This window comes from Mytilus californianus, unplaced genomic scaffold (assembly GCF_021869535.1).
Source record: "Mytilus californianus isolate M0D057914Y unplaced genomic scaffold, xbMytCali1.0.p SCAF_10, whole genome shotgun sequence".
NCBI lineage: Eukaryota > Metazoa > Mollusca > Bivalvia > Mytilida > Mytilidae > Mytilus > Mytilus californianus.
In genome coordinates this window covers 24911442-25055620 of record NW_026262582.1, presented here as the reverse complement: position 1 = coordinate 25055620, position 144179 = coordinate 24911442, and the positions used below count along the sequence as shown (strand labels likewise).

Here is a 144179-nt window from a genome sequence, read left to right as displayed (position 1 = left end):
AACATGCAGAATTCTTAAAAACAACATTAGATCAAGTTTCAGTAATTACTTTTAAAAGAGAGGCGAAAGATACCAAATGAATATTCAAACTCATATATAAGTCGAAATAAACTGACAAAGTCATAGCTAAAAAATTAAGAAACAGACAAACAGACAAACAACAGTACACAAAACACAACATAGAAAACTAAAGACTGAGCAACACGAACCCCACAAAAACTGGGGGTGATTTCAGATGTTCCGCAAGGGTAAGCAGATCCTGCTTTAAATGTTACATCTGGTAACTTTTGGTAATAACAAGATTTCTTTGGTATCAACACAATATCGTCCAGAAAAAAAAACAGATAAAAAGATGCCTTTTTAACATTGATAATGAGTTGTTATGAAATACACGATTACGTAACGTGTTTCGTTAGTTTTATCTTTTACGCCCGAAATTTAACACATTGGGTTGTTATAGTGACACATAAACTGCTAACATTTTTTTCCACACCTGATAATGAAATGATTAGTAAAAGAGTACAATGTATGATTTGATTTTGATTTTTGGTGTTTTAACGCCACTTTTAAGCACCGCTTTTGGGCTATTTCGTGGCGGCCATTTTTTATTGGTGGAGGAAGCCGGAGTGCCCGGAGAAAACCACCGACCTTCGATAGGAAAACTGACAATCCTAGTCAATTAAGATTGGAGTCAAGTGCACACGCACGAGCGGGGTTCGAACTCACAACCTCAGTGTTGACTGGCTAGTGATTACAGTAGTAACTACTTAAACCACTCGGCCACCGAGGCCCTAGTACAATGTATGTATAATGATTTTAACTTCCAAATGAATCTTTTGATAAAACCAGTACATTGTACCAACGTTCTCTTACTACTCGGATCAACCGACTTTTTACTATGTAACTCCATACAAATGTCTATCAACGGATTATGTCCTCCATCGATAAACGAAAAAACGCCCTTGAACATGACTTGCTTTTAATTCCAAACCCACAAGGAATTGTCTCAGCAAGTGACAAACGTCCTCCGTATATTTTTTTTATCATAAAATATAACTACAAATAGCAAATCGTGTAAGCCTCTAATAATCACACACATATTTGATCCTATTATCTGTGATACCTAGCGAGACTTGACGCCAATGACATGACTTCCAAGGAAATATGAACTTTCAAAGAAGAAAAAGAAATAATACCAGTAGAATTATATTTCAATCCGTCATAATTTTGTAGTTATAAAACCTTACGTCTGTTTAACAAAAGTTCATCATCCAATTTTCTAGATTGTAATAGTTCGTAGTTTGTAGTAACTGTGATGATTCGATTGGTGATTGCTGTTTTAATGCTAGGAAGTGGACAAGGACACGCTAAAGGTCAGTACTATTGTATGTCTAAATTATAGATTGAAATATAAATGTGTATATGGGATAAACATCAATCATGGAATCATTTATGATAACCTGTATTTGAGTTTGAATAGACCATATTTTTGGAAAAAAAAGGACCAACCCATGATCGCGACAGACTTCAGCAAATTATTTCGGTTTTTACCGTATACAAATTAACAGTGGTGTTCTGTTATCGGGTGTGAGAACGTTACTGATTAACTGTTATAGCTGAGCTAAGGGATCGAGAGTACTCAAATTTTGGCTCCAACCATGTGAAACAAGATAATGGCTGCATTGCTTGACATCGGTAGGCTGGAGCGTCTGTCCTTTATCTATCAGTCAATTACGAGATTAAATCTATCAAACTTATAGAAAAATTTTAAAAAAAATACTAAACAAAGTATCCTATGAAATTGTTCATTGACTGAGAAAAAAATAATATGATTTTCCATGATTCAATGTACATTCTCTAACTCAGTTTTCCTGCAAATGCATGAAATATTTGCAACTGGACGTTACGCCAAAAATCAATCGATTAGTCAAACTCTCAAAATTATAGTCTAATACTGTTACCTATATTAAAAAATGATAAATAGTTACAAAGATACTTTGTTTTGTGATTTTATAGGAGAATGTATTCACGGTTAGTTTTCCATTTTCCAAATTGCATGTCCTAATGCGTGTTTGTGTAAGTATCCTCCGTGAAATTAGTATTAAACATTCAAAAGTTAACTAAATGTCAAACGATTTTTGAGGACGATTATAATATATTAAAAGATCATTATCCGGGTTCTCCACTGAGCATGACCTTTACTTCGGACATCTTCTTCATATATTCATTTACTATTGATATAACGGAAAAATATTTAAACATTTCAGCATATACATGTATATTGTATGTGGTGTTAGCAACTGGAATCATGCTCATAGGATTCTGGCAATTATTTCAGGGGAAATTTGAAGGGAAATTACCTTAATTAGGGCCCCGCCTAGTGGCGGGTCGCCCTATAGTGATCAGTCTGTCCGTCCGTAACAAATTGGGTCCGCTCTGCATCTAGAGAACCGTTATAATTTCATACTTTATACTTGACAGGTATATTAACCAATACCAGAGGGTGTGTCATAATGTTTGTACAACTTCCTAGGTCAAAGTTCAAGGTCAGGTTAGCGGGGCCATCTCAATGATGTCTAGTTTACTCAGATTTATAGATACAGATGGAACATGTGTAAAACTTTATAATTTCCAGAATATACTATTTTTTTTAATTTTTTTTTTAGTAGACTCGACACATTTGACTTTATTGTATCCTTATTCGTATTTCAGAATGTAGAACTAATAATATAGACTATATCAATAACTCAAACCTTGTCAAACTGACTGGCTGTACAAAAATCATCGGGAACCTCAACATTGTAGAAGCTACATTTGAGGGGTAAGTACTGTCTCCTACGTTTACGTAGTAGAAGCTACATTTGAAGGGTAAGTACTGTCTCCTACGTTTACGTTGTAGAAGCTACATTTAAGGGGTAAGTACTGTCTCCTACGTTTACGTTATAGAAGCTAAATTTAAGGGGTAAGTACTGTCTCCTTCGTTTACGTTGTAGAAGCTACATTTGTAGGGTAAGTACTGTCTCCTACGTTTACGTTGTAGAAGCTACATTTGAGGGGTAAGTACTGTCTTCTACGTTTACGTTGTAGAAGCTACATTTGAAGGGTAAGTACTGTCTCCTTTGTTTACGTTGTAGAAGCTACATTTGAAGGGTGAGTACTGTTTCCTTTGTTTACCTTGTAGAGGCTACATTTGAAAAGTAAGTACTGTCTCCTTTGTTTACGTTGCAGAAGCTACATTTGAAGGGTAAGTACTGTCTCCTTTGTTTACGTTGTAGAAGCTACATCTGAAGGGTAAGTAATGTCCACTTTGTTTACGTTGTAGAAGCTACATTTGAAGGGTAAGTACTGTCTACTTTGTTTACGTTGTAGAAGCTACATTTGAAGGGTAAGTACTGTCTACTTTGATTACGTTGTAGATGCTACATTTGAAGGGTAAGTACTGTCTCTTTTGTTTACGTTGTAGAAGCTACATTTGAGGGGTTAGTACTGTCTCCTACGTTTACGTTGTAGAAGCTACATTTGAAGGGTAAGTACTGTCTACTTTGTTTACGTTGTAGAAGCTACATTTGAAGGGTAAGTAGTCTCCCTTGTTTACGTTGTAGAAGCTACATTTGAAGGGTAAGTACTGTCGCCTGTGTTTACGTTGTAGAGGCTACATTTGAAGGGCAAGTACTGTCTCTCTTGTTTACGTTGTAGAAGCTATATTTGAAGGGTAAGTACTGTCTCCTTTGTTTGAAAGGTAAGTACTATCTCCTTCGTTTGACTGTGTAAGTACTGCTTTCTTCGTTTGACTTGGTAAGTATTGTCTCTTGTTTGACAGGGTAAGTACTGTCTCCTTCTTTGACCAGATACGGACTGTCTCCTTTGTTTGAAGGGTAAGTATTGTCTCCTTTGTTTGACCGAGTACGTATTGTCTCTTTTGTTTGACTGGATAAGTTCTGTCTCCTTGGTTTTACCGGGTAAGTACTGTCTCCTTCGTTTGATTTGGCCAGTAATGTCTTCTTCGTTTAACCAAAAAAGTACTGTATCCTTCGTTTAACTTCGTAAGTATTGTCTCCTTTGTTTGACTGGGTAACTTCTGTCTCCTTTGTTTGTTTAACACATTGGGTTGTTATAGTGACACATAAACTGCTAACATTTTTTTCCACACCTGATAATGAAATGATTAGTAAAAGAGTACAATGTATGATTTGATTCTGATTTTTGGTGTTTTAACGCCACTTTTAAGCACCGCTTTTGGGCTATTTCGTGGCGGCCATTTTTTATTGGTGGAGGAAGCCGGAGTGCCCGGAGAAAACCACCGACCTTCGATAGGAAAACTGACAATCCTAGTCAATTAAGATTGGAGTCAAGTACACACGCATGAGCGGGGTTCGAACTCACAACCTCAGTGTTGACTGGCTAGTGATTACATTAGTAACTACTTAAACCACTGTTTGACTGGGTAACTTCTGTCTCCTTTGTTTGACTGGGTGAGCACTGTCTCATTTCTTTGACTAAGTAAGTACTGTTTCCTTCAATTGACTGGGTACATACTGTCCCCTTCGTTTGACTAGGTAAGTACTGTCTCCTTCTTTCAACTTGGTAAGTACTGTACGTCTCCGTCATTTGACTTCGTAAGTACTGTCTCTTCCATTCGACTTCATAATTACTGTCTGGGTAAGAACTATATTCTTCGTTTGACTTGGTAAATTTTGTCTCCTTCGTTTGACGTGGTAAGTTTTGTCTCCTTCATTTGACTTCCAGTACTCATCTGTGTCCTTCGTTTGATTGGATAAGTACTGTCTCCTTTGACTTGGTAAGTACGGTCTCCTTCGTTTGTCAGGATAAGTAGTGTCTCTTTCGTTTGACTTCGTAAGTACGGCTAAGTGAAACCGGTATTAAGTAATCGTACAGTAGATATTCTAAAGCTCGAAATTTTCTTGAATGACAACAAGAACTTCTCAAATGGAATATGTTCGAATATATATAAGCAGATGTGGTATTATTGCCAATTAGACAACTATCCATTAAAGATCAAAAGACAAATTTGCGAATAATTAGAGGTCACAGAACTGAATCAAGGGTTCTTAACAATTAATAGTTGACGTCCTCTCATTTAGTTTTATGGAAACCATTATAGATTGGTTAACCGTTTATTGATCATACCTTTGTCACCTTCACACCGTTCATTTTCTCTTTGTCATCCTGGAGCCTTTTAGAGATTACAATACGGTATGGGTTTTGATTTTTGTTAAAGACCATACTGTTACCTGTAATGAATTATTATTCGCACCTTTGTCTTTTGATCTTCAAAGGAAAGTTGTCTCATTGGCATTCATACCACGTCTGCTTTTTTTTTATACGGATATATATTCCATTTGTCGTAGCCACCAAAAGCACATAGACTTTTAACTCACTTTGTCTCAGGAAGATTTTACTTAAAACCAAACCAGGCCACGGTTGATGTAGGGAAACTGACTGTAATACCATGAAAACGAATGCATTGAGATCTTTTTTAAACCTGAGTACAGGTTAAAACAGTTAATGAAATTTAAAGTGAAGTATGATGCATGCAGTCTCACACATCAAAACCCCCAAACATAAGACCTCCAGTATGGGAACTAGATGACGTTTGTGTTGTTGTTATTAAGATTCATTCCATCTATTTTTGTTTTGCTTTTTTGAGAAATTTATGTTTTTTTTCATCTATTGCAGAGATCCCTATTTGAATATTCCTGCATTACATCCTTACCAGTTAAACGTCTTTAAATCAGTAAAGCAAATCACTGGTGTTGTAATAGTGCAGGGAAAACATAAAGACTTCAAAGACTTGTCTTTTCTTGGAAATCTTACCACTATCTATGGAAGAGGGGCTAAAAGGTATGTAAAAAGGGAGGGGATACAAGGGGGCAATCAAAACCATAATGACCAAAACGAAAATCGACTAAAACTTATACAACAGTTACATGCTTTAGTATTGCCATTTTAATTTTTTTTTAAATGCGTTATACTAACAAAACTGATTTAAGAAAGACATCTCTCTGTACCAACAGTTTTATAGTACTCTAAATGTATATTTGGAAGGTACCATTTTCGCGTGCTTTATTTATTATCATTTAGTTTGGCAAAATGAATAATACGTTAACAGTATATATCTGTTACACACAAGCATTCGTGCTATTTTGTTGTTATGCATTAATCATGTAAGGTATATTTACAGTATTATTTACGATTTTTACTGATTCACAAGGCAGGGCCAGTTGTAATTGGATTTTGAATCAACTAGGGTTTCCGACGGAAAATCTAGCATTTAATTTTGGGTGTATGGCGGGTGGACGGCACCAGCTATTTTTTTTAGCATGAAAAACGTTCAACCAATGCTTTTTAAATTTTAATACTGATGGTAACTGATGAAAAGATTGAGGTTAATTTCGTCTCCTTATTCATCTTGACAATTTATAGAAAAGCCATTGTCATATGAAATCAAATGAAACCATAACACAAATTGTAAATGTCATGACAGCTTTTAATGTTTGTTTGCATGCATATAAACAAAAATGCAATCTAACAATGGATGACTATCTACTTGCAGGTACCAAGGGGCTGCTCTGTCTGTTGCTTACTCATCAATAGAGGCGTTGGATCTGACTTCATTGAAGAGGATCAGAAACGGAAATGTCGTAATAGCCTTCAATGATAAACTTTGCTATGTTGATACTGTTAAATTTACGAATCTATTCCGAAGAAAGGAACAACAGGCTAAAGTGGCGAAGAACAGATCAAACCTTGAATGTGGTAAGATTATTCTGCATTCAGAAGCAAGTTCAATATGGGTTATAATTTTTAAAAAGGCGCACACAAAATCATAGGCATTGCATAACTCAAATTAAAAAAAAATAGTATTAATTTTGGTGTACGAACACAGAAATTACCAATACACTTTTCAATAACAAAGAAAAATGGACAATAAAACGTTGTGATGGTTCATCAACGTTCTACACAGTGGATGTTCGAACAATGCACAGACTTGAAATTAATTTATTATCATTTTGGTGTACTAAAAAAAAAATTACATCACACCGTATATGATGTGGTGGCGAATTGTCTAATATGTTCCGTCTATGCGCGCTGGTACAATCGGAGTGAACGTGTGGTGATGACTGTAATGATTGCTTTGTACAAGGAGGGTTAAAGTTACTGTTACAGTAGTGATTTAATATATAAAAAGAAGTTCGCCCAATTATCATAAGTCTATGATTGAAAAACAACTAAATGTCCAAGAGAGAGAGAGAGAGAAGAAAAAAACAAAAGATAAAACAAAAGTATATACGTCCATAATCACGATTGAAACACAAGTTTAATTACTCAGATTTACATCCGTCCTGAGCAAACAGTCTGCCTTTATATCTGTATCATAGATGACCACGAAAATATTTTATTAGTAAACAGATAATTAAACATGTAGTCTTAAGAGTATGTTGTAACTCTTGGCGTGTGTTGCGAATGCTATATTCAAACAAAACGAATGTATTAATTTGGAATTTAAAAATACTTGTATGACTACGATTAAAAATAAATAGTTAGTACATGTATTGTATTTTGTTTCTTTTCGCCATACATCATTTTTCAAATTGTCATTTCAGAATTAACGGGAAAACACTGCTCCTCAGTCTGTGGTACAAACGGATGTTGGGGACCACGAAGAGAAAACTGTGTAGGGGATATCACTGAGAACAATTTAATCGAGGACTCTTTTAACATTGACGATATTTTGTGAAAACATTACTCGTTTCTTTTTTACTAAGGGTGCAATGTTAAAATTCATGATTTTTGAAATTTTACTTATTTTCTTTTTAATTATTGAATAGCGATTAAAAGATGATATACGATTGTACATACAAGTGTCACAAACAAATGATAATGCATTTCATGTTGTGCAACATTGTATCGTTTAGAAAACGAATGTGTAAGTAATGTAATGTCTATCTTTTGGACAGATTTTGTGATAATATTGGCATATATGCTATGATTACAATCTTGTTTGTTAAATCTGATTCCATTAATGAGCGTCAAGGCTTCAAGAAAGTTTATACGTGTTTAAACAAGCTTCATCGATGACGAGTTTAAATTCCTCACAAAGGTGACATACATTTACTATTTTTTTTTATTGGAATAACAATTTTATCTTGACACTTTTTTTTTTTGAAATAAACATATAACATAATATATCTTTAAAATCTGTTATGAATGATTTCAACACAGTTTGTTGAAGTATTTCGATTACTTACCAAACCGTGAATTATAAATATTTAAGTCTCATTACGTATGACTTGAGTCGTGATGGGATTCTGTAAAACTGCTTATAATATTACGTCAAAAAAAATTTTGAAATGACATTGTATAAAACCTAATATAACAAATGAAATCATGTCGGATTACTATTAGACTGACGATGATTTGTTAATCCTCTGTGCATCACAATTTCTATGTCTGTTGGTTTCAATTAACAACAAAAAGACGGCTTAGTTTAATCTCGAAACTATTTTGACCTTTCCAGCACAGGCGCTTGGGTATATGATACAGATATTTTTTTTTTTTTTGTTTGTTGTTGATTAATATATTCAATTTTCTATATTTATACTACATATCTATCACTACTGCGCATGTCTCACCTAATTTCGAGTGATTTTACCTACTCTTGAGACAACCCCCATTTTTACTATCCACACTAAGATTTTAGTGTGGATAGTAAAAATTGGGGTTGTTTTTAGTGTGGATAGTAAAAATGGGGGTTGTCTCAAGAGTTGGTAAAATCACTCGAATATCCAATAAAATATGAAATCACTCCCAGAGTTTACAAACGATTTCGGCAAAATTTAAGATATTTGTAGATCTTGCTTAGCTGATATTTATTTTGCTATATAAAGTGTCTATCTATCTTCTATAGTTTTCAAGATAATAGGCAAAAACGCAAAATATTGGTAAAAATCGTCACTAAGATTAATAAAGGGTCGTCAGACGATTTCAACCATGTTAACTTATTTGTAGACATCGTCTTGTTGATATTTTTTGCTATCTAACCTATCTAATTTCAAGATAATAGGCAAAAATGAAAAAAAAATATTCAAAATTCGTCATTTTAGAGCAATAACTCCTATAAAAGGTCGTCTGACAGTTTTGATGTAAATAGACAATAGGTAGAGCTCATCAACATTTCTGCCTCTATCAGATTTTCTCTATATATATTTATCAGTTATAGTGGTTTTCAAGATAACAGACAAAAATTACATTTGACCCCTATTATATTGGTTGGCAGGCAGGGTCATCAGAGACATTTATTTAAAACTATAGATCCCCTAATGATGGGTGTGGCCAAGTTTTGTTAAATTTGGCCCAGTAGTTTCAGAGAAGATTTTTGTAACATTTAACGGCGGACGACGGACGCCAAGAGATGAGAAAAGCTCATTTGACCCTCTTAGGCAGGTGACATTAAAAGAGTAAAAATCGTCATTCGATGGGCAATAACTCCTGTAAGAATACAACTGACAATTTCATCTATGCTGAACAACTTTCAGATCTCGTCTTGCTGATCATTTGTGCTTTTTAAAGTTATCTATCTATCTATTATACTTTTCAAGATAAAGATGAAAAAAGTCAACATTAAATTTTGTAAAAATTGTCATTTAGGGCCACTCACTCCTATAATGAGTTGACGAACGATTTTAGCAATATCTTCCTATTTGTATACCTTGCCTTGTGGATCATTTTTGCTATTTTAATCTCTCTCTATCCATTTTAATCGAAATTAATAGACAATAACACAAAAAAGAAAATTTAGAGGCTCTAAAGAGCCTGTGTTGCTCACCTTGGTCAATGTGCATATCAAACAAAGGACACTCTCCAACATTGTAGACGAGAATAGACTTCATGACAAAAATCTCTATTTTGTTGATCTTGTATTACTGATCTTTAAGTCGTTTTAATTTCTTTCTATCTTCTTTAGTTTTTGCTCAAAACACAAAAGAGGGTAAAAAAAAAAACTCATTTAAGGGCAATCACTCCTATGAAGAGTGACAGTCTACTAACTATATCGGCAAAATTTGACTTTTTAATAGATCTTGCCTTGCTGATCATTTTTGTGATTTAAAGTGTTTATTTATCTATTATAATTTAAATCATACAAGGCATAACGGAAAACAAAAATGTTTCTCTCTAAATATCATAGTTTTCATGATAATAGGCAAAAATGAAAAAAATATGGTAAAATTTGTCATTTTTGGGCAATAACTCCTATAAGAATTTGTCTAACAATTTAGACGTATACGGACAATTGGTAGAGCTCATTATTCTGAACATTTTCGCTCTTTTCAGATTTTCTCTATTTATAACGGTTCAAAAAATAATAGACAAAACTTGCATTTTACTCCTATGTTCTATTTTTAGCCATGTCGGCCTATGTTGGTTGGTAGGTGGGGTTATCGGACACATTTTTTAAACTAGATACCCTAATGATGATTGTGGCCAAGTTTGGTTAAATTTGTCTGAGATTACAAAAATTTACAAAAAAATTGTTAAAATTGACTATATCTATCTATAATATTATTCAAGATAATAACCAAAAACTCCAAATTTCCTTAAAATTACCAATTCAGGCGCAGCAACCCAATAGCAGGTCGTCTGAAAATTACAGGGCAGATAGAAGTTAACCTGATGAACATTTTTACCCATGACAGATTTGCTCTAAAAGCTTTAGTTTCAGAGATATAAGCCAACATCTGCATTTTACCCTTATGTTCTATTTTTAGCCATGTCAATCTGTGGGTTGGCAGGCGGGGTCAACGGACACATTTTTTAAACTAAATACCCTAATGATGATTGTGGCCAAGTTTGGTTAAATTTGTCTCAGTAGTTTCAGAGGAGAAAAATTTTGTAAAAGATTACAAAAATTTACAAAAAATTGTTAAAAATTGACCATAAAGGGCTATAACTCCTTAATGGGGTCAATTGACCATTTTGGTCATGTGGGGGGGGGGGGGGGGGGGGGGACTTATTTGTAGATCTTAATTTGCTGTACATTATTGCTGTTTACAGTTTATCGCTATCTATAGAAAATAACCAAAAACTGCAAAATTTTCTAAAAATTGCCAATTCAGGGGCAGCAACCCCAACAACGGGTTGTCTGATTTGTCTGAAAATTTCAGCGCAGATAGAAATTGACCTGATGAACAGTTTTAAATAATGACAGATTTGCTCTAAATGCTTTGGTTTCAGAGATATAAGATCTACATTTTACCCCTATGTTCTATTTTTAGCCATGGCGGCCATCTTGGTTTGCGGGTCAGGTCATTGGACACATTTTTCAAACTAGATACCCCAATGATGATTGTGGCCAAGTTTGATTAAACTTGGTCCAGTAGTTTCAGAGGAGAAGATTTTTGTAAATGTTAACGACGATGATGGAAGACGAAGACGATGGACAACGGACGCCAAGTGATCAGAAAAGCTCACTTGGCCTTTTAGGCCAGGTGAACTAAAAATGGCCATTAAGGCCAATAACACTTTTAGGAGTCAACTGAAAATTTTGGCCATGTTGACTAATTGTAGATCTTGCCATTCTGATTTCTTTTGCTATTATAATTTCCATCTTTCTTTAATAATTTTCAAAATAACAGCAAAAGCGCCAAAAAACTAGTAATTATTGTCATTTAAGGGCAATAACACATATAAAGAGTTGACCAACAATTTCAGGAATATTGAATTATTTGCATATCTTTTTTGCTATTTAAAGACTGTCTCCGTCTATAACATTTTCAAAATGATACACAATATCACAAATAATAGGTAAAAATCGTTATTTATGAGGGCAATTACTACTATTAGGAATCAAATGACAATTTTGGTAACATTGACTAATTTCTAGATCTTGTCTTATATTATGATAATTTTTGCTATTCAAATTTTCTATCTATCTATTATTGTTTTCAAGATAGGCAAAAACAAAATAAAAATGGTAAACAGGGTCACTAAAGGGCAATAACTCCAATAAGGAGTCGACTGACAATTATTTGAAGAGCTGTCTATTCTTGTTTTCAAGATAAAAGGCAAAAAAACGCAAACAATTGGTGACCATTTCCATTAATGGGTAATAACTTTAATCTGGAGTAGACTAACAATTTCAACCATGTTGACCTAGATGTAGATCTTGTCTTGTTGATTATTTTTTCTATTCAAAGTTTCTGTTCATCCATTATAGTTTTGAAGATATTAGGCAAGAAAGAAAAAAAGAGTGTCATATATGGGTAATAAATCAAATTAGAAGTCACCTGACAGTTTTGATGTAAACACACAGTAGGTAAATCGCAACATTTATGACAGATGCCAAGTGACAGGAAAAGTTCGTACTAGCCCTTTGCATTTTGTCTTCAACCGAGGCTACCATTTCACATAGTCAAATTATTTTTTTGAAAAATTAATGAAGAAAAACATGACAAAAATCAACAACCACTGAATTACAGACTTCTAATTTAGGACAGGCACATACAAAATATAGGGAAGTTAGAATATTAATGTTTGTCTAATAAGGTAATCATAAGAAAACTTAAATTATCCACCCATTCAAGCCGTTGAAGTACACAGTAGTTGTCACATACTTATACAGATCATTTTCTAGAATATACCGGTACATGCAGATCTAGTCATTTTTAAAAGTGGGTTCCAACCCAGGATAAAAGGGGGGTTCCAACCATATGTCCCAATTCAAAAGCATTGATCGTCCAAAAAAGGGGGGGTCTTGTCAAGAAATAGAAGTTCCAAGTGGAAAAAATATTCTGGAATATTATTTCTACTCGAATAAATATTACAGTATATGTTCCTAACGGAATAAATTGTATATAATATTTGTTCCAACAGGAACAGATATTATGACATTGTTTATAACAAAGTTTCCAGTGGAACTTCTATTAGGTGGCCCGAGAACACAGTTATTTCGTAGTGCATTTCTTTTAGACAATAAAGTCAAATTATAAAAATCGCACCTGCTCTATCTCAAAAAGATTTTTACAGTGTAGTGTACTACTATTGGGACAAATAATATTAAAATTATAGAAAAGTCTACCAGCTCAAACTCAAAATATTGACAATTCTGTGTTAAGGGGGTCTAAAATTCAGTTTGACAGCTTCAGATATACTAGTTTTTGACCTTTTTTAACTGGACCAAATCACTACTTAACATAAAGATTCAGCACCCAAATTTTGTTAACAAGTAATTTCATCCCCTTACTTAATATTTAATGCATAAAATATAAAGAAATAAATTTGGAAAGTGTATGAAAAAAATTTGCAAGTTATACACTGTTCACACTAGGGACTATATTTGTAGACAACGCAAATCTAAGGATGATAACTGTGTCCTCGGACCTAATAGTACAGAAAGACTTGACCAATTCTAATAAAACTTTGCATTACTTAAGCTTAGGGAATTATAAGATAGTTAGCCAAGTTTCATGGCCATAGGATATATATTATAGAAACTATAGCTATTTTAATATTGAAATTTGAATGTTTAATTTTGACGTTTAAATCAAATAATTTCAACTATCAAGATTTGGGCTCAAAAAATTTAAATATTGCAAAAATTTGCTTTTTAAATGCTCTTAAATATAATATATTATTAAGTATTAAAAGCAACTGAACACTCATTTGATTTATCAGATTTATTACAATTATTCAAAAGTCAAATTTATATGAGCCTGTGCCTGAAAATAGAGATTTTCGAATTAAGGGGAGCCTTACATAAACATGCATTTTTTTCAACCAATTTGAAGTTTTTGAAGTTTTTTTACCATAAATTATTCTTTCATATATATTAAATGTACTTTAAATGGAAAGAAAAGTTAGAAAAAGCATACCAAATGAGTATAAAATGGTCTTAGGCTATGTAAGACTGAACATTATTTAGAGTCAATTTAGGCCGTAGCACATATTTACATATAAAAATGCATACAGAAGCTATAAGAAATGGAAATTTGTTACTTTTTGCTCATTACTATGCTAATATGTCATGATACAAGAAGTCTAATTGCAAAAGGACTCCTGTATTCAACTTTTTTTGCAGACAGTATGGTCTGATGCACAGTTTTTTCACTTTTCAATGGAAAACTTGCATGTAGTTTTAGTCTCAACTGGCATATATTTGAACCACATACTATCCTACAGAAGAAAATAAAGGTAGTATATGAAATGGATAAGGTGCACAGATCATTGTCAAGTGCTTTTTTTACAGATTTAGTGAAATATTTATGGTGGACTACACATTTTATGTACAAAGCTCTTCACATTTCACATACATTAAACAGGCCGTTCGACCAGGGCCTAAATACAACACATTTTGCACATTTTTTTTGGTGATAATCTACTTTTCTCTTTATTCAGTGATCACAAATGGCTAATAGAATTTGAATTAATCATAGAAACACAAATATCAAAGCATAAAAAGCTGTCAGATAGAAAGTCAGCATGCCTCTTAGGCTTAAAAATGGAAACTGCTTATTTTAGCCGTATAATGTCAGAATAGGACATTTTAACAGAATTTCTTTCAAATAAAGATGTAAATCCTTTACTTTTATTGAGTTTGACAAATTGAAACCAGCAAAAACCATTCAGGGACGTTGCCAAAGTACAGAATCTACATTTCCTGAATTCATCTCTTAGGCCCGAGAACACAGTTATTTCGTAGTGCATTTCTTTTAGACAATAAAGTCAAATTAAAAAAATTGCATATGCTCTATCTCAAAAAGATTTTTACAGTGTAGTGCATTACTATTGGGACAAATAATATTAAAATTATAGAAAAGTCTACCAGCTCAAACTCAAAATATTGACATTTCTGTGTTAAGGGGGTCTAAAATTCAGTTTGACAGCTTCAGACATACTAGTTTTTGACCTTTTTTAACTGGACCAAAGCACTACTTAACATTAAGATTCAGCACCCAAATTTTTTTAACAAGTAATTTCATCCCCTTACTTAATATTTAATGCATAAAATATAAAGAAATAAATTTGGAAAGTGTATGAAAAAAATTTGCAAGTTATACACTGTTCACACTAGGGACTATATTTGTAGACAACGAAAATCTAAGGATGATAACTGTGTCCTCGGACCTAATAGTACAGAAAGACTTGACCAATTCTAATAAAACTTTGCATTACTTAAGCTTAGGGAATTATAAGATAGTTGGCCAAGTTTCATGGCCATAGGATATATCACTACAAAAGTCTAAAAGTCTGAAAAGACCAGTTTTTGTCTTAATTTGCATGAACTTTTACTCGACATTCTCCAAAAGTATGACTTGTGTCTTAATTTTTCTTGACAAATTCTCATTTATATTAAATTTGTATGAAATTTACTCGACATATTCTCGACATTCTAAATATGGTCTTAAAATTTCTTGACAAATTCTTGACATTTGAATACTGTCTTGAAATTTCTCGACATATTCTCGACATTCTTATTTTTTCTCAGTATGGCTTGACATATTCTGAACATTTTGAATCTTGTCTTAAATTTACTTGACAGTTCTGAGTTTTACAAATCATGACCAATATTCATGATATAACTTTAATCTTTATTTCTCTTTATATGATATACTGTTGTTTCAAGTTACACTTCTTTACAACAAAAATAAAAGTTGGGCATGTAAAATAATTGAAAATTTGGGTATATAAATATTTTTACAAATGCAAATATGGCTATGAAATCTAAAGTATAAAATAATTCAAATGTGGGTGTGTTGATATAAAACAATTTCAATGTGGGTTTTTAAATAATTACAAATTTTGATTCCTAAATCTTATAAATTAAATGATTCAAACTAATCATACTGTAGACATATTTCATTCTACATTCATAATATTCAATGTTGATATGGTAAATAAGTATTATACCAAAATGTGGTTTATATAAATAGCAAATTATGATGATATACAAATCATTCATTTAACAAAAGAAAAATTTGTGTAATGTCATCTGTTGGAATATATTAAGTATTACACATGGACATGATGGACAGAATGTTCCCCATAAAATTAAGGTATTCCACACCCCAGAGTACACGCAACTGTCAAATAGAAGTTATTGCTTTACCTGTAATCAGCCATACAACTTATCAGTTGACCGACCATGCCACTACAATTTAAAAAGTTTGTTGATAGATGAAAATGAAAATCATCATTTTGATGAAAAAAAATTGAATTGAAATGGATTTTCTTCATCAAAATTATGAAGTTAATTATTTAAACATAAAAACATATTGAATAATTCCCAAAGATTAAAAGAAAATTATTATCTACTCCAGGAATAATAAAAAAAAATGTATTTATAATGGGCCCCATCAATGATTTCTATAGAAATCATCGGTCTTATGAAATGGTTCTCAAACAGACATGCATAATATAGATCTAAACATATTAAGCTTTTCAGGAAGGAGTTATCACAAATATTTATTTTTGATAAAAAATTATAAAATTCAACACTCAAATTTGAATAAAAAAATGTTTTTGGGTTGTTCTAAAAAATGAATAAGGTTTTTGAATCAAGATGGGAACAAATTCTTTGACCTAAACGAAAGCCGCCCCCCCCTCTTTTTTTAGCCACACAAACCCAAAAGATGAATTGTGGGGTCCAAAAGAGATACAAAACACCTATTTTAGTAAAGCAAATTTGACTGGCAGTTTTGCGAACGGCAAAAATCTAAATGCTGTTTGTCAATACCTTCGACTTATATTCCAAGTGAAAACAATTACTTAAATGTTTAATAAAAATAAATCAAAATTAAACTACATGGGGGATTATTCAGGGTATTCCAACTTAGTTGTACCAAAAGGGTATCTTACTATACCAAATTAATCCTTGATTCTTCAAAGTTTAGTTTAGCCATAATAAAAAGGAGTATATAACAGCAATAGAATGTCATAAACAGTGCAGAATAAGTCTGTTCACATTTCAGGCGAAATTTATACTGTTGAGATAGTGTCAAGACATATTTAAGACTGTCAAGAATGTGTCGAGACATATTCAGACATTATTTAGAATGTCAAGAATATGTCGAGACATATTCAGACATTATTAAGAATGTCAAGAATATGTCAAGACAGATCGAGACAAATTTAAGACAGTCAAGAATTGGTCGAGACTAATCCAGACTCTTATCAGATGATACAGGAAGTGTCGAGAAATTTTAAGACAATGTTCATACTGTCAAGACACTTGTCAAGAAAAATCAAGAACCTTATTAGACAAATTCATACTATGTCAAGAATTTTTAAAAATTATTCAGACAAATTAAGAATGTCGAGTAAAAATTCATGCAAATTCAGACAAAAACTGGTCTTTTCAGACTTTTTGACTTTTGTAGTGTATATTATAGAAACTATAGCTATTTTAATATTGAAATTTGAATGTTTAATTTTGACGTTTAAATCAAATAATTTCAACTATCAAGATTTGGGCTCAAAAAATTTAAATATTGCATAAATTTGCTTTTAAAATGCTCTTAAATATAATATATTATTAAGTATTAAAAGCAACTGAACACTCATTTGATTTATCAGATTTATTACAATTATTCAAAAGTCAAATTTATATGAGCCTGTGCCTGAAAATAGAGATTTTCGAATTAAGGGGAGCCTTACATAAACATGCATTTTTTTCAACCAATTTGAAGTTTTTGAAGTTATTTTACCATAAATTATTCTTTCATATATATTAAATGTACTTTAAATGGAAAGAAAAGTTAGAAAAAGCTCGTTCGACCAGGGCCTAAATACAAAACATTTTGCACATTTTTTTTGGTGATAATCTACTTTTCTCTTTATTCAGTGATCACAAATGGTTAATAGAATTTGAATTAATCATAGAAACACAAATATCAAAGCATAAAAAGCTGTCAGATAGAAAGTCAGCATGCCTCTTAGGCTTAAAAATGGAAACTGTTTAAAATGCTTATTTTAGCCGTATAATGTCAGAATAGGACATTTTAACAGAATTTCTTTCAAATAAAGATGTAAATTCTTTACTTTTATTGAGTTTGACAAATTGAAACCAGCAAACCATTCAGGGACGTTGCCAAAGTACAGAATCTACTTCCTGAATTCATCTCTTAGGCCCGAGAACACAGTTATTTCGTAGTGCATTTCTTTTAGACAATAAAGTCAAATTAAAAAAATTGCATATGCTCTATCTCAAAAAGATTTTTACAGTGTAGTGCATTACTATTGGGACAAATAATATTAAAATTATAGAAAAGTCTACCAGCTCAAACTCAAAATATTGACATTTCTGTGTTAAGGGGGTCTAAAATTCAGTTTGACAGCTTCAGACATACTAGTTTTTGACCTTTTTTAACTGGACCAAAGCACTACTTAACATTAAGATTCAGCACCCAAATTTTTTTAACAAGTAATTTCATCCCCTTACTTAATATTTAATGCATATAATATAAAGAAATAAATTTGGAAAGTGTATGAAAAAAATTTGCAAGTTATACACTGTTCACACTAGAGACTATATTTGTAGACAACGAAAATCTAAGGATGATAACTGTGTCCTCGGACCTAATAGTACAGAAAGACTTGACCAATTCTAATAAAACTTTGCATTACTTAAGCTTAGGGAATTATAAGATAGTTGGCCAAGTTTCATGGCCATAGGATATATATTAAAGAAACTATAGCTATTTTAATATTGAAATTTGAATGTTTAATTTTGACGTTTAAATCAAATAATTTCAACTATCAAGATTTGGGCTCAAAAAATTTAAATATTGCAAAAATTTGCTTTTTAAATGCTCTTAAATATAATATATTATTAAGTATTAAAAGCAACTGAACACTCATTTGATTTATCAGATTTATTACAATTATTCAAAAGTCAAATTTATATGAGCCTGTGCCTGAAAATAGAGATTTTCGAATTAAGGGGAGCCTTACATAAACATGCATTTTTTTCAACCAATTTGAAGTTTTTGAAGTTTTTTTACCATAAATTATTCTTTCATATATATTAAATGTACTTTAAATGGAAAGAAAAGTTAGAAAAAGCATACCAAATGAGTATAAAATGGTCTTAGGCTATGTAAGACTGAACATTATTTAGAGTCAATTTAGGCCGTAGCACATATTTACATATAAAAATGCATACAGAAGCTATAAGAAATGGAAATTTGTTACTTTTTGCTCATTTCTATGCTAATATGTCATGATACAAGAAGTCTAGTTGCAAAAGGACTCCTGTATTCAACTTTTTTTGCAGACAGTATGGTCTGATGCACAGTTTTTTCACTTTTCAATGGAAAACTTGCATGTAGTTTTAGTCTCAACTGGCATATATTTGAACCACATACTATCCTACAGAAGAAAATAAAGGTAGTATATGAAATGGATAAGGTGCACAGATCATTGTCAAGTGCTTTTTTTACAGATTTAGTGAAATATTTATGGTGGACTACACATTTTATGTACAAAGCTCTTCACATTTCACATACATTAAACAGGCCGTTCGACCAGGGCCTAAATACAACACATTTTGCACATTTTTTTTGGTGATAATCTACTTTTCTCTTTATTCAGTGATCACAAATGGTTAATAGAATTTGAATTAATCATTGAAACACAAATATCAAAGCATAAAAAGCTGTCAGATAGAAAGTCAGCATGCCTCTTAGGCTTAAAAATGGAAACTGCTTTAAAAAGCTTATTTTAGCCGTATAATGTCAGAATAGGACACTTTAACAGAATTTCTTTCAAATAAAGATGTAAATCCTTTACTTTTATTGAGTTTGACAAATTGAAACCAGCAAACCATTCAGGGACGTTGCCAAAGTACAGAATCTACATTTCCTGAATTCATCTCTTAGGCCCGAGAACACAGTTATTTCGTAGTGCATTTCTTTTAGACAATAAAGTCAAATTAAAAAAATCGCATCTGCTCTATCTCAAAAAGATTTTTACAGTGTAGTGCATTACTATTGGGACAAATAATATTAAAATTATAGAAAAGTCTACCAGCTCAAACTCAAAATATTGACAATTCTGTGTTAAGGGGGTCTAAAATTCAGTTTGACAGCTTCAGACATACTAGTTTTTGACCTTTTTTAACTGGACCAAAGCACTACTTAACATTAAGATTCAGCACCCAAATTTTTTTAACAAGTAATTTCATCCCCTTACTTAATATTTAATGCATATAATATAAAGAAATAAATTTGGAAAGTGTATGAAAAAAATTTGCAAGTTATACACTGTTCACACTAGGGACTATATTTGTAGACAACGAAAATCTAAGGATGATAACTGTGTCCTCGGACCTAATAGTACAGAAAGACTTGACCAATTCTAATAAAACTTTGCATTACTTAAGCTTAGGGAATTATAAGATAGTTGGCCAAGTTTCATGGCCATAGGATATATATTAAAGAAACTATAGCTATTTTAATATTGAAATTTGAATGTTTAATTTTGACGTTTAAATCAAATAATTTCAACTATCAAGATTTGGGCTCAAAAAATTTAAATATTGCAAAAATTTGCTTTTTAAATGCTCTTAAATATAATATATTATTAAGTATTAAAAGCAACTGAACACTCATTTGATTTATCAGATTTATTACAATTATTCAAAAGTCAAATTTATATGAGCCTGTGCCTGAAAATAGAGATTTTCGAATTAAGGGGAGCCTTACATAAACATGCATTTTTTTCAATCAATTTGAAGTTTTTGAAGTTTTTTTACCATAAATTATTCTTTCATATATATTAAATGTACTTTAAATGGAAAGAAAAGTTAGAAAAAGCATACTAAATGAGTATAAAATGGTCTTAGGCTATGTAAGACTGAACATTATTTAGAGTCAATTTAGGCCGTAGCACATATTTACATATAAAAATGCATACAGAAGCTATAAGAAATGGAAATTTGTTACTTTTTGCTCATTTCTATGCTAATATGTCATGATACAAGAAGTCTAGTTGCAAAAGGACTCCTGTATTCAACTTTTTTTGCAGACAGTATGGTCTGATGCACAGTTTTTTCACTTTTCAATGGAAAACTTGCATGTAGTTTTAGTCTCAACTGGCATATATTTGAACCACATACTATCCTACAGAAGAAAATAAAGGTAGTATATGAAATGGATAAGGTGCACAGATCATTGTCAAGTGCTTTTTTTACAGATTTAGTGAAATATTTATGGTGGACTACACATTTTATGTACAAAGCTCTTCACATTTCACATACATTAAACAGGCCGTTCGACCAGGGCCTAAATACAACACATTTTGCACATTTTTTTTGGTGATAATCTACTTTTCTCTTTATTCAGTGATCACAAATGGTTAATAGAATTTGAATTAATCATTGAAACACAAATATCAAAGCATAAAAAGCTGTCAGATAGAAAGTCAGCATGCCTCTTAGGCTTAAAAATGGAAACTGCTTTAAAAAGCTTATTTTAGCCGTATAATGTCAGAATAGGACACTTTAACAGAATTTCTTTCAAATAAAGATGTAAATCCTTTACTTTTATTGAGTTTGACAAATTGAAACCAGCAAACCATTCAGGGACGTTGCCAAAGTACAGAATCTACATTTCCTGAATTCATCTCTTAGGCCCGAGAACACAGTTATTTCGTAGTGAATTTCTTTTAGACAATAAAGTCAAATTAAAAAAATCGCATCTGCTCTATCTCAAAAAGATTTTTACAGTGTAGTGCATTACTATTGGGACAAATAATATTAAAATTATAGAAAAGTCTACCAGCTCAAACTCAAAATATTGACAATTCTGTGTTAAGGGGGTCTAAAATTCAGTTTGACAGCTTCAGACATACTAGTTTTTGACCTTTTTTAACTGGACCAAAGCACTACTTAACATAAAGATTCAGCACCCAAATTTTTTTAAAAAGTAATTTCATCCCCTTACTTCATATTTAATGCATAAAATATAAAGAAATAAATTTGGAAAGTGTATGAAAAAAATTTGCAAGTTATACACTGTTCACACTAGGGACTATATTTGTAGACAACGAAAATCTAAGGATGATAACTGTGTCCTCGGACCTAATAGTACAGAAAGACTTGACCAATTCTAATAAAACTTTGCATTACTTAAGCTTAGGGAATTATAAGATAGTTGGCCAAGTTTCATGGCCATAGGATATATATTAAAGAAACTATAGCTATTTTAATATTGAAATTTGAATGTTTAATTTTGACGTTTAAATCAAATAATTTCAACTATCAAGATTTGGGCTCAAAAAATTTAAATATTGCAAAAATTTGCTTTTTAAATGCTCTTAAATATAATATATTATTAAGTATTAAAAGCAACTGAACACTCATTTGATTTATCAGATTTATTACAATTATTCAAAAGTCAAATTTATATGAGCCTGTGCCTGAAAATAGAGATTTTCGAATTAAGGGGAGCCTTACATAAACATGCATTTTTTTCAACCAATTTGAAGTTTTTGAAGTTTTTTTACCATAAATTATTCTTTCATATATATTAAATGTACTTTAAATGGAAAGAAAAGTTAGAAAAAGCATACCAAATGAGTATAAAATGGTCTTAGGCTATGTAAGACTGAACATTATTTAGAGTCAATTTAGGCCGTAGCACATATTTACATATAAAAATGCATACAGAAGCTATAAGAAATGGAAATTTGTTACTTTTTGCTCATTTCTATGCTAATATGTCATGATACAAGAAGTCTAGTTGCAAAAGGACTCCTGTATTCAACTTTTTTTGCAGACAGTATGGTCTGATGCACAGTTTTTTCACTTTTCAATGGAAAACTTGCATGTAGTTTTAGTCTCAACTGGCATATATTTGAACCACATACTATCCTACAGAAGAAAATAAAGGTAGTATATGAAATGGATAAGGTGCACAGATCATTGTCAAGTGCTTTTTTTACAGATTTAGTGAAATATTTATGGTGGACTACACATTTTATGTACAAAGCTCTTCACATTTCACATACATTAAACAGGCCGTTCGACCAGGGCCTAAATACAACACATTTTGCACATTTTTTTTGGTGATAATCTACTTTTCTCTTTATTCAGTGATCACAAATGGTTAATAGAATTTGAATTAATCATTGAAACACAAATATCAAAGCATAAAAAGCTGTCAGATAGAAAGTCAGCATGCCTCTTAGGCTTAAAAATGGAAACTGCTTTAAAAAGCTTATTTTAGCCGTATAATGTCAGAATAGGACACTTTAACAGAATTTCTTTCAAATAAAGATGTAAATCCTTTACTTTTATTGAGTTTGACAAATTGAAACCAGCAAACCATTCAGGGACGTTGCCAAAGTACAGAATCTACATTTCCTGAATTCATCTCTTAGGCCCGAGAACACAGTTATTTCGTAGTGAATTTCTTTTAGACAATAAAGTCAAATTAAAAAAATCGCATCTGCTCTATCTCAAAAAGATTTTTACAGTGTAGTGCATTACTATTGGGACAAATAATATTAAAATTATAGAAAAGTCTACCAGCTCAAACTCAAAATATTGACAATTCTGTGTTAAGGGGGTCTAAAATTCAGTTTGACAGCTTCAGACATACTAGTTTTTGACCTTTTTTAACTGGACCAAAGCACTACTTAACATAAAGATTCAGCACCCAAATTTTTTTAAAAAGTAATTTCATCCCCTTACTTCATATTTAATGCATAAAATATAAAGAAATAAATTTGGAAAGTGTATGAAAAAAATTTGCAAGTTATACACTGTTCACACTAGGGACTATATTTGTAGACAACGAAAATCTAAGGATGATAACTGTGTCCTCGGACCTAATAGTACAGAAAGACTTGACCAATTCTAATAAAACTTTGCATTACTTAAGCTTAGGGAATTATAAGATAGTTGGCCAAGTTTCATGGCCATAGGATATATATTAAAGAAACTATAGCTATTTTAATATTGAAATTTGAATGTTTAATTTTGACGTTTAAATCAAATAATTTCAACTATCAAGATTTGGGCTCAAAAAATTTAAATATTGCAAAAATTTGCTTTTTAAATGCTCTTAAATATAATATATTATTAAGTATTAAAAGCAACTGAACACTCATTTGATTTATCAGATTTATTACAATTATTCAAAAGTCAAATTTATATGAGCCTGTGCCTGAAAATAGAGATTTTCGAATTAAGGGGAGCCTTACATAAACATGCATTTTTTTCAACCAATTTGAAGTTTTTGAAGTTTTTTTACCATAAATTATTCTTTCATATATATTAAATGTACTTTAAATGGAAAGAAAAGTTAGAAAAAGCATACCAAATGAGTATAAAATGGTCTTAGGCTATGTAAGACTGAACATTATTTAGAGTCAATTTAGGCCGTAGCACATATTTACATATAAAAATGCATACAGAAGCTATAAGAAATGGAAATTTGTTACTTTTTGCTCATTTCTATGCTAATATGTCATGATACAAGAAGTCTAGTTGCAAAAGGACTCCTGTATTCAACTTTTTTTGCAGACAGTATGGTCTGATGCACAGTTTTTTCACTTTTCAATGGAAAACTTGCATGTAGTTTTAGTCTCAACTGGCATATATTTGAACCACATACTATCCTACAGAAGAAAATAAAGGTAGTATATGAAATGGATAAGGTGCACAGATCATTGTCAAGTGCTTTTTTTACAGATTTAGTGAAATATTTATGGTGGACTACACATTTTATGTACAAAGCTCTTCACATTTCACATACATTAAACAGGCCGTTCGACCAGGGCCTAAATACAACACATTTTGCACATTTTTTTTGGTGATAATCTACTTTTCTCTTTATTCAGTGATCACAAATGGTTAATAGAATTTGAATTAATCATTGAAACACAAATATCAAAGCATAAAAAGCTGTCAGATAGAAAGTCAGCATGCCTCTTAGGCTTAAAAATGGAAACTGCTTTAAAAAGCTTATTTTAGCCGTATAATGTCAGAATAGGACACTTTAACAGAATTTCTTTCAAATAAAGATGTAAATCCTTTACTTTTATTGAGTTTGACAAATTGAAACCAGCAAACCATTCAGGGACGTTGCCAAAGTACAGAATCTACATTTCCTGAATTCATCTCTTAGGCCCGAGAACACAGTTATTTCGTAGTGAATTTCTTTTAGACAATAAAGTCAAATTAAAAAAATCGCATCTGCTCTATCTCAAAAAGATTTTTACAGTGTAGTGCATTACTATTGGGACAAATAATATTAAAATTATAGAAAAGTCTACCAGCTCAAACTCAAAATATTGACAATTCTGTGTTAAGGGGGTCTAAAATTCAGTTTGACAGCTTCAGACATACTAGTTTTTGACCTTTTTTAACTGGACCAAAGCACTACTTAACATAAAGATTCAGCACCCAAATTTTTTTAAAAAGTAATTTCATCCCCTTACTTCATATTTAATGCATAAAATATAAAGAAATAAATTTGGAAAGTGTATGAAAAAAATTTGCAAGTTATACACTGTTCACACTAGGGACTATATTTGTAGACAACGAAAATCTAAGGATGATAACTGTGTCCTCGGACCTAATAGTACAGAAAGACTTGACCAATTCTAATAAAACTTTGCATTACTTAAGCTTAGGGAATTATAAGATAGTTGGCCAAGTTTCATGGCCATAGGATATATATTAAAGAAACTATAGCTATTTTAATATTGAAATTTGAATGTTTAATTTTGACGTTTAAATCAAATAATTTCAACTATCAAGATTTGGGCTCAAAAAATTTAAATATTGCAAAAATTTGCTTTTTAAATGCTCTTAAATATAATATATTATTAAGTATTAAAAGCAACTGAACACTCATTTGATTTATCAGATTTATTACAATTATTCAAAAGTCAAATTTATATGAGCCTGTGCCTGAAAATAGAGATTTTCGAATTAAGGGGAGCCTTACATAAACATGCATTTTTTTCAACCAATTTGAAGTTTTTGAAGTTTTTTTACCATAAATTATTCTTTCATATATATTAAATGTACTTTAAATGGAAAGAAAAGTTAGAAAAAGCATACCAAATGAGTATAAAATGGTCTTAGGCTATGTAAGACTGAACATTATTTAGAGTCAATTTAGGCCGTAGCACATATTTACATATAAAAATGCATACAGAAGCTATAAGAAATGGAAATTTGTTACTTTTTGCTCATTTCTATGCTAATATGTCATGATACAAGAAGTCTAGTTGCAAAAGGACTCCTGTATTCAACTTTTTTTGCAGACAGTATGGTCTGATGCACAGTTTTTTCACTTTTCAATGGAAAACTTGCATGTAGTTTTAGTCTCAACTGGCATATATTTGAACCACATACTATCCTACAGAAGAAAATAAAGGTAGTATATGAAATGGATAAGGTGCACAGATCATTGTCAAGTGCTTTTTTTACAGATTTAGTGAAATATTTATGGTGGACTACACATTTTATGTACAAAGCTCTTCACATTTCACATACATTAAACAGGCCGTTCGACCAGGGCCTAAATACAACACATTTTGCACATTTTTTTTGGTGATAATCTACTTTTCTCTTTATTCAGTGATCACAAATGGTTAATAGAATTTGAATTAATCATTGAAACACAAATATCAAAGCATAAAAAGCTGTCAGATAGAAAGTCAGCATGCCTCTTAGGCTTAAAAATGGAAACTGCTTTAAAAAGCTTATTTTAGCCGTATAATGTCAGAATAGGACACTTTAACAGAATTTCTTTCAAATAAAGATGTAAATCCTTTACTTTTATTGAGTTTGACAAATTGAAACCAGCAAACCATTCAGGGACGTTGCCAAAGTACAGAATCTACATTTCCTGAATTCATCTCTTAGGCCCGAGAACACAGTTATTTCGTAGTGCATTTCTTTTAGACAATAAAGTCAAATTAAAAAAATCGCATCTGCTCTATCTCAAAAAGATTTTTACAGTGTAGTGCATTACTATTGGGACAAATAATATTAAAATTATAGAAAAGTCTACCAGCTCAAACTCAAAATATTGACAATTCTGTGTTAAGGGGGTCTAAAATTCAGTTTGACAGCTTCAGACATACTAGTTTTTGACCTTTTTTAACTGGACCAAAGCACTACTTAACATTAAGATTCAGCACCCAAATTTTTTTAACAAGTAATTTCATCCCCTTACTTAATATTTAATGCATATAATATAAAGAAATAAATTTGGAAAGTGTATGAAAAAAATTTGCAAGTTATACACTGTTCACACTAGGGACTATATTTGTAGACAACGAAAATCTAAGGATGATAACTGTGTCCTCGGACCTAATAGTACAGAAAGACTTGACCAATTCTAATAAAACTTTGCATTACTTAAGCTTAGGGAATTATAAGATAGTTGGCCAAGTTTCATGGCCATAGGATATATATTAAAGAAACTATAGCTATTTTAATATTGAAATTTGAATGTTTAATTTTGACGTTTAAATCAAATAATTTCAACTATCAAGATTTGGGCTCAAAAAATTTAAATATTGCAAAAATTTGCTTTTTAAATGCTCTTAAATATAATATATTATTAAGTATTAAAAGCAACTGAACACTCATTTGATTTATCAGATTTATTACAATTATTCAAAAGTCAAATTTATATGAGCCTGTGCCTGAAAATAGAGATTTTCGAATTAAGGGGAGCCTTACATAAACATGCATTTTTTTCAATCAATTTGAAGTTTTTGAAGTTTTTTTACCATAAATTATTCTTTCATATATATTAAATGTACTTTAAATGGAAAGAAAAGTTAGAAAAAGCATACTAAATGAGTATAAAATGGTCTTAGGCTATGTAAGACTGAACATTATTTAGAGTCAATTTAGGCCGTAGCACATATTTACATATAAAAATGCATACAGAAGCTATAAGAAATGGAAATTTGTTACTTTTTGCTCATTTCTATGCTAATATGTCATGATACAAGAAGTCTAGTTGCAAAAGGACTCCTGTATTCAACTTTTTTTGCAGACAGTATGGTCTGATGCACAGTTTTTTCACTTTTCAATGGAAAACTTGCATGTAGTTTTAGTCTCAACTGGCATATATTTGAACCACATACTATCCTACAGAAGAAAATAAAGGTAGTATATGAAATGGATAAGGTGCACAGATCATTGTCAAGTGCTTTTTTTACAGATTTAGTGAAATATTTATGGTGGACTACACATTTTATGTACAAAGCTCTTCACATTTCACATACATTAAACAGGCCGTTCGACCAGGGCCTAAATACAACACATTTTGCACATTTTTTTTGGTGATAATCTACTTTTCTCTTTATTCAGTGATCACAAATGGTTAATAGAATTTGAATTAATCATGGAAACACAAATATCAAAGCATGAAAAGCTGTCAGATAGAAAGTCAGCATGCCTCTTAGGCTTAAAAATGGAAACTGCTTTAAAAAGCTTATTTTAGCCGTATAATGTCAGAATAGGACACTTTAACAGAATTTCTTTCAAATAAAGATGTAAATCCTTTACTTTTATTGAGTTTGACAAATTGAAACCAGCAAACCATTCAGGGACGTTGCCAAAGTACAGAATCTACATTTCCTGAATTCATCTCTTAGGCCCGAGAACACAGTTATTTCGTAGTGAATTTCTTTTAGACAATAAAGTCAAATTAAAAAAATCGCATCTGCTCTATCTCAAAAAGATTTTTACAGTGTAGTGCATTACTATTGGGACAAATAATATTAAAATTATAGAAAAGTCTACCAGCTCAAACTCAAAATATTGACAATTCTGTGTTAAGGGGGTCTAAAATTCAGTTTGACAGCTTCAGACATACTAGTTTTTGACCTTTTTTAACTGGACCAAAGCACTACTTAACATAAAGATTCAGCACCCAAATTTTTTTAAAAAGTAATTTCATCCCCTTACTTCATATTTAATGCATAAAATATAAAAGAAATAAATTTGGAAAGTGTATGAAAAAAATTTGCAAGTTATACACTGTTCACACTAGGGACTATATTTGTAGACAACGAAAATCTAAGGATGATAACTGTGTCCTCGGACCTAATAGTACAGAAAGACTTGACCAATTCTAATAAAACTTTGCATTACTTAAGCTTAGGGAATTATAAGATAGTTGGCCAAGTTTCATGGCCATAGGATATATATTAAAGAAACTATAGCTATTTTAATATTGAAATTTGAATGTTTAATTTTGACGTTTAAATCAAATAATTTCAACTATCAAGATTTGGGCTCAAAAAATTTAAATATTGCAAAAATTTGCTTTTTAAATGCTCTTAAATATAATATATTATTAAGTATTAAAAGCAACTGAACACTCATTTGATTTATCAGATTTATTACAATTATTCAAAAGTCAAATTTATATGAGCCTGTGCCTGAAAATAGAGATTTTCGAATTAAGGGGAGCCTTACATAAACATGCATTTTTTTCAACCAATTTGAAGTTTTTGAAGTTTTTTTACCATAAATTATTCTTTCATATATATTAAATGTACTTTAAATGGAAAGAAAAGTTAGAAAAAGCATACCAAATGAGTATAAAATGGTCTTAGGCTATGTAAGACTGAACATTATTTAGAGTCAATTTAGGCCGTAGCACATATTTACATATAAAAATGCATACAGAAGCTATAAGAAATGGAAATTTGTTACTTTTTGCTCATTTCTATGCTAATATGTCATGATACAAGAAGTCTAGTTGCAAAAGGACTCCTGTATTCAACTTTTTTTGCAGACAGTATGGTCTGATGCACAGTTTTTTCACTTTTCAATGGAAAACTTGCATGTAGTTTTAGTCTCAACTGGCATATATTTGAACCACATACTATCCTACAGAAGAAAATAAAGGTAGTATATGAAATGGATAAGGTGCACAGATCATTGTCAAGTGCTTTTTTTACAGATTTAGTGAAATATTTATGGTGGACTACACATTTTATGTACAAAGCTCTTCACATTTCACATACATTAAACAGGCCGTTCGACCAGGGCCTAAATACAACACATTTTGCACATTTTTTTTGGTGATAATCTACTTTTCTCTTTATTCAGTGATCACAAATGGTTAATAGAATTTGAATTAATCATTGAAACACAAATATCAAAGCATAAAAAGCTGTCAGATAGAAAGTCAGCATGCCTCTTAGGCTTAAAAATGGAAACTGCTTTAAAAAGCTTATTTTAGCCGTATAATGTCAGAATAGGACACTTTAACAGAATTTCTTTCAAATAAAGATGTAAATCCTTTACTTTTATTGAGTTTGACAAATTGAAACCAGCAAACCATTCAGGGACGTTGCCAAAGTACAGAATCTACATTTCCTGAATTCATCTCTTAGGCCCGAGAACACAGTTATTTCGTAGTGCATTTCTTTTAGACAATAAAGTCAAATTAAAAAAATCGCATCTGCTCTATCTCAAAAAGATTTTTACAGTGTAGTGCATTACTATTGGGACAAATAATATTAAAATTATAGAAAAGTCTACCAGCTCAAACTCAAAATATTGACAATTCTGTGTTAAGGGGGTCTAAAATTCAGTTTGACAGCTTCAGACATACTAGTTTTTGACCTTTTTTAACTGGACCAAAGCACTACTTAACATTAAGATTCAGCACCCAAATTTTTTTAACAAGTAATTTCATCCCCTTACTTAATATTTAATGCATATAATATAAAGAAATAAATTTGGAAAGTGTATGAAAAAAATTTGCAAGTTATACACTGTTCACACTAGGGACTATATTTGTAGACAACGAAAATCTAAGGATGATAACTGTGTCCTCGGACCTAATAGTACAGAAAGACTTGACCAATTCTAATAAAACTTTGCATTACTTAAGCTTAGGGAATTATAAGATAGTTGGCCAAGTTTCATGGCCATAGGATATATATTAAAGAAACTATAGCTATTTTAATATTGAAATTTGAATGTTTAATTTTGACGTTTAAATCAAATAATTTCAACTATCAAGATTTGGGCTCAAAAAATTTAAATATTGCAAAAATTTGCTTTTTAAATGCTCTTAAATATAATATATTATTAAGTATTAAAAGCAACTGAACACTCATTTGATTTATCAGATTTATTACAATTATTCAAAAGTCAAATTTATATGAGCCTGTGCCTGAAAATAGAGATTTTCGAATTAAGGGGAGCCTTACATAAACATGCATTTTTTTCAATCAATTTGAAGTTTTTGAAGTTTTTTTACCATAAATTATTCTTTCATATATATTAAATGTACTTTAAATGGAAAGAAAAGTTAGAAAAAGCATACTAAATGAGTATAAAATGGTCTTAGGCTATGTAAGACTGAACATTATTTAGAGTCAATTTAGGCCGTAGCACATATTTACATATAAAAATGCATACAGAAGCTATAAGAAATGGAAATTTGTTACTTTTTGCTCATTTCTATGCTAATATGTCATGATACAAGAAGTCTAGTTGCAAAAGGACTCCTGTATTCAACTTTTTTTGCAGACAGTATGGTCTGATGCACAGTTTTTTCACTTTTCAATGGAAAACTTGCATGTAGTTTTAGTCTCAACTGGCATATATTTGAACCACATACTATCCTACAGAAGAAAATAAAGGTAGTATATGAAATGGATAAGGTGCACAGATCATTGTCAAGTGCTTTTTTTACAGATTTAGTGAAATATTTATGGTGGACTACACATTTTATGTACAAAGCTCTTCACATTTCACATACATTAAACAGGCCGTTCGACCAGGGCCTAAATACAACACATTTTGCACATTTTTTTTGGTGATAATCTACTTTTCTCTTTATTCAGTGATCACAAATGGTTAATAGAATTTGAATTAATCATTGAAACACAAATATAAAAGCATAAAAAGCTGTCAGATAGAAAGTCAGCATGCCTCTTAGGCTTAAAAATGGAAACTGCTTTAAAAAGCTTATTTTAGCCGTATAATGTCAGAATAGGACACTTTAACAGAATTTCTTTCAAATAAAGATGTAAATCCTTTACTTTTATTGAGTTTGACAAATTGAAACCAGCAAACCATTCAGGGACGTTGCCAAAGTACAGAATCTACATTTCCTGAATTCATCTCTTAGGCCCGAGAACACAGTTATTTCGTAGTGCATTTCTTTTAGACAATAAAGTCAAATTAAAAAAATCGCATCTGCTCTATCTCAAAAAGATTTTTACAGTGTAGTGCATTACTATTGGGACAAATAATATTAAAATTATAGAAAAGTCTACCAGCTCAAACTCAAAATATTGACAATTCTGTGTTAAGGGGGTCTAAAATTCAGTTTGACAGCTTCAGACATACTAGTTTTTGACCTTTTTTAACTGGACCAAAGCACTACTTAACATTAAGATTCAGCACCCAAATTTTTTTAACAAGTAATTTCATCCCCTTACTTAATATTTAATGCATATAATATAAAGAAATAAATTTGGAAAGTGTATGAAAAAAATTTGCAAGTTATACACTGTTCACACTAGGGACTATATTTGTAGACAACGAAAATCTAAGGATGATAACTGTGTCCTCGGACCTAATAGTACAGAAAGACTTGACCAATTCTAATAAAACTTTGCATTACTTAAGCTTAGGGAATTATAAGATAGTTGGCCAAGTTTCATGGCCATAGGATATATATTAAAGAAACTATAGCTATTTTAATATTGAAATTTGAATGTTTAATTTTGACGTTTAAATCAAATAATTTCAACTATCAAGATTTGGGCTCAAAAAATTTAAATATTGCAAAAATTTGCTTTTTAAATGCTCTTAAATATAATATATTATTAAGTATTAAAAGCAACTGAACACTCATTTGATTTATCAGATTTATTACAATTATTCAAAAGTCAAATTTATATGAGCCTGTGCCTGAAAATAGAGATTTTCGAATTAAGGGGAGCCTTACATAAACATGCATTTTTTTCAATCAATTTGAAGTTTTTGAAGTTTTTTTACCATAAATTATTCTTTCATATATATTAAATGTACTTTAAATGGAAAGAAAAGTTAGAAAAAGCATACTAAATGAGTATAAAATGGTCTTAGGCTATGTAAGACTGAACATTATTTAGAGTCAATTTAGGCCGTAGCACATATTTACATATAAAAATGCATACAGAAGCTATAAGAAATGGAAATTTGTTACTTTTTGCTCATTTCTATGCTAATATGTCATGATACAAGAAGTCTAGTTGCAAAAGGACTCCTGTATTCAACTTTTTTTGCAGACAGTATGGTCTGATGCACAGTTTTTTCACTTTTCAATGGAAAACTTGCATGTAGTTTTAGTCTCAACTGGCATATATTTGAACCACATACTATCCTACAGAAGAAAATAAAGGTAGTATATGAAATGGATAAGGTGCACAGATCATTGTCAAGTGCTTTTTTTACAGATTTAGTGAAATATTTATGGTGGACTACACATTTTATGTACAAAGCTCTTCACATTTCACATACATTAAACAGGCCGTTCGACCAGGGCCTAAATACAACACATTTTGCACATTTTTTTTGGTGATAATCTACTTTTCTCTTTATTCAGTGATCACAAATGGTTAATAGAATTTGAATTAATCATGGAAACACAAATATCAAAGCATAAAAAGCTGTCAGATAGAAAGTCAGCATGCCTCTTAGGCTTAAAAATGGAAACTGCTTTAAAAAGCTTATTTTAGCCGTATAATGTCAGAATAGGACACTTTAACAGAATTTCTTTCAAATAAAGATGTAAATCCTTTACTTTTATTGAGTTTGACAAATTGAAACCAGCAAACCATTCAGGGACGTTGCCAAAGTACAGAATCTACATTTCCTGAATTCATCTCTTAGGCCCGAGAACACAGTTATTTCGTAGTGAATTTCTTTTAGACAATAAAGTCAAATTAAAAAAATCGCATCTGCTCTATCTCAAAAAGATTTTTACAGTGTAGTGCATTACTATTGGGACAAATAATATTAAAATTATAGAAAAGTCTACCAGCTCAAACTCAAAATATTGACAATTCTGTGTTAAGGGGGTCTAAAATTCAGTTTGACAGCTTCAGACATACTAGTTTTTGACCTTTTTTAACTGGACCAAAGCACTACTTAACATAAAGATTCAGCACCCAAATTTTTTTAAAAAGTAATTTCATCCCCTTACTTCATATTTAATGCATAAAATATAAAGAAATAAATTTGGAAAGTGTATGAAAAAAATTTGCAAGTTATACACTGTTCACACTAGGGACTATATTTGTAGACAACGAAAATCTAAGGATGATAACTGTGTCCTCAGACCTAATAGTACAGAAAGACTTGACCAATTCTAATAAAACTTTGCATTACTTAAGCTTAGGGAATTATAAGATAGTTGGCCAAGTTTCATGGCCATAGGATATATATTAAAGAAACTATAGCTATTTTAATATTGAAATTTGAATGTTTAATTTTGACGTTTAAATCAAATAATTTCAAATATCAAGATTTGGGCTCAAAAAATTTAAATATTGCAAAAATTTGCTTTTTAAATGCTCTTAAATATAATATATTATTAAGTATTAAAAGCAACTGAACACTCATTTGATTTATCAGATTTATTACAATTATTCAAAAGTCAAATTTATATGAGCCTGTGCCTGAAAATAGAGATTTTCGAATTAAGGGGAGCCTTACATAAACATGCATTTTTTTCAATCAATTTGAAGTTTTTGAAGTTTTTTTACCATAAATTATTCTTTCATATATATTAAATGTACTTTAAATGGAAAGAAAAGTTAGAAAAAGCATACTAAATGAGTATAAAATGGTCTTAGGCTATGTAAGACTGAACATTATTTAGAGTCAATTTAGGCCGTAGCACATATTTACATATAAAAATGCATACAGAAGCTATAAGAAATGGAAATTTGTTACTTTTTGCTCATTTCTATGCTAATATGTCATGATACAAGAAGTCTAGTTGCAAAAGGACTCCTGTATTCAACTTTTTTTGCAGACAGTATGGTCTGATGCACAGTTTTTTCACTTTTCAATGGAAAACTTGCATGTAGTTTTAGTCTCAACTGGCATATATTTGAACCACATACTATCCTACAGAAGAAAATAAAGGTAGTATATGAAATGGATAAGGTGCACAGATCATTGTCAAGTGCTTTTTTTACAGATTTAGTGAAATATTTATGGTGGACTACACATTTTATGTACAAAGCTCTTCACATTTCACATACATTAAACAGGCCGTTCGACCAGGGCCTAAATACAACACATTTTGCACATTTTTTTTGGTGATAATCTACTTTTCTCTTTATTCAGTGATCACAAATGGTTAATAGAATTTGAATTAATCATGGAAACACAAATATCAAAGCATAAAAAGCTGTCAGATAGAAAGTCAGCATGCCTCTTAGGCTTAAAAATGGAAACTGCTTTAAAAAGCTTATTTTAGCCGTATAATGTCAGAATAGGACACTTTAACAGAATTTCTTTCAAATAAAGATGTAAATCCTTTACTTTTATTGAGTTTGACAAATTGAAACCAGCAAACCATTCAGGGACGTTGCCAAAGTACAGAATCTACATTTCCTGAATTCATCTCTTAGGCCCGAGAACACAGTTATTTCGTAGTGAATTTCTTTTAGACAATAAAGTCAAATTAAAAAAATCGCATCTGCTCTATCTCAAAAAGATTTTTACAGTGTAGTGCATTACTATTGGGACAAATAATATTAAAATTATAGAAAAGTCTACCAGCTCAAACTCAAAATATTGACAATTCTGTGTTAAGGGGGTCTAAAATTCAGTTTGACAGCTTCAGACATACTAGTTTTTGACCTTTTTTAACTGGACCAAAGCACTACTTAACATAAAGATTCAGCACCCAAATTTTTTTAAAAAGTAATTTCATCCCCTTACTTCATATTTAATGCATAAAATATAAAGAAATAAATTTGGAAAGTGTATGAAAAAAATTTGCAAGTTATACACTGTTCACACTAGGGACTATATTTGTAGACAACGAAAATCTAAGGATGATAACTGTGTCCTCGGACCTAATAGTACAGAAAGACTTGACCAATTCTAATAAAACTTTGCATTACTTAAGCTTAGGGAATTATAAGATAGTTGGCCAAGTTTCATGGCCATAGGATATATATTAAAGAAACTATAGCTATTTTAATATTGAAATTTGAATGTTTAATTTTGACGTTTAAATCAAATAATTTCAACTATCAAGATTTGGGCTCAAAAAATTTAAATATTGCAAAAATTTGCTTTTTAAATGCTCTTAAATATAATATATTATTAAGTATTAAAAGCAACTGAACACTCATTTGATTTATCAGATTTATTACAATTATTCAAAAGTCAAATTTATATGAGCCTGTGCCTGAAAATAGAGATTTTCGAATTAAGGGGAGCCTTACATAAACATGCATTTTTTTCAATCAATTTGAAGTTTTTGAAGTTTTTTTACCATAAATTATTCTTTCATATATATTAAATGTACTTTAAATGGAAAGAAAAGTTAGAAAAAGCATACTAAATGAGTATAAAATGGTCTTAGGCTATGTAAGACTGAACATTATTTAGAGTCAATTTAGGCCGTAGCACATATTTACATATAAAAATGCATACAGAAGCTATAAGAAATGGAAATTTGTTACTTTTTGCTCATTTCTATGCTAATATGTCATGATACAAGAAGTCTAGTTGCAAAAGGACTCCTGTATTCAACTTTTTTTGCAGACAGTATGGTCTGATGCACAGTTTTTTCACTTTTCAATGGAAAACTTGCATGTAGTTTTAGTCTCAACTGGCATATATTTGAACCACATACTATCCTACAGAAGAAAATAAAGGTAGTATATGAAATGGATAAGGTGCACAGATCATTGTCAAGTGCTTTTTTTACAGATTTAGTGAAATATTTATGGTGGACTACACATTTTATGTACAAAGCTCTTCACATTTCACATACATTAAACAGGCCGTTCGACCAGGGCCTAAATACAACACATTTTGCACATTTTTTTTGGTGATAATCTACTTTTCTCTTTATTCAGTGATCACAAATGGTTAATAGAATTTGAATTAATCATGGAAACACAAATATCAAAGCATAAAAAGCTGTCAGATAGAAAGTCAGCATGCCTCTTAGGCTTAAAAATGGAAACTGCTTTAAAAAGCTTATTTTAGCCGTATAATGTCAGAATAGGACACTTTAACAGAATTTCTTTCAAATAAAGATGTAAATCCTTTACTTTTATTGAGTTTGACAAATTGAAACCAGCAAACCATTCAGGGACGTTGCCAAAGTACAGAATCTACATTTCCTGAATTCATCTCTTAGGCCCGAGAACACAGTTATTTCGTAGTGAATTTCTTTTAGACAATAAAGTCAAATTAAAAAAATCGCATCTGCTCTATCTCAAAAAGATTTTTACAGTGTAGTGCATTACTATTGGGACAAATAATATTAAAATTATAGAAAAGTCTACCAGCTCAAACTCAAAATATTGACAATTCTGTGTTAAGGGGGTCTAAAATTCAGTTTGACAGCTTCAGACATACTAGTTTTTGACCTTTTTTAACTGGACCAAAGCACTACTTAACATAAAGATTCAGCACCCAAATTTTTTTAAAAAGTAATTTCATCCCCTTACTTCATATTTAATGCATAAAATATAAAGAAATAAATTTGGAAAGTGTATGAAAAAAATTTGCAAGTTATACACTGTTCACACTAGGGACTATATTTGTAGACAACGAAAATCTAAGGATGATAACTGTGTCCTCGGACCTAATAGTACAGAAAGACTTGACCAATTCTAATAAAACTTTGCATTACTTAAGCTTAGGGAATTATAAGATAGTTGGCCAAGTTTCATGGCCATAGGATATATATTAAAGAAACTATAGCTATTTTAATATTGAAATTTGAATGTTTAATTTTGACGTTTAAATCAAATAATTTCAACTATCAAGATTTGGGCTCAAAAAATTTAAATATTGCAAAAATTTGCTTTTTAAATGCTCTTAAATATAATATATTATTAAGTATTAAAAGCAACTGAACACTCATTTGATTTATCAGATTTATTACAATTATTCAAAAGTCAAATTTATATGAGCCTGTGCCTGAAAATAGAGATTTTCGAATTAAGGGGAGCCTTACATAAACATGCATTTTTTTCAATCAATTTGAAGTTTTTGAAGTTTTTTTACCATAAATTATTCTTTCATATATATTAAATGTACTTTAAATGGAAAGAAAAGTTAGAAAAAGCATACTAAATGAGTATAAAATGGTCTTAGGCTATGTAAGACTGAACATTATTTAGAGTCAATTTAGGCCGTAGCACATATTTACATATAAAAATGCATACAGAAGCTATAAGAAATGGAAATTTGTTACTTTTTGCTCATTTCTATGCTAATATGTCATGATACAAGAAGTCTAGTTGCAAAAGGACTCCTGTATTCAACTTTTTTTGCAGACAGTATGGTCTGATGCACAGTTTTTTCACTTTTCAATGGAAAACTTGCATGTAGTTTTAGTCTCAACTGGCATATATTTGAACCACATACTATCCTACAGAAGAAAATAAAGGTAGTATATGAAATGGATAAGGTGCACAGATCATTGTCAAGTGCTTTTTTTACAGATTTAGTGAAATATTTATGGTGGACTACACATTTTATGTACAAAGCTCTTCACATTTCACATACATTAAACAGGCCGTTCGACCAGGGCCTAAATACAACACATTTTGCACATTTTTTTTGGTGATAATCTACTTTTCTCTTTATTCAGTGATCACAAATGGTTAATAGAATTTGAATTAATCATGGAAACACAAATATCAAAGCATAAAAAGCTGTCAGATAGAAAGTCAGCATGCCTCTTAGGCTTAAAAATGGAAACTGCTTTAAAAAGCTTATTTTAGCCGTATAATGTCAGAATAGGACACTTTAACAGAATTTCTTTCAAATAAAGATGTAAATCCTTTACTTTTATTGAGTTTGACAAATTGAAACCAGCAAACCATTCAGGGACGTTGCCAAAGTACAGAATCTACATTTCCTGAATTCATCTCTTAGGCCCGAGAACACAGTTATTTCGTAGTGAATTTCTTTTAGACAATAAAGTCAAATTAAAAAAATCGCATCTGCTCTATCTCAAAAAGATTTTTACAGTGTAGTGCATTACTATTGGGACAAATAATATTAAAATTATAGAAAAGTCTACCAGCTCAAACTCAAAATATTGACAATTCTGTGTTAAGGGGGTCTAAAATTCAGTTTGACAGCTTCAGACATACTAGTTTTTGACCTTTTTTAACTGGACCAAAGCACTACTTAACATAAAGATTCAGCACCCAAATTTTTTTAAAAAGTAATTTCATCCCCTTACTTCATATTTAATGCATAAAATATAAAGAAATAAATTTGGAAAGTGTATGAAAAAAATTTGCAAGTTATACACTGTTCACACTAGGGACTATATTTGTAGACAACGAAAATCTAAGGATGATAACTGTGTCCTCGGACCTAATAGTACAGAAAGACTTGACCAATTCTAATAAAACTTTGCATTACTTAAGCTTAGGGAATTATAAGATAGTTGGCCAAGTTTCATGGCCATAGGATATATATTAAAGAAACTATAGCTATTTTAATATTGAAATTTGAATGTTTAATTTTGACGTTTAAATCAAATAATTTCAACTATCAAGATTTGGGCTCAAAAAATTTAAATATTGCAAAAATTTGCTTTTTAAATGCTCTTAAATATAATATATTATTAAGTATTAAAAGCAACTGAACACTCATTTGATTTATCAGATTTATTACAATTATTCAAAAGTCAAATTTATATGAGCCTGTGCCTGAAAATAGAGATTTTCGAATTAAGGGGAGCCTTACATAAACATGCATTTTTTTCAATCAATTTGAAGTTTTTGAAGTTTTTTTACCATAAATTATTCTTTCATATATATTAAATGTACTTTAAATGGAAAGAAAAGTTAGAAAAAGCATACTAAATGAGTATAAAATGGTCTTAGGCTATGTAAGACTGAACATTATTTAGAGTCAATTTAGGCCGTAGCACATATTTACATATAAAAATGCATACAGAAGCTATAAGAAATGGAAATTTGTTACTTTTTGCTCATTTCTATGCTAATATGTCATGATACAAGAAGTCTAGTTGCAAAAGGACTCCTGTATTCAACTTTTTTTGCAGACAGTATGGTCTGATGCACAGTTTTTTCACTTTTCAATGGAAAACTTGCATGTAGTTTTAGTCTCAACTGGCATATATTTGAACCACATACTATCCTACAGAAGAAAATAAAGGTAGTATATGAAATGGATAAGGTGCACAGATCATTGTCAAGTGCTTTTTTTACAGATTTAGTGAAATATTTATGGTGGACTACACATTTTATGTACAAAGCTCTTCACATTTCACATACATTAAACAGGCCGTTCGACCAGGGCCTAAATACAACACATTTTGCACATTTTTTTTGGTGATAATCTACTTTTCTCTTTATTCAGTGATCACAAATGGTTAATAGAATTTGAATTAATCATGGAAACACAAATATCAAAGCATAAAAAGCTGTCAGATAGAAAGTCAGCATGCCTCTTAGGCTTAAAAATGGAAACTGCTTTAAAAAGCTTATTTTAGCCGTATAATGTCAGAATAGGACACTTTAACAGAATTTCTTTCAAATAAAGATGTAAATCCTTTACTTTTATTGAGTTTGACAAATTGAAACCAGCAAACCATTCAGGGACGTTGCCAAAGTACAGAATCTACATTTCCTGAATTCATCTCTTAGGCCCGAGAACACAGTTATTTCGTAGTGAATTTCTTTTAGACAATAAAGTCAAATTAAAAAAATCGCATCTGCTCTATCTCAAAAAGATTTTTACAGTGTAGTGCATTACTATTGGGACAAATAATATTAAAATTATAGAAAAGTCTACCAGCTCAAACTCAAAATATTGACAATTCTGTGTTAAGGGGGTCTAAAATTCAGTTTGACAGCTTCAGACATACTAGTTTTTGACCTTTTTTAACTGGACCAAAGCACTACTTAACATAAAGATTCAGCACCCAAATTTTTTTAAAAAGTAATTTCATCCCCTTACTTCATATTTAATGCATAAAATATAAAGAAATAAATTTGGAAAGTGTATGAAAAAAATTTGCAAGTTATACACTGTTCACACTAGGGACTATATTTGTAGACAACGAAAATCTAAGGATGATAACTGTGTCCTCGGACCTAATAGTACAGAAAGACTTGACCAATTCTAATAAAACTTTGCATTACTTAAGCTTAGGGAATTATAAGATAGTTGGCCAAGTTTCATGGCCATAGGATATATATTAAAGAAACTATAGCTATTTTAATATTGAAATTTGAATGTTTAATTTTGACGTTTAAATCAAATAATTTCAACTATCAAGATTTGGGCTCAAAAAATTTAAATATTGCAAAAATTTGCTTTTTAAATGCTCTTAAATATAATATATTATTAAGTATTAAAAGCAACTGAACACTCATTTGATTTATCAGATTTATTACAATTATTCAAAAGTCAAATTTATATGAGCCTGTGCCTGAAAATAGAGATTTTCGAATTAAGGGGAGCCTTACATAAACATGCATTTTTTTCAATCAATTTGAAGTTTTTGAAGTTTTTTTACCATAAATTATTCTTTCATATATATTAAATGTACTTTAAATGGAAAGAAAAGTTAGAAAAAGCATACTAAATGAGTATAAAATGGTCTTAGGCTATGTAAGACTGAACATTATTTAGAGTCAATTTAGGCCGTAGCACATATTTACATATAAAAATGCATACAGAAGCTATAAGAAATGGAAATTTGTTACTTTTTGCTCATTTCTATGCTAATATGTCATGATACAAGAAGTCTAGTTGCAAAAGGACTCCTGTATTCAACTTTTTTTGCAGACAGTATGGTCTGATGCACAGTTTTTTCACTTTTCAATGGAAAACTTGCATGTAGTTTTAGTCTCAACTGGCATATATTTGAACCACATACTATCCTACAGAAGAAAATAAAGGTAGTATATGAAATGGATAAGGTGCACAGATCATTGTCAAGTGCTTTTTTTACAGATTTAGTGAAATATTTATGGTGGACTACACATTTTATGTACAAAGCTCTTCACATTTCACATACATTAAACAGGCCGTTCGACCAGGGCCTAAATACAACACATTTTGCACATTTTTTTTGGTGATAATCTACTTTTCTCTTTATTCAGTGATCACAAATGGTTAATAGAATTTGAATTAATCATGGAAACACAAATATCAAAGCATAAAAAGCTGTCAGATAGAAAGTCAGCATGCCTCTTAGGCTTAAAAATGGAAACTGCTTTAAAAAGCTTATTTTAGCCGTATAATGTCAGAATAGGACACTTTAACAGAATTTCTTTCAAATAAAGATGTAAATCCTTTACTTTTATTGAGTTTGACAAATTGAAACCAGCAAACCATTCAGGGACGTTGCCAAAGTACAGAATCTACATTTCCTGAATTCATCTCTTAGGCCCGAGAACACAGTTATTTCGTAGTGAATTTCTTTTAGACAATAAAGTCAAATTAAAAAAATCGCATCTGCTCTATCTCAAAAAGATTTTTACAGTGTAGTGCATTACTATTGGGACAAATAATATTAAAATTATAGAAAAGTCTACCAGCTCAAACTCAAAATATTGACAATTCTGTGTTAAGGGGGTCTAAAATTCAGTTTGACAGCTTCAGACATACTAGTTTTTGACCTTTTTTAACTGGACCAAAGCACTACTTAACATAAAGATTCAGCACCCAAATTTTTTTAAAAAGTAATTTCATCCCCTTACTTCATATTTAATGCATAAAATATAAAGAAATAAATTTGGAAAGTGTATGAAAAAAATTTGCAAGTTATACACTGTTCACACTAGGGACTATATTTGTAGACAACGAAAATCTAAGGACCATAACTGTGTCCTTGGACCAGGTGGAACAAATATACGTTGACATTCCAACCCCAGAACCCCCCCCCCCCCCTTCTGGATCCACCATTGACATGAAATATTTGCTATTGGACTTAAGCAAGCAACAATCTATCAACCTCTGTCCCTTCAGTTTATAATAACATGGTATTCAAGATCGACTTCATTCACCTTCAAAAAAATGAAAGGGACACTTTATAAATTTTATGGGTCCAAGCTTAAGGTGTTTATTTGGGTTAACCTTTATCAGGCACACTTAAAGCCAGTTTTATCTGTACTAGACATGAGAGGAGCTATATATGACCAAAACGGACCAGAAAATACTAGCCAAATCCATGTAAGGTAAACTTTGCCATATGGAGTTGAAACCATAGTTTCTTAATAATTTCTTAATTTATAGACAGTCAATTTAAATAAGGTATGTTATAAATCATGTCAGTTCTGACTCCAGACCTGATGATACTCTATGGGACTTATAATCTTCCAGCAGTGGTATCTACCTAGTGCTATAAAAATAAAAATAACTTTATCATAAATTTGTTTATGCCTCTGCAGTGCTTTTCTAGATTTACCATAAAATATTTTATACTTTCTTTTCCTGGTATGTAACAGAGTCTATCAGTTAATGCTGAAGGTCAGTACAGTCAATCCTTTTAATTATGGTCACCCTCAGGACCATAGAAAACTGACCTTATAAGAGATATGACCTTCGTATTGAGGTTCAAAATTCATAGATATTACTACAGGGAGACATGGAGATGGTTACCTGCCAAGACAGGTTTTCGCTTAATAGAGGTGACATTTATAGCAGGTTTCACTGTAATTTAAATCAATTATTTCAACATTGTATGCAAATAAAATTGACTGAAATAATAATGTACAAATGTTGAGTTAAATTGCCAATTATTCAAATTGAAAAAATTAATTCAAATGATTACACATCTCTGAAGCAGTTCACTCATTTAAGGGTTTACAATTAAAGACATACCGGTATTATGTATTTAATAATAAACAAGAATGTGTCCATAGTACATGGATGCCCCACTCGCACTATCATTTTCTATGTTCAGTGGACAGTGAAATTGGGGTAAAAACTCTAATTTGGCATTAAAATTAAAAGATCATATCATAGGGAACATGTGTACTAAGTTTCAAGTTGATTGGACTTCAACTTCATCAAAAACTACCTTGACCAAAAACTTTAACCTGAAGCGGGACAGACGGACAAACGAACGAACGGATGCACAGACCGAAAAACATAATGCCCCTAGGTAGTGCATAAAAAAACAATCTATTATGCTGTAATACATTTATTTCTAATTGATTCTGAAAATAAATGATGTAAATCATACTTTGTAGATTGTACCTTGCATACATTATGAATTTTAACATAAATAAACAATATCACATATTTAACACAAAATCTCATGGTGTATAAAGTGTATGAGATATATATATATACTATATAAATTTATTTTTTTCGATAGTAAACATTAAGACTTGGGAAAATACGATCTTTTTTGGCTTCATCTTTATCAAAATTTTAAATCTGATTTTTCACTCTGACATATAATTTAACAAAAAAGGTCAATATTTATGAAAATAAATTTTGTTCCTGTAGTTTTTCATTTTTAGATTTTATGTTACAATGAAGTTCTAATGCAAAGGGATTACAATATTAATGTACCGTGTATTCATTTATTTTCGAGGCTACCAATTTTTGTGGATAAAGAAAAAATTGTATTTTGTGGATATTTGATTTCATGGTTTTGCTAAAGTCTGCATATAAGCCTATAGAAAATTTGTATTGTGTTGAACATTTAATTTCATGGTTCACCTTCATGCACAAAATCCAAGAAAACTGGAATCCTACAAATAATATTGAACTTTGCAGGATTGTTTTACAATCATTTCACCACAATTATTTTTGTCAACAAGGCATCAGGTATTATAAAAATCCATCTTTTATTGTACACAACATGAATTTAAACAAATCACTGAATACTTTTTTGAAGTTAGTACATGTATTAATTTTAATGGGGACATTAAACTTTAATACTTAAAAAGGGAAAAGGTTGACAAATGAAAACCAAAAAACAATCTCATTATCCCTAGGCCTTTGCTTATAGGAGGGCTGTAATGGGGGTACCTTCATGAGGAATAACAGTAAAAAATCTTGCCAAATGGAGTTAGGTCATTTTTGGTGCATGACAATAAAATGTACATTTTCTTTATGGTGATAAAAAATTCAACTGATTTTGACGAATTAAGAAAAAAATTTTCCAAAAAAAAACGTAACAGATAATTATTTGAGACCTCTGACGAACCACAATAAGGATATTTTGACGAATCACGATAAAATGTTAACCAATTTAAAGCTAGCAGTAGCCAAAAATGACAATTTGACGCCTGACGGTAAAGGGTATTCCTACCCACTTGTAGGACCAGATGAATGCATAGTTTTTCTTAAATCCCAGTTGGTGGGTTGGTTTTTTAATTAGATTTTTATTGCCTGGATGTGGATTGCAAAATGGATGCTTAAATCACATGGGGTCTCAACACACAGACCTGCAGCTGGAAAACATCCACCATTCATATGAAGTTTTGTAAATATCTTGACCCATATATATATTCAATTTAGACATATTTATATATATATTTCTCTAATTCTTCGTCAATTTATCCCTTTCTGCACCCATTGTATAAAAAAAATTTAATCAACGTGTGGTTCGTTTGATCTCAGTTCCTCATTGGTTAAAATCCGATTATGACGTCGAATTTTCTTGCTTTTCTCTGAATTTCCTATTGTGACGGCATGAAAAAAGGCCACCATGCCTGATGACATCACATAGAAAGAACACATCTTTTTGCAGATCTTTCGAAAAGAAGGAATAAATTTGCCTGCGTATTGTTTGAAAATCATTAGAGAAACAGATTCCACCACCAAATCTCGTGTAATACGATATTTATCCACTCTCGGCAGTTAAATTTTAAATATTTAAAACGCTCGGCGAGCCTCGCGAGCCTCGCGTTTTAGATTTGAAAATTTAACTATCTCGAGTGGATAAATATCGTATCACACTCGATGCAGTGGTAGATTCTATATATATATATATATGTATATATTTCAATGTAAAGTCATAACCCATTCATATATTTCACAATTATCACATATAAACAATCTATGACAACTAATAAGGACTTAAAAGCATTATTTCACTTATGTTATTAAAAGTTTCATTAATCACATGCAATCATACATATAAAGTTTTTAGCAGAGTATACATAGACATCTAACCGGAAGATTAAAATTAATGACCCATTGATATATTCCCATAGTAAAATAAAACCCCATTGATATACATGTATTTGACATATCAAAAAAGTGACCCATTCTAGAGACAGGTTGGTGTATACCTCCTTATAGGAAGATAGCAAGGACCTTTATAAAATAATAAAAGAAAAATCTGTCCATGTCTATATTGATGTTCCAGCCCAAAACAGGTGTGCGACGTCTATAAATATAACACAAGAAATTTGTATACTGTGAACTGGGAAATTTTTGTGAAGGGTTTATTTACAGATGTAAAAATCATGGAAATATCCTTTCATGCAATTTTGATCTTTTAGAAAAATTTCATTCAAAGACAAGAAAAAAGGTTGAAATGAGTATCCTTAAATATTGATTAATTAATAAAATTTAGGTCCAGTTCTTTCTTAATAGAGCCTTGTCTAGGAGCTTATGTCCTACAGGGCTTTTAACCGGGGTAAAAACTAAAATTTTTACAGATATAACCAGATTAGTTCTTTCTAAAATTAACTCTATTTGTCCTATGTTAGTGTTAAAATGCAAAACAATGTTGGTAAATTTTTTAAGATGCCATTAAATATAAGGCAATGGTAATGACTTATTCAAGTTCAGTGTATTTTCAACATTGGAATTTACTTATGTAACATGTGGTGAAAATAACATGTGATGTTATATTAAATACAAAATATGAAACATAACCCAAAAATTTGTAAAGGGTTCTGCAGAACCCTGAGTCTGGCTTGCAATTGATGCTGTCAGTGTAACAGTGCATTGTTGACTGTAAAAAGTGAGATCAGTTATCAGTAAAATACAGAATTTAAAAAAAAACTTTTTGTTTAAATGCAATTTCTTGATCTTGGAGATTAGCTTTAATATGTCCAAGTTTCATAATAATCTATGACCCATGTTACCAAGGGGAAACAATTTTTTGGATTAAAGCTTGTACTTTCTCAATAAATGTATAACTTCTAAATGGTTAATATCCAATCTTTTTATCCTATAAAGAAACAACTTCAGTATGAAATTTCAACCATACTTTACTTAAAGCCAATAGAATGGCAACCTTTGGTAGTTTACAACTCATCCTAAGACTTTGAAGACTTGGTTGCGTACAGAACATTTCTAGAAATTTTATAACTGTGTTGTACTATACATTATCTATTCAAAAGATAAACTTTATCAAATTAGTTTTCTTTTCAATTCAGTTGCTAACATCCTTAATGAAAAAAAAAAAAACTCAAAATGAGCTTAAGGAAGTAGTGCCAATTTCCCCTGAAGTTATTTCACAACTCTTTCATGCGACTCTGACAACCTTTATAGTCATTCTTGGCCTTGTTTGAAGATACAATACAGTTAAACATTCTCCAATCAAGTCTTGCTTAAGTAGAACAATACTAGATTATTTTTGTGAACACCATTTTTTACATTTTATACTATTTATAACACATTAAATTTACAGTATGTTTGCATAATATGTGTGAACTTGAAATAACATGACTAGTATGCCCAACAACTTTGAAAGTTATCACTGACATTATGTATGGTGAGATAACTAAAAACACTAATTATTTGCTGTCCATAAATAATATCACTGGTCACTGTGGTCAGTCCTATCACTGGACATTGTTTTCATTTATCAGACTTTCTGTTTGTTCTCTGTCCACTTCTCTGTATCTGTAATTTAAATATTTCTATGCATGAAATTGATAAATTACATATAAATAAAAGAGCATTGTTTCAAATGATATGTTGCACATATTTTATCTGTCCAAGGGCAATAACTCAAAACAATCTGTACATGTGAGAGCACTTACAAGACTGATAAGACGGACCCAGGGATGCCAAGTATTTCTATGTCCTCCACTGGACAATAACAGGGATGACCCCAGGCTACTAAATCCTTGAATTTGTAGCACACTCTTGACTTTCTCAGCAAAAACTTTAAATTTTGCGGTTAAATGAGATAAGTTTGGAAAATATTTCTTTGTCAGTATAATTTTGAAAGACTATAATTAGGTTTCCATTTTTTTTGTCATTAAATTACATGCATATTTATACACACATATATATGTATACAAGAGTATTGCAAAAGGTAGGAAATTTAGAAATTTTAGCTCCACCCTTGAAAACTTTCTGTGGTGATCCCTAAATAAACTAGTTTAACCCTGTCACATGGTCGTGTGTCTTTGGGTTGCTGTATCATTTACATATACCCCCTTACTCCTTGTATACATATTTGAGTATATACTATCTAAATTGTCACTGATGATAATTCAACAAAAATTTACGTGAAGAACTACTTTACAAAAACAACATATGGTTCAAGTATTGTAAAAATATATTTTCTAAAGTCACTAAAAAAAATGTCATAGCATCTTATCATATCCATATAATTAAGAAAGAAAGGAGTTATGGGGCATATGTCAATGATACAGCAACTAAACATAAGATATTTTTTTGATCTGGTTGTCCAGGATAAAATTCAAATTTCTCCAAAGGTGCCAATTCTCATGCAGCGGTTATGTTTCCATAAATTTTCAATCAAATAAAAGGAACGAAATTATCATTTATATGAATATTTTGTACAGATCACTTTTATTGAAATGAATGGCACATTTACCATTTGATGCACAAAGTCAACAACTGCGCCAAAAGTTTACAGGTTGAAATCTTGAATATAACAACTTCCAAAATATCCATATTTACAGTAGACTATACTGTATTTCAATTATCTTCTTACCTTGATAGAATTATTTTCCTACAGATACAGTGTAGAATTTTTTTACAGCCTATTAACACAGGGTCCCAGTTCTTACCTTGGTAGAATTCTTTTCCTACAGACACAGTGTAGAATTTTTTTACAGCCTATTAACACAGGGTCCCAGTTCTTACCTTGGTAGAATTCTTTTCCTACAGATACAGTGTAGAACTTTTTTACAGCCTATTAACACAGGATCCCAGTTCTCGTAATGGGTAAGTAAACTAACAGCAAAGAATGCAATAAAAACTGGTAAAGTTCCAACATAAAATAACCAAGTGTATGGAATCTGAAATGAAATTAAAAAATGTATTACAAAAATTTAAAAGACAAGATATATTAAGTCCACTTTTAGCTGCCTGAATTGGAAATTCATAAATTATTATAAATCAGCCAAATTACATGCTTTAAATATTCACAAGACCTTAGACCATCATTCATCAGTATATATAATTTTATATTTTGTCTTACATATTAACATTAAGGCTTCTAAAGCTATCCTTGCATTTTGTGCGAAACTACAAAAACTGCCAAAATAGCCTCATTTTGACAACTTGTCATTTATATTTAGAAATGAGCAACTGTTACAGCTTTACCCAAAAAGATATTTTGCTACAAGATGTATTTTACATGTACATACATTTAGATGCAAATGTGTGTACAATAGTTTTTGGGGTAACGCTGATGCTCATATCTATTCTGACAATAAACAATGGGTAAAATGGCCATTTTAGGTCAAATATGTCAATTTCAACATGTTTGAGACATCAAAGCGACAGCATAAGTAACCTTTCTGCACTAAAGAGTCTAGATTATATCCGATTGTGTTCATTTATCAGTAAAATAAAAATATGACTCTAAAGGCTTCAATAGTTTTACCATTTTTGCAATTTCAGGGGCCAAATAATGGCGCTTATCATATCTCCTCCTTTAAACCTTATAAAATTGTAAATTGAAGGCAAATTAGGAATCTCTATTTTTAATTTTGATCAAACAAGAACTACTTATCTCCCTTTGCTAGCACAAAACTATCTGCAACATTTTCAGTTTCTTTCTCAACACGACCTTTTTGCTACTTTCTGGATTTTTATATTACACTAATTATAACTTTTTTGAGGTACAATTTCTTTCCTCTGTACAATTTTCTTTCAACAAAAAATAAGATGCTACATTTTTGGGCGTGTTTGGATCTGCTTACTTACCAAAAAATAAGAACTGTATATACTATTACTAATTACAATTTTTTAACTTTATCAGGGATCACCATGACCTATAATGGCATGGTGTATCGCCACACTTGAATTTCCCTCCACCACCTTCCATTTTCATGTGCCATGCTTAATTTGATGTCCACAAGGCTTCAAAAATAGATTGTACTATAATACCAGATACCTTTAACCCAATCAAAAAAAAATTATCAACCTATGTTAATCAACAGTCACAACAGGTGTCATAACTTTTGTTACAGGTAATCTGGTTATCAGCTAATGGGTCATTAATGATCACCAAAATTAGTATTCATACAAATAGCAAATGTCATTCCAAGTAAAATATCAACTTTATGTCCAAGGTGGGATGCGACCGAACGTGACACATCCTCTTAAAATTGATGACATCTCTCCCCCCTTAATTTCATTCTGTGGTGAATCCTGTAATAGAAGAAAGGCTTCCAGAAAATTTAAATATTAACGTTGCCTTGATGATGTATTTTGACTGTGACATAATAAATGTGATGTCATATCAGAGATTATCCAATTTTTTTGCAAACTTAGGCTTTTTTCAGGAGCATTTTGACTGAATTGACATGGAGCACAAGCATTGCTCAAATTCCGAGTGAGCTGCAGAAAAGATCAAAATTCGTTATTTTCATCAAATTCATTTACAGCCTTAATTTTATTTTACCAATAACAAAAGTTGAATTAAATGTAAACTTACTCCTTTAAAAATAACATCAGCTAACATAGTAAGTGGTATAGTGAGACTCAGTGATAAAGTGGCTATGAGTGATGACGTAAGAAAACATCCCCTGGAAAAATTATAAATGTTCATTACATAAAAACACCTAATAACACAATATAACATTCTTATGCCAGTTTACTGCAATTTTATTTTTGGCTTTTTTTTGAAGTTACAGAATTAATATACGGAATAAAAAATATTTTACACATTCTATAACAGCAAAACATATAAAAAATAAGAAACTGAAACAGAATAAATAGAAATATTAGACGAAAATCGTAAAAATAATACACAAAATGAAAATTTCACACATATATATATAGTTCCTTGTACTCCAAAGACTTAACAAAATTTTTTTGGACATTAATTCAAATTTGATAAGTTCCAATATTTTGCCTTATAACACAGATTCAGCAGGCTGAGTTCAAGTGACAATTATTAATGCTGCATATTGAACAATCAGCACCAATATTTACCAACATGTATTTATCAGGATGAGATGTACACTTTAAGCTATATTTTGTTTCGTTAACAATGAAAATAAATCCCTTGCATTAAATATTATGCATAATTATTTTTCTCAAAACCTTACCACAGCCATAAAAATTCTGACACAACAGTTCCTATTAATCCATTTATACATATGAAGAGCCATTGCTTTCCATTAGGCCATTGGAATGTTTCTTCTTTACTATAGTGAGTTATGAAAAAGCCTGGCCATATAAATATCACACAGAAAAATCCTACAAAACCTGCAAAACAAATAATAGTGTGTAATGAATGAATATCACACAGAAAAATCCTACAAAACCTGCAAAACAAATAATAGGTTGATTGTTATATTGGTCTTCTTTTACTTTAGGGGTCCCAACCCATATAGAGCTATACACAACTATCCTTAACCCTAAACCTGACCCTAACCCTTACCTTAACCTAACACTAGCTCTAACCCTAAAACCTAACCCTAACCTAGAACATCTCCTTACCTAACCATAACCATGAATGAACCCGAACTCTAAAAGTATAGGGACCCTTAAAGTAAAAGAAGGCCGTTATATTTACTTCTCTAAATCTTAGATAATTTATACTTTCCCTGACCACTTGATTATTGTTATATACATTGGATTCATTATTATTCATGGGATACCAATTTTGGTGGATTTAATCGGTTAAGGCGAAGTGTACGTAATTAACTACTCCACAGAATTTTTTTTTATTTTCCATGTGGATTCTGCTTGTAAAAATACATCAGACAATAAAATAAAAAAAAGGGGTAACCGTTTTCGTTTTTCAGATACAAGCTGTTGAAATTAACAGCATGATACGCCAAAAATACAAAGGATATATAGGGAAAATCATAAAAATCGGCAGATATTTTTACTTTATCAAGATTTTCTAATTCGTTGGTCCACAGAATTTTTTTAAAAATCGATATGCGATTCAAAAATGAACTACGAACCCATTGGTGCAAAGAAAGTCCTTAGCAACCGTGCTAGTTTACAAGCTATATCCTGTGGAAGTTTGATTTTTAGCGGAAAGAATAAAAAATATTCGGCGACGTTATTATTGTCTACTGTAACGTCATCACAATTTCTACTAGATATAACTCTATAACGCTATTATACCGTACAGTGTCGAAACAAAATCGTGAGTGTGTATAAAATTGAGAATGGAAATGGGGAATATGTCAAAGAGACAACAACCCGACCAAAGAGCAGACAATAACCCGACCAAAGAGCAGACAACAGCCGAAGGCCACCAATGGGTCTTCAACGCAATGAGAAAATCCCGCACCCGGAGGTGGTCCTCAGCTGGCCCCTAAATAAAATTGTGTACTAGTTCAGTGAAAATGGACGTCACACTAAACTCCAAAACATATAAATGAACTAAAATTAAAAAAATATACAAGACTAACAAAGGCCAGAGGCTCCTGACTTGGGACAGGCGCAAAAATGCGGCGGGGTTAAACATGTTTTGTGAGATCTCAACCCTCCCCCTATACCTCTAGCCAATGTAGAATAAAGAAACACATAGCAATACGCACAGTATAACTCAGTTTAAAAGAAGCCCGAGTCCGATGTCAGAATAGGTAACAAAAGAAACTAAACAAAAAGACAATGATACATAAATTAACAAAGGACTACTAGCAGTTATTGACATGCCAGCTCCAGACCTCAATTAAACTGATTGAAAGATTATGTCTTCATCATATGAAAATCAAGTACAATTCCTCCCGTTAGGGGTTTAGTATCATACAATCATAAAATATATGAGAAGAACATAACCCGTATCATGCCAACAACTGGTTTTAGAATAATAGTGTTTATTTCCGATGCAAAGACCCTATGAGTGAATCAATATTAATACCAAAATATGCAATCCTTAATTACCTGACAACAGTATCGTAACTATATCCTTTCCGAATAAGTCTGTTTAAAGTTTTGGTTAGCTCTCGAGGTGAATGCCGACATTTTTGTGCTTTGTAAAGAATATTACCAAAAAATATTGGATGTGAAATACCTGAACGTATAAGATTTCTACATGTTGATTTATATTTACGAATTATTTATAACCCATTTTCCTAATTATTGCAAATGCTCAAGCGTAATCAATTGATAAGGAAATAAACTGAGTATTTTTTAAGGATAATTCTGCTGCCAAAAAAAAAGCAAATTGGCAAATAAATATACTGCAAGTGAAAGAAAGTTACTGTATAGACTTTAACTCCATCTTTTCTTAATTAGACAGGGTTCCACATCTTTTTTGAAATGCTTGTATTTATAGCTGACTATGGGCTTTGATCATTGTTGAAGGCCGTACGGTGACCTATAGTTGTTAATTTCTGTGTCATTTGGACTCTCGTGGAGAGTTGTCTCATTGGCAATCATACCACATCTTCTTATTTTTATATTGTATTGTTCTAATAATTATGAATCAAATATCAAGTTTGAAATTGTCCCGGTTAACACAGCGTTGACAGAATGATTCTATACGTATTTTAATAATCGGTTATAATATTGGGATCGCGTATACACGTCTTTTTTTAAATCTTATTTCTGCATGTTTGTATTTAAAAAAAGTGTATATAATTTGCTGCATCTTTTCATCCTCACCATTTCCGGCGATATTCGAGGTATTGCGCACAAAACCCATTTTATTTGTCAAGTTCACACACGTGCACGTGACACAACTCTGCAATTTTATTTTAAAAATTTCCTGTCTCGATCGCTTTCCCTTTTCTTTAACTACACGACAAAGCATAATATAATGTTTGCTGGAGATTTTAAGTAAAAAAGGAAATAATTTCTTGTACCATTATTTGTTGAATATCCACATGCACGACTCCCAAAAAATAAGAAAACTGCATCTGCATATTATCTTGAGAATTTTTATGGCTGTAATAAGGTCAAAAGAAGAACCCGCATATGAATTTTAGCAAAGTAAAACAGATCGGAGTTTTTGATATAACTTGTCCCTGTATATAATGCAAATGAATTGCAGTTTTGTTAATATAATATGAAAATAAGGAGATGTGGTATGATAACAAATGAGACAACTATCTGCCACAGTTTAAGGTAGATCGGGTGTCTTTTTCTGAGCGTCCGTTCTGATCATGTTGCAAAAATACTTTCTTGTTTTAAAAATATTTTACCAAGTATCATTTAATATACAACAAAATACCTAAAACTTGAAATTTAAAGATTGAACTATCAAAAAATTAAGTGTCGTAAAGAATATTTAAAATTTTTGGGGATTTTTTCAAGAAAATAAGGCCCGTGACCCCCTATTTTTATTTGATATTTCGGAGTTATTAATGAAAAGCCAATTCTATCGTTTAATGTTTCCGCAATAAGGAAAACTTAAGTTTCCCCTATATTAACAATATAAAATAACCCAAATTTCGTTAATTTCAATGTGTTATTACGAAAAAACAAAGTCCGTGATCCCCAGTTTTTATATTGAAATTTGAAATTACATTGACCCAGAAGTCTTTTACAGAAGTTTAAGAAAAAGTTATCGTCCAACATTTAGACACCCCAGCTACCTTAAATGATGTAGATGTAAGCAATTATTATAGGCAACCATACGGCCTTCAACAATGAGAAAAATCCATATCGTATAGTCGGTTATAAAAAGCCCCGACATTGTAGACCTTATTTTCTTCACCCCTACCCCTTCTTCCCCTACCTTATACTACTGCTGAATGATACACAAAAGCACAACAAAAGAAAACATATTTCGCTATCCCTTCGAAATTGGAATTTGATAAAGAAAAAATAACACGTTCTATTTTTATCATACATGTGTAGTTTCAGTTTCAACCATGGTTCTAAATTTAGATTTTACTTTCCCCAAAAATTGCGGACGGAATAGAAGACACCTGTTTATTTTCTGCACCTTGAAAACTGAGATTTGGATAACAAATTTTACTTATTCTGAGATAAATGTAATAGTGCCCAATTCTTAGTTTCTGAGTGTGTAATGTTTTGTGGACGGAATCTGATGTTTTTTTTTTTTTGCTGTTGGCTTTTTCTTCGCCTTCGGCTTATAAATGTTCATTATGTTGTACTAGTTGTCGATTACCCCTTAGTATCTTTTATACTTTTTACATAAATAATAAAATATAAAACATCATAAAATTTTCAATTGCATAAAAACGGACATGCCAACGTCTTTCTTGTTCAACACACAAATTCACATGCAATATAATTATTCGTTACCTACAATTTTACGCTACACTGTGAATTTCATTCAAAACTATGGTTTTTCAAAAAATATTGTGGGGTCAATTCTGGTTTGATTTTAATGAATTTGATACGAATAGAAGCAGAATTGTCACTGGTTTATTTGTTTATTTGGTTATACTTTTGTTGTTTATGCGTGTTTACCTTCTGTTGAAAAAAACACGAGTCGTATTGTGTACCTGCTCCTGCGTGTCTAAAACAAAAACAGTGGTAATAAAGTCAGACTAACTCACAATAGGATACTCAGATTTCTGATTGGAGTCATTCTAATAATTTCTTTGAAGTTTTGAGATAGCACATGAATACTTGTTTGGATTCATGATAGACCGCACGAAGTAATTTTTCTTTCATGTGCCCATTTTTCCTTTCTTGGAGTAGGTGAGATAACCCGCGTAACTAACGACGCACGTTTTTTATCCTAAATTCCGCTAGAGGCGTGCAATTACGTACACTTCGCCTTAAGGTGAACCACAAATTTACATTTGTTCAATCAGAACCAATGTTATACATTATGTATATGCAGACTTTGGAAAAACCATGAAATCACAAATTTTTACTGGCTTGAGTGGAAAATATTGTTTCACCAACCATGCAAGGGTTAAATCTATATTTTTATAGTCCAGAAATTTATTACTACTTTCAATATTCTGTGTGTTATTGTGTACAATTCATTAATTATTCTCTAACATCAGGAACAAGTTGCCATTTATAATATCATTATTTTGGAGCACCAGAGTTCAACTCCCTTCCTTTTTGGTGAGTTTATTATATCATATAAAGAGGCTATAAACACTATTCCCCTTAATTTTTTCTTAAATAGCCCTCATGAAATGCTAACTTACCAAAAAACATAGGAATATCTAGTTTATCTTCATGGTCAACATTTCTACGAAGAGAAACTAGATAAAAAGCATAGAGCATTGAACCAAAGACAGCCCATAGAGCTCCTGCTGGTACTCCTTTCTCCAAATTTACATCAGCCAGGCTTACCATCACAATACCACCAATACTGAAATAAACCAGTTCAATAATAAACCAAATAAAGGCATTATCTCCCTTCTTTTTAAAGAATTTGTTAATTATTCAAGGTGAAGAGTTTGTTTATATTGATTTTGAGATGAAATGATTGTCTATATAATAAATCAGTTATTGATTTTTAAAATATCTATTCAATAATTGTAGGTCGTTGTTAGTTTTCTTAGTACAAATACTCCATCAATTAATGTAGATTATTATGCAATTTTACTTTTGTAAACAAAAAAAAACCTACAAAAAGTCATTACCTTCTACATGTATTCAATATTGCTACCACTAGTACTGTTCAAGAAAGATAACTTTCAATATAAAAATAAGATGTGGTATGATTGCTGATTAGAGACAACTCTCCAGCATAGACCAAATGATGTAGAATTTAGAAACTATAGGTCACAAATTCACATCTTACCTGACTAAAACAGTTACAAGTTTTGATAATGTAAATCTGTCTGCTCCTGAGCTTGGAAATATAGCTGCACATATTAAAGTAAACAATCCAGACGTAGACGACAGGACATTAACCACTCCTGCTTGAGTATCTAACAAAGCTTGCTGGTAGGAAAAATTACCAAAAAACCACTGAAATATAAAGGACATATGAGACTGAAAGGAAACACTAAATGTTTTCTACTCCAGCTAGATATTGTATTTTCATCAAGGACTCAAGAATGTGTATTGTTGGACTGCTGTTTCACTGACATTTAACAAAATATTTTTTTCTCAAATAAAATTTCAACCAAAATATTGAGTAAAAAAATTGCTGTTTGCTTAGAACTTCAAACATTGATACTTCAAAATTGACGATAGACTTGATTACCTCCCTTTGACCATTAACCAAAAATTTATACATACCTTTCTTGTAACATATTAATGAAGCAGTAAGCAAGTCAGTAAATTCTTTTACAGGAATGTTTCTGTTCATTTTTTTCACAACTTTTCTAGACTTGGGTCTATTTAGAGATTGACACTTTGTATAGACAACTGACTATTGATTTGATTTTTTATTTTTTGGTGTTTTAACGCCACTTTTAAGCACCGCTTTTGGGCTATTTCGTGGCGGCCAGTTTTTATTGGTGGAGGAAGCTGGAGTGCCCGGAGAAAACCACCGACCTTCGATAGGAAAACTGACAATCCTAGTCAATTAAGATTGGAGTCGAGTGCACCCGCACGAGCGGGGTTCGAACTCACAACCTCAGTGTTGACTGGCTAGTGATTACAGTAGTAACTACTTAGACCACTCGGCCACCGAGGCCCCAACTGACTATTGATGAAAATCATATGTTGACCTTTAAACATCTTTTGTTATTTGTGTCTAAGTTATGTATACATCTTCTATTACTCTTAATTGATATACATTATTTTGAAAATTTGTTGATGCTAATTAGGGTCTAATAAACCCTAAACAATATAATCTTCTGTTAGATTTGTCTTTTTCATATCAACTTTTAACAATCTTTATTGAAATCTGACAGTACAGTGGTTTAGTTGTAATACGCAAACTCACCAATATACAGAAAAATAGAGCTTTATTACAAACTCACCAATATACAGAAAAATAGAGATTTATTACAAACTCGCCAATATACAGAAAAATAAAGCTTTATTACAAACTCACCAATATACAGAAAAATAGAGATTTATTACAAACTCGCCAATATACAGAAAAATAAAGCTTTATTACAAACTCACCAATATACAGAAAAATAAAGCTTTATTACAAACTCACCAATAAACAGAAAAAAAAGAGCTTTATTACAAACTCACCAATATACAGAAAAATAAAACTATTACAAACTCACCAATATACAGAAAAATAGAGCTTTATTACAAACCCCCCAATATACAGAAAAATAAAACTTTATTACAAACTCCCCAATATACAGAAAAATAAAACTTTATTACAAACTCACCAATATACAGAAAAATAGAGCTTTATTACAAACTCACCAATATACAGAAAAATAAAGCTTTATTACAAACTCACCAAAATACAGAAAAATAAAGCTTTATTACAAACTTACCAATATACAGAAAAATAAAGCTAACTTCATAACTTGTTTGACAGATAATTTGCTCATTGATCTCAACCTTGCCTCCTCTGCCAGCAGTGAGGCAGAATAGGACAATCTGGCAAGATTAGCATCTTCTGCATAAGTTTCTATGAAAATGAAAGACAGAAAATAAAAGACAATTAATTTTTCATCATACATCAATAGTAACTCCAAAAAAGGCCTAATGTTTTAACCAAAAAAATAGTATCCAAAAATAGTATGTAATGCTTTCATTGTGACATCTGTTTTTTACCTCATGTGGACGATTCCGGAGCACCTTAGATCAACCCAGGTTTTTTGGTTGGGTTCTAAATTTTTCTATGTAGTGTCTTGTAAACTTATCTTTTCGTCGCTTTTTTTAACATTATACCATGATTTTGTCTGTCTCTCTTTGAATTGTGAGTTTTGATTCACCCTTTTGTATTTAAAACATATTTTTTACCTGATTTATAGAATAACTAATCAAAGAATTCAAATATAGAAAAATATTCAACGAGTAGAGTAGTGGGTGAGTTAATTATCAGTGTTGTTCAGTCACGACTTAAATATTTTTCGATATTTGAATTCTTTGATTAGTTATTCTTTTTATTACACTGACAATGGGCTTTTTTAATGGAAATAGAGTAGAAAATGCAAGGAACTATATCTTTTTCTACGCATTGGCAATTTGCTTTGATGCAACGTCATCAACGTCTGGACAACACGTAATGTTATATGACGTCAGAGGAGTGAAATTATCGGTTTTTATTTCATTAGGAATTTACGGTAATCATTGCAACCAATGTAATAAATTTAATTAATTCACACCTATTTACTACTTCCGACACTTTATTAAACCTTACAACACATAATATTATTTGTTTATATTAATAGAAAAGTTACCTGACAGATGTCTAACTTCTGAGACTTTATTGAACCTTACTGACTTCCCAGATGATACTGAAAAGAAATAAAATATTTAATAAATAAATATATAAACTTTTGACTGCAACTAAATTTCATATCACAATTTACACAGAAGTTCAGATAAAATAAGTAAATATCATATGGCAGCCTGTGGTTTGTTGAAGGTTTTACCTAGGACATTTATAATTTTTTTTAAACAATGGAATATAATTAGACAAATAATGACCTAAAGTTGGCATAACACAATTTCAGACAAATGTGACATTTTGTTCTCAAAAAATAGTTTGATGTTCTTGATTTTGTTTCTGTTGTGGCATATCTAGTATTTAACTAAGGTTATATGCATGTGAAGTTTAATTTTTCAGCCCAAAACATTGAAATTAATATTCAACTATTAGTTAAAAATTATAGAAAAAGTCTTTTTGCTCATATGAAAAAATTTGTAAGCACCAAATCTAACATAATCACACTTAATTCTTCTTTTCTAAATTAAAATGCAGAAAACATCTTTGGTTTTATTCCATTTTGTACAACAAATTGGACATGGGGTGTCTTGTTATTAATCATTTTCTTTTTTCCTTTTGGGAGTTCTTAGTTGTTGTTGCTTTTGTTTTATGTTTGTTTTTGTGTAGTTTGGTAGAAAGAGGCCACTCACAAAAGTATCTGAGAGTTGTTAAGACATGATATTTGTTCTCTCATAACAAACACTGTGTGATGAAATTGCATCAATGATATTAACACTCTAGAAATTTGATGTGTCTGAAGTGCTTTTCTGGATTTACCTTCATCAGGGACACACAAAACCCCAAAATTTTAAAGCCTAGGATGTATAAATAATACCTGAATACGGTACATAAAAATAATATGACCTAAAGGGACCTAAAAAAAAATAGTCAAATTCATCTAAGGTCAACTGTCACCAGTTAAGTAATTATTGGTCAATACTTACAACTACAATCATCAGATTCTGTGCCACTGGTCTTATCCTCACCCCTCCTAACTGGTACATAAACTGGATCACTCTGTTAAAAAACAAACTAAAGTTAGAGAACGGAAACCAACTTTGGGACGTACGGACGAACGGACTAGGGTAAAACTTAATGCCCCTCCGCTACGGCGGGGGCATAAAAAAACAATAATTACAAGAGAGCGTCAAATGTACAATATGCTTATTAAAATAATGCTGTTGATGAATGTCTTTAGATATTCATAGAAAAAGCTATTTAACTGTCCTCATGCATACAACAAGGTCATTTGATTAAAAACTACTCTTGATGTTTAGCTAATCAATGTGAAACAGGGGGATTGTGGAATTCAAAAGAAAGTCCAAGCTGCATCCAGTGAAAAAAACTCATTGTATCTAGCCCAAAAATAATTAATGCTACTTTAGTTGCAGACTTTCTTTTATCCTATTATAGTATAATGAATTTAAGTGTATAGCCTCATTCCATACCAAGGTGATTTAGTCAAAAACTACTCTGATAGTCGTTATTACAGTGAATGCTAATAATTGTGAATGATTAACTCTGATCATATCATTATGAATACTGTAGATTTAGAAATTATTGTGTTGCATTTATTTTACGATTTTTGAGAAATGGACACAAAATGCAAGGTTAATTATTGCAATTTCAGAAACATCTGCATACAGATATATGTACCAGATTTTAGAATGCGAGTTCTTATAAGTACTGTGATACTCACGCAGTCGCATTATTTGCATTTATAAAAACCTCGCAATAGTTTCTGAATTTAAGTAAAGAGAAAAGGGATATACATCAACGAGGCTTCTTTGAAAATGTCCAGTTCCTGTGCATAAAAGAATTTGAAATATCAGACTAATCTTAAAGAACAGAATAAGAAAATATAACATCAATCCTACCAGAGTATGGTTAGTGTCAGGACTGTTAGGTCTTTCTTCTTCAATGTTGTCATCTTGGGAAATTAAATTCTGAAAATGTAAACACATACACATACTATGAAACTAACTGCAAGAAAATCTTAGCTAGGTGTAATATACTTATCAAAGAGGGGTCTTAATTATGCATGTCTATTTATCAAATTCTTTGAAGAGATATTCATTAGGAATCACTGCAGGCTATTTAAGGTTGGTGCTCTTTCTCCCTTGAATTAATTAGTGCCACCTTTAGATTTCCAGTGTCACTCTTGATTTCCTCAGTATAAACCTTAAATTTTGAATTTTGAATTTATTTGAGATAAGCTGTAGAAAATATTTCTTAATCAGCAAAATTTTATTGATTTTGAAAGACTATAATCATTTATGACAAAAAATGAAAACTTAATTATCTAATAAATTTTAATAATACAAAAAAAGTTTGCACACATGTATATATGTAAGTAAGAGTACCCTATTGAAAAAGGTTTTAAATTTATAAATGTTTTTCTGTGTTTAAAATAATTATTTTATAAATTACACCCTTGAAATTTTTCCTGTGTTGATTCTTTTTCATTTTGTTTACCAGATATCTTTCTTTATCATGCTATGATAATTGCATATAACTTTAAGATTTAACTGGCTACTGTCTTAACTATACTGAATCTACTCAAAGGGTCGCTCTCTGTTGCCATCTCAAATGAATATATCGGCAGTACTATATTTTCTCTACTGTGGATGGTACAATGCACATCATGTTTTATTCAGTCTTAAAAATCCTTCCAAATTTAAATGGTATTAACTGATCTATGACTTACATGTAAATTTCCACCATTTCTGCACTGTCTTCGCCATGGTTCCCAAAAGAGGAAGCCAAACAAATATATCATAAACATACTAGTCTTGGCATAAGTTGTAAAAAATGGTTTATTAAAGTCTTCTTCCTTAAACAGGTACTGAAAAAAAATAAGTATTGATCAATAATTCAGTAAACCATAGAAATACAGTGTATAACAAGACTGTAATATGCATTGTTGTGGTAAGCATACTTTCTCGTTTCTCGTTTTTTATATAGATTAGACCGTTGGTTTTCCCGTTTGAATGGTTTTACACTAGTAATTTTTTGGGGCCCTTTATAGCTTGCTGTTCGGTGTGAGCCAAGGCTCCGTGTTGAAGACCGTACTGTGACCTATAATGGTTTACTTTTATAAATTTTGACTTGGATGGAGAGTTGTCTCATTGGCACTCATACCACATCTTCTTATATCTATTGTTACTTGGATGGAGAGTTGTCTCATTGGCACTCATACCACATCTTCTTATATCTACTAACTTGTATTCAAAGTATATGAAACACAAATCATCCCTGTGCTGCTGTTGATTAAATATTGTGTCATTCTGTTCCCTACAGATGGAGAAATATGTAAACAAAATAATTGTAGGACAACCAGACAACGTGATTGCAATTGACACCTATTGCTAGAGTGGCGAAATAATGATATTTTGATTTGTTCACTGCTTGTCTCTACTGGCAATGATTTTAACCTTTCAGTATGGTGTGTGCACTAGCTATATAGCTAATGTAGAAGACTATATGGTCATGATGGTGATAAGTAGAGCTCTATTTTAAAGTGTAGGTGCTGAGGCAGTGTAAAGCAAACACCAATCAACCAATCAATCTATTTTAGGATAACTAGTCGTGCTAGTGTTGTTCCGTTGCTATCTCAATGACCTTTATCATGTTTATCCAAATCTTCTCTTCTTTTCTTTATAATTTCTCAGCAGTTTTATAAACTGATCTTTTGCATCTGGTGTGATATAATTAGTACCATTTATGTTATTATTCTGATGAATGTTATTTAATTTAAAGCAATGAATGCTGTTGACTGGTGTTAAACAGTCCCTATCATTTGGTAGAGTGTTTATTTTTACAAAATCATTTGTACAATTAGCCCAAGCGTGTTGACATCACATCTCAAACCTTCTTTAAGTGTCTAAGACGTTGGTATTAGTTTGTAACATGTTCAAGTGTTTAAGACATTGGTATTAGTTTGGTGGATTGATGTACTCTAGTTGTGTTTACACTACATTGTGGTTTATGTCTCCTCCAGTTTGCATTTAACATGTCACAATCAACACTTTAGTCAATGCGGTCTGTAAAATTTTCTTTTTTTTTGACTTGTAAATATTACCTATTTTAACTCTGATGATCCAACACAGATCAAATCTACAACCAATAGAGGGTGTGGATGGGGGTTTACAGAATAGAGAAAAATGGACCCAAAAAATAAAGAATAGAGATAGAATAATGATGTGCTAAAATATGAAGAATAGAGAATAATGGGCAAAAAGTGTAAAGAATAGGGAAAAATGGCCTAAAAAAAATTACAGAAATGAAGGACTCCCCATCCAGACCCTCAAATATTAGTTTACCTCTGTTAACTCTGATGATCCAACCCAGATCAAATCTACAACCAATAGAACTATAATACCAAGAACCAATCTCTGGACTTTGGTCAGTCTTGTTGTTCCCAACATCTCAAGGAATAGTTTTTGGTTTTCTCAGTGATGGGTCTTTGTCATTTTACAGATTGTAGAAAACCCATCAAAAGGGACAGTAAATTAACATTATTCACTTTTTCAGTTAGAATAAATTTAGTAAGTACTACATGTTATTGACTTTTCTTAGTTGCTCTTACAATTAAAACCTGTTTTACCTGAAAAAAAAAAAAAAATATTACAAAATCTTCTAGAGTTCTCATGAATTTCTATTTTTTTGGCACACAAGTCATACATAAACATGATAAATGTATGTTATAATTTCACTATTTATACTACATGTACATGATGTAGGTATTTAATAATTAAATCAAATATGAAATTGATGTATTTTAATGAATTCCAATGATGATTTATTGTTTATGATGTTTATTTTACCAATGTACATGCCCTTGAGTAACAAGAGTGAAAGAAAACAGTTCTTATAAAGTTGTCTTTTTGAAATAACAAACAACCATTATCTGTTAAGTCAATGCTTTCAAAAATGTGGTGCACACTGAATAACCCACGTAGAGTTATTTTAAAGTGTGCACCACATTTTCTATGTTATTTCGAATAGACAGAAAAAACATTACAGCCATTCCTTATAATTTAATTCTAAATTCCATTTTAAACCAGAGTAAATTATGAAAAAACGTTGACGACTTCACGGTCACATGACTAAATTATGTCTATGAGCTGATAAACAAAACACTGTCAGCCAATCAGAAGACACGTTACATCCAAATTCAAATTATTGTCTTATAAATGAAAAATTGCTGATTCACTGACATGGTAAAAATTGAAAATTCCCTATGATGAAAGCGACTATTGTGAACACCAGGGTGACTACTCCCGACTAGATATCGCTTTTGACGGTAGGGCAAAGTGAAATGGACGGAAAAGCAACTTTTTCGCCCCAGTCTCTGCTAGCGTGAGCTCTGTGTATCATGTAAATTTTTTTTTTTACTCATATACAATGTAGGCATGATAGGGGTTGATAAGAGCAGGGGCCTGTTTTACAATGACGCAAGCCCCTACATCACTACAAACTGAAAAATGCTGTATTATTGTGCTTTTTTCAGAGATACATTTACATGTATGTACACTTGTAATCTTTTTACATTTTCCACTTTTTTTTTTGAGAAATCTGTTCAAAGAATTTTGCAGTAATAGTAAATATCATTTATGTTATAGCTACATTTTGTACATGTATGAACAGTCAGGGGACTTACCATGCTTACTTAAATGAGTGATTTTTAAATCACTGATTCAAGTAACATTGTGTCCACAAATGTTGGAAGTAAGAGTTGTCTTTCTTTAATAATCACCTATTTAAGTAGTACAAATAAATCACTAGACTAACCGACCGTGCAAGGGCTGTATAGCCAGTCAAGGTCGTTAAAAACTTCCATTTGTTGACTAGACTAAGTGATTTAATTTTATTGTAGCTTTGAATATACAATACTAATGATCCAGGGACTAATTATTGTGCTAAAATGATCAGAACCAACATCTGTGTTGATAGGATGACCGGTCATGTCAGGTGATGGCTTTGTACTGGATCTGGGATAATGACATGAAAATCACTTGTTTAAGTACATGTATCATACCTCTATTTTCTTCCAAAAAATCACTTCTTTACTTGTACCAATATCTGGCATCACAGTCATAGAATGTTATTTGAACAGAATTTCAAGCGTTTGTGGAAGACACAACATTGAAAAATAATTAACAAATGTGTTCAAAATGATTATGTGGTGATTTGAGTTTTTCTCTACTTGTACAAAATAGACGTATTTACACTTGTATGCAAATCTGTCCACCATTACGTAAAATCACACAGGTTCCCGTAAACTTTGACATCATAATTCAAAACATTTGACGTCACAATTAAAAAGTGATTGTTGCCTGAAGTCAAAAGGTGATTCGGAGTAGATCTAAGGTCATTCGGAGGCAAAATATAGCTAATTACCAAAAGTGTAAATACGTTTATTATTATTATGTTGTACCCTTCATCAGGTAGCATATGCCTGATATTTTCATGTGTATTGTTTTAAATTGAATGTACTGTATTGTTTAATATTGCCGATTCAGAAGCTTGTTATTGCTTATGTTATGTGTAAATTTATGCACATCGACTTTAAATAAACGTTGGACTTTCACCATGTTGATGTCGACTTCAATATTGACATTATAACATGTTGTTGAGCACTAGAGGCGCCTCATAATTTACTTACTGGGAATGTTTATTATTCAAATTCCATAAAAATTGTTGTCTGTGATACGCTGTAGTAAAACTATCAGCGAGTCCGATGAAATAGAGATACTTCTTCACAAAAAAACGTAATCTGTCAAAGACCCGGAAGTTGTTAATCAAAAATAAACAAAAATCGAAACCGGATTTCAAAAACGTGATAAAAGTTGCTGCCAGATTGTTCTTGATCGAAACATTTTTAAGAGACAGTTTAAAGTCACCAAAAATATTTTTTATAGATTCAACACAACAACGTATCTCAATGAAATTAAAAACCACAAAAAAATGATAAATAAAATTAATAAATGAATAAAACGGTGCAGATGTTAACTGCGAAAGTTCTACACGACAGAACACAAACAGTCGTCATCAATGGCATTTCTTCCACCTCAGTACCCGTAACATCTGGTGTACCACAAGGAACAGTATTGGGCCCAATACTGTTCCTCATCTATATAAATGACCTACCTGAATATTTACAACATAGCAAGCTAAGACTCTTTGCAGATGACAGCATAATTTACAGGGAAATAAAAACACAGGATGATTGTCATAAACTGCAACTAGATCTAGACTCAGCAGCACGATGGGAGTCAGATTGGCTCATGGCATTTCACCCTGACAAATGTACCAACCTTACCATCTCACAAAAGAAAAATAACTATCGGCATAATTACATCCTCCACAATCACATTCTCGAATCAGTAACATCTGCAAAATACCTCGGCATCACCTTACAATCCAATCTTAAGTGGAACAAGCACATAGACAGTATAGTATCAAATGGGAACAGATCACTTGGTTTTTTAAAAAGAAATTTAAAAGTTATTAACACAGAAATAAAATCAAGAGCATACCAGGCACTAGTAAGACCCAAACTAGAATATAGTTGTAGTGTCTGGGACCCCCATATGAAAGATCAACAGACAAAATTAGAAAATGTGCAGAGACGAGCTGCTCGTTATGTACACAACAACTACGATTACACGAGCAGTGTCACAAACATGCTAAATCAGTTGAAATGGCCACCACTAGCTGAGAGACGCCTAAAAACCAGACTTATTTTATTTTACAAAGTAATACACTGTCTTGTAGCCATTCCATCGCATATTCTTGAACAAACAGACAGCAGAACAAGACAAAACCATACTCAGACATACAGACACATACAAACTTCCAAGGACACATACAAATGGTCGTACTTCCCGCGAACAATTATTCAGTGGAACTTACTACCACAAACTGTTATTGAAACCGCCACTGTTGACAGCTTTAGAGATCAGCTAACACCAGCTGTTCTCTCTAGCTTCAGATAAACAAATCCAAACCAAAACATGTACATAAATTGCATATTTTTTAATCACAATCTGTATATACAAACACTTAAATTGTTAGTAAATATTTTTATTAATTCATATAAAAAAAATTTTTTTTGTCAATCACGCATGCGCAACAACATGTATTCTTCAGTATTGAAGCCTTGTTGACCTAAAAGAAGAAGAAGAAGAGGACGAAAATGTAAGGTAGCCATGTCAAACAGTACGGTGGCCTATAATTTCTGGATGCAACTTCATTTTAACTCTGGTTGATAGTTGTCTCATTGGCAATCATACAATATCTCATTTTTTAAAATTATATTCATTTTTCCAAATTAAATCTAATAGTTTTTTTTTTTGTGCAACTTGACATTTAAAAAATCATATACAATAACAATGACGTGAATCTTATATACGTCTTTGACAATAACAACAAAAATAAATTAGAAATGTCATTGTCTTCATAATTGAGGTCTGAACAAAAAAATAACCAGGTTTACCGAATTTCTCGCATAGTTTCTGTTGATAAGTAAGTTGAACAAACGGAATCGCCCCCGAATTTTGTCATATTATACATTTTATTCATTTATTTGTGACGTAATTATCTATGTAAACTCAGAAACGCGATCGTCTACACTGTTGAATTAACCGGTGAATTTTCTATCAAACCGTTTTTTTTTCCTGTGTTTTCTATCTTATTAAATTGTATGACTAATCAGCATTGAATACTTGTTTTTTTAAGAAACATTATATTCAAACTCTTTCACAGCAAACACCTGCCTAATAGTTCATGTTGGTATTCACATATAAACATAATTGAGGCAAATAGTATGGTCTTTATGATGTAATCAGATGGAAATTTGCGATACTTAGCCATGGAGTTCTTTGGCACTGGCATGATAATACGGATTTTGTGTTACTAAAATTTGCTGTTACAAAATTTTGGAAATCATTTAATATATCTCCCTCATGTAAAACTCTGATTCCTTGACCGTCTTAATATGGCTATTCTTTTTGTCCTTTCTGGTTTATAAGCTCTTCATTTTTGTAATGAGCTTTGGATCTCCAAAATTTTTAGCCTCGAAAATCACTGAAGATACATTTATTGCCAAAATTTGCATCTGGTGTAGAACATTGGTACCGTTAATGTTATTCGCCTTCCTCTTTTTGATGATTTACGCAAACTTCCGAGGGAAACGATATCTGAAAGGGTTTTGGGCAAATGCGGAAGGCTGAAATAAATTAAACGATTTTGGTTTCATTATTGATTTAACTACTGTTATTTAGGAAAGCGCTTCAGACGCATGGAATTTATAAAGTGTTGTTTTTATTTTTATTCGTCCTCATGAAAAATCAAGTGAAGACAACTTAATCGTTATTTTTATAATGAAAGCCTTCCTATATTTATTAAATTTTGAAACATTTTATTGCAACTAATAAGCAACAGTTATGAGCCAAGTTATTCAACTTGTATTTAGTCATCTCGCTTACCCTGCCAACACACCCGGCTATGGCACAATTTAGTTAAACATTTATAATGTCGAACGCAAGGAATCTCGTCATTGATTGTCTTATGTGTCGTATATGTTCATTCAACCTATGCCAACACTTTAAAAGTTAGGTGCAAAAATGTTATACTAAACTTGAAAAGCCTTTTAACTGGGTTTTGGTGGGGTTCGTGATGCTTAGTCCTTAGTTTTCAATGTTGTGTTTTGTATGCTGTGGTTTGTCTTTTGGTCTTTTTTCGTTTTTGCCATGGAATTGTCAGTTCGTTTTTCGACATATGAGTTTGAATATCCCTTTGATATCTTTCGCCTCATTTATGATTATGATAATTTTAGGTTATCTGATATACCCATTCGGGGGAAAAGGGTATACTTTTATTGGTGATCTACTAATTGATTACATGTTGATAAAAGTTCAACTTGGTAAGGGTACATGTAAGAGTCTGTAAAAAATGGGTACGACTTTACAACGAATAGTACGAAATGAAATGGCTTCAACCAACATGGCAGTCTCATCTGCAGATTTAAGTAAGTAAAAAAGCATAAAGAACACTGAATTAAAATATTACAATTACAATTAAACTCACCATAGATACCAGGATTAAAACTTTGTACGCCAGACGCGCGTTTCGTCGACAAAAGACTCACCATTTACGCTCGAATAAAAAAAGACCAAATAAAGTACGAAGTTGAAGAGCATTGATGACCCTGTTTCATTTGTTTTAAAACATTGGAAAATGTACCTTATCATTAGGAAGGTTCATTTATAATATGTATTTCGATAATATTGATTAAACAACCAAATAACAGACAATTTTTTATTCAAGAAAATAAAATTCCTCCCTTATGCTATATGAAAAAAGTAGCGCACGATCGTATGATTCTGGTCTTGAAAAAATTAATAAGGGGTGGTTGTACGGTGAGGTAATAGTGATTTCGTTCTCTTTAAAACAAATTATGTGGCATTGGTTGATCGTTATATTCTGAGCAGATTAAGTGATATAAATAATATGTTTTTAGAGGGCAAACATCGCAATTGTACGTTAACGTTTTCTGTTACTTATCTCTTTTAAGTATTCTTAATAACCGAAGAGACATTTTTTGTAGAATTTCGCTGCTGTTGCAGTACAATTAGTAACAATAATGTTATTTCTACAACTGGGTCGATACCTTTGCTGGTGGACTGTTAGTCACGGATGATATCACGAGCCAACTAGCCAGTAATTCAGTACTGACATGAAGATACGAATATTTTTCATGGAGATTTGCTGCTATGAAACTTGTAAAATAGTTTAAGAAAGGAATATGTCTCCCTCGTGCAAAGCTCTGATTTCTTTTCCGAATTTGGCCATACTTTAGGTCCATGTTGGTTGATTAGCTCTCAAAGGTTTTTATAAGTTTGGTTTTTCATATATTTTTGCCTCGATGATCACTGAAGAGACTTTGATTTATTGACTATTAATGTATACGAGTATGTTCGAATGGTCACCAAGATTTCAGTTATCAATGCCTAATTTTTAAGTAAGGATGCATTGGCCATTATCGTGGCTCTAACAATGAACAAATACAAAATAGGTGTTTTTTTTGTGTGTGTGTTAGAAAGTGTACACATGCATGAGCGTCCTTTTTATGCCCTCATGATTAGCAAAATTCTTAATTTTCTACCATATTCAATGATAGTATTGCATTTGGTTGACCATTTTGATTCTTAAAACGAAGGAATAGGTTGACGTTTCTTTAATTTATCGTGCCCTGTGTTATATGTTTCCTATGCCTAAATATGGTTGGAATCCAAACGATGTTATCAATTTTTTAATACAAACCTATTTTCGTCCTTTTCGGAGTGTAACTGGTAAAAAAATCTGAAAATAGATCGTACCGTTTTATTTTCTTACACATGTATTCATCAAATAGAAACTTTACCCCTCTTAAATCATTATAATTAATATTTAGGGCTAAATAAGACCCCTGCTCCACCTACTCTTTATTTTGTCTTTTGATATTATGTTTTGTTGAAAAAGGGAGAAATATATTTAAAAAAAAATTAAAAATGTACGCACTTCTTATCTAGATAAATCAGTATCATGGGACTAACCATTATAAGTATTAAACTGACTATATTCGATTTGCAATTAGAACTTTTTTTGATAATGACTAAAGTATAAATAATTTACAAATATCTCATAATATTAAAGTGTAACATCATAAAACCACTACATAATTAAGCCTTTGGTGGTATCTAGGCAGAGCGAATCTGGAGGTTGATAATTTATTTATTTGAAATAGATTTGAATATAAAAAACTGTTGTAAATCCATTCAAGTTTTATATTTCATCGAGTTTGCTATTTGTTGGTTCTAGCAAATGTGGTGGAAAATATAACAAAGGACATTGTCAATATAAGACTACCAGTTATGGATCTTAGAAACTTGGAACCAATTGACTTCGCCGTATCTGTATATGGATATCTATCACCTATTGTTATTTGCTTAACTGTTTTTACAAATTCATTTGCTTGTGTTTTCCTTCTGCAGAAAAACATGCGCTCTCCAACGAATATACTTTTCGCTGGAATGGTTATTTCGGACATGTGCACCGAAATATTTCCCTTACCATTGTACATTTATTTTTTCTCCTTCGGAATTATATAGAAAAGGTACCGATAAACTGGTGTGTTATCTATTTCAATTTTGGACAATATATTCCAGCTATTTTCCATACCATTTCTATATGGCGGACAACGATATTGGCTATTCAAAGATATATTCATGTGTGTAGACCTTTAAATGCTCGAGTCGGAGAAAAGTGTACGATTCGTAAAATTGTATTTTTCATAGTCATAATCTTTATCGTAGCTTTTATTAGCCATTTGACACGTTTCATAGATAAAGACTTTATTCCGGTAGATGCTCCGTCTAATGTTCACCAAAATAGTATTATCAAAACATGTAGATTAGCTTTCAAACCATGGTTGTTGAATTATCTAGACATTTACTATAACGTATATTTTTCGGGCTATATTCATCCAGATAACTTCATGTATAGTTTTACTTGTATTGAATGTTCTACTTATAATAAAAATTCAAAAGGCTAATAGCAGAAGAAGACATATGACATCACAGCACAAAAGCAATGAGTCCAATACTAGTACTAGAACAAACATAATGCTTGTTATAGTTGTAGGAATATTTCTTGTGGCTGAATTACCGTTGTTTATATTCATGATACTGGGCATTTTTCAATATTTTTTCGAACATATTTCAGTTTTGAGTAAAAGGGAACATGACGTCATGTCTTTGCTGACAAATTTCTTTCTTCTTTTGAGTTTTCCAGTTAACTTTTTCATTTACTGTGGAATTAGTAGACACTTTCGGGAAACGTTTAAAAAAACAATCAAATGTGATTGGAGTCATATAGATTGAACAGAGAATTTAGTACACAATAGTACACATACACAGCCATGTTCAGTTTTGGATTTTGGTGACTCTGAAGAAAACTGTCTCATTTCGAAATGTGGAACTAATGGCTGCAAAACTTGTGAAATTTTAATAACAGACGCTCAATTCACTAGCAATTTAACTAAAAGGCTTACTTTACTAGAAGTTAAGATGATCTGAATTGTAAATCTATAAATGTCGTCTACGGATTAGAGTGTAACCTTTGTGGATTGGTTTACGTCGGTGAAACGAAAGGAAGGCTAAACAAACGTATGTGCGGCCATAGATCAGATATCAACCTCAATGCAAACGACATTCTGTACCAGCATTTTAATCAGCCTGATCATTCCATCGTATCTATGACAGTTCGTATAATCGAAAAAATATACCACAAGACTAACAATCCTAAACTTGCAACGCCTCTCCGTAGACAAAAAGAGGACTACTGGATTCTACAATTGGGAACTGCGACACCATATGGTTGCAATGACAAAATTGATGGTATAGGTATTCTATCTAGTCTTTCCTGTAGCTCGGTGAATGTAATGAATATTTTCAACTCTACTCCTCGACGTAGACGCAGTCATGGTCATCGTCAATATACATCACCTACTTTGCATGATGTCTCTATTAATGACTTGCTGCCATTTATACAAAAGCCGTTAGGCATTCATCATATTCTTTACCCCTTTCAAAACTTCATTCTCTGTTTAATTTATGTTTGAAAACCACTGTTACAAACCCTCATTCAAACCAATACAAACTTACAGCTATCATTTCGGATATTTCAAGTCACAGACTTTTCAAACCAGTTCGCATTGGAAAAGATGAAAAAGAGAAAACTTTCCTTTGCCAACAAAGGTCTCGATGGCGTCAACTTAGGCAATATCCTTCATCATAAATTAGTTCAGTCGAAAATACCACCTTATTTTAAAGATCAGTCTGTACCAATAATTTCTTTTACCTATACCAAACCAATTGCAACTAAAATTTTCAATTACAAACACGTTTTGCAGGATCTCAACATTGACGACTTCAAGTCTAAACCTCCTGATTGCACCTGTGCTAGTTCCCAATTCACATATAATCCGGCTGGCCACGCTTTTGCCGGAGACCTCAACATTGTCAATAACACTTCCCTGCGAAATTTGTTATCCAAAGGTCCGAAATATCGTGAGCCTAAATCCATCAATTGGAAATACAACTTCAAAATACTGATTGATTCAGTCGAGGATTATGCCAGGAAATGGGCTAAACGCGAGAAAGAAGACGTAGCTACTCTTTCCGAATGGATTAAGGCTGTGAGGTCGTTGATACAAATCCGAATTAAGAAACTAAATGGGCATATCAATACCCACGCTACGTCAATTTTTAAAGACCCAAATGTTGCAAAACACTTGTCCTACCTCCATGACAAATATGTTGTTGTCCCCGCAGATAAAGCTCCAAACAACATCGTTTTTGTGTGTAAATATCATTACATAGACTGCTTGATAAATGAATTAGGTATTGACAATTCACTTGGAAACTCAACATATAACCTCACGACACTTACCAAAGAGGAAATCCTGGATAATCATAGCTCTGTTCTTTGTTCCTTTGGAATTTCAACCAAAGGTGAAGAACTGGATCTTCCATCACTGTATTGGATACCTAAACTACATAAGTGTCCTTAAAAACAACGGTATATTGCTGGGTCTTCCAAGTGCTCCACGAAACCTCTTTCTAAATTATTAACATCTATTTTATCAGCAATCAAAGCCGGGCTCCAAAGTTATTGTGAAACTGCCTATTCTAGAGGTGGCGTGAATCAGATGTGTATACTAAAAAATTCCAAAGATCTTTTAGAGTACATACAATCTAAGACTCTCTCATCTTGCAATAGTATTAAAACATTTGACTTTTCTACACTTTACAAAAGTATTCCCCATTCCAAACTAAAAGACAAATTGAAAGAGTTGGTATTACTTTGTTTCATTAAAAAGAATGGCGAACGTAGATACAAGTATCTTGTCTTGGGGAGGGATAAATCCTACTTTGTAAAGAATCACTCTGATTCAAACAAAAAATTCTCTGAAACTGACATTATCAAGATGCTTGATTTCTTGATTGACAACATATAATTTACGTTTGGAGGACGTGTTTTTCAACAGACTGTCGGAATTCCAATGGGAACCAATTGTGCCCCTCTTCTTGCGGACTTGTTTCTTTATCATTATGAGGCTGACTTCATACAGGAACTTCTTAGGAAGAAAGATAAGAAGTTAGCAATATCCTTTAACTCTACGTTCCGCTATATAGATGATGTTCTCTCACTAAATAATACAAAATTTGGTGACTATGTTAAACGAATCTATCCCATCGAACTAGAGATAAAGGATACTACAGATACAGTTAAGTCTGCCTCATATCTTGATTTACATCTAGAAATTGACAATGAGGGTCGGTTGAAAACAAAACTTTACAACAAAGAGATGGTTTCAGCTTCCCAATTGTGAACTTTCCATTTCTATGTAGCATCATTCCAGCAGCGCCTGCATACGGAGTATATATCTCCCAATTGATACGATATTCCCGGGCTTGTGTTTCCTATCATGATTTCCTTGATAGAAGATTGCTGCTCACAAGGAAGCTATTAAGCCAAGAGTTCCAAATGGTGAAGTTGAAATCATCCCTTCGTAAATTTTACGGACGCCATCACGAGTTGGTTGACCGTTATGGAATAACCGTTTCACAGATGATATCGGATATGTTCCTTATGTCGTAACTACAATACCATCCCTTTTCACGAATGTGACTTACCGAATTAGACTATTTACCGGATTTGTAACATAAGCAACACGACGGGTGCCACATGTGGAGCAGGATCTGCTTACCCTTCCGGAGCACTTGAGATCACCCCCAGTTTTTGGTTGGGTTCGTGTTGCTTAGTCTTTGGTTTTCTATGTTGTGTCATCTGTGCTATCGTTTGTCTGTTTGTCTGTTTGTTTTTGGCCATGGCGTTGTCAGTTTGTTTTCGATCTATGAGTTTGACTGTCCCTCTGGTATCTTTCGTCCCTCTTTTAAGTAAATTTTTAAACCCATTATCATATCATGGGAAAGATATGTCGCTGAGTCAAAGTCTGATAATAATTAGTCATTGTATGTGCACCTGATAATACAATGGCATTTAGTGGAAATTTTATATCATTGAATGTTTGTTAACCTTAGAAAACAATGTCATTGAAGTCAATGTGAAACCCAAGACAGTATGACACTGCATGTTAACCTATGAACTTTATGTAATTTGACGTAAACTTGAGAATTATGTCATTTGAAGTAATCATATGCAGCAAAACGATGTCGTATATTATGTAATTGAATTTTAACCTAACAAAACTATGTTATTGAGTCTAATTCTCACAATTCTGTGATTGAATTAAGCTCCTAGTCGCAGGACACATCATTTTCTTATTGAATTTAACCTATATCAGATTGTATTTATAAGAGTAATCTGAGCGCACTTTATTGTATGCCTTTATATGTGAGCATTAAAACACAGTATCGTTGAATTTTAAACGGGAAAATAGTCTATAATTAATATAAGTGTCGTCATGAAAATACTATGTTATTGTGTGTAAACCTTAAAATACCATAGAGACCCAAACACAATATGTCATATTATATAGACATGGAAACAATATGTGATTCGATGTCACCTTGAAAACACTATATGTCATATGTTGTTCGTTGTTAACGTAAAACATATCTATGTTGATGGATGTAAACCTGAACATACTTTGTCATTGGATGTAAACCTGAACATACTTTGTCATTGGATGTAAACCTGAACATACTTTGTCATTGGATGTAAACCTGAACATACTTTGTCATTGGATGTAAACCTTAGAACATACTTTGTCATTGGATGTAAACCTTAGAACATACTTTGTCATTGGATGTAAACCTTAGAACATACTTTGTCATTGGATGTAAACCTGAACTTACTTTGTCATTGGATGTAAACCTTAGAACATACTTTGTCATTGGATGTAAACCTGAACATACTTTGTCATTGGATGTAAACCTTAGAACATACTTTGTCATTGGATGTAAACCTGAACATACTTTGTCATTGGATGTAAACCTTAGAACATACTTTGTCATTGGATGTAAACCTGAACATACTTTGTCATTGGATGTAAACCTTAGAACATTTATCATCAAATGTAATGTGACACAGAATTTTTCTAGTTATTGATTGTAAATTTGAGACTTACTAGTATGTGTCATTCATGTTATTTTGTGACATTAATTGTATGCTTTACGAACACTATGTAACTGCATATAAGCCTCACATCATTATGTCAGTTAGTGTTATAAATACTAACAATAAATTACTTCATTCACGATGTACTGCATATGTATAAACAACCAATATCGAGTCATATATTTGCATGATTCTCGAGACCCTTTGACATTCATATTTACAAAATAAGATAGCGTTTACTAGTTTGTGCTGAATGAAAACAACGGTACATGACGGTATATATGCGTCAGGTCTTGATCAACATAATTAAATCGAAAGGGAGCTCACGTCAATAGTTACTAGAACACACCCGCAAAATCGCGGGCATTTACAGCTTGTATACTGTTGTAGGATGGATTTTTGTAAAAGATTTTATGTCTGGAGAATTTCAGAAAAGCCCTATCCCTTTTTTCCAAAGTCCGTTATTTGTTTCCTTTCTGTTAAATTCCATTATTTTCGTTTTTATGGCCTCAGACCACAATTATTCTTCCCCTTTGCTACAATGCATTTTTTTGGGTAAAAGTCAAATTAAATTAAAAAATAAAAAAAAGCACCGCTTTAAACATGAAATAAATGTAACTGCTTATAGACCATTATTATTCTAGTAAAATATGTTTTTAGGACAATCCATCAGTGCTTTTTCTTTTGAGAACCCTATTAACATGCCAATGGTAGGGTTTGAATCTTGAATAAATGACTAAAGCTAATTTCGACCCTACTTTTATTTTGGCCAAATCACTACTTTCACTTTCAACAATAAATTTTTTCCACATTTTTTACTTATTTCAATATATAGAAGAAGAACATATTTTATTTCCAATTATATATATGCAACTGATATGACCCCTTAAATAGTAAATGAAGCCTTCTGTATACTATGAACATACGTATATTATAAAAAAAGTGTATTTGCTATTAACTACCAACTCCACGGCGATCACTGCTATAATTATATAGAGAGTCTCTGTATATAATAGTAGTATAATCATAGTAAACATGTAGATACACGCGAAAATAATTGTCCTTTCTACCGAGAACTTATGAAAATCATGTGCAAGTTTAAAACTTATCTATGACTTAAAAGTCGGTCTGATGACGGAAACAATATCCGTACGCCTTTTTTCGTTTTTCTCCCAAAAAAACTCAATCTGAATAATCATAAGAATGGATGACAAATGCGACTATGCATGGTACCTATAGGACACAGAGGCATGATGATTAATTTATTGTGGAAGGAAGAGAAGCGACACACAAAATGAGGTCTTCTTGTTTAATAGTATAGATAATCAATTCACCAAAGTTTCCTGTAAATTAATTATAGCGTTTATGAGTTATTGTCCGACATGTTGACGACGGACGGACAGACAACGGTATACAATGACAAAAAATATGTCCTTGACAACCAATATTAAGAACAAAACCTAAAACTTTATCAAAATATTCTTTATAACTACCCCTTTTATTTCTCTCACATCAACAAGCACAATAAGAATAGACGGTGGAAACAAAAGTTTGGCAAGGTTGAAATTCAAAGTAATTGACAAATTGAATATTCAAAATTGCAAGGATTCAGGGTAAAAAAGGAGAAACAATGGCGACAAGAAGACAAATCTAGTGACAAAAAAGTTCATATACTCTCAAAGCAATAATTTTATATATAAAAGTCAATTAGTTACAGGTCATTTTAATTGTTTTATAAACTTTCAAATGTAAGTTACAATCCCAGAATCACAATGGTATCACAACATTGAAGTAATCTTGATAAATAGATTATGTAAATACAAGCACATGGCAATTACTCTAAATATAAGAACAAACGGGATGAGCTAATCCTTCCGTCATCTGAAAATACTAAGTTTCCATAAAAAAGCTTAAAAAAGAACAAAGATTTAACTCCTCCCTTTTTAATTCATTAATTCACTTTTACACTATGTATATGCTGTAAACTGTAAAAATATTAAATATATTCTCGATGATAAAAAAGGCACTGGCTACGGTTACATGGAAATGTAACAATAATATAAAAATTATTGTTACATTGGAGACTAATTGCCTGAATGCAGGGTTGGGTAAGGAACCGATCAATTACGAATGTAACAATAATATTTGGGTCTACGGTTACATTGCGTTATTGTTAAATCAAAGGCTGCAATGTATGATAGATTTATTATACTTAAACCTTCTATAGTTATGTTGCTTAATTCTTCGATATGTACTAGATAATATTAATAATAATAATATTATTCAGCAAATAAGTATTGATTGTTTTGGTGTTGTTAAAAATCATGACTACTACAGTTTAGTTCAATATCACTACTGATGAATACTTAATGAACTGTTCAATAGAGCATGTACTGTCACGACTGATAAGATCACAAAATATCTGGACTCTGAAAATGAAAACACTGTTTCCACCAATTTCAATCTGTCGGCAAATGTCAACATTAATTGCTTTTACAATTGACTTGTATTTAAACAACCTAACATGCTTCCAAAAAAAATATTGGACGAAAATGTAAACATCGCAAGAGTAAACAAATATTTTTCACCTGAAGCATGGCATTCAGACATTGAAAGTTTCTTAAACTTCATAAAGGGAAAATGCAGAATGGAATTGTACGGTATGCAATATAGAGCGTGCACATTGCCGTATCTCTGGTTTGTGATGGCTGCTTAGAGTGGTTTCACCGAAAATGCGTCGGACTAAAACATGCTCCAAAAACAACATACTGGATTTGTAGAAACTGTCATTGTAAATAAAAAATCAAAATATTGTATGCAATATTGTAAATATCAAATAAAAGTTTTCAAGTTTTATTTTAATACATATTTATTACTATTCCCATTGTAAATTGCAGTGCGTTAATGTAACTATAACGCAATGTAACCGTAGACCCAAATATTATTGTTACATTCGTAATTAATCGGTTCCTTACCCAACCCTGCATTCCGGCAATTAGTCTCCAATGTAACAATAATTTTTATATTATTGTTACATTTCCATGTAACCGTAGCCAGTGCCTAAAAAAAAACGCTTTCTTAAACAAATGTGCAATTAATAGAATAATTATAATACAAGTATATTAAAAACAAACTTTAATGCAAGTTTTTATATCTATTTATTTGAAATAATTAATATTTAGATTTCTTGTCGCTTCTTGAAGCTTCTTGTCGCTACCCCGTTTTGACCACTTTTCTCATTTTAGTCTGAGATAACTGTATAACACAATATTAGTAATCTCAATTTTAGCACAATCCGTTTTAAGCTGGGTTAAAGTCGAGGAAATTTTACAGCGTTGTACTGCGTTGTTGTTAAAAGTCATTAGATGTATTTAGTTATATTTCATATGGTTCAGCCAAGGTACAATATTGCAGGAACGTACGAGACTTGCATTGTTTACAAATGGCTGACAAGAGGAAACCAAATTCTGCAGATGATAGACCACAAGAATCAGATAGACAGTTTCTAGGTTATTACAATTTTTTTTATTGGTTTTATCAGCTATATGAGACAGATGTTTATGTAGAAGTTCATAACACTGTTAAAAAAGTATATGTATTCCGAGAACCATATTATGCACTGCCACTGTCCATACGCAGCTTTATCAGTCACGAGTGTCGATAACTCTTTCTTCCTTAACACTTGGTCAAATTTCTTAAAAAAATCTTGTCAACTAAAATTGTTAAAACAAATTCAAAAAGTCCAAAATCATATGCATTGAGTTTCATATTTTTAATCAAATGACAAATTTCAATTCACACACAGAAAATAAAAAAAAAAACAATTTAGTGTGTCTGTGCAACCGTATGTGAGGACGAGTAGCCAAATTGACATTCGAAGGCTATGCATACCCCCATCTGGTTTTATAATTAAATTTTATCAGATTAGGAATAAAATGTAAAACATACACGGAAATTATCGGTAATTAGTGGATTTTGTGAATTCAGTGAAGAGAATGACAAATAATATTTTTTAATTTGTTTTTAGCTCACCTGACCTGAAAGGTCAAGTGAGCTTTTCTCATCACTTTGCGTCCGTCGTCCGTCGTCCGTCGTCCGTAAACTTTTACAAAAATCTTCTCTTCTGAAACTACTGTGCCAAATTTGACCAAACTTGGCCACAATCATCATTGGGGTATCTAGTTTAAAAAATGTGTCCGATGACCCCGCCAACCAACCAAGATGGCAGCCATGGCTAAAAATAGAACATAGGGGTAAAATGTAGATTTTGGCTTATATCTCTGAAACCAAAGCATTTAGAGCAAATCTGACATGGGGTAAAATTGTTTATAAGGTCAAGATCTATCTGCCCTGAAATTATCAGATGAATCGGACAACCCATTGTTGGGTTGCTGCCCCTGAATTGGTAATTTTAAGGAAATTTTGCCGTTTTTGGTTATTATCTTGAATATTATTATAGATAGAGATAAACTGTAAACAGCAATAATGTTCAGCAAAGTATGATCTACAAATAAGTCAACTTGACCAAAATGGTCAGTAGACCCCTTAAGGAGTAATTGCCCTTTATAGTCAATTTTTAACCATTTTTCGTAAATTTTTGTAATCTTTTACAAAAATCTTCTCCTCTGAAACTATTGAGACAAATTTAACCAAAATTGTCCACAATCATCATTAGGGTATCTAGTTTAAAAAATGTGTCCGATGACCCTGCCCGCAAACCAAGATGGCCGACATGGCAAAAAAATAATACATAAGGTAAAATGCCGTTTTTGGCTCATATCTCTGAAACTAAAGCATTTAGAGCAAATCTGATGGTATAAAATTGTTCATTAGGTCAAGATCTATCTGCCCTGAAATTTTCAGACCAATCAGGCAACATGTTGTTGGGTTGCTGCCCCTGAATTGGTAATTTTAAGAAAATTTTGCAGCTTTTGGTTATTATCTTGAATATTATTATAGATAGAGATAAACTGTAAACAGCAATAATGTACAGCAAAGTTAGATCTACAAATAAGTCAACATGACCAAAATTGTCAATTGACCCCTTAAGGAGTTATTGCCCTTTATAGTCAATTTTTTACAATTTTCATAAATTTTGTAAATTTTTGTAAATTTTTACAAAATATTTTCCACTGTAACTACTGGGCCAAGTTCATTATAGATAGAGATAATAGTAAGGAGCAAGAATGTTCAGTAAAGTAAGATCTACAAACACATCACCATCACCAAAACACAATTTTGTCATGAATCCATCTTTGTCCATTGTTTAATATGCACATAGACCAAGGTGAGCGACACAGGCTCTTTAGAGCCTCTAGTTTTTAGTTAAAAATACATAATAAACTACATAAAATACTATAGGTTGAAATGAACATTGTTATGTTAAGTATGATGAATAAATTAATTATGTGTTATACATGCTATATATATACATGATATATATGTATAGATAATCTATTTTATTTATATATTTAACTTAAGAACTATAAAAATTGTTTGTAATGCTTTTTAATTTGAATATAATTTAAATTTTTCTATGATCATAGATTCCATTATATCAATAATTATTGTATATATAGTTAATACTTAAAGGAAAAATATAAAAAAAACTAACCGGACATGGACGTTTCTCATCTCTGCATACCTGCCAACTTGAACTATTTAGGCGTGTACTACACGATTTTGACCCCTTGTCACGATTGCACGATCGTGATTATGAAAAAAGCTCTAAAACACGATTTTGTGAAATTCTACACGAAAAAAAATGATTGTTCCCGATTTTGAACTGTTCCCAAGTGATCAGCCAATCAAAGTCTGTGTTTCTCATGATCAAATTAATAAGCCAATCAAAATCGTTCTCTATCATGATTATTTGGACATGCAAAATTTTGAATTTGTTTGGATTCCTCGTGTCAGAATTGTAAAATCGTAAAATTATATGGCAGGTGAATTTTCATTTGCAAGAAGGTTCTTACACAGCTTAAGAAGAAAAGCATGGCTGATTGACAAAATTCAATGATGCAGTACTACCATAAACATAGTAAATAGTAGCTTATTGACATTACCCTTACTGTAACATATCATACACTAAAGTGAACTTTTTCATTCTTGTAATTAACAGGTTGGGAACCACTCCCCAAATGAGGGATATCCCTTAAATGAGGGACAGTCCCCCAGACAGGGGGTCATTTTGCTGTTGCATAAAAGAAAAACTTAGGTTTTTTAACTTAAAAGGGGGAAAATTCATTATATTTGGAACAACTTTTCTGGAAGTCCATGAATATTATAAAATTCTTGTTCATGTTTTGACCATATAATACCAGATAGATGTATAGTTCTTCGGGAAAAGTTTTATAAAATAATATAGATATGTGCCCTTTTGTACTAAGAAGTGGTTTTTACAAAAAAATATTTTTTATCACTTGAAATGTACCCCTTATAAAAGGGATAGTCATTACATTGAGTGATTACCCCTCATTTGAGGGGTTGTTCCCAACCTGATTTGATTACCAAATAATTAAAAGTACAATGTACTATGCTTTATTTTTCACAAGGACCAAATAAATGTCCTTCTTTGTGCATAATTTTAAATTGGGAAAAGTCAACAATCATTTAATATTCTTACACATTCACAAGAAAATATATCCTGGTACATGTATGTATATTTTTTCTACTGATATATTATTACTAGAATCATGCAAATAAAAAGAAGAAAAAGGCTTATAAGCTCATCATCAGTATACTATATAAAAAAAGAAGATATGGCACTTTTTCTAGAGCACAAAACAGCACGCGCAAAAAACCCCGCAAAGAATTGTAACCTTTGAAATTTTTGTCACACACTAAAACCCCCATGGGGATTTTCAAAAGTTGGCAGGTATGTCTCTGTGAGTTAATCAATTTATTCATTAATTACAACAATTTCCTTGTTTATTTCACGTTTTATTCCCAATGTGATGACATTTAATCATAAAACTGGAAGCGTGTACGTGTAGCCTACAAATGCCAATTTGGCTACTCATCCTGGCATGCAGGGTTGCGCAGACACTGCCTTTATATACATGTAACAATAATCATGTGTAATTTTATGGTAACCTCTGTCCTTTTGTATTTAAATTCAGATATTGTAAAGTGTATGGATTGTAAAAAGTTTATATTTTTGCATAAACAAAAGCTACTGTAAACATGGTAAAAATGAACATGATCAAAACATGCAATTTTCAGAAAATCATCATTAAAATATTGAATTTTATTTGAAGTATGAACACAATATATATGTCACCATTTTGAAAAATTCCAAAGTCAACATTTTGTTTATTTCAAATCGATTAGGGACGTAATTTGTATTCAATTTAAACTGTTAAAATACCTGTAGCATACACTGCTAGATCTATGTTTTAAGTATCACACAATAATTGCAAAGTATTACTTGTATTTAAGTAATTGGTGAAATTGATGTATAAGTAGATATGGTGTTACCAATTTTACAATAGAGACAAGTCGGGGCCGTAGTAAAAAAAAGTTCAATATTTACAATTGATCAGAGACGTAATTTAATCTAAATTTAAACTGTCAGGACCAACATTTTTTGAAAGAATTATGTTCGAATACCAAGGAAAAAGGTTTTATTTAATTGATTCGATTTGAGGTGTAATACCACCATTGATTTTCCCCAATTATCTTTGTTAAATTTGCTCTTTTAAAAAAATTGTGCAGAGTTTATCTTTGTTTCAAATAAAGAAATACTTGGCATGAGTAAAGTTTTATCCTTTCCAGTACTATAGACAAAATTTCACATAACATTTCATTGCATATAAGAAAATAACCATCACAGTGATCACTAGAAGTTAACCAATCAAATTTTCTCCCCTTTTTTCCTGTGTACAAGCTTAAGTAACCATGTAACCTCAAGTTTCCAAAATATTCTATAGAAACACCAAATAAAAAAATAATGGTGCTTTGAAACACCCAAGATATATGTTTATGACTCAGAATTTTTTTACTGCTATGAAATGTAGGATTATTTTTCCTACAACTGTCAAATTCAAGGGAATATTTTTTTTCAACCCTTTTTCGTATGCAACCGGATGTGACGTATTATGATTTGTTGGTATTACACCTAGAAACACAGGACTTGTTCAGTAGATTAGATGAGGTTTGACTGTAAATGGTGGTCCCTGTCGTTTTACTGTCAAATATCAAATAAAGAAAAATATTCAATGTAAATAAATGTGTAAAGAATTAAATGAAAATTTATCTTTCTAATTGTTATTTCTGTTGTTCTTGATGACTTCTTTGAAAGCTTTTTATCCAGTCTACCTGAAGTATAATACTAAGATTGATCACAAGTTTTTTTTTCACGTTGTTGTTTGAAGAACAGACATTTTAGGGTGGAATTTTTGACATAATGTTTGTACTTTATTGGACAATGTAGGATCTGCTGGATGAAGGATAAGAAATAAACCAAATTTTAAAATTTTTTATTATTTTAATGTTGGCTTGAAAAAAAAGGAGTTTGAGGACGTTGAAGTAAAATAAGAAGGTTGCTATTAAGGAAACAAATTTTTTTGTTCTCTTTTAACCTAATTGCTTGTTACCGACTTAATCATTGTTAGTAAATCAAAAGTTAATCATGTTAATCATTGTTAGTTAATCATAAGATATTGCTTTATTATTTCAGAAAGGAGTAATGTAGGTACATGCATGAAAGATGTCTTGGGAAAGATCATCGCTAACAGACCAGAGGACCCTATAGCATTCATGGCTGACTAGTAAGATTTTTTTACAATGAAAGTTTTCTTCTAATCGTAGAGAGAAAATATCCCATAATCACATGTGTGTATGAGAAAGTTTACAAAATTGTATGTCACAATAACAACTACTACATCTCCGGGAAAACTTTTTACAAAAGAGAAAAAAGCTCTTTAAATATAACTAAAGGTATCTTTTATAATTATGATAATATGTTAAACACTACATATAAAAATCAGAAGATGTGGTATGATTGCCAATGAGGCAACTCTCCACAAGAGACCAAATGACACAGAAATTAACAACTTCAGGTCACCATATATTATATATTTTTGGAATTTAACCTTTAAAATTAATCAAGACTATCCAACTTTATATGCATGCATTTCTCAATTTGACCAAAATTTTATATTATTTTTGGCAGGTAACCTTTTATGGGTATTCTCCCCAGGCTAGGCCATTTTAGCACTGCCATTTTTAGTACTATCTTATTTTAGATTCAAAATAAAGCAGGACTGTCCTCATAATCACATATATGTGCATATAAAGTATTTTTCAGTTCAATTCAATGTATATTTTTTTTGTATTGATTTTAGCTTTGACTCATTAGAAGAACAGACTAGCTTAGTTGCTAGAGCACGACAGTTGATAATAATGACGCACCACAGTCGACCAGTGTTTGATATTAATGTCAGAATGGCATATGAGACATTACAGAAGTCTAAATGTAAGTAAAAATATGTGAGGATCTGGATGGGGTTTACAGAAGAGAGAATAATAGGCAAATAGGGAATCTGATGTTCAGTAGTTGTCATTTGTTGATGTGGTTCATAAGTGTTTCTCGTTTCTCGTTTTTTATATACGGTAGATTAAACCGTTGGTTTTCCCGTTTGAATGGTTTTACACTAGTAATTTTTGGGGCCCTTTATAGCATGCTGTTCGGTGTGAGCCAAGGCTCCGTGTTGAAGACCGTACTTTGACCTATAATGGTTTACTTTTATAAATTTTGACTTGGATGGAGGGTTGTCTCATTGGCACTCATACCACATCTTCTTATATTTATAAAAAGTGAAGAATCAAGGGCCAAAAAATAAATAATATAGAAAATAGGCCCAAAAAATAAAGAATAGAGAATAATCATGATAATGGGGTGCTAAAATATAAAGAATAGAGAATAATAGGCAAAGTAAATAAAGAATTGAGAAAAAATGAACTCAAAAATATAGAAATGAAGGACTCCCCATCCAGACCAAATTATAACACTGCAAATGTGTTTAAAGTGTTTTTCTGTACTCTCATTTGTAACAGCTAGCTTGTGTAGTTATACTATCCTTAAAAAGCTAATAGATCATTATTGAATACATCATTTGATCAAAGTAATCATTTGATGTAAATTACCCAAATATCAGAATTGATGAACAGACTCCATTGATGACTTAATTTGTGTTTCACTACAACAAATAACAAACACTGATTTTGTTTGGATATTGAATTGTTATGGCAACATTTAATCAAAATTCATTCAAACAACAACAACAACAACAGTACACAACCAAATTATTTGTCAATCAATAAAATCTTGATAACGATTTAACTAATCAGCTGGGCAATCCAAAGCTGGTGTACTGAAGGGTGGTCCATTCAGCAATATTTCAGAATTAGCAGCTGGGCTATCCATAGTCTTCATAAAATGAAGTAAATTTCGCTCCGGTTGTGTGACTGTGCTTCAGCTTGTTACCATGACAGATATTTGTATGAAGACTGGAGCATCTGAAAATAAATAAGACCAGCAGCAAACAAAGTTCAAGTTATAAGGGTGGGAGAGGATGGGTCTAAATTTTTCAACGTACTCTCCGTTTGGTTTTCAAGGTAAAAGTGACTGTTAAAATGCACGGAGTTTTTACGGCTCAACTCTCTCATGCTCAAATTGGCATAACAATAAGAGTAAAGGACGACTCGATTTGTCGAGTCTCAGTACAAGTATATGTCAATTCAATTAACGAATTAAATTTTCATTTAATTAAATTCTAATATCTTCAAAGTTTTGTAGGATCTGAAAATTGGGAATGAAAAGAAATGAAGGTCTAATAATTAAGACCAAATGACTTCTCTGCAACACCAAATCTTATGGTTCAAATACAAAAACTTTATTTTAAACATGTTATTTAATTATAAAATATTTATTTAAGGAATCCAAAAAGCTATAACTTTGGTGAATAGTTAGTTGTCTCATTGGCAATCATGCCATGTATCCTTATTTTTATATTCAGTGATTTGAAAGTCTTATAGTCACTGTTAGTCGCTTAGCAATTTTTTACAGGACACCTCCTACAGATGGAATTCTGAATACCACAGAAACATTTTACCTAAATATTTTTAAAATGTTGTTTAGAAGTTTAACGGAGAATGCACATGATACCTAATTTTGACCTTACAAGTTACAATAATTTGTACATGTGTAACTTTAATTTTGAAAATCACAAAGTCCTGGACCTTGAAAATTTGAATAATTTCTTATCAACAGATCTCTGATTTTCTAAAGGTGACTCTTTAGTTTGTAAATCTCCAAAGTATAGCTCCTTTCTATGATAGACATTTCTCATATGTTTTCTGCTCTGGTTAAAATGTCCAATACTGAAATATAAGTTATATGTCTGTATAATTGAAGCATCAAAAAAGTCATCAGACATTATATTTGGTAAGTAAGTACACTTAAAACACCACAAGTTGTTTTCATGGTTATCATTTTACACTAGCATTCCAAAGTAAACCAAATAAAAAAAAATACATTATTTAAACCTTCTGTTACACAAAAGCACCATACTTTGGTAAGAAGTGAACACATTGTTCAGAATAATCATGAAATATTTGTCACTGAACTTTGAGTAACCAGCTTGTAAGCCAAGCATTGGCACAATGATCTGTGTAATCAAATTGTTCACCTTATATAATATTCTTTGAAGACTTCAAACATGTTTTTACATTTTTATCTACTGAGGATTCATTTATTTTCGTGGGTACCAATTTTCGTGGATTAAGGAAAACTTACATGTTCGTGGATATTTAATTTCGTGGATTGCCGAAGTCTGCATACAAGCCTATAGAAAATTTCAGTTTGATGCTACTGAAAAAAGTACAAGATTTATATTTTGTCAATATTTTCTGCATATTAAGCATGTTAAACATTAAATACAATTTTCATTCTAACTTATATTTTTTTATACATAGGAAAAGTTTCAGTCATGCCATGGCAGAGAAAAAAGTTCATTCATTGTCAATATTTTTGTCGTATTATTAAAGCAATAAATCCAGTTTTTATTTAAATTTGGTATAGTTACATAAACTTCATATTTTTTCTCTATTATTTTGTAGGTAATAAGAAGCTTCATGGAGTAAATGGTACCGTGTATAATGAACTCATCAGAGCCTTATGTAGGTATGTTCCTCTGTGTATATACATAATTATATAAGATGAGTGTCCATCAGAAATACCTCATTTTATATATATTAATGTTCTGGTAAGATTATGGCATATCATAGTTGCTCATTGTTACAATAGTATATATACATAGGTCTTTCTGGCCTGGTAACAGTTGAAGTTTTGATGTTATATATAAGTTTCACCATGGGAAATTTCTTACACAATGCATACAAAGGATAATGGGAGTAACAAAGAAAAGGACAGTACAACTATTTATATATATTAACACATTAACTACTGACAACTCAAAGAAAAGAACAGTACAACTAATTATATATATTAACACATTAACTACTGACTACTCAAAGAAAAGGACAGTGCAACTAATTATATATATTAACACATTAACTACTGACTACTCAAAGAAAAGGACAGTACAACTAATTATATATATTAACACATTAACTACTGACAACTCAAAGAAAAGGACAGTACAACTAATTATATATATTAACACATTAACTACTGACTACTCAAAGAAAAGGACAGTACAACTAATTATATATATTAACACATTAACTACTGACAACTCAAAGAAAAGGACAGTACAACTAATTATATATATTAACACATTAACTACTGACTACTCGAAAAAGGACAGTACAACTAATTATATATATTAACACATTAACTACTGACAACTCAAAGAAAAGGACAGTACAACTAATTATATATATTAACACATTAACTACTGACAACTCAAAGAAAAGGACAGTACAACTAATTATATATATTAACACATTAACTACTGACTACTCGAAAAAGGACAGTACAACTAATTATATATATTAACACATTAACTACTGACAACTCAAAGAAAAGGACAGTACAACTAATTATATATATTAACACATTAACTACTGACAACTCAAAGAAAAGGACAGTACAACTAATTATATATATTAACACATTAACTACTGACTACTCGAAAAAGGACAGTACAACTAATTATATATATTAACACATTAACTACTGACAACTCAAAGAAAAGGACAGTACAACTAATTATATATATTAACACATTAACTACTGACTACTCAAAGACAATAGATGTACATTGTGAAAAGACAACAATAAAAAAGAGCACTACAAAGAAAACTGAAGATTGAACACATACCTCAGTCAAATTGAGTGGAAAAGTGTCCCTTGAGCCTCAAGTTTACACAGGGATTATGTTATCGTTATATAATATATATATTTTACAGAGATTTTCCAACTTTAGTGATGAACAGACTGTTAAGAAAGATAGAATGTTTAGATTTTGAGGCTGTAACATATGATGTGTTTAAATCTGGTGTGTTCACATGTTGTGTGTTAGAAGGTAATATAATTTTATGTATTTAAATCTGGTGTGTTCACATGCTGTGTGTTAGAAGGTAATATCATATGATGTGTTTAAATCTGGCGTGTTCACAAGCTATGTGATAAAAGGTAATATCAAATGATGTGTTAAGTATGGTGTGTTGACATGCTGTATGTTAGAAGGTACTATCATATGATGTGTTTAAATCTGGTATGTTACTATGCTGGGTGTTAGAAGATAATATCATTTGATGTGTTTAAATTTGGTGTGTTCACATGTTGTGTGTTAGAAGGTAATATAATTTTATGTGTTTAAATCTGGTGTGTTCATATGCTGTGTATTAGAAGATGGTATCATATCATGTGTTTAAATCTGGTGTGTTTACATGCTGTGTGTTAGAAGGTAGTCATAATCATATCATGCGTTTAAATCTGGTGTGTTCTTGTGTGGATCAGTTTAAGTCAGAATCAGATCTAGGAATTTGATTTAAAGGTGCACAAATATGTATAAAAATGCAAGTGCAAATTGAAGTGCTAAATCTTGTTTTCCATAACAATGAAAAGAAATCATATCTTTTATATGAATTTGTCTTTTCCAAATTTTGATAGAAGATAAAAAAAACTTTTGTGCATAATAATATTTTTGCATTTGAAAGGGGAATACACCCTCTCTGCACTTATAAATTGCACCTGTAACGTATGTTTCCTTTGAGTGTATATACAATTTTATACACCAACAAAAATATAATGCCTTGCCTAACAAGTTTGATTTCATAATAAATAATTGTTTATTTCAGATTATCTGAAACTTGTAGAATATTTATTTAATTCATTGGACTTTACCAAGACAGGGAAATGTGATAAAGCTGTATGTGATGCAGTATTAGAACAATTAAAGACATCGTTAGCTAGTAATAAAACAGATGCCAGAAAGTAAGTACCATACTGTAAGGTCAAAGGTCAGGGTTGTAGAACAATTAAAGACATGGTTAGTTAGTAATAAAACAGATGCAAGAAAGTAAGTACCATACTGTAAGGTCAAAGGTCAGGGTTGTAGAACAATTAAAGACATCGTTAGCTAGTTATAAAACAGATGCCAGAAAGTAAGTATTAATTCTATAAGATCAAAGGTCAAGGTTATAAAACCATTAAAGACATCGTTAGCTAGTAATAAAACAGATGCAAGAAAGTAAGTATGCATACTGTAAGGTCAAAGGTCGAGGTTTTAGAACAATTAAAGACATTGTTAACTAGTAATAAAACAAATGCTAGAAAGTAAGTATGAATACTGTAAGGTCAAAGATCAAGGTTATAGATCTAGATCAATTGAAGAATCATTAGCTACTGATAAAACTGGTGCCAGAAAGTAAGTATGAAAACATAAGGTCAAAGATCAAGGTTATAGAACAATTGAAGAATGAGTAGTTGATAATAAAACTGGTGCCGAAAGTTCTGATGAAGGTTCTGTTAAGATGTTGTCACAAAGAGGTTACCAGGATAAAAAAAAAAAAAAAGTCACTGATTTTATGATAAATCAATATAAATGACTAGGCTTACACAGCTCATTTCAACCTATAAGTTTGAAACATGGATAATAACAATCTCAACATAATACACATGAAATAAAAACTTGAAAAAAATGCTCCACCAAAATAGCCTTGGATTAACCACATATATGCTGAACAAATAATTGTTTTGTTTGTGAAGAAATATTTCCATATATCAAATGGTGGTGGAATAACGTGGTCAAAAGCATTTGTCTAACACGTGAGCATTAGCTGATAACTGATAGATGATGGCCAATAGACAATTTTCATATTACCCACTTTTGGTTCTGGAATATATAATTTTTCAGCATGTTATTTACTTGAGATGTGGTAGGATATTCTGGTACTTGGTCAAGTAAGAGCAACTAAAAGAAGTAAAATCAAGGTTACAATCTGTGCAATTTTTGGTGAAAAGTAACTTTTTTATGTTTCTTTACATGACAAAGTCATCAGAACAGTTCATTTTACCCCCAAATTGCAAAGATTGTATGCTTGATTTTACTTCTTTTAGTTTCTCTTACTAAACAGAGTACCAGAGAAGGTAACTGCAAAAAATTATATACCCCAGAGTCAAAAGTCAGTAAGATGAAAATAGTGGGGAAATAGTCTATAGTTGAAGTAGACATAGGTAACATTAGGGGTATGTGTCAATGAGACGGAATTCCATAGAGACACAAAAAACTAAAGAGAAGAAATTAAGGTCAACCATCATATTAGATATCTTTAATCTTATTGATATATGTATTTATCATTATATATTTTCAGAATTGTTGAGTCTGGGTACAATTTAGGACCAGATGGATTATTCCATGTGTTAGATAAGGTACACAGAAAACATGTAATATAAAGTGATGAAAATACAAACTTGATGAAAACACAATAAACTGACTTTTTGATGACTTATTTTGGTGAATCAAGTTAGGGCTGTCCCATACCCCTTATCGCTATTTAGTCCAATCCAGAAAAAACAGTCATTTAGACAACTTCCTGTTTGGGTCAAGCATTGCAATACAAAAGGTCATCAGTAACGAGCTAAGGAAGGAAAATGTTTAGAAAGCGGACATTTTGAAACTTTGATAGATTATGATCCACTTTTTTTAAACACAAATTAAAATCATAAAAATTCTTTGTTTGAAGTGTTTACGATGGTTTAAACATTTCTCTTTGAAAAGTTTTATGCATAATACATTGTTAAAACAGGGCCCCAGATAGCTTCAACTGGATGTAAAAGTTGTGTGATTTCAGAACTTATCCGGATTGGAGTAAATAGCAATAAGGTGTATTAATACATACATGGTACCAAGGGGAAGTACTTGCAAGTTCAGTACATGTATAGAGGTAATTTTAGAAAATCTCTCATTTTCATTTTACCAAAAAAGTATTTAATGCTCACCCCTAGTTTAGATTCGGAAACACCTTCCCTGGATTTCATGTATGTTTTTATGGAAATGCCCTAAATCAGAAAATCTCATTTAATTTCTGAGATCAAATGCTACTTCATACATGCAACTAAGATTACGTTCCTTAAAAATTGAGCAGAGATATATTTCCATATGCAAATTTGCTGAACAATTACAGTCAATTGAATTGGGGTGGGTGCGGGAGCCTCAGTTGCCAAGTGGTCTAAGTAGTTCATCTACAGCAATCTTTAGCCTATCATCACTTGAGGTTGTGAGTTCAAATCCTGCACATGGCAGGTGTGTTCTGACTAGGATTGCCAGTTTGCCTGCCAGAGGTCTTTTGTTTTCTCCTGATACTCCAGCTTCCTCAACCAATAAAAACTGGTCACCACATTTCACTTTATAGTGCTAAAAGTGGCATTAAACACCAACAATCAATTAATCAAAGAAATTGGCTGTAGCTCACAAATATAATCGGTTTGTCATGACTTTAAATTGTGTACCACTGGGATTTACTGAAGAACAATAAGTGAAGAAAGTCTCCAAGAGATGAGGCATAGCAATTCTTAATTTTGCCTTCCTTATTAGTGTTAGTATCAGAAATAGTTCAATATCAGTCTGTTGTTAACATTCATGGAATTTTACAAAAAATGGACAGTGGTTTCTACATGATTAAGAGATAGCATCTGATGTTATGAATTTATATATTGAAATACTAATTATATTTTTTTTAAATTTTAGGCCATGAAAAGAGACACACACATATCTACAGCTTTCACGTTGGAAATGTTTACAGCAGAATGTTGTGAAGCATTTATTGCTAAGGTAAATAACATTTTACATTCAAATGCTACGTTCAAAGGATATTGTGGATTCATCTGTTTTTTGCTGATATAATTTTTTTGCTGTTTGAGAAAAAATTTCAAGGGTTTGTTAATTTGTTGTGCATTATTTCTCCTATCAAAGTAACTGAAAATTTGTATTTCGTCGAGAGTTTAAGTTCATTGTTAATCAGTATAACTGACCACACTGACCACCAATACTCTCTCAACCAACTCCTGTCAAAGGTCAACTTAGGGCTGTTCCAATATTTATCAGGGGAGGTGATAGGAGGCACTCAAATTAATCTAAATATGGGTGGTTGCATTTTCCCTAGAATTTAGTAAGAATTATAAGTAGAATTAAAGATTTTTATTTTATAGGTGGTAGAGGGTCTTAAAAACATGCCCCCATTCCCCTCATGGGTTTAATTCTGGAACAGCCCTTATTTTAAAATCTGCATGGAAATTTAGTTTATTACTGTCTTACATCCAGTTCACCATTGCTATGTATAAATTCATTATAAAGGTGAAAGATGCCAGAGATCAAAGATCAGCAATTAAGGTAACAGGACGACAGGCATATTAAATCTGTAGTATATATCTATAATGTTTAAAACAAGATTTAACATTTCTTTACTTCACTTGAGGGCATAAATCGTGTAATAACATGTAATTTTGCATGTCAAATAGAACTTGTAATAACAAAAGTTGTAGTTCTGATTTGAATATCTTTCAAATATTTTTTATCTAGAATTTGTCCAGACAGACTTTTTGTTAGAGAATTGAATATGATAACCATTTTTATAATTATTTGTTAAACAAATATAAATTCAAAAATGTTATTTGTATCAATTTCATAAAGTCAATTTTATTTTGTTTTAGAAGTAAAATCACAAATAAATATTTACCAGTTTTTGATGATGGAAATGTATTCATGTTTTTTATTACTTATATAATTGTAGTCTATAATAATTTTTTATCAATATTATGATTTTGATTTTTAAATTTCTTTAATGGGCAGACTTTGAAAGGTTATTTTTAATGGCTTGAAAACTTCAAATCAGACCTTGCAAAATAAATTAAAAAATAATCCAAAACAATTTGAAGTGTATTAGGTTTTCAGGAACTATTTTAGTTCATTTTACAGTAAACTGGTGTGGATTCCTTTTTTTAAGTAAAACTATAAGTCTGCTTTTGATTTTTTCAAAATTACTGCAACATTTGTCTTGGCAAGAGAAAATACACTGAGTTAATTCCTTTTATTGGAAACACACACAAAACTTTACAAGTGAAGTAAAGATGTTAAATTTTTTTTTTAGTATAATTTATAGTATATTTATCATCCTTGGAAATGAAGGTAAATTTCTTAACATTCCTTACTCCATCATCTTTGGTAAATTGGATTGATTTGATTAATTGATTATTGGTAAAGTATTTAACATCCAGTGGCAAATATTTCATTCATATACAGGACAGGAAGAAATTAGCAATATATTTAATAAGTTAGCTTCTGAAATTTGGTTGAAGATCAGGAAATCTGGACTGACATTTTGAAAAAAATGCATCTTTAGGATTAATTTGAATATAAATACGCACTTATTCTGGCAGCAAATGTGAAACATTAGAAATTTAAATGATTCCAATCAACACCTATTTTACAAAATACAAATATATTCTCCCTTTACAGAAAATTATATTACACTTAATTGGTGCTCTGCTACTTATATGTGTACACGAAAGAAAATTTTAATAATTGATTGTCCAGTATATTAATTTGGATGTTACAACATTTTCCTAGTATCATACCAATTAAGGAACAACCATGAAGTGTTCTTTTTTTTTACTTATCAAATTCATTGGTGATGGAGTAAGGAAAGCATCTTAATCAACCCTAGGCTAGAGAGGATGAATTATATCTTGTAACATACTTAAATGGTTGTAGTAATATGTTTATTCATACGTGTATATGGTAGTAAAGATAATCCAGTGCTTTTTCGTGACAAAGAGAGTTTTTGAAAACAAAGTTGCAAAGTAGTGTGCAAACTGTGATTTTATTGAAAGTAAAAACTATCATAAAATCAACTTAGAGAGTTATTGATGATCATCAAGCAAAGATAGTACCATATGATATTTAAGTACAACAACCCCTAAGAATCATGTAAAATGTGAATCATGGGTGGAAAGCCTACACATTTTTATTTTTGATAATTTGTTCATAATGCAAAGTTATATTAGAAACTACCTCTTCTTTTACACATGATGGTCATGGGAGATATAAATTATATAAAAAGCATTATGAAAAGTCTGAAAAGGGAGATAACTCAGTAACCTGCACTAAATTCCCTTGTAAATTATCAGGTATCTTTATTATGAGGCAGTATGGGGAGAATTATTATTCATTTCATAATGCATGACACTTAGTAAAATATCAAAATTAAAAATGTGAAGCATTTTTTTCAGATGAATTACATTTTTTATTAATTACATAATTGTTATATTGAAAGCTATTGAGGTTAAAGAATTGATCAATTTACATTCTAGTGGTCATTGCATATTATATTTAATTATTTTGATAGAAGAAATCAATTTGTTACAATTTTGTCTTAAATATCATCATATGATTTTTATCATGAATTCCAGTGTTTTTAGCTCACCAGGGCCCGAAGGGCCCCATGTGAGCTTATGCCATCACTTGGCGTCCGTCGTCGTCCGTCGTCGTAGTCTGTCGTCGTAAACTATTTCAAAAATCTTCTCCTCTGAAACTAATGGGCCAAATACCTACAAACTTTAACTAAATGTTCCTTAGGGTATCTAGTTTATAAATTGTATCCGAAGTTTTGATCCATCGACAAACATGCATGGCCGCCATGGCTAAAAATAGAACATAGGGGTCAAATGCAGTTTTTGGCTTATATCTCAAAAACTAAAGCTTTTAGAGCAAATGTGACACGGGTAAAATTGTTCAATTGGTCAAGATCTATCAGCTCTGAAATTTTTCAGACGAATCGAACAGCCCATTGTTGGGTTGCTGCCACCGAATTGGTAGTTTTAACAAAATTTTGCAGTTTTTTGTTATTATTTTGAATATTATTATAGATATATATAAACTGTAAGCAGTAATAATGTTCAGCAAAGTAAGATCTACAAAAAAGTTAATATGACCATAATTGTCAATTGACCCCTTAAGGAGTTATTGCCCTTTAAAGACAATTTTACACAATTTGTTCATCAAGTTTGTTAACATTTAAAAATCTTCTCTGAAACTACTGGGCCAATTACCTTCAAACTTTAACTAAATGTTCCTTAGGGTATATTGTTTATAAAATATATCCGAAGTTTGTATCCATCGACAAAAATGGCCGCCATGGCTAAAAATAGAACATAAGGGTCAAATGCAGTTTTTGGCTTATATCTCAAAAACTAAATCTTTTAGAGCAAATGTGACATGGGGTAATATTGTTAAATGGGTCAAGATCTATCGGCCCTGAAATTATCAGACGAATCGAACAACCCATTGTTGGGTTGCTGCCACCGAATTGGTAGTTTTAACAAAATTTTGCAGTTTTTTGTTATTATTTTGAATATTATTATAGATATATATAAACTGTAAGCAACAATAATGTTCAGCAAAGTAAGATCTACAAAAAAGTTAATATGACCAAAATTGTCAATTGACCCTTTAAGGAGTTATTGCCCTTTAAAGACAATTTTACACAATTTGTTCATCAAGTTTGCTAACATTGAAAAATCTTCTCCTCTGAAATACAGGTGAGCGATTCAGGCTCTTGAGAGCCTCTTGTTAGCTCACCTGGCCTGAAAGGCTAAGTGAGCTTTTCTCATCACTTGGCGTCCGTCGTCGTCGTCTGTCGTCGTCGTCCGTTTACTTTTACAAAAATCTTCTCCTCTGAAACTACTGGGCCAAATTTAACCAAACTTGGCCACAATCATTATTGGGGTATCTAGTTTGAAAAATATGTCCTACAACCTTGCCTGCCAACCAACATGGCTGCCATGGCTAAAAATAGAATTTAGAGGTAAGATGCAGTTTTTGGCTTATATCTCTGAAACTAAAGCATTTAGAGTAAATCTGACATGGGGGTTAAAATATTCATCAGGTTTAGATCTATCTGCCCTGAAATTTTCAGACGAATCAGACAACCCGTTGTTTGGTTGCTGCCCCTGAATTAGTAATTTTAAGGAAATTTTGCTGTTTTTGGTTATTACATGTATTATCTTGAATACTATTATAGATAGAGATAAACTGTAAGCAGCAATAATGTTCAGCAAAGTGAGATCTACAAATAAGTCAACATGACCAAAATTGTCAATTGACCCCTTAAGGAGTTATTGCCCTTTATAATCAATTTTTTAACAATTTTTCGTAAATTTTTGTAATCTTTTACAAATATCTTTTCCTCTGAAACTACACAGACAAATTCACCAAACTTGGCCACAATCATAAATATGGTATCTAGTTAAAAAAATGTGTCCGATGACCCTGCCTGCCAACCAACATGGCAGCCATAGCTAAAAATAGAACATAGGGGTAAAATGCAAGTTGTGTCTATTATCTTGAAAACTGCTATGAGTAGAGAAAATCTAACAAGGGCAAAAATGTTCAAAATGTTGCAATCTACCTACTGTCCTTTTAAGTCAAAACAGTCAGAAGACTTCTTATAGGAGTTATTGCCCTTAAATGACAAATTTTATTATAATTTTTTATTTTTGCATATCATTTTGAAAACAATTACAGATATTTAGAAACTTAAATAAGCAAAAATGATCAGTTCAACAAGATCTCCAAATAAGTCAAACATGGCAGAAATCATCAGACGACTTTTTATTGAGTTATTGCCCTTTTATGACGATTTCTACCAATTTCTGCTGTTTTAGGCTGATATCTAAAAATGTATAATAGATAGAAAGAAACTGTAACAGGAATAAATGATCAGCAAGACAAGATCTACGAATTAATTAATATTGAAATGTCAACAGAGTATTTTTGAAGTTTTTTCTGTTTAATTGTGTCTAAAAATGGCAGTGTTCTGTCGAACTTTTTTGATCCACAAAGATTCCTTTAAAAAAAGTATTATTATCGCATTGTTTCATGCATCAATTGTAAACAAAAATATCAGGTGAGCGACACAGGCTCCTTGGAACCTCTAGTTTAGTAGTATAGTCCACTTCAATACTTCCACTTACCCGCCTCCTTAACTATTTGCAAATTCCCTGTACCTCCCTAACAAATTTTTTATTTTTTTATAAAGTATATAGTTCAATAATACCTCCCATATGACTGAAATTTAGAATTTTGCTACTTATAAGTGGAATATTATACTATATACTATGTAGATGGTGCAAGTTGTTTATTTCTTTATTTAGACAATTCTTTGTACATGCAAATTTCTTACTAGTCTAATGTGGGAGAAAATTATTTCATTATTATTTGTTATTATTAGAACTATAGCTTAACTACTACAAATGTGATTTCAAACTTGATTCAACTCTGGAACTTTTCTCTGAAAAATTATGTCTGTATTTTCTGCGACTGTCATACAAGTGAGAGGTTTAGCTAGCTATAAAACAAGGTTTAGTCCACCATTTTCTACATTAATAAGGAAATGCCTGTACCAGTTTGGTATTTTTGTTATTTTACTTTTTCCTTTCTACTGGTACCTAGCATTTGCATAGAGTGTTTTCTTTGACACTAAAATTTTTTTGTTTCGTCTCCTATTTAAGTGGTACACTTGAGACATAAATGTAGTAATCCCAGATTACCTAGTTGTTACATTTCTATGACAACTTAGAGCAGTTTCTATTGTTTGTTAGGAGAGTTTGTTATTTTTTTGATGAATTTCTCTTTTTAACTAGAAATACGGTCAATAAATTAGAAAAAATTATACGTGTAAATGCAATTGTAGGTTTTTTACTTCCATTAATTTTAAGGTATAATAAACGGTCTAATGCACTTGCTCTATAAAAGCAGAAATTTTGGATTTACAAAATAATTTATTTATTTTTATATTTATATTTATATATAATGTATTTATTTATTCATATTTTTTTGCAGGTAAAGAAACTAAGATGACATTGCAAGACAATAAAACAACCATATAATGAACCAAGAAGTCTCTAAACATTTGAATATTCATATTTATTTGTTATAGTTTAAATGTGATTTGCATTTTTATAATAAAAACATGTGATTTATATATATATTTGTATTTATGAATTTTTGTCAATACCAATTTGAATTGTATTTATCATATGGTGTTTCCTCTTCATTATAAAAATAAGGAGATGTGTTATGATTGCCACTGACACAACTATCCACCTAAGTTCAAATTAAGTGGATGTAAGCAGTTATAGGGAACTGTACGGCCTTCAACAATGAGAAAAACCCATACCATACAGTCGGCTATAAAAGGCCCTGACATGAAAAATCTGAAACAATTCAATTGAGAAAACTAGCTGCCTAATTCATGACAAAACAATGTACGAAAGCAAATATGATGAGCATGAACCAACGACAACCACTGAACTATATGCTCCTGACTTGGGCATGCACATAAAGAATGTGGCGGGGTTAAACATGATTGTGAGCACTCAACCCTACCCCTAACCTGGGACATTGGTGTTACAGCACAGAAAAACACATTTTACAAAAATAACGATGGGACATGGCAGGTTGATTATACATCCCTAACAACAACAAAAAAGACACAAAGTACAGATTTGAGAGTACTCAAGGTTACTGCCAGCTAGTTTAAAGCCAATAACAACTAATTAAAAAAATCATGTATCTAAGACTAAAAAATCAATCAGTACACATCCAACATCCAACAGATTTAGTGTAAAGATGTCATAAACAGTCAGAGAAAAACATTACCTCGTGTAATGCCATAATTCTAGGTATTGACAGATTGTAGTACCATGAAAGTGCACAAGTGTATAACAATTATATCCCTCTTCATTTCCCGTTTTTAAAAAGTAATGATATTTTTTATATAATATATATAATAAAATAATATTCCTAAAATTAATTTTTGTCGAGCCTGCGACTTTTGTTGCAGAAAGCTCGACATAGGGATAGTGATCTGGCGGCCTCATGTTACGAAGTTTCCGTCAGTCACATGTACAATGTCCTTGACCTCATTTTCATGGTTCAGTGACTATTTGAAAAAAAAAGTTAATATTTTTTGTAATGTTAAATTCTCTCTTTTTATAAGTAATAGGATAACTATATTTGGTATGTGCGTACCTTGCAAGGTCCTCATGCCTGTCAGACAGTTTTCACTTGACCTCGACCTCATTTCATGGATCAGTGAACAAGGTTAAGTTTTGGTGGTCAAGTCCATATCTCAGATACTATAAGCAATAGGTCTAGTATATTCGGTGTATGGAAGGACTGTAAGGTGTACATGTCCAACTGGCAGGTGTCATCTGACCTTGACCTCATTTTCATGGTTCAGTGGTTATAGTTAAGTTTTTGTGTTTTGGTCTGTTTTTCTTATACTGTATGCAATAGGTCTACTATATTTGGTGTATGGAATGATTGTAAGGTGAACATGTCTAGCTGGCAGGTGTCATCTGACCTTGACCTCATTTTCATGGTTCAGTGGTCAAAGTTAAGTTTTTGAGTTTTGGTCTTTTTTTCTTATACTTTAGCAATAGGTCTACTATATTTGGTGAATGGAAATATTTTATATTCTATATGCAGTCGCGCAGGTTTCATTTGACCTTGACCTCATTTTCACGGTTCATTGATCAGTGTTAAGTTCTTGTGTTTTGGTCTGTTTTTCTTATACTGGATGCAATAGGTCTACTATATTAGGTGTATGGAATGATTGTAAGGTGAACATGTCTAGTTGGCAGGTGTCATCTGACCTTGACCTCATTTTCATAGTTTGGTGGTTTTACTTAAGTTTTTGTGTTTTAGTCTGTTTTTCTCATACTGTTTGCAATAGGTCTACTATATTCGGTGTATGGAATGATTGTAAGGTGTACATGTCTAGCTGGTTGGTGTCATCTGACAGTGACCTGATTTTCACAGTTCATTGCTCAGTGTAAATTTTTTTGTGTCTTGTTCCATTTTTATTCTTATACTGTTTGATAAGTGAACTATATTTGATGTATGGAATGTTTATGAGGTGTTTATGTCTGTCTACCAGATATCATATGACCTTGACCTGATTTACATGGCTCATTGGTCAATGTTAAGTTTTCCTGCTGAACTTTGTCTTGGTTAAGTCTGTTTCTTAGAAACTATAAGCAATAGGTCAAATATATTTAGTGTATTGAATGATTGTAAGGTGTACATGTATTTCTCCTTCGGTTTATATGACCTTGACCTCGTTTTCTTGGATCATGTTAAGTTTATAGTTGTAGTAAAGCTTTATATTTAGGACTATCAACATAATATCAATGGTTAGTAAAGAAGGCGAGACATTTCAGCGTGCGCACTCTTGTTATATAATAGGATGAAAAATTGTGTCCTGCATTTTTTTTAGTTGTAATCTCGGTCCTGCCTTTTTATTTTTCACTTTATTTGGTCCGGCCTTTTTTTTTATTAGTTTATCCTGACTTTTTATACATAATTTGTCATCCTGCCTTTTTTTTGCCAAGTTGCTCATTTACTCAAAACTTCTGTCCTGCCTATTTTTTCAAATTTCATCCTACCCCCCCAAACCCCTCCCTCCATCCCCCCCTAAAAATCAAATGGTAGCTCCCTAAGGTATTTATAGATAGATCTTCATTGAATCAAAATTTAATTTTGTCAAATGTTTTCAAAATTTATTAAATCTAATATTTAATATTTTAATAATTTGAATTGACACTCTGTATCATTGATAGTAGTCGGAGTAGAAACACTGTCTCATGGATGTTAGTCAAGGTAAAAAAAACTGTCTGGGGGCAGGTAGTCAAGGTAAAAACACTGTCTCAGGGATGGTAGTAAAAAAACACTGTCTCAGGGAAGGTATTCAAGGTAAAAACACTGTCTCAGGGAAGATAATCAAGGTAAACACTGTCTCAGGGATGGTAGTAAAAAAACACTGTCTCAGGTATGGTAGTCAAGTTAAAACACTGTCTCGGGGAAGGTAGTCAAGGTTAACACTGTCTCAGTGATGATAGTCAAGGCAAAAAACACTGACTCCGGGATGGTAGTCAAGGTAAAACACTGCTTTAGGGATGGTAGTCAAGGTAAACACTGTCCCAGGGAAGGCAGTCAAGGTAACACTGTCTCAGGGAAGGTAGTCAAGTTAAACACTGTGTCAGTGATGACAGTCAAGCTAAAAAACACTGTCTCAGGGATAATAGTCAAGGTAAAACACTGTCTCAGGGAAGGTAGACAAGGTAAACACTGTCTCAGGGAAGGCAGTCACGGTTAACACTGTCTCAGAGAAGGTAATTAAGGTAAAAACACTGTCTCAGGGATGGTGGTCAAGCTAAACACAGTGTCAGGGATTGTATTCAAGGTAAAAACACTGTCTCAGGGATGGTAGTCAATGTAAAAACACTGTCTTAGGGATGGTAGTTAAGGTAAAAACACTGTCTCAGGGAAGATAGTCAAGGTAAACATTGTCTCAGGGATGGCGGTCCAGGTAAACGCTGTGTCAGGGATAGTGTTCCAGGTAAACACTGTGTCATGGATGGTAGTCAAGGTAAACACTGTCTCGGGGATGGTAGTCTAGGTAAACTGTCTCAGGGATGATAATTAAGGTAAAAACTGTCTCAGGGAAGGCAATCAAGGTAAACACTGTCTCAGGGATGGTAGTCAAGGTAAACACTGTCTCGGGGATGGTGGTCCAGGTAAACACTTTGTCAGGGATGGTAGTTAAGGTAGACACTGTCTCAGGGATGGAAGTCAAGGTAAATACGGTCTCAGGGAAGGCAGTCACGGTTAAAACTGTCTCAGGGATGGTGGTCCAGGTAAACACTGTCTCAGGGAAGGTAGTCAAGGTAAAAACACTGTCTCAGGGATGATAGTCAAGGCAAAAAACATGGTCTCAGGGATGGTTTTTAAGGTAAACACTGTGTCAGGGATGGTAGTTTAAATAAAAACTGTCTCAGGGATGGTAGTCAAGGTAAAAAAACTGTCTCGGATATGATAGTGAAGGCAAAAACACTGTCTCAGGGAAAGTGGTCCAGGAAAACACTATCTCAGGGATGGTAGTCCAGGTAAACACTGTCTCAGGGATGGTAGTCATGATAAACACTGTCTAAGGGATGGTGGTCCAGGTTAACATTGTCTCAGCGATGGTGGTCCAGGTAAACATTGTGTCAGGGATGGTAGTCAAGGTATAACCACTGTCTCAGGGATTGTAGTCAATGTTAAAACATAGTCTCAGGTATGATAGTCAAGGCAAAATGCACTGTCTCAGGGAATGTAGTCAAGGTAAACACTGTCTCAGGGATGGTGGTCCAAGAATACACTGTGTCAGGGATGGTAGTCAAGGTAAAACACTGTCTCAGGTATGATAGTCAAGTTAAAACACTGTCTCAGGTAAGGTACTAGTAGTCAAGGTAAATACTGTCTCAGGGATGGTGGCCCAGGTAAACACTGTGTCAGGGATGGTAGTTAAGGTAAACACTGTTTCAGGGATGGTAGTCAAGGTAAAAACACTGTCTCAGGGATGGTAGTTAAGGTAAACATTGTTTCAGGGAGGGTGGTCCAGGTAAACACTGTGTCAGGGATGGTAGTCAAGGTAAAACCACTGTCTCAGGGATGGTAGTCAAGGTAAAAACACTGTCTCAGGGAATGTAGTCAAGGTAAACACTGTCTCAGGGATGGTGGTCCAGGAATACACTGTGTCAGGGATGGTAATCAAGGTAAAAACACTGTCTCAGGTATGATAGTCAAGTTAAAACACTGTCTCAGGGAAGGTAGTCAAGGTAAACACTGTCTCATGGATGGTAGTCAAGGTAAAGACTATCTCAGGAATGGTAGTCAAGGTAAACACTGTCTCAGTGATTGTGGCCCAGGTTAACATTGTGTCAGGGATGGTACTCAAGGTAAATACGGTTTCAGGGACGGTTGTTAAGGTAAACATTGTTTTAGGGATGGTGGTCCAGGTAAACACTGTGTCAGGGATGGTAGTCAAGGTAAAAACACTGTCTCAGGGATGTACGTAATGTAAATGTGAAACCATACTAAAAAGTCAGTTATAAAAGGCACCAACGTGACACACTGTCAAACAATTTGAACAAGAATATTAACGGCCTATGTACAAAACAGTAATCGAAAAACAAATATGGCAGACAGCAACTAACAACAACCACTAAATTACAGGCTCGGGACTTGGGAGAGACACTTAAATAATGTAGTAGGATTAATATAAAATATATAATAAGATGATGTGGCAATGATCCGCCAGAGACCAAATGACATAGAAGTTAACAAATTTAGGTCACTGTTATGCCTTCAACAATGAGCAAAACCCATACCGCATGATCAGTTATATAAAGGCCCCGAAATGATAAATGTAAAACAGTTCAAAAGAGAAAACTAACATCTTGATTTATGTACAAAACAATGAGCGAAAAACAAATATAAAATACAGCAACAAATGACAACCACTGAATTACAGGCTCCTGACTTGGGACAGGCACATACATACCATGTTTGTGAGCGTTCAACCCTCCCCTAACCTGGGACAGCACAGCATTAGAACAAACTGTAAAATTCGATGACTTCACTCATTAGATTGTTACGAAGCACACAAACACAACTATCAATAAAGATAAAGACACAATGTACTGATCTTAGAGTACTAGCAGTGACTTAAAGCTACAATTTTAAAGCCAATTATAACTTATAATAAATATTGTTCTGCCAGACTTAAGTATCAATCAGTATACATCCAACAAGATTTTATGAAATGACACCATAAAAAGTCCGCGAAAGCATATCCTTGTGCTATACCAAAATATAGGTACAACAATGGTTGTATTGTCTTTGTTGACCTGAGAGAAAAAATCCCCATGGAATACGATTAATATCGAAATTTATACAATTCAATTTTTAATTATTGGTTATTGATAAATCATATTAATAATTATACACGAGACAACACTCATATTAACTACAATGAAAGGATATAACGAACATCACTGACGGGATGGTCTTCAACTATTAACTTTTAACAGTGTCACTTTTGACTTCCTAGTCTGGGCATATTTTTTTTAAACTCACTCCCTTGTCTTTGAAGGAATATATTTTATATTAATCAATTAGTTCATATAAAGTTGTGAAGTCCTAAAATCAATCATTCGTTGCCCATCAAAAGATTTGATAGACATGGAAACTTTAAAAAAAATATATATACATAAAACATAAAACATGGCCATGGCCATGGCACAAGATCGATGTGTACATTTATAAAAACTCCACACAAAAAAACAAGCAAGGTTGAAATTGACGATATGTTTAAGTTTTATAACAAAACAAGGAAACAATAATCAAAACAGTTAGTAAAGATTTCACTGAATGGGTTACAATATACAGAATGTTTTTAAACATATATCAAACATTGTGAGATTGGCATGAGAATAAATTCTTCAAACAGAACAGTAACAACAACGAATATTGAACAGACCCTAGGTTTAAAAGTATCTGAAAAAATGACTATCCCAACCACAAAGTGACAGGTATACATACCCCTTTATCTTGCATATGGCTTATACAATTACTATTTAGAAATGGCAATAATGATTTTTATTTGAAAATAACAAATAAATACATCGGAAATACATGAACAAAACATTATATTTTGCCGAATAAGAAGACAAACTACATACAGTCAGAGTATATGTCTCTTATACCACTTTCCATGCCGCCTCTTTTAAATTCGTATAAATCATTATAAATCAACACCAACTATGATAAATCTAATTTTCATGAACTAACATCCCCGTGAAGGAACTTTTACTTGTACTAGGAACTGCAAAAACGTTTTCAGTAGTATGTGAAGATGTTTGAATCCATACATGATCCCCCCTTTTCACTTGACAGAAAACAACTTTAGTTGCAGGGAAATGGCTAGATGTTCCAATGAATGCATACATGCTGTCTATGATAATGTTGTCTACTCTCAGTTCAGTGTCTACTTCTTTACCTGCAGCAGTGAAGACTGTCCACGAAAAAAGGTACACTCCTGTTACCGGAGATACGAATATTCCATCTCCAGGATTGAAGTTACCTCCTTCATCTGTGATGACGTTGTCAAACTTGACAATGGAATTTATGTTCAAGGTCGTCGCGGATGACAGTCGTACAAAGTATAAGACGTTTTTCTGTCGAATTTTCGTACCTGCAAATGAATTGGTTTATAATTAGAACTTTTTAAAAATGATAAAATTAACGGTGCAAATTTGATCATGCTTATATACATGTAACAATATTTTTCATTTATGAACATGGTATCTTAGGTAATTGGGACTAGTAGTATTAGCTCTGGTATACAGTATGCACCAGATATTCATATATAAATAACAAAAAGTGAATTATAAAAAAAAATCAACATGTTTAACACTTTTCTAATTCAAAGCGGTTTGTATATAATTATGCTCTCATTTATTGATATTGCGACAAAATACACAACGTTTAAAAATACCATTGAAGTTTATCGAAATAACCTTCCAATCCGAGAAATTTGTGAAGGGTTGGTATAGAAATACGGCCATTCCTAAACTTCTCCCTTCATGCAGTGAAACGTTTGCTTAAGTGGTGTGTTTGTTTGGCAGTGTGGGGTTTATGAATAAGCAGCATGTTTGGTCAGAATAGGGTCGTTAATTCCGATGACTCGCCAGTATAGGTAGATAGTCACGTTCTGCACACGTTAAAAAAACCTTTCAACAACACTCTGGTGTGGTCTTTTATTTTAAAACTAACATATTTGCCCCTATCCAACAAACCCTTTTTCCAGTGGCAATCCAAATTTCCCGTCCTTCGTCCTAGTGGACCTACCACGCAGATCCTATCTTTTGGAATTAATTGCACATTTGTTCTCGACCTGAATATGCATGAACTATTTTCCACTGGACTTAAAAAAAACCATAGTAATATAGTATAAGTCTAACTTGTCAAAGTGGAATGACATAAATCAGGCTTTTTGGAGTTTGAGGTAATCATTTTTTTTTAAATTTTAGACCGATAATTTATAGGGAAGAACAGAAAGAAATCGTGCCGTCTTACATTCTATAATAACAGTTGCTGTACTTCATTATAAGGTTTCTTACATAATAGGCATAAACAGTGCAGGAAACTTCACGTAAAATGCCGAGAAAAACTGTCAAGGACACAAATTGTTTATGTATGAATAGAGCCAAATAACCGCTGACTTCTTCTAATCCTATAATATATGACTTCGCATTATATTTCCGTTATTTAACGTTTTCATGCTGATATTTTCATTTTTCATTTTTTTTAATGCGGCACATTGATAATAAAAACAAAAAATAGAAAATAAAAAATAAAGAATAGCAACATAAGTAAAAAAAAAAAAATCAGAAATAAACAGAAATAGATAATAATGCCCCAGGTCATATACTATAGGACTATGACCTCTTCCTATTTAACGAGGTTAAAATATATTTTGATAACTGAATTCTTCCCTTTTAATCTCGATAGCAAAAAATGAATAATAAGAAATAGTAGCATATGGACATACCTATATTAAAAATAAAACCTGTCAATAAAAAGACCTCAAAAAGGTCAGGGCTGGTATGCATAAAACCACTTAAGTTAAGATATCCAATCGTAGTACTAATTTATCGTAGGACATGTAGAACAAATCTGAACTTAAGTAGTTTTATGCATATCAGCCCTGTTAATAATTTTGAATATTACATATCGCTAAAATGATTCTATCCCCACACAAAAACATCCTATAACCCAAAATAAAAACAACAAAGAACCAGCTGGAGAATTCATTATTCAAACAAGTACTTTAACATGTTCAATTGTAAAAAAAAACAACATAAAAAAATATTATGAAATTATAACTAACCTTTTTCGACTATCTCAGTCACATTGTCTAATCTTTCTTTCAGAATTTTAACTTCGTTTCGGAGGAAAGTAAAATCTTGCTCCTCGTTTGTAGAATTTTGAATTGATTTAGTGGATATTCCTAACCAGAAAGAGGAAAACAGAAGTGCCTTAAAGAGAAGCATTTTCCGTGTGCCGTTTAACAGAGACAACTTTCAACAAACAATATTACTTGTACTTCTAAATAGTTGTATTAGGCAGCTGTGTTTTGTGCAAGTATGCGGAATAAATAAGTATTTTATACGAATTACACTTAGCTCAAGTAGTGTGTGCAAATCTTTAATGTTTTATTGCTATCTTTCTAAGGTATTTCTTCTACTAACGATTTTTGATTGTCATCTTGGAATCGGTTGCCACTTTTTATGAAAAAAAACTTAAATCAAAGGATTTATTCTTGTAATACGGAAATCACGCATTTCAACACTCTTATATTGGCTGTTTTTCTACTTTCAGATTTCTGTACAATAACACCTTAAACAGTACAGACAAATAGGATCATGCGATCAAGGATTTGAACAACTATAGAATACGTGTGTACACAAAAGAGAGGCAAAAGATACCAAAGGGACATAAGTCGAGAAAAAATGCAAACAACAATATATAAAGCACAACATAGAAAATCTAAGACTGAGCAACACGAACCATACCAAAAACCGGGGTTGATCTCAGGTGCTCCGGAAGGGTAGTCTAAGTACAGATAAGAAAGGAAATGAGGCATTTTGAGTGATGTTTCAAACTGTAAATAATGATAGTAAGTTTGTGATCTCCATTGAATGGTCCTTTGTCCTCCACATTGGTGGTTTCAGAACTGTTAATATCACAATCTCCTATAAAAGACGGAGTTGTACGTTTTACAGCAATGTTAGTTCTCAAGTGTGTCCCTTTTCAACTGCGTTTGAGTAAATGTAGAACTATAATGCCAAAATAAAACTAAAACACTCTTAAACAATAAGAAGTGAAATTGTTCCCAACGACTACCATGTGTGTTTAAACAGGAATCAACAAATTTCTTTTTGTTTCCGTCAAACCTTCATTAAAATATTAAATTTCCTTTCTTATCGTTTTCCATTTACTAATACCAACTTATTTCTCTTTATAGCTTTATCCATCCTAGATTACTAGATCACTTTTACATGCTTAATTCAAACTATGCATAAACATGATATTTGGCAGACAGTTAATTTAATGTTTACCAATTGTGCATGGTAAATTTAAAACGCAAAAACAAGAACAGAACATACATGTAACACAACTTTGAAGGTTATCTTTAAACGAAGAGTTATGTTTATCAATAAGATTAACCTTTAGTTAAATATTTACTGGTAATTACTAAATTAGATTTTCACCACAGTGCAGCATGATTACAGCCTGTCAACAATGACATTTTAATCTTGATCTCTTCGATTTCCTATATATCTACTAAGGACAAGCTGTAACAACAAGCCTTAGGGTTAAATTTGTGAAAAAACAATACCTTTAATTCATGGTTACAATGTACCATTTTACCAAATGAACAACATTGTGTACATTTCCCAATTCTGAAAATTGTTTTGTTATATCGTAATATTGTTTTAACCATTTAGAAAGTTCGGTATTGTAGATTGCTGATGATGGAAGTTTTTAACGACTTTGACTGGCTATACATTCCTCGCACGGTCGGTAGTAGATTGCTAAATGTATACACAACTTTTCTAGACTCGTGTGATTTAGAGCTTGACAAACTGTATAGACACATGTTTATTGTTAATTGCAAACACTTAACATGATGACCTCTAGATGTCTTTATGATTATTAGTGTCGTTTGGTTGCTGTCTCATGCGTACTCTTTAAGGTAGTACCAAACACCTTGACTAAAATTAATTTGGCTCGTTTAATTTTCTTAAAATTGTGACAAAATATTACCTTTGACCCTTAGACAAAAATATAAAAATTTCAAAAAACTTGAACCACACACTTTATCGGAAAAAATTCATTGGATATATAGCAGTTTGACAAACACTAATTTTGATCATTAAGAAGCTTAATATTTCCTTAACAATAGAACGTAATTAAAACGTTCAGCTGAATTTTACAGAGTTATCTCCCTGTAGTGTTATGTACCACCTTAAATTTCCTTTTAATCATATTTCATAAAACACTACAATATCTTATCAATGTTCTATTTGTTTTGACATTTATCTCATTGTAAAGACTGCATGTTGCCCTCTAGATGTCTTCTCTTTGTTTGAATCTTTGGAATGCCGTGTCATTGACGACTACCAAACAATAGATATAAGAAAATGTGGTATGAGTGCCAATGAGATAACTCTCCATCCAAGTCAAAATTTATAAAAGTAAACCATTATAGGTCACAGTACGGTCTTCAACACGGAGTCTTGGCTCACACTGAACAGTAAGCTACAAAGGGCCCCAAAACATTACTAGTGTAAAATCATTCAAACTCCATTTATTCATATGGTAGATGTTTATTTAAAATCATCACTTTTTGTCTGTTTTTCGGAATCCTCCATTATTACTCATGTATTTTTAATGCCATTAAACATTTTGCCAACTTACCCCTACTTTTCTTTTCATAATTTTGTGACATATAGTTTTAAAAGCCATTTTTTAAATTTCTTAAATTTTCATTATTTTTGTAAGTACATGTAAGTAAGTACTTAATGGTTTATATCTAAAAAAAGCAAGACACGGTTTTTAGTTCCATATTATTTACATACTTTCAATTATAAGTCTTTGATAAAGCTTGTTGTTTTGAAACAGAGCAGCCAATATCCTTAAGAAATTGTAAAATTAGGGAAAATTTCGAAACTTTACAGTATTATGTATCATACGCGGTAATCTTGATCTAAATAATTTGTTGGTTTAATTGTAAATTCAATTAAAAGACTTTATTGTAGAGATTAACCCCGTTCTTTCACTCTTGTACAACGCGTTTAAGAATACCATTGATCATCCAGTATCCGATTACAGATCAGTAACTTGTATTTTTCGCTAGTTGTTGCGCATGTAATTGCGATTGAGTTTAATTGTTTTGCAGATATTCTACCACATAGAAATAAGGAGATGTGGTATGCTTGACAATATGACAACTAGCTACCAGAGACTAAATGACGTAATAGATGTAAGCTATATGTTATCGTAGGTAAGCTGTAATTTGCAAGGAACACATAACAGACCATACAATTGTTTAATAAAATCTCTAGAATGAGGGACCAATAATGCTATATTATTGTATTATAGATTATTTACCAAAAAAATGCACTTTCAATGGTATTTTAAAACTCAGTGTAAGTGTTGCTCTTGGTTATATCAAATTAGAAAATAAAATTGTTTTTGCATATATATATAATCATTTATTTGTAAACAGACTCCTGGAGGGTCAGCCACATATACCTGTAAAATAATAAACATATCTATCAATTAGTTTTCAATAATTTTTTATTTACTTATTGATTTTAGCAGTCGTGTACATTGTCATTCGTAAATTTTAACTGATGTGTTGTTTTATATGATGCTAGTTATTGTTTAAAATACACATTAACAAAGTTTAAGCCATGCCCAAGAAACAAATCATACATGGTTTATTTACTATGGAATTATTTTTTTTAAAGTTTTATGACGTAAATTATATAACTTTAAAATGACGAAAAGAAATTCATTTTAAGAAATGTAAACGTAGATTCAACAGTGTTTGGTTCGTGTAAATGTATAGGCAGTGCTTGAATATGTTCTGTAATAGAGAGGTTTCAAACACACAATCTGTTTATAATTCAAAACACATATTTGTCCTGCTGTCAAAATCGCAAGGCTTTGACGATACAAATGAAAATTATTCATGAAATGATGACGATGATATGAAGTAATACGTACCAAATATTTGCTAAATTCAATCTATAAGTTTAATCGCTGTTGTTGTTTCTGAACAAAAGGAAGGCAAGGAACAGAAGTCCAACTGAAAAAGATAGACATATGCATACAGTTAGGTTCAAACTGAACGTTTCGGTATATTACGCATACAGTTAGGTACACTCTCAATGTTCCGAAAAATTCAATGTTCCACAGAAGCAAAATCTAGATGGTACATTTTTCATCTAAACTTGACTTGAAGATTTCAGGCAATGTTGATCACCGTAATTTTACGATTCAAGAAACGACCATATATAAGAACATTATATAAATACAGCAAATAATCAAAACTCGACTGTCTTACTAAATTTTGCAAAAACAATACTCAAGATGTACGGAAACAATTTAATGAAATGTTAAGTTTTAAAGTTCAAGATAATTTTACCATAAATGAAATACTGAAATGTCTTTTGAAGTCAATTTGAAATACATTAAAAATATTAGAAAGATTACTATTTTTAATTTGGCCCGGTATGATTGCTAATGAGACAACTATCAATCAGAGACCAAATGACGTAGATGTAAGTTTAGTAAACATAGTTATTAGTACTTACAAAGTCCAAGTCCTTCGTTTCCACCGAGGATACCGCCATCCATACCGCCAACACCACCAACTCCGGCCATACCGGCTCCACCAGCAAATGGAGATGCGACTGGGATTGGTTGAGGAACGTACTGAACTATTTCGTCAACATATCCTCCCTTTTTACCATAGCCAGAGTATCCTTTTTTGCCGTAACCAGAATGTCCGCCATAACCGGAGTATCCTTTTTGGCCGTAACCAGAATATCCACCATAACCGGAGTACCCCTTGGAGCCGTAACCAGAGTATCCCTTTTGTCCGTATCCAGAATAACCGCCATGTCCGCCATATCCACCCATGCCTCCGCCATATCCACCCATGCTTCCACCATATCCTCCGATACCACCGTAACTTCCGGTGTATCCACCGACTCCACCGTAGCTACCGGAATATCCGGAACCACCGTAATAATCGTCAGCAAGGATTCCCTTCATGCCACAAAGGCAGACCAAGATAGCAACAGTTGTGATGGCAAGTTTCATTCTGAAACATGAGAAAATATCATTTAAATGAAACTTACAATTTTGAATGCATTTATAGCCAGCTATATATCATCTTATCAGAAATGTATCTGAATATATCAAGTTACGATTATAATTTGGATTATATAGGATCATGATTTTCAAGTTTGATGGGTTTTTTCAAAGTCTTTTAGAATATTTTTCAAAAGTAAGAATAAAATAATTCATGTCTTATCGTCCTTTTATTATATACTAATCAAATTTGGTTGACTGAACGACATATGGTTAGACATCAAGTAGATCTCTCTAAAGTATTTTCAAAAGTGATGAATTACATAAGTTTGTTTTTATTTTTTATTGCTTTTTTTTAACAAAGAGTAGTAACCGAAAGGAACAGTGTACAAATTAAAAGAAATTCTTTCTTTCAATGGATACTAGGTTTATTTTGAAAATAAGATCTTCCCTGTATTGTACATTAAAAAGAGACCAAACGATAGCAACGTAACAATGTATCCTTGATAGTATAACAATATAAAAATTATTTAATTTTGAATGTAACACGTCTTCTGATTGGCTGAAAGTGTTTTGTCTATCAGCTCATAGACATAATTTTGTCATGTGACCGTGACGTCACCAACGTTTTTTTTCAAAATTTACTCCCTAAAAATGGAATTTAGAATTTGATTTTTAAGGAATGACTGTAATATTTTTTCTTTCTATTCGAAATAACCTAAAAAAATGTAGTGCACACTTTTAAATAACTCGCTACGCGGGTTATTCGGTGTTCACCACATTTTTTATGTTATTTCTTCATAGACAGAAAAAATATTACAGTCATTCCTTAAACAAGCAGATGTCTTGGAACGGTTCCGATATCTATGGATTTATTAATCTAGTCTGTTTCAAATAAGAACGATCCCAAAAAGAAAAAGCTTTTTTAAAATTTAATTGTTTTACACATTATTTTAAAGAAGAAAAAAGACAACTATATTAAAAAAAATAATGATAATAAAAAAAAAACAGCACGCATCTTAATCCGCAAAGAGTGATAAAAAAAAACCGCAACAGATAAAAGTATGTTTTAATAAGTGATTAACTATTGACTATGATTTTTTTTTAATTTTAACAGAACTACATGTATTAGTAAAACATTTTTTTTTTGCCAATAAAAAAAAGAAAGAGTTAATACTATACCTGACTTCGTGTTTGTGTCAAACCAGGAGTGATTCTACTATTAAATGTCCAAACTTTTATACCTAAACTAAAACTTCCTGTTAGTTCAGATTATGTATACCATTACAATTCATATGTAATTCTAAAACACATGTCGGCATGGGAAAGCTAGTTATCCATACACATGTTATGAATGGAGGTAATATTATCTAATAATAATTACACATTTTTTTTTACAATTTTGCAATATTTAGGAACACTTTTTAATGTTGAAATATGAAAGAAACACCACTTCTTATTCTATTATTTGTTGTGTAAAGCCTAGTTATAAGACTTTTGAGATACAAATATTTATGCACTGTACAATATTTTATGACATTATATATGTACATACTCTAAAAAAAAACTTGTTATTTTAGGTTCATGAATGGAATTTTGTTCAATATATAAAAATGAATGCTAGTACCGACCAGTTAATATGAAACATAGTTTATTTCTCACCAATTTAGTTAGGATATTACCAATTACAGTTAATATTCATCAGTTATGTGTTAATGATTTGGATTTTTTTTTAAAGTTATTACCAGAATGTATAATGCATAGGGAAAGAGGGTTATTGACGTATGTAATTGTTTATTGCATTATTGTTATTATCTGTCATATCAGGAATTGTATTAATCAAAGAAATAAATTATTCCATCTTTGAAAAATAAGGCATTATAATTTTGGCAACATTATTTCGAAACTTGCAATTTGTTCGTGTTGATTTAGTAGGCATAACTTTGTTATATTCCCCCCCCCCTTTATTTTTTTTAGTTTATTGCCTTTTAAAACCTTGTCGATGAAACACAAACAAAGATGTATATTTTGTAAATTAATTGACATTCTTTGCCGGCGGCTTAAAACAATCAAGCAAGAACACTTGTACTGTAGTTTGTCACAACTATAAACAGACCGAAAATCGACTCTCTCACTAAGAATAAATTACATAACATAAGCAACACAGATCTTTAAAAAAAAAGAAATAAAATCGAAATGAGAGATGTATGCTTATGGAATTTTTTGTTTGTTTGTATATATACTGAATTTACGTTATTGTAACAAATAAGCTAGCATGGCATGTATGAACAAACTTTAAGGTATAGAGAAAGACATATTCACAGCAAAGAAATTTATTTTTTTTTATCTCTAAAGATAAATGGGATATTTTATTAGGTTAAACATAAATAATTATGTAATAACCAAAGAGAGAATGTTTAAGTTATTTCGTTCTTTGATAAATCTATGGTGATTAAATCAAATCAAACAAACAAACAAAACAACAAGAATGATTATTCATCATTTAGTCTCTAATGGGGCACCAGGAGTTCCAGTATTTGTCACTTTCATCTTCATAGAGGTTTTTAAGTGAAATGTATTTTTCTAAATTGATATAAGAAGATGTGGTATGAGTGCCAATGAGACAACTCTCCATCCAAGTCAAAATTTATAAAAGTAAACCATTATAGGTCAAAGTACGGTCTTCAACACGGAGCCTTGGCTCACACCGAACAGCAAGCTATAAAGGGCTCCAAAAATTACTAGTGTAAAACCATTTATACGGGAAAACCAACGGTCTAATCTATATAAAAAACGAGAAACGAGAAACACTTATGAACCACATCAACAAACGACAACTACTGAACATCAGATTCCTGACTTAGGACAGGTGCAAACAATTGCAGCGGGTTTAAGCGTTTTAATGGTACCAAACCTTCACCCTTTTTCTGAAACAATAGTGTAACATCACAACATAGAAAGACACATTTAAAGTCAACTTTTCCTTTAAATAAATATTTTGAGGCATTTAAAATTGACAAATTGAATACAATTTTGTTCGGTAGTTATATTGTTTTGTAAGCCAAATACCCTTATTTTTTTTAAGTTCAATTTGATATTTTCGAAGTTACTAAATAAAATAATTATGGGAATATATACATATAAATACATTTATTCTGCATTTATAGAGTTTACTTTAGTGATTAACTAGTAATTTGTTTTGTATTCTATCTCGGAAATTTCCAAAGAAAGATGTTTGACTCGTCGACTTTTCCCAGTTTATACTGACAATGCTGTCTGCCATACGGATAAACTAAGTAATGTATTTACACGTAGGTCATCTGGACAAGATATGATAATATCAAGTGAAAGGCTGTCAGATATTTCAATCCCAATTTTTAATTTCTTAAAATATTCAAATAGCTGAAACCTGATTTGGATTAGTTTTGTTCTCAATGAAATTTATGACGACCTTTTGAATATTGATACATTGTACATTAATTCTAAAGTGAATATTTGGGATCGAATTTAATGAGGTTGATATTCAAGTATGTGCCAAAATAGAAAAAAAAATAAATACTAGTAAGTTGGAGACCAATCAAACTTCGATTAGATGGGACATGTCTTCAGAATGAATTACATGTAGGATTAAACAGTTACGATTGAAAAGTGAAACTCATTAACCCGAACTCCTACGTCGTTCGGATCAAGCAGGGTCACCCTAGTCATGCAGATTAAATGACATATACCAACTTGCTTGGTCAATAACTATTACATATTTTGTTATTGCTGGTTTTGTATGATTGCTTTCTCATTGATATATATCCAAGATCTCGTTCTATAATTGAAAGCAGCATTAATTGACTGCGATTAATTTTGGTAACCGATGAGATATTCAAATCTGTCCTTTACTAATATCGACAACGAGATCTCGTTCTATAATTGAAAGCAGCATTGACTGCAATTAATACTGGTAACCGATGATATATTCAAATCAGTCCTTTACTAATATATCTGCAATTATATAGGTAGCACCAGAGACATATTATACACATGTATATATGTCTCTGGTAGCACTGAAAATTATGCTAAAGCGATCAGTGTCATCAGAAAATATAAATAGGTATGAAGAACAAGATATGAATAAGACTGAACCTGAGACGAAAGGGCACAAACTCTGCAATCAGATGCATATATATTGAATATTTACCTTTAAAGTTGTGTCGTGAATGAAACAAATCAATGTTTATTTTCTACTTATTTTGGACAATTTTTGGTTTTATAAAGTTATCGAATTTTGAATTTTGTCAAACCGTACTCGATACTATCTTAATTGGTTTGTTGATAATTAACCCTCATGGATAGTCAAGGTCATTAAACACCCCCTAGTAGTTGTTAATAATAAATTTAAGCATGTTCTGATAAAACACGGACAACAAAATATGAATGTCAAATGTATGGACTACACATCTCAATGTTAAGAACTGGCTTAGCATCAAGGTTTCCCGATAGCCTATGCCAAATCCTGACAAATGAGACTTTTCAACGGTTTTTTCACTAAAGCCTGTTCTGTCGCTCTATTAAATACACTTCTCTCATCATATTTATCCTGAATATCTTTATTCCAAACCGCTTTGGTGGTCTCGTTGTAGTAAGCTGGCCTCGAGTGCGGTTCTTCACGTCTTGGTCAAATAAAAAGCTTGAAAATTAGTATATTTACTGCTTCTCCGCTAAGCAAGTTGCATTAAGGAGTAAGAGCAAAGACTAGAATGATTGGAGTCAGGATAACGTGATTGGAGTCAGGATAACGTGATTGGAGTCAGGAAAACGTGATTGGAGTCAAGATAACGTGATTGGATTCAGGATAACGTGATTGGAGTCAGGATAACGTGATTGGAGTCAGAATAACGTGACAGGATAACGTGATTGGAGTCAGGATAACGTGTCCGTGTATGGTGATATATCTCTTTGTGGATTGTTTGTTAATTTGTTAAAAAGAAAATACATGTTCAAAAATCCGGCCCACTGGACGTAAACTGGAATCCATCCACCATCAATCTTAATTTTTAAATATTCATCGGAGTGTCAATCTTTCACAGTTATATCTAATTAGCGGCCATTTACAAGTATGCCTCGTAGAACTTAAATTGATTGCTTACAAATTGCTACCAAAAGAGTGTAAGACAAAAAGCTATATTTAATATCAGAGATTAACAAGAAGCCAAGACCAATAAAGATCTAAGCGAACAACAGTAAAAAATATATTACTTAGTAGTTACATATTTCTATAGTTATTGAAATGTTCTACAAGGATCACTTTAGGGAACGTAGCAAGCACAATATAAAGAAATAAATTACCATATAAACAAAATTATGAAAATAACAATAAAATTTCTTTAAGATGGTTCAGTTCAAAGCTTTTTTCTTTGTCAAAAATGTTGTTTTCTGAAGCTTAAAAAGATCACAATACTTTATTTACATCTTATTATACATATAGTATATATATTTGTTTAGGGGCCAGCTGAAGGACGCCTCCGGGTGCGGGAACTTCTCGCTGCATTGAAGACCTGTTGGTGACCTTCTGCTGTTGTCTGTTCTATGGTCGGGTTGTTGTCTCTTTGACACATTCCCCATTTCCATTCTCAATTTTATATAGTCTTTGATTTTGAAGATTCTTTTTGTTGTTATGTGTTTTTGGATTTTTGCCTCACTAACATTGTTTCGTATGTATACAAATACACCGGTTCGTTTTGTCGACCATTAAAGCACAGTGCAGTGCAAAGCATTTGAACTCATAGGAAATCATACCATATCTCCGTATTTTATAAGCTATTTAGAAAAATCTCTCATGAGGAATTTGAAAAAAACAACAACATTGTGTGCCTTTATTTCTGACTGTATCATATGTATGCTTGAGACCTCATACCGACATTTGAATAGCTTTTATATAATCAAATTTTGGAGGTCATTTGATATGTTCAAGCTTATATAGATAAGGTGTATATATGTACTTGAATTTTGTGATACCGTACAGTGCTGTCTCGCTAGATCATGACTTACACAGGCATAGTTTGTTTCTTGTTTGTTTTAAATGTATTCACAGTGGTTGGTAAGTTTTTCAAAATTTCAAAGTACGTTTGTATTACTAAAAAATGAAATTTTCAATTATATACTATATTATATTATCAGTAATTTTTAGCATATCAAATATAAAAGTTTATACATTCAAATTTTTTAACTGAAATTTTTATAATAAAAAAAACATTCTATTCTCAGAAGGTTCAAGCATGTCCTAAGAATGGTTGACATTATACTTATAAAAAGAAAAAAAATATAATCAAAAACATCCTTTTCCATTTTTGACAGTCTTGTTGAGAATGTAAACACACTTACTTTTTTAATCATATTTGCTAAAATAAATGTAAGTCTTTCTGTATTTTCTATGGTTTACAGTGTCGGCGACAAATTCTACAAACTGTGTTGATGCCACGTTTATAAATTGCAATGATAGCCATGTCTGTCATGATGACAACTTAAAGACTTATTGCCCTTTAACATGTGGACTATGTAGTAAGTATTAACAACTGGACAATCAAATTGAGAGGTACACGTAGGTCTTTGTTTCACTAACATTGCCAGTTTTGATAAGTTGATGAAACAATAGTTGATATAAAACAAAAGATGTAGTATGATTGCCAACGAGACACCTCTCAACAAGAGACGTGACAACTCTCAACAAGAGACCAAATGACACAGAAATTAACAATTATAGGTCGCCGTACGGCCTTCAACAATGAGCAAAGCCCATACCGTATAGTCAGCTATAAAAGTTTGAAAACTGTTAAATAATGCAGATTTTTTTCGTATCTATTCATTTCTACAATTTTTTAACAAATGGACAACAAATGCGATGTTGATTATTGCGATTTCAGAAAATGTTGCATGAAAATAATGCTAAAAAATTGAAAATGTGATTTTTTAGTATGCGATTCCAATTCCATCACAATTTTCACAAAAAACAAAAAAAAAAACGGCGCAAAGTTTATAAAGTTTACCGTAATGAATTTGAATTATATACTTAAAGTATTTTTGTTGTTGTTTTTAACTGTTTGAACATATACGGTATTCTGTAATCAGTACATATTTTTTACGATGATTACTTAAAAAATAAAAATGTAACTTTGGCTGCTTAAATACCTACGAAATAGACTTCGAACAAAAGCAATAAAGTATTGTTACAGAATATAGAATAGCGCGCGAAAAAAAAATTAAAAAAAAAGAGAGAGAGTAAAAATGGACCAAAAATAAATAATAAAAACAATGGTCATTATGGGGGAAGGGGTAACATATAAAAAATAGAGAATAATGGGGAAAATAAAAAAAAGAGAAATATCAAAAAGATAAATGGTATAGAAAATTAATGAATTAAAACATGAAGAACCCCCCATCCAGACCCTCAGATATATTTTTATATCGTTTTAGAACCATGCAAGGACCAGGCTGTCTTCGCCTGCAGTAAGAATGTTTGCTCGTTTCCTTCATTGAAAAAGTTTTGTCCTGTGACGTGTTCATCTTGTGGAGAAGGAATTTGTGAGTATATATATATCGGCCAGGGAAGAACAAAAAAAAAAATACAGATCTTACATTGTTGGGCTGTTATTTAGACGAATTATGTATACAGAAAGTGTTTTCAGCCTTGTATCACCATCACTGGTGTTCCGATGGATAAAATCTGTCGTAGAGTTGTCACTGGTTCAGACGTACTTATAATTTACAGATCTAACATTGTTGGGCTGTTATTTAGACGAATTATATATATATATATATACAACAGTCTTATATATAATATGTTTTAAATTAAAAACCCGGAAAATAAAAAAAAATAAAACTATAACGTAACGACAATTTAAAGATTACTTAGATATATATATGCAACACTCCAAAACGTGTCCGATTCCCCCAAACGTGTCCATTCTTCCCAAACGTGTCCGTTATATTCAATATTGCACAAACGTGTCCGATTTCATAACCCCCAAACGTGTCCGATAATTGTTTTTCGCCAAAACGTGTCCACTGTTAAACACCAGAACGTCTCACGTCTTTTAGCGCTAATACATGTACAAATGACATAAATAACATTTACGGCAATTCTATGACGGGGGACACAGTTGATGAACACGGTGGTCATTTATTATCATTAGTTTGTTCAATGCCGGTTGTTAATGATTATCATAATTGCAAATTTAATCTGTAACATATGAATTAACTTTTGACTGAAATGCAAGTTGCAAGTATTGCATTCTGATTTAGAGCGAACATACAAATAATTTTAGTACAGTTGAATTAATCGTTTACCAAGTGAATTATTTTGTACTTATACATTCTGATGATGCCTTTTATATTAAATCGAATATTGCACGGCGGGCTTTCCGCAGAATTGACTTCCCTTTTTTCAACAGTTCTGGTATTTTAAAAACTCTTCAAATCAAAAGTTTACTGTTTATCAGGTTTTTTAATAAATTTTAGGTTTCGAGCATGATCACTAAAGACACACAAACAAGAGACATAACGTCCAGTGCCAAATATTGCATGCATTATTTGAACGACATCATGTTAACAATAAATACTGTACATAGGTTTTATTATCATACCGGGAATTTAGGATTAGGCCTAAATTTTTACGGTTATTCGGGACTAACACTAGTTGGGGTTTTAATCTAAAAAATTTAAGAGCCAGTAACAACCAATTTTTTTATGACTTCAGTAAGAAACTACTTCAATCTCCGTTATGTAAGAGGCCGTTTTAAATAAAAGTTGCGGAAATTTAAAAAAAAAAGAATGTTGCCTTCCAAAATACAACTGATGGCACCATGAAAGAGTGAATTGCTACACAGGTTTTAATGCGCAGAGAGAGTGACATTCTCCCTACACGAGGTATTTGATTTAATATCTACAAATTAACTGAGCATGGCTGCTTACGTTTACATCCAACATAGCCGAACATATTGGCACTTTTACCCAGATTATACTGCCGGTTAAAAAAAGACCTAAAGTAATTTATTTTTATTTTTTTAATGAAATAGTAAAATGAGTATACGTTAATGAAAAAGCAATAACCAAATAACCTACGAATTTATAATATGGACACGAATGATAGTTCCAGTAAAGGAAAAAAATTAAGCTTGATATGGACACGTTTGGGGGATTGGACACGTTTGGGGTATTGGGCACGTTTGGGTGTTTATACAAATGACACGCTTTGGCGCCTTTTTACATTAGGACATGTTTTGCAGTTCAGTGACGTCATGTGGACACGTTTGGGGGAATCGGACACGTTTGGGGGGAAGGACACGTTTCTGAGCAGTTGGAAAGCAAGTCCTTGGAAACGTCCGTTGTCGTCAAGCTCTATCAGCAACAATAGCAGGGGGAATTAATTAGGTGGCGCTACAGTCGTCCGTGACGTCAAAAAGTCCGCCAAATCAATCGGCTAAAAGATTGACGTTTAAAGTATTCATTTCAACTTGTCATGCTTTTATTATAATTGAATTTTAAAATTTGTAGGTTTTGCGACCAATATAGTTTCAATACGTCATACAAACATTATCAAAAGTAGCTTGTTATTGCTATTTCTTTATCCTGTCCGTTATTAAAAATTTCAGCCATCTTTTTTGTTCGCCAAAAACATCGATTTTTCATAACTTGACGTTTGCGTATCCAAATACGGAAAAGAACGGTAATAATCTTAAATGAAGCCGGGTAAACTATTTAAAATTTCTACACAATTTTGAAGCCATCATTTTTTACTATTATACATCAATTTTGGTGACCACCAGTCATGTCAATTTGTACCTGGTTTTGGCTGCGTTTCTACTTCAAAACAGTTAAGTTCAATTCTTTACATTGTACCTGTTTCCAAAGTACTCTAAAATACTGATTTTATTATAGATATGAATGAAATTATGATTAAAAATTGTTGTTTTTCACAATTCCATACGATACTTCCATTTTAAAGTAATTAAAACCCTTTTTAATATTCCCCTACACAAATTGACGGTGACATTGTTTTCTTTTTCAACATACGTCATATAACGTTTACAAAATATGTGTCAGGGTCATGTGCATAGTGAAAATTTACACATTGGACAAGTGAAACAACAAACAAAGTTCTTCTTTATGGCGTTTGAAACTATAGGTCTAAGAAATTTTCATTTATACTGGAAGCAAATATGACAAATTAATGATGGCCTATGGGTAAACAAAAGCACAAAAATAGCAATAGAAAATGCATTGCAAAGAAAATTTCTGGAGGAAAAAACATATGAAAAAAGGAAATGAAGGTCAATTAATTATATTTATATTTTATTAGTTAAAAACCTTGCTTATCAATTATCTCTTTACTAAGTAAGCTACATTAATAAGAGCAAACACTAGCTTATCAAGTCAAACAAGAAATTAATTCATAGAGATGTGTTCTTACAAAATTGAATTTAATCAAATGGCAATTTTTTGTCAACCATCATCATTGATCATTATTAAAGTAAAATGCACAAGATTTGTCATACCAACTTTCATTTCTGAGAATAATATCCAATTATTGAGGTAAAATATACAATACTTTGTTTATAAATATGTAAAGCAGCAGATACAGCAACTTGAAGAGAAGAAGCCCCATTTTTTTTCTCAAAAAGTTTACTTTCCTAAACTATAAAATACCCTGAGAAATTGGACAAGGGCTACTGTGCTAGCTAATCTAATAGTTGAATTTTACAATAATAATGATTTTAATATTAAAATTATGTCACTTTCACTTATAATTTTAAGCATTATTTTTTTACAGAATTTTTGTCATTTTTTTTGGTAAACTTTTCCTTTTTCTGTATGATATTTTCTAGGCAGTACTGTACTGTTCAACTAAGAAACATAGGCTTGAGTTAAAAGGCTTTTTTAATTTGAAGAAACTAAATTGTGACTCTTGTTCCCACTTTATTAAAATATAAAATATAAATGGTCAGTACTATTTTTTTTTTCAGAAAGATTTTTTAAATTGTATACAGTATGTTTTATTGCATTAAACATTGTTAGAAGTAGTTAGAAAAAATCCATTAGGAGTGATCCCATATCCCATTATAAAAATAACAAACTGAAAGTAAATTTCACCAGCCAGAGCTAATTTATATCAATTCAGCTAGGTTTCTAGATCTAATTTTTACCAATTGTTTGTCTTTTATTTTTTACCTGTAATCCTTCTCTGAAAAGTAGGGAAGTATCTCTTCTTAATATTATAATAACATAGTTGTTAATCGACTTTCTTTTATTTTCTTCTTGATTTTTGTAAAATAAACTCCTTTTTATTCATTTTGGTGGGTTTTTATTTTTGACTGGTGATATCAAGGGGAGATAACCATTGCACAAATCGGCAAAAAAAACCACCGCTTCATGTTGAACATAACTTGACGTTTGCGTATCCAAAACTGTATTGCCTAGATATTCATATCGAGTGTTTGTCTTAATGAGATGCTTTATTAAATTTAAATTCAGCCCATCATTTTTAGTTTCCTCGAAAATATTTAGATTTTTCGATCAGGAGCCTTGACAATTTTCACACGAACTTCAAGTTTGAAGATAAAATAAAGAATAAAGGACTTTGAGTTGATGTGTAAGTTTTGACGAGTTAAAACAATGTATATTCAAGATTATTTTGATCAATAATTTTTTTCCATGACAGTGGTATTTTAGTGAGTAAAAGTGAGGTTTGTCTCATCCGTAGTTTTACTGAATTTTCACGGTCACGTGACTCTATTGTTGCTGATAGACTTGGGGTCAAACCGTGACCTGCTTTCCAACTGTGAGTGTTACATATATTTTAAAAATTGTTTTCAGTAGTCTTCACTGTGAATTCCTTACAGAGACGAAGCAATTATATTCTAGATGTTAGCAATGATTTATTTGTTTATTGAGCAGTGTCTTTCATGATTTTGTTGATAAGCGTAAGCGTTTTCCTTTTAGTAGGATGCACGTACAAGAGTAAACACTATCAGCAAAGTGAACGCTGGGAAGATGGTTGTGATTATAAGTGTACGTGTTTAAACGCTGAACAGGGACTTTACCGTTGTACTGAAAGGTTGGTTTTACGAAATATTTAATCAACACAATACACCAATGTGCCTCAATTCAACGACATAAAGAAAAAAAAAACATACATCTATAGAGGTTGACATACCCCAGGAAAAGATTACCTAATTAGCTGTATTTGGCATAACCTTTCGGAATTTAAGGTCCTCATTGCTCTTCAACTTCGTACTTTATTTTTCCTTTTTAACTGTTTGAACTGAGCGTCACTGATGAGTCTTTTGTAGACGAAACGCGCGGCTGGTGTACAAATCTTAATTCAGGTATTTATGATGAGTTTATTTGCATTCTTCCAAAACAGACAGGTCAGAGGCGGACCCTGTCATTTTTAAAAGGGGGTGTTCCAATCATATGTCCCAATTCAAATGCATTGATCGTCAATAAAAAGGGGGTCGGAACCACCCCGGATTCGCCACTGCAGGTGTGCATGCATTTACATTATGTCAAAGTCTAATTCGTCCGGAGTATACAAAAGTTGCAAGTGAATAAATTATAAAGAAATAATCAAAGATAGGCCACCGGCACCAAATTCTCCAAGTAACAAACAAAGCTCATTAAGGATTTACTTAGTTGAAATTAAAAAAAATCTAGAATTTAAAATTGATACTATAAGCCAGAAGAGCATTAGTTAAGGAATAAGCTAAAAATATTGATAGGTTATGGAGCTCCTTTTCGAAATATCTAATTTATAAAAAAAAATGGCGGGGGAAGGCTGACTCGGAATTTTTACCTTATATTTGTATTTGTATTAGTTTTGTCTCAAATCGAAAGAAAAGAAATCTAGAATCGGCTTAAATTTTGGTTAATGAGCTTTTATGAGCTATTTAAGTCTTAAATGAAAAGAAACATGGGTGTTATGGGGCAAAATATTTTACCCTGTATCGTAGGATAAAACCCAAGGAGTCTGAACATTTGACAAAAATTCCTAAACCTGACCTAAGTACATCCTTAATATTCGACAAAAGACAAGCATCAACGAAGTTCCTGAAATGAATCAGGCACACAAAAACGCGGGGATAAAGATAGAGGCAACATTAGCTACTAGTTTACCAAAATTTTTTCGGAATTGTGGGTCTTCCATGTGTCTTCAATGCTTTTCAATTTCGTACTTTATTTGGCCTTTTCACTTTTTTTATTCGAGCGTCACTGATGAGTCTTTTGTAGACGAAACGCGTGTCTGACGTACCATATTTAAATCCTGGTATCTATAATGAGTTTATACCAATGTTATAATTTCGTTAATCAGTTTATTAAACTTTACTGAAAATAATTGTTTGTTTTTCAGTTATTATTTTTGTACAATGTGTTCTGGGGTTGTTCTGTTATACCACTGCCCTAGGTTGGGAGAAGATTGGACTCCCGCTCACATGTTTAAACCCGACACATGTTGTATATGTCTGTCCCAAGCCAGGAAGCTTTTACTCAGTGGTTGTCGTTTGTTAATCTATACACTATTTTTTTTCGTTTATTGTTTTGTACATAAATCAGGCCGTAAGTTTTCGTTTAAATTGATTTCATATCGGGGCCTTTTATAACGTGCAAAGCGATGTGGGTTTGCCCGTTAGAGAAGGCCGTACGGTGACCTATAGTTGCTTACTTCTACGTCATTTTTTTTGGTCTCTGGTGGAAAGTTATCTTATTGGCAAACATACCACACCTTCTTATTTTCATACAAAATTAGAAAAAACCAAACAAATGAAAAAATTGCTTGAACTGAGGGTAACTAAAGCCTCAACATGTATCAAAAATGTTTTCATGTATCTTATCGATAATGCAACGAAAATTCAGCAGAACATTTTTGCCGTTCTTCATACGGAAATCTTAAAAGTCTTAGCTATTACAACCAGACGCATCAAACATACTGTTAAGTTGGGGTAATAACACGAGCTCCAAAATTCATTTTTGAGCCCGGAGTCTGCGTATTATGAGGCTGGATCCCAATTCCCAGAGCTCAAAGTCCTATCAATGAAAATCGGAGTCCTATCATTGGAAACTGGAGCTGTCAACGTATATTTGTTCCGCCTAACAGAAGTTCCACTGGAAACTTTGTTATAAACAATGTCATAATATCTATTGTCCTATCATTGGAAACTGGAGCTGTCAACGTATATTTGTTCCGCCTAACAGAAGTTCCACTGGAAACTTTGTTATAAACAATGTCATAATATCTATTCCTGTTGGATCAAATATTCTATACCATTTATTCCGTTAGGAACATATACTCTGATATTTATTCCTGTGGAAATAATATTCCAGAATATTTTTTCTTTTTGGAACTTATATTATGAAGGAACTTCTATTCCGTGACAGAGCCCTATCAGTTGAATCACAGAAACAAAAACATCTGGAGCCCTTGTTTTGGAGTCTGGAGCAAAAAAAATAAGGAATTAATATGGGTATCAGAGCCAGTGTTATCCACCAATTTAGTTGATGATAAGGAAACTGCCTTTATCTAACAACGTTTACACGTTTTAGTCATTCTTCATTTCTACGAATTGTTCTAAAATGCCTTTCTGGAACACATAGGAGTACCTCATTTCGGCGGGGTTCGTGTTGCGTAGTTTTTTGGTTTCTTAGTAGTGTTCTGTAGACTGTTGGTTGTCTTTCCGCCATTTTGTTTTGTTTAGGCCATGGTATTGTCTGTTTTCTTCGACTTATGGTTACGTTCCCTTTGTATCTTCTATTCTGAGACTTTTTTATGTTGAAAATTAGTAATTTCATAGTTTCTACACCATACCCAATCCTTCCAGAATCGTTGCAGTTGAACATACGTTTTTGTTTTTATATACAACAGGTGTGTACACTACCAGAATGTTCCAACAACGTGTAGACTTGTGCAAGACCCTAATGACCAATGCTGCAAGGTACCAAAATGTGACGTCCAAGTTGTACACCAGAACACCACAGTAAACACTACAGGTGAACAATATATACGTATATTGTGACAATTTCATATTACTTCAAATCTTGCAAAAGGCTTCATTGTCAGGCAAATTAGTTTGATTTATTTAAGGAATGACTAAATATTTGTCTTTCTATGAAGAAATAATATAAACAATGTGGTGCAATCTACTATTAAAATTTTTGCTCCATGCCTTAGCCAAGAGCCTATGTGCGTACTGAAAAGTAGCAGAGTAAAGACCCCTGGCTTGACATCACACCAATCCAATTGGATCTATGGTTCCAAATAAATGCGTGAGGCTATCAGGAAGCATATGAGGCTATCAGGAAGCCTATGAGGCTATCAGAAAGCCTATGAGGTTATGTCTGAGGAAGCCTATGAGGCTATGAGGAAACCTATAATGATGCTATGAGGAAGCCTAGTATGTGGCTATGAGGAAGCCAAGTAGTGTTGATGTTGAATTGGTGTTGGAAAGAATTTGTATGAAATTTGACAGTTTATCCCCAGAAATTCTTGGGGGATGAGTGAAATTTTTGAAACAACCAGTGATAAAATTTCATAAATGTCCAAACATGATGGACTTGTTTCAGATGCCGAGGTTATTTATCTGGGTGCACACTGAATAACTCGCGTAAAATGTGCACAGCATTTTTGAGTTTATTTCGAATAGACAGAAAAATATTACAGTCAGTCCTTATGATTTAATTCTAATTTCCATTTTGAAGGAGTAAATCACGAAAAAACGTTGACGACGACAAAATTATGTATATGAGCTGATAAACTTTCAACTAATCAGAAGACTAGTTACATCCAAAATTAAATTATATCATAATATATATTCTTGATAGTGATTGGTTAATAACTACATTTAATGTCTATTTCGCATATTCTCTTTAATCAGACAAATTATGTATTGAAACGTAATATTCTTTCTATAAAAAGATAGAAGGTAAGCTTGTATTATTCCTGGTACTGCACACAGAGTCTTGAAAAAGACAAAGTTATCAATCAGTAAACATGATTATCCTGATTAAGAGTAATTTCTCGCAATTTGATTGGCTGATATTATCCTAATAAATTTCAGTGCAATTTTTTTATTAAGTCATCATCATCATCATCATGAAATCAGGATAATATTGTCCTACTACGTGAATTTATCGGGTCAATAAAATTCATATCGGGTTCGGCTTTGCCTCAACCGATATGAATTTTATTGACCCGATACATTCACGTATTAGGAAATTTGCACACTGAGTAACTAATATGATCTTGTCACTTTAAAAGTTGACATACACTAGAAGGATTATTATAAGAATATTGATGAATTTTATCTTTCGTAGAAAGTGGAGTGAACTCGAAAGGTCGTACAATATGATAGTCCGCTCGATAAAAAAAAACATACTAAGTGCAAAACTCTATATTGCTCTGTTCTGTATTCCAATTTTTCTTCTCAAAGGTTGCTTATACAAGGGACAAGTTTATTCACAAGGTCAGAAATGGTCTGACGGATGCGACTACAATTGTGAATGCTTGGAAGCAACAACTGGACATTATCGATGTCAGGATAAGTAAGATGTTCTAACTTTTTGTTTTATATTACATGGTATCTATGTTTTAAAAATAGTTTTGACAAACTTTCATTATTTGATGCGTCCACACTATTGAGTGTCCTTTGGGTTCCTTTCAGTTGTTTGTGTCGTAGGAATTGACTGATTGATTGTTGGTGTTTAACACCCAGTTTCAGTACTATTGGCTATACTATGGGGGTCAGTTTCTTTTGTTGGAGGAAGCCGGAGTGCCCAAAGAAAACCACCGAACTTCGGTAAGAAAACTGGCAATCCTAGTCAATTAAAATTGGTGTCGAGCGCACCTGCCACGTGCGGGATTCGAACTCACAACCTCTGTCATAACAGGCTAGTGATACAGTTTCTAGACTTCTTACACGAGAATTGAAGATGTATAACTACAGACATTATAAAAAGTAATCTATAATAAAAAAAAATGGTTTGAAAGCGCAGTCATATGATAGAAAACAGTTTAACGCTAAATTTGATAAGACAATCACTAAACAGTTAATGATGTTATATATAACTGCATCATACTTACAACTCGAATAACATGCACAGCAGTACAATTGGTTAATGTAAATATGTTATATCGTCTTCGTAGACAATATATTTGTATGTTTCTGTTGTAGATGTCCAACATACACTCAAGTACCTCAGAATTGTCCTTTGGTGAAAACACCAGACGGATGTTGCTATAAGCCAAACTGTTAGGATATAGACGTGTCAAGTAAAAACATACAGCAACAAGACCGTACCTGTTATGTGTAATGATTTTAGTAGACACAGATTATTTGTTAACATAATACATGTTCTAAATTAAAACTGCAACCATTGACTGCTTTATTATAATATACAAAGTAATAGCATACTGAAATTGCTATACTTAATTTTCTAATTCAATCTCAAAGAGATCGAGCAACTCGTTTTAGCCCACCTGGCGCTAGGTGCTAGTGTACGCATTTGCAATAACCTAGCGTCCAACAATTGTCGTCCGTCCTTTGTCATGCATTACAATGCTCGATATATATTATACATAAAAGTAGCATACGAAAATTGATAGAAAGCAACACCTTTTTGTTCACATTCGTCACAAGTTGTTCCTTGCAATACAATCTTTTCGTTGTTGGTTTTTGTTTCATAAACAGAGACTCAATTTGTCCGTCATCTTTAGTATTAGATGGAGATACATTTAGTTCGTTGGATTAGTCTTCTGTTTACATTTTCCTTCATCACGGTTTTTCCATCGCACTTGCGCTGGGCGGTTGCCAAAGTACTAACAAAAAGTCTCGTGGTTAGGGTTACTGCATATGAGAAGGCTATCGACGAACTAGAGTACGGGAAGACAATAATTCAATGTTGGTCATGAAATGCTTGTAGTCTGTAGTTTGTTTATATTACCCCGTTACAAAACCAATTGGGTTGGCGCTAGAAGCATGCTTTAATTCCCTGGTGTTCAAATTTTGAATAAAACCCAGTAATAAAAGCTACTTTCCGTACCGTGAAAGTTGTGAAGTTGAAATTTCCTGTCATGTTCAGCACACCGCACCCCTTAATTCTTATTCAAATAATATAAGAGAAACACATTACTAATCATAGTACACAACGTACACAAATACTACAAGTGTCTATTGTAATCTATTTTAAATCGAAGTTACGATATTTGTCTGAAGTATTTGTATGTACATGCATTTTAGACATCTATATTGTTTTGCTGCTAAATCATCTGCAGAATTTATTACTTGACACCTAAGCCTCCATCGATTATAATAGCTTCAGTAATCATAGAAGACTTTTCGCTAAGTAAAAATACTGCAGTATTAACTACATTTTCTATTTCTGCATTGCATAAAAATAGTCCATTGTGCAAGTATATTAATTACAGTGAGTATGTTGAGCAAGTATATTACAGTGAGTATGCACATTTCGAAAAATGTATAATATACGACAATACCAAACTATTCACATATTGTTTGGAAAAAATAAAAACCTACTGTTTTAGATACAATTAGTCACAAACCAATTTTTGGCCTTATGGATTTATTTAAGCGTGCCAGAACTTTAAACTGCACATGTGAATCTGTGCTACTTTGATTATTTGATAACGACCTGAGAACTTACGCATAAGACATAAACGTCTGGGCAAAATGTTCAACAATATAATAAAGAAAACAAACAATCTTTTTTTTTTGCTTAAACCATTAGTCGAAAAACAAATATGACGGATGCAAACCAACGATAACAACTGGTCTACTGGCTCATGACTTTGGAAAGGCACAGAATGAATGTACCGGATCGCATATGAAAATAAGGAAATTTGGTATGATTGCCAATAAAACAACTATCTACCAGGGTTCAAATGACGTGGTATTAAGCAATTATAGGTCACTGTACGGCCTTCAACAATATGAAAACCTATACTGTACAGTCAGTTATAAAAGGCTCCGACATAAAAATGTGAAATGTATAAATTCCCCTAACCATGGACAGTTGTGCCATAGCACAACATTAGAACAAACTGTAAAAACAGTTGGACATTATATCGGCATGAAAACGCAAGACAAGAGACACAGCAAACCGACATAAGAGTACTGGAAGTTACTGAAAGCTAGTCCGATCTAATGCCAATGTTGTTACTAATAAATAAATCATGTTTCCCAGACCAAAATCGCTTTCAGTACACATCCAACGCGTTTAGTTTTAGGCGTCATAAGGTGTCTGAGAAGAGCACGACCTTGTGCTATGCCACAATAAGTATCGACAGGTAAAATAAGGCAGGCTTCAGCTGGCCCCTTAATAAACATGTGTACTAGTTCAGACAAATGGACGTCACACTAAACTCCGAAACAAACAGTGTATAGATGAACCAAAATAAAAAAAAAAAATACAAAACTAACAAAGGCCAGAGGTTCCCGACTTATGACCGGGGCAAAAGTGCAGCAGGGTTAAACATGTTTTGTGAGATCTCAACCCTCCCCCTATACCTCTAGCCAATATAGAATAAACAAACAAATAGCAATACGCACAGTAAAACTCAGTTGAAAAACATCTAACAAAAACAGAGACCGGACGTGGCAGGTAATTCATACATCCCCACAACAACAAAATACAATTAAGTACAGATCTGAGTGTACTCATTTTGTCTGTTACTGACAGCTAGTTCAAAGCCAATAACAACTAATAAAAAAAAATCATTCATCTTATACTAAAATATCAATCAGTAAGCATCCAACATCCATTGGATTTAGTGTAAAGACGTCATCAACAGTCAGAGAAAAAACATGACCTTGTGCAATGCCAAGAAATAGATATCGACATTTTGTAGAGACATGAATGTGCATATGTATGTAAAAATAATATTAAGTTGTTTATAATTTACTGACAACAAAATCAATATTTGTACCAATAAAATCAAAATTCAAAGATCTAATTACAGAGTTGAATTGATAACCTTTAGAATAAAAAAAAAATATGTTTATTTAAAGGATCGACAAGTTTACCCGGATCGTATCTAAATTTCCAGGCTCGGTAAACATGGTAAACAACATCTCCGTAAAAATTACACATTCCCCGGTTCCATTCTCAATTCTTTAATCAAGCGATGGAGAAAGACAGACAGCAACATAACCATCAGTATAGCATAGGTAGTGTCTTTGTACTTTACCTTGGTATTCATATTTTGTTAGTAATTGTAAGAGCTCGTTTTAACTTTAACTTTTAGCCAAAGGTTAAAGTTCATAGCAAAGACTATGAGCCTGTAATTCAACAATTCGTTTGTTGCTCTATATCATATTTGTTTTTCGTTCATTATTTTGTGCATAAATCAGGCTTTTTGTTTTCTCGCTTGAGTTGTTTTACATTTGTCATTTCGGGGCCTTTTATAGCTGACTATGCGGTATGGGTTTTGCTCATTGTAAAAGGACGCACGGTGACATAAAGTCGTTAATTTCGGTGTCATTTTGGTCTCTTGTGGAGAGTTGTCTTATTGGGAATAATACCCCACCTTTTTATATTTATATGACAATAACATATTTAAATAAATGATCTTTATTCTAATGTGTTCTATTCTAAATTATTTTGCAAGTATTATAATTGTAAACAGTTTTGCTCCGAGCGTATACACGTTATTGCGATTCTAAAAAAGGATACTGTGAGTATTTTTCTAATTGTGAAGGATTGCTTATCTTTCCGGGGTATCTCATAGTATGTGTCTAATTGTGAAGGATTTGAATACCCTTCCGGGATATCTCAGTGTATGTGTCTAATTGGGAAGGATTTGATTACCCTTCTGGAGTATTTCAGTGTTTGTGTCTAATTTTGAAGGATCTGCTTACCTTTCCGGGGTATCTCAGTGCATGTGTCTAATTGTGAAGGATCTGCTTACCTTTCCGGGGTATCTCAGTGTATGTGTCTAATTGGGAAGGATCTGATTACCTTTCCGGGGTATCTCAGTGTATGTGTCTAATTGTGAAACATTGCTTACCTTTCCGGGATATCTCAGTGTATGTGTCTAATTGTGAAGGATCTGCTTACCTTTCCGGGGGTATCTCAGTGTATGTGTCCAATTGTGAAGGATCTGCTTACCTTTCCCGGGTATCTCAGTGTATGTGTCTAATTGTGAAGGATCTGCTTACCTTTCCGGGGGTATCTCAGTGTAAGTGTCTCATTGTGAAGGATCTGCTTACCTTTCCGGGGGTATCTCAGTGTATGTGTCTAATTGTGAAGAATCTGCTTACCTTTCCGGGGTATCTCAGTGTATGTGTCTAATTGTGAAGGATCTGCTTACCTTTCCGGGGTATCTAAGTGTAAGTGTCTCATTGTGAAGGATCTGTTTACCTTTCCGGGGGTATCTCAGTGTATGTGTCTAATTGCGAAGGATCTGCTTACCTTTCCGGGGTATCTCAGTGTATGCGTCTAATTGCGAAGGATCTGCTTACCTTTCCAGGGTATCTCAGTGTATGTGTCTAATTGTGAAGGATCTGCTTTCCTTTCAGGGGTATCTCAGTGTATGTGTCTAATTGTGAAGGATCTGCTTACCTTTCAGGGGTATCTCAGTGTATGTGTCTAATTGTGAAGGATCTGCTTACCCTTTCAGGGTATCTCAGTGTATGTGTCTAATTGTAAAGGATCTGCTTACCTTTCCGGGGTATCTCAGGGTATGCGTCTAATTGCAAAGGATCTGCTTACCTTTCCGGGGTATCTCAGTGTATGCGTCTAATTGCGAAGGATCTGCTTACCTTTCCAGGGTATCTCAGTGTATGCGTCTAATTGCGAAGGATCTGCTTACCTTTCCGGGGTATCTCAGTGTATGCGTCTAATTGCGAAAGATCTGCTTACCTTTCCGGGGTATCTCAGTGTATGCGTCTAATTGCGAAGGATCTGCTTACCTTTCAGGGGTATCTCAGTGTATGCGTCTAATTGTGAAGGATCTGCTTACCTTTCAGGGGTATCTCAGTGTATGTGTCTAATTGTGAAGGATCTGCTTACCCTTTCAGGGTATCTCAGTGTATGTGTCTAATTGTGAAGGATCTGCTTATCCTACCGGGGTATCTCAGTGTATGTGTCTAATTGTGAAGGATCTGCTTATCCTCTCAGGGTATCTCAGTGTATGTGTCTAATTATGAAGGATCTGCTTATCCTCTCAGGGTATCTCAATGTATGTGTCTAATTGTGAACGATCTGCTTATCCTACTGGGGTATCTCAGTGTATGTGTCAAATTGTGAAGGATCTGCTTTCTTTTCCGGGGTATCTCAGTGTATGTGTCTCATTGTGAAGGATCTGCTTACCCTTTCGGTTATCTCAGTTCACTTTCAGTTTTTAGTGCGATTCGGGTTGATCTGTCTTTAGTCATTTATGAAGTGTTTTCTAGACTTGTTCGTAATTTCTCCTTTTTTGTTTAATTGACAATTACTCTCCTCTTTTTATAAATTTTGAATGTCCTCATGTTTCCATCCAGTATTCTTGGAATTCTTTTTATGTATTCTATCAATAGATACATGCACGGAATGGTTAACGGTTACTTTTTTCATCTTTTGTAAAGTACATGAACAAAATAGGCTGATGTTATGGTTTTACTGGAAAAGGCCGTACGGTAACCTATAGTTGTTAAATTCTGTGGCATGTGGTGTCTTGTGGAGAGTTGTCTCATTGGCAATCATACCACATCTTCTTATTTTTATATTATGATGCAATATATTCCTAGAAGCCCAATAGATAATACTTCAAATATCTAGTAACAATAAACTTATAACTGAATAACAAATAACAGTTTCGCCACTCTTGGTTATATCTTGGAGGCCAATTTTATGTTGGCAACCTATTTTCAGCAAGAAAAGCATGTCTTACTAAAAAGTAAAATAACAAAAATACCGAACTCCAAGGAAAATTCAAATTGGAAAGTCCCTTATCAAATGGCAAAATCAAAAGCTCAAACACATCAAACGAACGGAAAACAACTGTCATATTCCTGACTTGGTACAGACATTTCCTTATGTAGAAAATGATGTATTAAACCTGGTTTTATAGCTAACTAAACCTCTCACTTGTATGACAGTGGCATGGAATTTCATCATAAAGGACACCCCTTGTTTCACTTATTGTCATTAGTTGAAAATGTACTGCATTAGGATGTTTTGTCTTATAAAAGAGTCATCACTTCTATAAATTGACAATTTATGCTCAGATTTTATTGCAAATTGTTGAAAACGCTGTTTTAGGAGCAAAAGATAACTCATCTAACAGGTTATGTTCCATGCGTGTTTACTCAATTGGTGAAACAGCCAAAAATAGAAGAATTTCAATCATAATGTCATAAACTACTACTACTACTACTGCTACTACTACTACTACTACTACTAGATTGGTACTACTATAAATGTTGGTACGTTGCTTCGATTACTACTACTACTACTACCACTACCAATACTACCTCCTACTGCTATTACTGATGCTTCTGTTACTACTACCACTACGAATAATGTTATTCTACTACTGATGTTACTACTCGTACTATTTCCCTACTACTAATACTACTATCTAAAGAACATATTATTTACATCCTCCTGTTTTTTTAATTCTTTTATAATATTTAATACAGTTTTATTATATTCTATAAATTTGTACTTCATTTTGCATTTTTATTTTGTTATATAATAATAAGACAAGTAAACCAACACCTTATGACTGCACAGACAAGGATGTTGTGGTGTTTCTACAGCCTGGTTTTTATATCAATAATAAGTTGGAGATAGAAACATAGATTTATATATAAGCATTCTAAGTTTTCTTATGTTTCAGCTGAGACTACTATAACAGTGAAATAAATTTAATCTCTAGAGTATCCATATTGATATTAAAATTATTGAATTCAATTTATAATTCATATGTATTTCAGATCATTTAAGAAAATGTCAAAGAATAAAATTTCTTGCAGAATGTAATAAAAGCCGTATGAAGTAGGTGCATCATAGTGTTGTATAGAATTCTATGATAATAAACAAAAATTACTAAAAAAAAAAATAATCAGATAACGTTTTTTAAAGAGTGAACAAAATGACGATTCATCACACTCCACATCTTTGCCAGCCAAGGCTTACGATCTTACCCGCCCCTCTCCAACCTTGACAGATGAAGCCAAAATTTTGGATAAACGAAGTATTGATTTTCTTTGGTCGCAGATGTAGGTAACTGCATCCAATCACAAACGCCTTCAAGATGATCACGTGTTAATGTAGACATTCAAATAAACAATTGCCACGTGGAGGCTGTGCAACACGTTTTTACCCCATAAACACAGGACGATATTTAGTGACATTTTTAATCAAATAGTTGAAGTCCTTTGGTATTTTCCTGATGCCAATGTTGGAATGTCAAAGAATATATGACGTTTCTCCTCTACGAAATTCGTATACACTGGACACTTAATTTTACATTTTTACACCCCAAAACTAAACAGTACAATTGCTGTCATTGGTCAATTATGGTGTAGTCGGAGTGGGCGTGACTTCTTTCTGTCGTTAGATGGCACTTTACTGCATACACAAATACTGTCTTAATCTGCCAAGGGTGAAGAGGAGCGGTCGGATTATAACCCTTAGCTAGAGAAGATGTTCACTCCATTGACTTCTTTATGTTCAATACTTGCAATGTCGAATATGCCGTCTGTAGCTTGGGAAATGGAGCAAAAAATATTTTCCGTTTACAAAGACAAAAGGATAGTTTCTAACAATAACAAAAGTGATAACAAGATTTTTTACAACGATGCAATTGCATGTGCCGTGGAATGCGTAAACGACAGAAATTGCTGTGGAACAAGCCATAGTGTATCCATTAATATTTGCTACCTTTATTTAAAGGCATCTGAGCTTTGTTCATATACAATAGAAACAAGTTTAGGATGGAATGTTTTACACAAAGACGGCACGAAACGTAAGTAACCAAATAGTCAAAGTTCTGTATGTTTTTTATGTTATTTGTTGGTGTTACGACTTTGATTTTAAGGATGTTCGCTCCTCTGTTTAAAAATAACAAGCTTTTTAAAAGACTTTTATAAATTGATAGAATACAAATAACAGAATTTAAAAAGTAGAAAAAAAATGACAGGTCCATGACCTTGTTTTTGAGATATAATCAATTAAAAATTTGGCGGGAAACGGTTCTATCTAGATTTTACACACATTTAACATCGGCACCTTTTTTCTTTCAAAGACTATGAAAAATAACAAGGATTTTATAAGATTTAAAAAAATGGCTTCTTAAACAATATGTAATAAACTTATGAAAAGAAAAGTAGGGGTTAGCGGAGAAAATTTTTATTGGCAACATATGGATAAAAGTACAGGATTCTGAATATAGGACAAAAAGTCAAAAACAATAGTAGCTAACATCCTTAATTGCAAAATTCGTCTGTTAAGTATTTAGTAGCGTATTTAATAAAAAATCGCATCATTGTTTTAACCTGAGCCACTTACATGCAATTGATATTCAGATATTAATGTTTCCCAACATCAATAAGAAAATGTGGGATTTCTAGAGGCTGTTTGATAAATACTGCGATAAATGCAACAATAAAAATACACCAATACGAACTAAAAGTGAAACCAGCTTGTAGCGCCATGTAAAAAGTATGAAAATATCTATCTATTCCTTATATACAACAATTAAGGCTACATGAGAGCATCTCTGAAATCTTCACATCAACATTGATACAATATGTTTAGGAGTTTATATTTGTTGTAAATATTAGATAGAACACACCAAGGGTATGTCAAGTTGAACTTAAAAGTAATCATTTTGACATTAACAAACAATTTAAAGTACTTTAATGAGACTTTTAATTCATCTTATATTACTTATTATCAATTTTCATAACGATGAGCGGTATTGTTGAAATTCAACAAAAGGAACAAATAACGGTCCTTATCTTCCTCCCTAAAATTATATCAATATCGAATATCAATATTCTTAAGAAGATCTATATACTAAATACTTTGGGAAAAACGAACTGTCGCTTACTGTAAATTCAAAAATAATTACGTAAAGTTATTAATGCGATCTTTGAAGAATGGACACCACGCAATAATTTCTGGGTTTACAGTTTCCAGATGATCTAAACTGTGAATGTAAAATCTTCATGAGCAATAAAGGCAACAGTAGTATACCGCTGTTCAATAGTCATAAATCGATTAAGCGAAAAAAAATCCGGGTCACAAACCAAAACCTAGCGAAACATATCAATTATAAGAGGAACACAACCGAACAACAGAAACACTGAACAGCAAACCAGTTGAACTTTTTTTAAGCAGGCAAACGACTCTCACAGATATATCCCTCACCTGCTTATTGATAAATGTTAATCGTTGATTCATGAAGCCAAATAATTATCATCTAGATCATATTGCATAAATGGAACAAACTGACCGTTTAATATCTAAGTAAGATACATAAGCTGTTGTACCCATCAAGATGGTTACATGGAGTTATAATTGTATTAATGTTAGTAGTTGTACTATTTTCAATAAGGTCTGATTTCTTTGAGCAAATCTAATTTTGGAATAAAATAGCAAAAACACTACTTGATCTTTAAATGTAGGCGCAGATTCAGTCGACGGCAAATCCGGTGCCAACCTCATCCTTAACGAAGAAAAGACTGTGAATAAGGTAAAATGACAGCAAATTTTATGTCAAAATAAGGTCCTAATTAAGATTTCACAGGAGCGACCGCCCCTACTCTTCCCTGCAAATCATATGCATCAAATCTTGGATTAGCGACTGACATCTTCTTTCTTTATAATGTTCCAGTTGTTTTCAAACAGGCACTCGTTTTATCCCGAAGAAGTCAATAATGATAATAATAACATAAGGAAAACAATTTTAAATTTGGTATTATTTTGATTACTGTCGCGTAACTTAGGAATCGGGAAAGGCGGTCTTGCGAGTAAGATATTTAATGCAAATGTAAAAAAAGAAATAAAAATATTTTTTCATCAGGAATACAACTTATCAGATAACTAAAACATTCAAACAATTTGCCATTTCAGAATCTAATGCGTTCTGGGTTATAATTTCAAATGCGTACACCAAAACGCTGTGATTGGCTTACAACGTCCAAAACAATTGAAATTCAACCAATGTCATGAAGTTGTTTTCATTTTGGTGCACGAACAATGTGAATACCTATGATCCTTTAAATTCTGAAACGATGAATTTAAATTTTATAGTCAAAGAAGAATTGTTGAAGACGTTGCCTCATACATTGTATTAAACTACTACTTTATAAAATATCCACACAAATACACGTGTACCATGCATATGTAAGAGATAATTATCCCTTTGTTCATGATTATGTACGAGCGTTAGCAAATATATACTACTGTAAAGTGCTCAAGGCTCAAACAAACTCTCTCAAGAATTTGTTTCATTGTCAGTACAATGTTTATAATTAATGCATGACTACCTTTTTAGTTGTTTCATTTATGGGTTAGTCTAAGTATATGTCAGAGAATGATTATCTCTTTCTTCATGATTAAACACGAGCGCGTAAGCGAGTAATTGTCACGAAGAAAGGGATTTTCATTCTCTTACAAACTTAGAATATTGTAAAGTGCTCAAGGCTCGAATTGTTTGGTTTTAATCAAGAACACGTTTCATTGTAAGTGCAATGTTTATTATTAATGCATGACTTCCTTTTTAGGTATTTCGTTTGTAGATATGTCTAGGTAATGAAGATACCACAAATAATACGGGAAAGTTTAATAAATTATGTGATAGGCGTTAGATAACCCAACAAATACGATGAAATGTTGGGAATTGTTTAAGTTTACTCATTGTGAGTATGAATGTGACTCAGTGAGAAAGTATCTTTTTTTATTTACAGTTAAAATCAATAAATTCTATCTTTTAGTAACAACGAAATCTTATTCCACAGACAATTTTTGAATCCAACTCTTTACATTAAATATGATTTTATTAAGTGAGGTAATTAACTAAAATTCAAATATTTAAATACAATGCCTTTAACTTGATTTAATCCCTATATGTAAATACTATTCTTATCAATTGTGGATCTAGTAATCTGAAATGTTTTGGAATAGCTTTGAGATTTAAGTATTTTGTTTGAAGGACTTTTTTCTTTCTTTCCCTTTGTATTGCTATGAAGTTATTTATTTTTTATTGCAATTTTATTAATATTCAAATTATAACTTTAACGATACCAATTTTTTACTACACCAGTAAACTTCAATGCATTTTGATTTTTGTTTGTTTAACTATTTACAATTTTTAATCAATTTCAATAATAAAATGTAATCCATTCCAGCTGATAAATGTGTTTTGGGCAGTTGTAACTCGTTTATTGAAATTTTATGATTTTAACTTATAGTAGGCATACCACAGTAGGACAATCACTTTCTAAGAACATTCATTCCTTACAATTTAGACACACCAAATCCTACAATTTCATTGGTGGAGAGCACTTTGCTATATTCTAAATGATGTAAGGACACTCTTTAATTTGGGGAGATTTTTCATAAATTTGGTTTAAGACATTAGATGACAATCAATACGATGAAATGGTTAGATTTCATTTTGTATAACTTTGTTATTGTGGGTATCAATGTTTATAATGTAATATTTTAGTTAGAAGTTATCGATTACTTGATTTATAGTTCAAAACCATCAATTTAAAATTTAAGTTACAACTATATAAAATATTTCATCCTATTTATTTCTTTATCTTTGGTAATTAATTTAAATTTAACTGTTTAAATACAATGCCTATTCTATAGTTGATGAGTTTCCTTCGGTTTCGGTTTGTAACCCGAATGTGTTTCCTCTCAATCGATTTATGACTTTTGAACACCGGCATACTACTGTTGCCTTTATCTATGAAATTCACGAAAGTTAAATATAACTGCCAATTGTACCGGAATATTGGAAATTTACTATTCATACCAACCGCGGATCAAGTAATCTGAGTTTGGTGAGGAAACTACTATCTTACCATTAAGGTTGTTCTTAATTTCAATTTTTTTTCTTTTCTACATCCTTTTGATCATGTTTATCTTTTAAGCAATTTTGTAGTTATTAATATTCACAAAATATTATCATTGATACAATTTTACTATACCAGTAAAGTTATTTTGATTTTGTTCTTGTTTGTTTCAAAATTCAACATTAAGTCAAAGAGAAGCGAAGGATACCAAAGGGACATTCAAACTCATAAGTCGTAAATAAACTGACAACGCCATAACTAAAAAAGAAAAAGACAGACAAACAACAGTACACAAAACACAACATAGAAAACAAATACTGAGCAACACGAACCCCACCAAAAACTGGGAGTGGTCTCAAGTGCTCAAAAAGGGAAAGAAGATCCTGATTTTAGTCAGTGCCAATCAGAAATTCTGTGTAACTGATAGATATGCTTCGGGGCAGTTTTAACTCATTTATTGAAATTCTGTGTTTTGAACTGTAGGAGACCATAATAAAAGGATAATCCCTTACTAATAACATGATTTACATTCATTCTTTACAATTAAGAAACATCAAATCCTACAATTTCATTGTTCGAGAGCACTTTGCTTTATTCTAATTCTACATAAATACGTCTTCATAAATATACCAAATCAGAACAAAAATTTAGCGCCAAAATATAAAAAAAGAGGCGAAAGTAATCAACGAGAGACTTTATAGATTTTAATTCTAATGCAATACTATAATTCAGTGACACAG

At 32.0% G+C, this 144179-nt stretch overlaps 4 protein-coding genes and 2 long non-coding RNA genes across 7 annotated transcripts in view; 4 read left to right on the top strand and 2 right to left on the bottom strand.

The window, feature by feature from the left end:
• Nucleotides 1–8208, top strand: part of LOC127717833 (epidermal growth factor receptor-like) — a 17774-nt gene extending 9566 nt beyond the window's left edge. Inside the window, exons 2-6 of the mRNA XM_052223696.1 lie at nucleotides 1284–1373; nucleotides 2713–2821; nucleotides 5698–5862; nucleotides 6575–6777; nucleotides 7626–8208. Of these exons, the coding sequence (XP_052079656.1) occupies nucleotides 1316–1373; nucleotides 2713–2821; nucleotides 5698–5862; nucleotides 6575–6777; nucleotides 7626–7759 (669 nt within the window). The 5' untranslated portion in view covers nucleotides 1284–1315 and the 3' untranslated portion in view covers nucleotides 7760–8208. The remainder of the gene's footprint in view (nucleotides 1–1283; nucleotides 1374–2712; nucleotides 2822–5697; nucleotides 5863–6574; nucleotides 6778–7625) is intronic.
• A 39066-nt stretch (nucleotides 8209–47274) lies between these two features.
• Nucleotides 47275–66660, bottom strand: LOC127717827 (solute carrier family 35 member F5-like). The gene is made up of 13 exons (XM_052223686.1): nucleotides 66541–66660; nucleotides 64196–64479; nucleotides 62581–62718; nucleotides 61751–61819; nucleotides 60818–60890; nucleotides 59845–59901; nucleotides 58933–59069; nucleotides 57321–57490; nucleotides 56719–56885; nucleotides 51724–51883; nucleotides 51108–51198; nucleotides 49307–49461; nucleotides 47275–48088 (listed from the first exon to the last, which is right to left on the bottom strand). Exons 2-13 carry the CDS (start codon nucleotides 64298–64300, stop codon nucleotides 48028–48030), a joined length of 1383 nt encoding a protein of 460 aa, XP_052079646.1. The 5' UTR covers nucleotides 64301–64479; nucleotides 66541–66660; the 3' UTR covers nucleotides 47275–48027.
• Nucleotides 66661–80450: 13790 nt separating this feature from the next.
• LOC127717832 (tubulin polyglutamylase complex subunit 1-like) lies at nucleotides 80451–100579 on the top strand. 2 transcript variants are annotated; one of them, XM_052223694.1, is made up of 10 exons: nucleotides 80451–80572; nucleotides 85744–85834; nucleotides 86411–86541; nucleotides 89187–89250; nucleotides 90501–90616; nucleotides 91395–91530; nucleotides 92910–92967; nucleotides 94286–94369; nucleotides 94892–94927; nucleotides 100436–100579. In XM_052223694.1, exons 1-10 carry the CDS (start codon nucleotides 80506–80508, stop codon nucleotides 100451–100453), a joined length of 801 nt encoding a protein of 266 aa, XP_052079654.1. In that variant the 5' UTR covers nucleotides 80451–80505; the 3' UTR covers nucleotides 100454–100579. The 2 variants fall into 2 exon arrangements, with proteins under 2 accessions (XP_052079654.1, XP_052079655.1); XM_052223695.1 differs by lacking the exon at nucleotides 94892–94927.
• Nucleotides 100580–101431: 852 nt separating this feature from the next.
• On the top strand, nucleotides 101432–102385 carry LOC127717841 (uncharacterized). Its single transcript, XR_007989434.1, has 3 exons — nucleotides 101432–101893; nucleotides 102186–102219; nucleotides 102367–102385. It is a non-coding gene; the product is annotated as an uncharacterized LOC127717841 (long non-coding RNA).
• A 10199-nt stretch (nucleotides 102386–112584) lies between these two features.
• On the bottom strand, nucleotides 112585–115642 carry LOC127717820 (uncharacterized). Its single transcript, XR_007989430.1, has 4 exons — nucleotides 115556–115642; nucleotides 113872–114383; nucleotides 113282–113363; nucleotides 112585–112804 (listed from the first exon to the last, which is right to left on the bottom strand). It is a non-coding gene; the product is annotated as an uncharacterized LOC127717820 (long non-coding RNA).
• A 4748-nt stretch (nucleotides 115643–120390) lies between these two features.
• LOC127717819 (kielin/chordin-like protein) lies at nucleotides 120391–131783 on the top strand. Its single transcript, XM_052223662.1, has 7 exons — nucleotides 120391–120461; nucleotides 120806–120922; nucleotides 121835–121942; nucleotides 126359–126473; nucleotides 129276–129400; nucleotides 130840–130951; nucleotides 131581–131783. The coding sequence occupies exons 1-7, from the start codon at nucleotides 120404–120406 to the stop codon at nucleotides 131660–131662; spliced, it is 717 nt and encodes a 238-aa protein (XP_052079622.1). The 5' UTR covers nucleotides 120391–120403; the 3' UTR covers nucleotides 131663–131783.
• The last annotated feature ends 12396 nt before the right edge of the window (nucleotides 131784–144179 follow it).

Coding starts and splice junctions, on each gene's coding strand:
- LOC127717827 (XM_052223686.1), bottom strand. CDS start 64,300: ATGTTGGGAACAACAAGACTGACCAAAGTCCAGAGATTGGTTCTTGGT. Junction 62,719..64,195: donor GATCATCAGAGTTAACAGAG/GTAAACTAATAT, acceptor ATTTTTTTTCAG/TACCTGTTTAAGGAAGAAGA. Junction 49,462..51,107: donor CTGATGTTATTTTTAAAGGA/GTAAGTTTACAT, acceptor ATTTCATTTCAG/ATTCCATACACTTGGTTATT.
- LOC127717832 (XM_052223694.1), top strand. CDS start 80,506: ATGGCTGACAAGAGGAAACCAAATTCTGCAGATGATAGACCACAAGAA. Junction 85,835..86,410: donor ATAGCATTCATGGCTGACTA/GTAAGATTTTTT, acceptor TATTGATTTTAG/CTTTGACTCATTAGAAGAAC. Junction 91,531..92,909: donor AATAAAACAGATGCCAGAAA/GTAAGTACCATA, acceptor ATATATTTTCAG/AATTGTTGAGTCTGGGTACA.
- LOC127717819 (XM_052223662.1), top strand. CDS start 120,404: ATGACTTACACAGGCATAGTTTGTTTCTTGTTTGTTTTAAATGTATTC. Junction 121,943..126,358: donor ATCTTGTGGAGAAGGAATTT/GTGAGTATATAT, acceptor TTTTCCTTTTAG/TAGGATGCACGTACAAGAGT. Junction 130,952..131,580: donor CATTATCGATGTCAGGATAA/GTAAGATGTTCT, acceptor TTTCTGTTGTAG/ATGTCCAACATACACTCAAG.